The sequence below is a fragment of the Lates calcarifer genome, linkage group LG20 (genome assembly GCF_001640805.2).
Source record: "Lates calcarifer isolate ASB-BC8 linkage group LG20, TLL_Latcal_v3, whole genome shotgun sequence".
NCBI lineage: Eukaryota > Metazoa > Chordata > Actinopteri > Centropomidae > Lates > Lates calcarifer.
In genome coordinates, this window is record NC_066852.1 from 18,621,218 (window position 1) to 18,743,979 (window position 122,762).

At 39.9% G+C, this 122,762-nt stretch overlaps 1 protein-coding gene across 1 annotated transcript; it reads left to right on the top strand.

Annotated features, from left to right (window-relative positions):
- Positions 1–720: 720 nt before the first annotated feature.
- kctd16b (potassium channel tetramerization domain containing 16b) lies at positions 721–72,754 on the top strand. Its single transcript, XM_018691645.2, has 2 exons — positions 721–2,581; positions 66,749–72,754. The coding sequence occupies exons 1-2, from the start codon at positions 1,744–1,746 to the stop codon at positions 67,210–67,212; spliced, it is 1,302 nt and encodes a 433-aa protein (XP_018547161.1). The 5' UTR covers positions 721–1,743; the 3' UTR covers positions 67,213–72,754.
- The last annotated feature ends 50,008 nt before the right edge of the window (positions 72,755–122,762 follow it).

Genomic DNA, 122,762 nt, shown 5'->3' on the forward strand with positions numbered 1-122,762 from the left:
CGCTGTTGCTCATTTTCAAGACAGAAATCTCACATACTGTTACAACTCAGTGGAAATTACAGCCGTTTATCTGGGTTTTGAAGATACTATTTGCGTTAAAGATTTTAATTTGTAAAAGGATTCCCGAATGAAATCTACAATTATCTTGCAGTCAAAGTGATAAACTGGGAATAATACACACAGTTTGCACCATGGAAACGAAAAATACGTCCTGAATTTATGCATTCAAACTAAATGTCATGCAAATTGATTCAAGCTGGGGGTCAAATTGCAGCATTGTGAGTGTTTAGCTTATTATAATAATTGTACAAAGATGGATGCAACATTTTCCCCCCCAGTGCGCTGTAAGCTGCTGTGACGGCCTAAAACTTGGTTTGAAAATGAATCATAGTTATTTAACCTTTGACAGAACCAAGTATCCCCATTTGCGTCTAGTGGAGGGTAATATCATGTAATACATACATTAGTTTACCAAACCGATATGTGATTTTAGGAAATATGATGATGGCTGATAAAAAGCGATCATGTAGTTGTTTTTTTTTTTTAAACACCCAGCAGCGACTGGAATCGCCTTTGGTAGCCTGTGTGTGTGTGTGTCTGTGTGTGTAAGGGCTGGGGGGCGCAGCCGTGAAGACACCACCCAGCTCTGTAGGAGAGGGGAGGCGGGACAGAAGTGTGGAAGGGAGGGTGAGGAACGGGGGGTGGGGGGGTTGATGCTCGTTTCAGCACCGCGGACAGCTCCCGGTGAAAGCAGCCAGCAGCAGCGGGTCGGTCCTCTCCGCTGCTCTGAGAAAAGAAGAAGAAGAAGAAGAAGAAGAAGAAGAAGGAGGAGGAGGAGGAGGAGGGAATTAAAAAAAAAAATCTTAAGTGAGATTTATAACACCTCGAAAAGACAGCGGAAGAGATTTAGCTTAATTCAATCCAGAGCAGGCGATATATTTGTAGTGACAGGCTACAGACAAAACCATTACAGGACTCCCGAGGTTTGCGTTTGTGTGCAATCTCTGCGAAGTTTCTCGCCAATGAAAGGTATTCCGCCTCCTCCTGCCGGTCTGCACAGCTCGGAATATCTATCTGCTGGTTATCAGGGGAAGTTGAAGAGAAAAACAAAAGTGTCAACACCACATCAGCACCTTCTTCTTCTATTTGGACCATATCCTTAAAGAAGTTGTTGGACTTTTTTCTTCGCTTACCCTAGCTCCCCTGCGTAAATTTTTGGGGTTTTTTTTTGCGCGTGTGTGCAGAAGGATTTTTATTTGTTGGTTAATACTCCCAGAAGCCCCAAAAAAGGGGTGGGGGGCAAACAAAGCAAGTTTCTTTTTTATATATATTCGGAGCAATAGGCTTTCCCTGAGCCTCCACTTCTTCTCCTTTGTAACGCTCTTTTTTTTTCCAGCAGCGATGGGAGTCCTACAGCCACTGATGCAAGCTTTTGATGCGTCCGGATACATTTCACCTCTCTCGCAGCACTGATTCGGATTCTTTCCTCCTCCGAGTCATTCATCTACAGTCTGTTACATTTAACATTCACAGGGGGACGCCCCGGACTGCCATCTTTCCACCATCATTTTTCGACAACTGCTAAAGACTGATAGGTGATGCCATGGCCATGGATCGATCGTAAGATGAAGTTGGTGGCCCTGCAACGCGGAATAAGGGACACAGCTTAGGCAACTTTTTAAAAAATTGATCAATATTTTTCAACTTGTAGAAATACGTGTGTAGCCTGATTTGTAGCTGTTCATGACGGAAAGGATGGCGCTGAGTGGAAACTGTAGGACTAACCCTAAAGAACAGGCATCAGTTCAGAACAGTTTCCCAGATGTTGTTGAGTTAAACGTAGGGGGGCAGGTTTATTACACGCGTCACTCAACTTTGGTGAGCACCCCGAATTCGTTACTCGGTAAGCTTTTCTCCTCCAAAAAAGACGCATCAAACGACTTGGCGAGAGATCCCAAGGGCCGTTATTTCATCGACAGAGACGGGTTTTTATTCCGGTATGTGTTGGACTACCTCCGAGACAAGCAAGTCGTCCTCCCGGACCATTTCCCGGAGAAAGGGAGGCTCAGGAAGGAGGCGGAGTACTTCCAGCTGCCCGACTTAGTCAAGCTCCTGACCCCTGAGGATATCAAGCACAGCCCGGACGACTACTTTCACAGCGACTACGAAGATGGGTCCCAGGGCAGCGACCATCGGCAGTGCCCGCCGCCGTCCCTCGTCCCCGCGGACAGAAAGAGCGGTTTTATCACGGTGGGGTACCGGGGCTCGTGCACCATGGGCCGAGAGAGTCAAACCGACGCCAAGTTCAGAAGGGTACCTCGGATACTTATATGTGGACGCGTGGCCCTGGCTAAAGAAGTTTTTGGAGAGACCCTGAACGAGAGCCGGGATCCGGACAGGACCCCGGACCGGTACACCTCCCGGTTTTACCTCAAGTTCAAGCACCTGGAGAGGGCTTTTGACATGCTGTCGGAGTGTGGTTTCCAAATGGTGGCCTGCAACTCGTCGGTCACAGCCTCGTTTGTCAACCAGCACACGGAAGACAAGATCTGGTCCAGCTACACAGAATATGTCTTCTACCGTAAGTGGCACCATGTTCTTTTTTATTTTTATTAATTTTTTTTTTTGGTTAACATTGACACGCACACACGCACGCGCACGCAGAACTTGGGAGTCGTCGCTAGAAGGCGCAGTTGATTTACTGGTGCTGGCCTAAGAGAAACATCTGGTAATGGGGATGGAAGGGCGTTTCTGGCTCAGGACAGTCTCTTTTGAATGTGTGGGTGAACACAATAGTGAACGCCTAAGTGTGGTGGCTGCTATGGACAGTGTGATCAGGGCTGTTTCCATCGTTTCCTACACCTACACTGTACTTGTTCCTTGTCCTTCGTCAGTGGTTTTTCTTTGGACACAGTCAAAAAGACTTAAAGAAAGCAGCATAGTTCATTTTCATGACAAACACTGAGATTCTAGAAATGCTTTGCATGAGTTTCAGTATGGGTGGTCTGCATCACCCTGGTTAAAATGCAAGCACAGGCACAGTCAAACTTAAACGCTCCATAAGTGTCTAAAGTTTTGTCTGAGCCCTGTGGAACAAAACCAATTAGAGAACACTCCTGGTAATTGGGGTTAAGCCAAGGTGGTGTTATCTCTCCCTGGAAGCGATGAAACCTTAACAGCAAACATAACTGAAAAACTAGTTCATGTTTTTTTTCTCAATTTGTTCAAACCTCTTTCAGCTTGTTGCAGCATTCAGTACGCTCTAGCAGACTAGTTTATATTTCATGAGATTTAACCAGATTTTAATAATCCCATCTGAGGCCACAGGAATGGTCAGAGCAATGATTCGTCAGTGCTTGCCATTTCTCATCAAGGCACAATTTTCCACACCAGCTCCTCTCTGCTTTCATCCATCCCATCCTTTCAACTTCTTGCATTTCCTCCTGGCTCTCCTATAGCTTTCCTTCCATTTCCTTTTCCATCTTTGCTCACTCACTGGCTGACAAGAATCTGGCAGTGAGAGGAGCGGTACTGACTGAGAGATTATCATGACTTTTATGTTGGCTCTTGTAAGATTTTATGATGCAACAAAATAATCCATACTCTCTGATCTGACAGTGTATAATTTATCACAAACTCTTAGATAGCAGCCACAATGAAACTGCCATGAAACGGTGTGTAAGAGATACTGTGAATGTGCTTAAGGTCTTAGTAACTGCATAAACTCCATGGATGTTATAAGATAGGCCTTCCCCTAGAATAACCCCTGAATCAGTAGCTGCGGCCATTTTTAAGATGCCACTGACTATTCAGAAACAAACCTTTCTGTTCTCCATACAGTAGAGAAAACACAGTTCCATTTTGGAGACCCACATTGAAAGTGTCTGACAGCATATTGTGGGACAATGAGTAAGTGCCATTATTCTGGATTTTGAATCACAAAGAGATTGAACTGTTTTTTTGTGATTTCAGTATGTATTTATAAAGCAAAGAACATCATGGCTTTGCAAATGTTTGAAACTACTGTTGGACCCTGTATTGATCAGAAATATGGTTCCCATAGTGATTGCATACTTTCTATGTTAAAATCCCAAAGGATCAAACCAAGTCTTGAGATGACAATTAACAATGTGCTAACTATTGCTACAAATATAACTGCAGAAGCTGTCAACAGTGCTGAGATCAATGTGTTAAGGCAGCTATGATGACATTCACTAATAACACAGAGTAAGAGTTTGTGGTTATTTCCATTCAAAGAGTTACAGCACTGACTTGTCTCTGTGGTAATACCTGAAATACTGAAATCTTGCAGTTTTTGTCAGGTGATTAGTTCTGAAGAGGTGTGACTTTCATTTATATTTGAATATTGTATGAAGACTTCATTTGGGTCCCAAACTGTTTTATCAAATGTCAAAGCACAATAGCCACACAAACCAGTTTGCCTATTGCAGCTTTCATCTGCAGCAGTGTTAGGTCTAAATTCCTGTTCTATACTCATTTGTTAGTAATCTGTGGTTGCAGAGCAGACATTTTTGGTACTTTTGGCAGTCATAATGAAGATGTGAACACTGCTTGATATTAATGGGAGACACTTTTCAGTTCAAGAAGAAGAGAGACATTTAACCAAGTTCTTCTGACTTTGCCCATTTGTTTCAGTTCCCAATCCGCCAGATGTCTGGCAAGTAAAAACAGTTATGGGCTGATATGCAAACAGCCTTAAAAGGCTAATCTTCGGCTTGTCATATGACTCAAAGAAAACTTAAGTTGTATTATGACATTCTAGCACTGTTTGTAATTCTTCACATCCCCAAAAATATATTTTATTTAACTTGTTCCAAGATTTCCTTGTAATGATTGGGATGGATGCCAGAGCTGGCTGGTTAGAAACCACTGAGCTGTGCTTTTGGGAAAACCACTGCCAGCCTCATAAATCACATAAGTCAAATGATCACGTGGTCACAGAGAAAACAGGAGTTAAAACAGACACACACACACACAAGAATGATTCTCTGAGCTGGCTCCAGGCTAAATGAGCTCTGCATTAATGGCCTGCATGAAGCAGCTACAACGACTGGATGGCTCTTGGCTCCCATAACCCCCAGAAGTAGTGCTAACAAGCCAAATCAAGTGGTGGTGGGGGCTGGTGACATACACAGTCTCACTCTCTCTCTCTCACACACACACCTTGCTTATGCAATATCTGGCAGTGTGTTTGTGGGCTGCCTCTGCAGACCTCTTCTTGCTTACTGACAAACAACAACTGCTTCCTGGCTTTGTTGACAAATGTTCAGCTTGTTAGAGGGTGTACACTCAAAGGCAAGGGCACAAATAGTAGCATATGTGTTGGGCCTCCACACACATGGTGACACAGAAGCCTATGTGCACACAGAAACACACACACAGAAAGCAAAAAAACCAAAAGGAAAAACAAGAAAACTCACACTCTCTCTGAGCCAAGAGTTTACACACAAATACAGGTAACCAGGCATAATCACTGAGGCAAGTGTGTACACAAGGACACAAAGACACACATGCACCCAGGCAAGCATACACGCACACACGTAGAGCGTCATGCAGGGAGGCTACAGTCATCAAGTGGATTAAATGCAGTCTCTTGTTTTTCTGCCATCACATTTTTGGAGCACTCATTCCCCCCACCCTACCCCCCACCCCCCTCCAACTTCCTTCTCTTTTTTCTCCCTCTCCTCTTTTCATGTCTTCTCATTTCGCTCTAGTCAATCATAGCTTCTCTCTCTTGTTTCAGCTCCCCGCCTTCCTCCTCTCCCCAGCTTCATTTTGCTCTGTGTGCCGCAGGGGCAAGGAGCGGCGCGGCAGCACCAGTTGCCTTTACATGCCTCAGTGCACCGTCACACCTCCTGTCTCGCTTCTTATTCATATCTCTGTCTGTCTGCCTGTCCGTCTCCATGATTGTTTATTTACCTTCATCTTCAGATGTCTCATTCTACATTTTAGATATTTTATCTGCCACTTTCTGTTTGTTCCTCTCCTTATTATTCATTGCCAGGTGTGTTTGTCTTTCTTATTTGTTGGCCATATTGGAGGTCCTAAGGTCTTGGGCAACTTTGGCAACTCATTGTTCTTCTCACACTGTGATTGCATGTATTATACTGTATGTCCATGTACTTTTGATCCAGGGCTGTTTTCATGTTTTAGCCACATTTTGAACAATAGTTGGCTTTTAACATTGTACTGACATTTCTGGGAAGGGGGAAGGGATTTCTGTTTTAACATTACAATGCCTCTGTGCACAAAGCCAGACCTGATCCCAACTTCAGTGGCCAACCTCATAAATAAATCCATGCTGTCAGGTTCAAAAATGTTGTGGAAAGACTTCCAGAAGAGTGGAGGCTGTTATGGCATAATATAAATATCCACTATTTTGTTGTTGAGATGTGAAACAATCACATTTGGGTGGGATGTTCACCTGCCCATATACATTTGGCATTCTGACATGTGATTTACTGAAAAGCAATATGCATTACATTAGTGTTAGTGGTTGTGAGTCATCTGCTGTTAGCGCTAACACTGGTTGCTTTACTAAAGTAGCCTGCTGGACAATTAGCAGTTAGAGTCCACTGTGTCACCACAAGCTAAATATAGGAACAAACTGACCTGATTAGAGGATTCTCTTTACCATGTAGCATTAATAAATCTGTCTTCCCACCACAAAAACGTTTTTAGGTATCTTGTTATTATGTATCTAGCACATGTGCATTTCTCCATGGAGTTTCCATACTGGAGCCAAATGCATTTGGGGATTAAGTACCTTGCTTAAGGGCACTACAACAGTCATTTTAAAGGTAAATGAGAGTCTCAATCATTCACTTTCTGTTTTCAGTTTGACTGACACAACTTCTTTGCCAACTTCCACTTACAAGCTTCACGTTTTCCTTGCTAGAAGCCTGAGCCTCTTTTACATCTTTCAATCCTTCTACACTCCTCTGATTGTACCTATCAATCTCTGTTCTGTGTTTGGCTATTCAAATTCTACATGTCCTCTGAAACCCCAGAAGGCAAATGTATTTACCAATTTGTTGCATGGCTGGAATGACTGATAATTAATCATCTCCACTGACAGTTGGTTCAGTGGTATTCACCGCAGGACCTGATACAGCCTACTGCAACAGAACCATCAAACACAACATCCTCTGTGAAGCCAAAAAAAAAAATCTCTAAAATCTGTAGAGAGGATAGGAAAATCACATTTTTTGTTCAGGATGTGCTTCCCCCAGGCTTTATTTTTTACCTCAGCTGAACATGCCAGAGTGAAGTGTGTGTCATTACAAATGGCCACTTTGATATGACCATGTGAGCTGGTGTGTGACACTGTGCCATTAGCTTGTTATACACAGATGAGTAACTCCTTGTGTGGCAAATGTGTTTTGGCAGGTGGGAAGAAAGGGGTTATGGCAATGGTTATGGTGTTTGTGTGTGTGTGTGTGTGTTAATACATGACCCATGTTGCACTCCCTGAGGCATTTGCACACCCGTTGAGCCGCTAGCTAAACACACCTGCAGTCCACCAACCCCTCACTCTCTCTCACACACACAAACACACACTTGCAGACACAAATACCCATCACCATAAGAAACTACATCACACTCATCCTATGAGCCTCTCCCAGCCCAGTCGGTGATGACATTAGCAGCAGCGGTCCCATGCTGCAGGCCTGTAGGAAGTGATTAGCTGAGGAGCAGACAGGCCATGACAGCTCTGAGGAGAGTCTTGATAGGGACAGCTGCTACCCTGGCCTGAGCTCCACAGGGGAGTCCACCACCACACACTTCAAATCTGCATTATTCAGACTGAGACAAAAGGGAAGGAGAGGGGAGGCAGGTGGAGAACACTCTTTGATGTATGGACAAAGAGAAAAACACTGCCATTTTTTTTTTACTAATGCCTCTGTTACTATGACTACTGCTGATGCTACTCTTTTGACTACCACTGCTACTACTACTGTATTACAAGTTCTACCAGGACTGTTACTAGATGCAACTACAATCAGTAGTACATTATTAATTAGGTTACTCTCTAGCATATTTAATACCACTGAAAGTACTGCTACCACTACTGTATCATTAACATCGCTACTGCTACTAGAACCATTCGTATCACTACTGCTTATCTTTATTTATGTTGCAGTGCAAATGCAATAAAACCAAGGTTAAGTAAAAAGGTTGAGTATAAAGCCAAGGCCATAGCCATAAAAGAGACATCATTAAGAATTAGTTTCAAGCTATTTACATACATACTGTTTAAAAATGAAAATCTGTAAACATATCAGAGATTTAACCTCCATTAAGTGTGTTGACCCTGTGAGCAACCTGGATGATGGTTTGTTATCAGAGGTTGCTGCAACACATCACCATGTTGCTGTCTTTCATAGTGATATGTAGCTGTGGAGGGTTAGAACAGGCGCACAGACAGATAAAATCGGTGCTTTTTTTCCAGTATGAATCTGACCTCCTGCATTTTGTACCAGCTGGAGGCGAGGAAGAGACTTCTGACTAAGGCAAGACTACAGAGAGAGAGTTGTGGAAACATGAAAGCATGGATGACCCTTTCTCTTCCTCACCAAAATGATAAAAAGGAACTGCTTCACACTGGGGATATTTTTGCCAAACAAAATGGAAGACTAGGACAAACCGTAACAGTATCTTGTTTCTGAAAAGAAGGATGGCTAATTTAAAGCAGCAACAGACAGAGGGAAAATGAGAGAGTAAAATTAGATATGGCCTGCAGATGACAGCAATTGAAGGAGTGATGGACTGAAAGAGAAACCCCAAAATTAGGTGAGGGTAAACAGAAAAATGAACTCAGTTTTCACATTTGAAATGGAGTTCATTCACCTTTTCAAGATGATAGAAAATAAGTTACAGTACATGTTAAAGTAAGTGAGCTGGATGAAAAGAGAGTCTTTCGGGAAAATCAATGTAAAGTAACCCTATCCTGATGCAGTGAATTTGTTTGCATTTATATTGTGGGTTTTTGATTGATTTTGCGTAAGACTTCACAGTGGGAGGTGCAGGTGCAATGTAAGGGGAGGACACTATAGAAGAAAGAATGAATGAAGGGCAAGTAGGTTATATGGAAAGAAGATAGACTTTCTTGTTTGTCTAGCCTCCCCTTGACCTTCTCCCCTGGAAGCTTAGTGTAGCTACGTAGCGTATATTCCCATAATCCCCAGCCTCTGGAGGATACGGGGAACTACGGAGCTCTAGGAGAGGGAGAGGGAGAGAGAGAGAGACACAGAGGGAGAGAGAGAGAGAGGAAGAGAGAAAGAAAAGACAGTGAACACTGGAGCATCAACAACAAGCTCCCCTAAGCCCTCTGCGTCTCCCTCATCTCCTCGCCGTCTATCAGCCCATTTTCTCCTCCTCTGCGACTCTTGACACTCCATTCTCTCTGTGGTGGTAGGCACAGTTGATATAACGCTGATGCTCTTTCCCTGTTGTGTTGGAATAAGTGCTCTGCGGTGCAACGAGGTGTGGAGCGTTGCCATAATGACAGAAACTGCAGCTGGAGAGCCTCTTCAGTCGCTCAACCCACCGGCTGGCTGCTGCAATGCATCAATGCTTTAATAGCCCTGCTATGTGTGAGTCCAGATTGGCTGGAAATACAATGTAAAGGATGCACAGAACTCCTATCACATTGGTAATTGCATCGGCTAATCATACCAACGGCTGTTTCCACTGTGGGAGTGCGTGTCACAGTTCAGATTAATGCCTGCCGCCATTTGTTAAAGTTTGGATCTGATACAAAAAAGAAAATCCACCTATTTTCCCAATTCAGAGGATAATAGATCAGCTCATATATGTGCCTAACATCTGATTGGATACATGTTTGAAGAATTATTACTAGTATTATATAATTATAATTATATAATTATTACACACCACCAGTGTGCACATGTACAGGCCTCTCTATAATTTGTTGGGGTTTTACCTAATATTCAGTCATATATATACATATAAGAAGGGCTTTATAATTTTTTATTTGCAAACTAAGCCCAAATTGAAACTTTACCTGGACCACCATTATTCAATTGTCATTTTGGCACGTATACCTTTGACTAAAAGAGGTACATTTAGTCTATCAACTATAAAAGACAGCCACATACAGAGAGATATTGTAAAGTGTCAAGGAAAACTCTCTTTTTGCATAGTGCTGCAGTGTTTTGAAAAGGTTATGTTGGGCTTCTAAGGCAAGTAAGTTCACTTACAAATTTGCCTCAGTGGCTTTCTAACTCATAGTTAGAAATTATTGCCTCTTTTAAACAAGCGTTGTGTCTGATTCTTGTTACACCAACCCACTGCTAAATTCTGATTAGTCTCTAGACAGCAGAGGAAGAACAGAGTGTTGTAAAAATCAACATGGCAAAAACTTTCATGACGGGCAACCGAAGACACAAAACAGAAATCTACACAAGTGTTTTGGGAGTGAATTTGTATGTGGGTGCTTTGGGCAATTCTTTGCTTCACTGAATGTGTTTGTTTTCTTCTTCCCTCCTCAGTTAGCTCAGCTCCTCATTTACCTCTACCTGCCTCTACCTCATTCATCTTCTTCAGTCTGAAGATAGTGTGACTGATGAAACAGACTATTAGTACTTCAACTTTATGATGAAACTTCACAGTTTGATTGTATTTTGGATTATTCTTTATTCCCCTGTGCCTCATTAGAATCACACATTGTCACTCACGCAGCAGTGGTCCACAGCTTGATTGAGCATATGGTCATACCGCTGTAATTTCATTCCACAGTGCTTTATAGCTTCCTGGGGCAGAATGTCAGTGGCATTTCATTTGTAAGTGGGAATAAAGACTTTATGTCCATTAAGAAAGCTAGAGGCACTAATGTACCAACTCCAGAGGAAATTAACTCGAGAGAAAATTACTGAAACCACCTATGGTAACTTCTGATAAAAGCCTAATGAGTCTTAATGCTTCATAAAAATATAATATCTCAGTTCCTTTTTCTTATTTGTGGTAAAGGAGAGAGGGTTGTTGCCTCAATTTCAATTTATGTTCATTACTGACACAGGTAAAGATACAAATAAAGGTCATACAAAGACACAAATCTCAGAAAGGATTAGATTTGTAACTTATATTTGAAACAATTTCACCTGTATTTAGCAGACACAGATTAAAGAGAATGGAAAAATGGGTGGAAGAGTTGTGAAGGTGAAAAATAATTGATCTGTCGCAGTGACACTGGATAAATCTGATGATTTAAAATTGTAAAAAATATTATAAAAGAACAGAATATAGGCCTTTATAACACATTTTTGATTGTGAAAAAGACCTTAATAGTATATTTTTTCTTTTGCATGATATCAGACAGTACCTGAAGTTGAGCTACTGCAGAAGCTGATTCCAAACTCCAATATACTGCATCTCATTAGTAATCCCTTGGTGTCATTTCAGAGTACTCAGCTGCTTGCCAGAGCATACTGTCATCACCATTTCAGTCCTAAGTGGCTGTGAAGCTGTCCATTAAAACACACACATACATTGTATTGTATAAGCATGCTCTCTCTCTCTCTCTCACACACACACACACACACACTTTCACACTTTGGAGGTTAATTTATACAAACAGTTCACCGATGAAAAATGACTCTCATTAGAAAGAGGATTTTAGATCAGATACTTAAACACACTTACTGTGTCTATAGTAACACATAATATCCCCGACTGTGGTGTAGAATCCCCTCTGACTGTTAATGCAAAGCAAAAAGAGGAGTGGGAGTGGGACATTTGATTCATACGATTTTATTTTGAGGGATGAAATGAATTTAGTTCAGTTCTTCTGGATGCATGACAAAGTGATACACACAAAGAACACAATACGTTAGGAACACCATGCTATTACTGAGGTGAACCTGAGGCTCCTCTGAAAATCAGAACTGGGCATATGTATCAGAGAACAATAAGAGTTTACACACGAACCCACGAGTTTGTGGCTAGACAGTGCAGACACTATTATGCTTCATAATATGGTAAGAGATGTTTAACGTTGGCCATACATTGTAGAAACAGCCATCTGGTGGTTTTAGAAAATCTAGCTTGGGTTAACAACATTTTTTGCACGACAATGGAAAATTATAAAAGAAAGCATCACAATGGAAGCAGCAGACTCAGACTACTCTATGCATTTTTCTTGCTTGTCAAAACCTGATACTACATTGCAGTGCGAACAATGAAACTGAAGATGTAGTTGTGCTACGCTAATAAGCGGCTGACGAGCCTCAAGCAGAGTTGAAGAGAGAGCTGCAGAAGTCTGTTAAGCTCACTTATTTCTAACTCCACATTACCATTTTTTTCAAACCTAGCCCGTAACCCCAATCTATGAAAATCTTTAAAATCTGATTAATAACCTAAAGTGACATCACTTAAGGCAATTTATGCAGAGCTCCCTCTGAGGACAAAAAAACAAAAAAGGTTTTGAACAACTTTTAAGACAACCACAAGGCTGATATAAGCTGTAGCCTTCTCATCTCATGTGTTTATATTCGATGCAAGGGGTTAACAGCAGTCCTGAACTACTGCATGTTGTGGAGTTGAACACTGTTTTATTCATCCGTGGTGGCTCAGCTACCTTACTTCACCTCCACCTCGCTAACATTACTGTAAGAGGGCTGCATTTTAAAAGTCAACAAAAAGCCTCACTTTGGCACTGAATCCAAAATATCTTTGTGGAACAGTTTGACATGATTTTCTGATTGACATTAGCAAAAAAAAACATTAATATCTAAGTTTACTAATGGGTAACTAGGCATGCAGTGAGAGGAACAGTGTATTTTATCCCACCCCTTACATTCCAATAGTAGTTTGAGTTTCTTGAGAATGTAGAGATGTGAAGAACTTAAAGGAGATGCTTTGCAGTGATATGCAAGATATTCTAGCACTCACTGGGAGTAGGCAGAACAATATGAAGCAAAGGGATTTTGGGGTTATTGTTTATGAATACAATTTTTTTGATAGATCCATGCAAAAGAAAGCATAGCACACAAAACAAAAATATGAGAGACCACTTATTGGCTGTTTCGTTACCGTAAGAGTTGGGACTCTTAAATAATAAATAAGGAACCACCAATATCAGACTGCTTGATCAAACATCCAGTGGATGTGAAGAGTTTGTGGCTAATGACTGTGTATTTTCTGTCTGATTGTGAAGATAATTTATAGAAAACGAGAGCGTCTGCTATCATGCCATCAAGCCTGTATTCCTGTTTACTATTCACGGTGTAATGAATTATTGAGTGCTGTTCACAGAGGACTTCACAGTCCGTGCCAGCCACAGAGGGGTCCTGGCTGTTTGTTTGCAAAAGTAATGGGTTGCTACCTGGGGTACTATGTACACATGTTACGTGTATAATGGTCTCATAACCACAGCCTGTATTAGCTGTGTGTGGATAATGATTTGATGGCTGTGAGCCTGTGTGATTATAGTCTACGGACAGGAGGTATGTTGGTAAATTGGTTTTGCAGGACAGAAGCACATCAGGGCATAAACACTCAATGGCACATATGCACAAGTGCACACATGCACACTCACACGCATTATGCAGATAAGATCAGAAAGCACAGTCTAGCCTAGAGACACATTGTTTACTCTAGATTAACCTGGCCAAAGCTTTAGAGGGATTAGTAAGCAGCATGTTTCTCTCTAAGTCAAAATAACCAAACACATACCCACAGTCCAATCTGCAGACCTGCAGAGCTGCAATATATTTGTGTCTGCTTGCAGGCTCCAGCCAGATTGAAAGTCACAATCTGATCTTTGGAACAGGGGAGGCCTCATTTGTACATGAACACGCTCGTGTGTGTTGGGATGAGAAACAAGCAAATGGAGCAAGACAATTATGAACATCCATCACTTCTGAAACTCATTTAGCCAATTACAGCCGTTACAAACTGACATTTAGGTGCAACGATCCCCTTTCGTCATTAAGGTTCTCTCTGTCATATGCACACACACAGTACACTTGAATGTGTTAAAATGGTGGTATCAGAGCAATAATGTAGTCGTCTCATGATATAATGACATGTCCTTCTTGAAGAGCAAATCTCATTCATCTTGATTAGGACGCTGCGTGTGTTGCATGTTTTTGAGTGTGTGTGTGTGAGGTGGAATAGAGGTCACTGGCCTTTTCAGATCTCACTCCCCTGTTTTCATGTAACACCCAATAACAAATGTCACTTTGCCTTCCATCCTCAGACATCACTCACCCTCTGGAGAAGCTCTTTGCCTCTCTTCTACTCTACTTCACTTCACCCAGCTTCACTCCTCTTTCACATATGTCCCCACCAGTTCACATTCCTCTCATGAATACACTATTAGCTATGCTTTTTTTTTTTTTTTTTGTTTTTTTTTTTTTTGTTTTTTGGTTGTCTCCAGCAGAAGATGAGAGATGTGCCAGATTGTGCAGATAAACAAACCAAAAACAGACTCAAGAGACAAAGTCAAAGAAAAATCTGCATATTGAGTTAGTCAACCAATGAGCCAAAACTAAAGATTCAGAATAAACATTCAGGGTGTGTTTGTGGAAGAGAGTTTTCAAAGTTTTTTTTGGCTCATCTGTTAATACCTCAACTCCTCAAGGGCATTAGAGGGCTTTGCCTTGTTTGGGTTTTGATTAGCAGCTCGTTTTTACTGATCAGGTGGTGTGTGTTCTGGCTGTAACACTTAGAGCATTACAGCACTGTGCTGTTAAATACACCAAATGGGCCCTCTGGGTATTTGTTAATAAAATGTCCAGAATACATTATGTAAAATATTATATGACGCTAAATGGCACATTATGTGCTATGAAAGAGTAAAGATGCAAAAAGGGCGCAGGAATTGGAAGAGTAAATGGCAGTGAAAGGAAGAAGAGAGGCAAGAAGAGAAAAGGAGAAAATAACCTTGCACACACACCCCACCTCACACTAACCTTTACCATCACAACTGAATGCCTAACCCTTACCATAAAACCGAGTCTTAACCCTCAAACAGCCATCTAAAGATGTGGGGTACGCAAATACAGTAAAACAAGCCCACACACACACACAAACACAAACACACACACACACACACACACACAATACCTACTATGGATCATGGCTTAATCTCTAGTGATGGTATCAGTGTATCTCTGTCTGCCTGTTGTGTCTTAGAATTTTTAATCTATGGGCAGTGGAGACAGCTGAGAGTGAAATCCATCATGGATAACAAACAGACTTGCAAAAATACAAATAGATGCTTAGATCTGGCTCACTGGCTGCACAGAAATATGTGTTGGGTTGAAATCTACAAGTAGGAATCAAGTATGTATGCCATGAGTTTTTCCTGTTTTTTTGTTTTTCTTCTCAGGTCTCACCTTCCTGTTCTGTATGTGCTGTTGCTTTGAGCATTTGATTTCCTGCCAGCTGTGCAGATCAGACTTTTTTTTTGGTTTTCTCTGGAGCATTCAAAGTGTCTAGGTGTTGTGCTGAGAGCTCAGCCTTCTGTTTTTTTGTAAACAATCTCTGACTGGTGTTTCGCTGATTTCAAACATCTCACCTGGAGTGCACATGGCGGTACGGCAGATGTTTTTGATTGCTGTGCCTTTTGCTGCCCTCACTGCTTTGAGGCCGTCTCACTCTATGGCCCTTTCTCTTATCAACCCTCCTCTATCCCTCTCTCCTTCCTTCCCTGAATGTCTCCCTCTGACAGCTGGAGTGGGAGGTTTGGTTGGTGCTGTTTTCACTGCTCCAGGCTTTTGTCTCTTCCTGTCCGTCCCTCTTTCTGTATCTGCCTCTTGTCTGCCCCTTTTCTTCCCACAAGAGCTTGGGTTTGCTGTGATTTGGTCCTCATTTTCTGTGAGGCTGGTAACCACTGCTTTCAACACTCTGTCTTCATCTTCTTGTGACTCTTTTATTTGGTTGGTTTCTCTATTTCTATTTCTCTCCAAGCGCCTGGGGAGTAAAATCAACAGCAGCCAAAACAACAGTCCTGCTGGTCCTTTTTATTCTACTCTGTTTTATTTTCTGCTCCTTTTCACTCTGCACTATTGGCTCCATTTTTTTTCAGTTGTTTCCACACCGGATCCTCATTGGTTACTACAACCAAAGGGAGAAAAGCAGAGACTCACAGCAAAGCAAGAGAAATGGAAATAGAGTTATCCTCAGCACAGGAGGCACACTTCTTGGCTGTTTGCTGCTCCTACATTAAAACCTATAACATAAATACTTGGCCTAAGCCACTGTACGTTTCAGTCGACCACAAGACCGTAAAATAAACCTCTAAAGGTCAGCATAAGAAGGATGGGTGCGACTGGGAGTCATTTGTAAGTGAGGCTGGGTTCCTTGTTAGGTGTATTTCTTCACTCAGTTAGGAGGCACTGCTGCTCAAGTGTGAAAGGAGAAAAGTTGGGGGGAAAAAAGGTCACATTTTAACAATTTCTCACATCCCTCTGGCAACTCTTAAAGTTTAGATTATTGTATTTTAGATTATTTGCATGCCAAGGCACCTTCCACTGCAAAATAACTTTTATTTCTACTACATGAAGCTATTATTTTGGTAGAGTGATTATAAGCTAGTGGCCTCACTATGAGCCTCCACTCTGTCTACATGAAAACACAGGAAAAGGTTGTGTGTTTCTTATTATGTCTTCCCTCAGTGGGGTTCCTGCCACAGAAAGTAATTCTTCAAAGGCACCACACACCACCACACCTGACCCTATAGGAAAGTGACCTCTGCCTACCTTTGACTTTTAACCTTTGACCTGGCAGTGGTAATGATGACCTCAGGCTTGCCGAGTCCTTGCTGGCTTCTTTGTTGTAGGTAAGAAAGATCTTTTGTGTGCATGCAAAGATAGAAGATTTATGCTACATGCTTTAGGCATGCACACAACTACACACATCATTTGAAGAATTGATACAGGACAGGAAGACCAAGCATGCATCTCAATACATCCATCCAACCATCCATCCAGTGCTGCGGAAGTAAACTATACACGTAGCCCTGATGCCCTTTCTCCCCTATCCACGTCCTCCAGTTCTTCCTGGGTGTTTCCAGGCCAGATGGGATATGTAATCCTTCCAGCATGTTCTGGGTCTGCCCCAGGGCCTCCTATCACATGGACGTGCCCAGAATATTTCCACAGGGAGTCATCCTACCAGCATCCTGATCAGATGCCTAACCACTTTAACTGTCTCCTTTTAATGAAAAGGAGCAGCAGTTACGCTTTGGGCTTCTTCCAGGTATTTTAGTTTCTCACACTGTACTAAAGGGAAAGGTCAAAGACCCTGTAAAATATATTTTCATATCACAGTATATACAGCAGTCACACCATAGATGCCCCCGATATAGGAATTTATTTATAGTTCAGTGTTGGATTTCATCCATTGATAGCACTAATGCAACACTAGAAGGATGTGTTGTACATAATTAAGCATAACTTACTTTTATACACTGCAAAAATAACAGTGTTTACATTCTTAGAGAGCAAGTTTATAGACTCACTAAAAAACTAAATATGTTGTGTTGACTGAGCCTTTCTTTGTTGATGTTGTCACTATTAACAATCTCCACCGCATCTGAAACATGCAGGAGAAAACACAAGAAGCTGAAGTTGATGAACCATCCCCATAAACACGTAGCTCCAATGCATAGTTACATTTGTGAGGGAGTGTGAATTTAGAAAGAAGTGAGCTCTGTAGCCCACTCTTTATCTCTGCTTGAGGCTAATGGCTTGAGGCTGCATTAGCATCTACAATGACTACACGTGAGTATCTGACTGTCTCCAGTCGAGATGTATTGTGGACAATGTAGGTGCTAAATTTTGACAAGGAAAAAACCGAGACAATGTCTGTGGTTCTGCTGCATCGATTAATATTTCAATCGTTTTTTTTTTTTAAATTGTACAACACAAGTGTAGGACTGTTTTACTGCACAAGAGGGCTGGAATGTAAATTCCCATTGCTTTACATTGCCACAGCCCTGATGGACTCCATTAGCAATTGAGAAAGCACTTGACTTACTGACAAGAATGCAGACAAATCTCAACTATGATGGAGCAGTGGCGCTGGCACGATGTTGTCTTTTAATATCGTGCCATTTCTGTTTTTCTTTTTCCCTGTGGTGAACATGTAGATTTTTGTCAGCTTGCTTTGTGGATTTTGTTCTGTTATTTCTCTTCTAATTTTTGAACACAAGTTTAGGATTATGGATTGTTTCACTTTGTGTGGGTGTTTCTTCCATTCTGTCACTGTGGCTGTCTTCCTGCAAACACAGATAGAAATGCCTCCTGCTGTAAACTTCAATCTCAGAACAAAATTGTCAGCCTGCGTTTTTGCGTGCATCTGTCTGCAGCATACACTAACTAACTGACCAGAGATTGTGTCAGTCGTGTTTCATGCCTGTCTGTTTGTATTAACCACATCTGTAGCTTCTGTCTCTGTTTGCATCTGTGATCGCATGGATCTTTGTGCCCGTTCATGTGAGTCAGACATTGAATGACCACAGGAGAAGTCACAGTGACATCCAGACATTGAAATCAAAACACTTTTCTCTGCCATCCAAACATCCAGAAAATGAGGCAGGACATTTTGAAACTCATTGCTTTACTGAGCACACACACACACCCACACCCACACATGCACGCACACACACACACACACACACACACACATACACATACCCTAATGCTTACGGTAAGACAGGAATCCATTATCGGTATGGAGTAGCCCAGAGAGAGTGTGAGTTATGTGGTATGAGTGGATAGGGTGCTAATGTGAATGGATGCCTCTCATATACTGCATGCAGCTACCGGCCAACTGAAGTGATGACTTTGTGCATTCACACTGAGCGGAGGACTTCCTGTGATCAACTTGGTTACGGTGTGATGAATGCGAGTCAGTGTGACTTCATTTTGGGGAGGCGAGATGCTAGAAGCCTTTGCAGCAAGATATGATGTCTCTGTTTTTGAAGTTAGTTGAGAATAACAGACTGGCTGCAGGTTATCATTTTGTGTCATATCTATGGATATAAACTTTATTATTACATGCCTGGAATATTAAATTACACATTATCTAACAGTTTGTTTCATTGATACAGTGGTACTAGATTAGCTGGACTGGTGGTCTGCTAAATGTCTTGCTGTGTGAGATTTCAAGATCTTTGACCCCTTGTTCATTCCAAGTTTAAAGTATTTTAAATCAATTCTAGGCACAGATATTTTTGTCAGGTGTTTGTAGACAAAGGTAGTGATACAACCACTACAAGGTAAAAAGCTAATATTAGCCAATAAACAAACTACACCACGGTGGCATGACATCAACATCACCAAGCTTCTAACTTGTAATTTGATTTAGCCGTTTACTTCGTCTAAAAAAGCCTTCTTATGAAGCTAGTGATAGTTTGTAAGAGTGTGAGTATAAACGCAACAAGGCTGTAAAGGCAGACTGTGAGTAGATTGGTTTTCGTGTGCAGCATTATGATGAGCACAACCTCTGTGGTCTCATTTATCCACTTGTTAACAACCAAGACACATCAAAGCTTAAAAAAATCACATGCAGGGTACTTTCTGACTTATGTTATCTCACAGAATAAAACATAAATGTGTCTTGAGCTTGTATTAACCACAGACATTATTTCAGGCATTTAACTAAAAAACTCAAGAAGGGTGACAAGAAGGGTGATTCATCTTAACAAGAACATGATGTTCTTGTTTGTGTTGGCTTTAGCACATTTAACGTAAGAAAAAAGTTTTAGCCTTTATTCGCCAAGAAAATAAGTCTTCCTCAGAACTGCAGTCAATAGTCTATAGCCATTTGCATTTAAGGCACTCCAATGGGCAGTTATAAGTTACAAGCATTTCTCAAAGGCACCTCAACAGTGGGGGAAAGAATTACTCATTCACTTCCAGCCCTTAGATTTTTTCCAGCTGACAAAAAACATTAGTTCAAGCCAACCTATATAATCTCTGTCTCACCTGGAACTTTCCCCCATGCATCCCCAGCATTATATGCACCATAAATTGCAAGGTCATGTGTTCTGAAAGAGGGGGATCTGATCTGGTATCATCGAGTGATATTTCCACTACATGGGCTGGCTTTCACTGCTGCTTCACGCGCTCATGGATCATCAGATAAGGCAGCACTCTGACAGGGAAGCTATTGGCTGGCAGTGCCTCTGGAGACTCCGCCACTCCACTGCTCACACTGGCAGCAGAAATGGCACACATACAGGATGCATACACACACACACACACACACACACACACACACAAACACACACACACACACACACACACACATATATATATATATGGAGAGGCACAAATAAACAAAAAGAACTTTACAATGCAGAAAGATAGACAGAAATACAGAGAAAGACAGACATGTAATGTCATAGTATGTAAGAATCATATTACAACACTCCCTTTATATTGTCTACAGTATATAATGTGGGGCAACTCTGGCTCAGGAGGTAGAGCAGGTCATACATTAATCACACCAGATCGATCTTCAGCTCCTCCTTTCCGCTCGTCCAAATGTCCTTGTGTAAGACACTGAACCCAAATTGCTACTGGTTACTGGTTGCTAATGGTTATGTCCAGCACCTTGCATGCTAGCTCGCTGCCACTGGTGTGTAAGTATGTGTGTAACTTGGCGAATATGAGGGAAATTGTACATTTTCCCAAATTGCTACCAGGCCATACCCCTGAAATGTGGAATGTTGTAAAGGTATGTTTAAATAGTAAAATACTGGTATTATCACATCTTAAAGCAAGGAAATGTATGTTTTAGAGCTGCTAACTGACTAACAACAAATTACTTTTTACATTTTAAATATTTACTTTTTCTAGCTTCTAAAATATGAGGATTTGATGCTTTTCTTTGTCATACATGTTAGGAAACTAATAATCTTTGGACTTTGGACTATCAGACATCTTGTTGTAAGGGAGATAATTTTTCACTATTGTCTCGCATTTTATAGAAAAAATAACTGATCAAATAATCAAAAAATAAATCAACAATGAAAATAACTGTTTATTGCAACCCCAGTACGTAATCCAGAGAGTTGTTGGCAACCAGAGTCAGCCATAGTAGCTGTGACATCTCATCTCAAACTTCTAGATTTACAGAGGAGAGACTCACAAAGTTTGAAGATTACAACTTCACCAATGCACTGCTACCAAAAGCTGCTTGGAGATTTAAAATGTTCCTCCCTTCCTTATTGTCAGTGGGTACACCACATGATCCAGAGATCCAGTGGGACGTTATGAGGAGAGAAGATGAAAAGAGAAATGATGAGCTGTTTTCACCAGTGTTCATATTAAAGCAGTCTAAAAACATCCAAGTAAAACACTCCGGTGTAGAACCTTTGAGGAAGACATGACCTTGAGGTTTGCCCAAAAATGATTTTTCACAGTCGTTGTTAGGGTGGGGGCCTTTGAAGTCGCGATTGTTCTGGCTGAAACGTACTGGGTGTTTTTTGTACATTATGATACCAGTGCTGATGGCTCGAGGAAATCTCTGGTCCCAAATGGAATTCTCTATTGAATTCAATTTATGTGTGTCTCAGCGTGCTCTGGGGACCTCTAGCTTCATAGCATACAGCAAAAGAAATGTATAGTATGGATGTTTCATCCTGATTTTGCGGAGCCCACCTTGGAGCCCAGAATAGAAATGAAGAGAAAGGAGACCACCTGGTGTGTAAGTAAGCACACTGTTAGAGTTACTGAAGGAGAATTTCAGTTTTTACTTATTTTTAATATTTTTTAATCCCTTGAATGTTAACTGTCACAATTTTTACATGAAGGCACCATGATCAAAGACATCTTCTATCGGATATCAAATTTGAGCTCATTCACTCATTACACAAAAAAAATCTCTTTGATACTAGCTATGCCATGCAATATTTAGACAGAGCATATTTAAAACTGAATAAAGATAGACAACATCAGATAATATCTTAAAAGCTCTTCTCAAAGGTCTGTGGGAAATGCATGTGCCCCAGTCACACATGCACATGTGATCCTTTTGAAGTTAACAAAACAAACAAAATTGCAATGTAGTGTATGAGACACCAGTAAAGTATCTGGCTAATTCACTCTCTTCAAGTCTGACACCAATGCTTTATTGATAACAAACTTGAATACTGACATTAGAATATATATTTATTGCAAAACACATTATGTCTTTTGCAATAAAAACATTATATAAATATTATATAACTGCCATCCTGATGGTGCCAGGCCCTTCATTATTTACTTAAATGGGAAAGTCTGTTTTGCTCTCATTAATTCAGTGAACCTCTCTGACCTGCAGTTTCTATAATCGATTGCAAGGTCCTCTGTAAGGAAAGTGAGTGAAAGAGAGATTCAGGGAAAGAGACGGATATTGGACTAAGAGTGGATATTGGATTGGATAATCCTGTAGTAACAGTGCTATTCTTCATCCTAAAACATACAGCTGCAATCAGTAAGTTGTTAAGGTAAAATGAAAAGCCATTATGCACTCTGACTGCTCTCATATATTTCCATTTTTTAAATGTATTTCTTCACACCAAATTTGCAAGTAAGTGGGTTATTAAATTCATTGCTTGTCTCATGAATTAAAGAATTATTATTAGTTCCACAGTGCACTTACTATAGTGTATGTCGTAGCCTGTTGCCTCAGTCATTCTATGTCATCAAAAAAAGGAAAAAAAAAGTAAGCTGTAATTACTGTATGTGTCCTAACCTCTGTGTTTGGTGATTGTATAATGTCTGCTGAACTAAGAGGTTGGCTTAGCTTATGAATTTCATGTGAACTTGATTTGCATAAAAGCACAAAATTATAGAAGCTGCTGCCACCAAAGGAGAAACTAATTTGCATGTAAATACATGATTGGATAAGCACTGACCGTCGGCCTGACATCAATGAGTGACAGGATGATCACATTTGATGAATGTGAGCCCACAGCGCACGTATGCAGCCGCAAGAAAAGACACGACGGAGACATTTTGTGCAATTACCTGACCCTCTTGTCCAGAGAGCTCTCTTGGAAGCGAGAGTCTACTTTTTAGCAACACTTGGTGAAGAGTTGTTAGACTTGGCTGTCTCTTAAAGGGAAGTCTAACCATCACCCTGTCAGTGTGATTTAGGGGAAAAAAGTGACAGCAGCTCAAGCTCTGTCAAAAGCATATTCTGTCAGGCTTTGCATGATATTTGCAAGTTTGTATTCATTTAACTTTGACTTGTATGATGTTTACCGCTCAGCACTACTTAAACATACCCAACTGAAGAATGCATTTCCTTTCCTTTTGTTCCCCGTGGATGTTATCAATTCACCAGATTGTCATGCATTGTCAGACTGTTAAAGTTCACACTCAGTGGCACATTGTGGGTGTTAGATACAGTAAATCGATTATCATATATAAACAGTGATCTGGATAAGAAATAAGGAATATGACTATTGCCATCCTGTTGCAATAATATAGCCAATATACATCTAAAAAAACTCCTTCAGTGAAAGATGTGCAGACTGCAGTAAGATTCTGTCATGTGCACCTCACCATCAAACATCTCACTGTGGCTGCTCCTTCATGTAATAGTCCTCCCCTGCAATATTTAGAACTGATTCATGGACCAAATAGCATCCCATTATGTCCTGCCCTTTCTGTGTTTCCATTGAAGAGCACCATTATGAAAAACTCCACTAACTCAGGGAAAAACACTTCACTCTTCCCGCAGATAATTCACAATAAAATCCAGCCCACTGGTCAGTAGACAGCTTTTAATGTGAAGGAAGTTAACACAGCTCTGATACAGGTGAAAGTGATCAGATGCAATTTGATGTGTGACATGAAGTACAATCATTGCCTAAATCAACCAGTGCCAATACCAGCTCTAGATTTGGCTGTAATTGAGTTTGCCTCCTAACTCCCCTGACTGTCTGTTATTGCTCTGCATCACCTTAGAACCATCAGAAAGGAAATGAAAAACGCTGGTGTGACTTTTAAGTGTCTTTCAGCCTTTAGTTTTTGTTGTACTACCTGCAACTTAACCATTTTGGTTCAGTCCCACAGCTTTCATCACAGCTTCTTAGCAGCAGGAGGCAGCTGTTTTCAGCAAAGAGGCTCTGATTAAACCATGGGACACTACGTTCACAGCTCCTACAGAGCTCAATGACTGCTAGCTGTACAAATACTGTAGGCAACAGGATCACCATACCAATTTCATAATGAGATAATACGTTATGGTTATGTTTACAGCTTATGCCAGTCAAGCTGTTTTTGTGAGCAAAAAGAGGCTTTCTCTGCATCAAATCATAACTAGACTAAAGGTTTCTAAGGGGGCAGTGCATGGAGCTCTAAAATGCTTTAAAGAATCAGTTAGATCACCTGTAAAAGCACTATCAGACACACCAAAAGCAACCACATCATCAGAAGATCAATACATCATGCTTACTTCCCTGAGAGACAGAAAAACAACTTCATCACAGATACAGAATTCACTAAATAAAAAACACAAGATTCCAATTGGCAAAAGTGCTGTCAGAAAAAGGCCGTCTTGTAGTGGTCTCAGAGGAGCGAGACACAGTTTCTAAACCACCTCTCAGGAGGGGAAACAAGGCCAAATGCTTGGGGTGGGCTAAGAAATTTAAGGAGATGAACAGGAGAGAGAATGATAATGCAGTGTATCAGACTGAGAGTAAAACATGGTGATGGGAATATTCAAGTCTGTGAGTGGTTTGCATACTCTAGACTTGGGCACCTGTGCTGAATTTTAGTATGTATTACACTACATAAACGAAAGTATATAATAATAATATAATAATATAATAACTATGTGGCTAATGCTCAATCATTTCTCTGACAGTACCACAGAAACTATGATTGCCACAGAGAGTTGGCATTGCACACAATAGAGAACTCTGGGAGGAAGCAATTTTAAAGTTGCATGCTATTAATTAATTAGAGACTGCTCTCAGTGAGAAGGAAAGAGAGAGAGACACAAAGAGAGAGAGAGTTTAAATTTCTTTTAAGCAAAATGTCACTGATAGCCTTTGTGACTGGAGGGTGAATCCTCTCTCCAGAACATTGAAGAGTAAGCAAAGCTGTTGTCCCTTTTATAATCAGCAACCTGCATTTATCTAGGAAATTAATCTCAATTTTCCCCCTTAAGTGCTTCACAGTAACACACTTCATATCATCACCTCAGGGAGCTTTCCAGTACAACAACTCACTCCTGAGCGGCTTCAGTGGAGCAATTGGAGGCTATGTGACTTGCTCGAGGGCACCTTGAGTGAGACCACCCATTTAACCTTTAACTTGAACCTTCAACTGGGTGGATGTTGATGAAGGAAAATTCAAAATTGACCAATGACCTCAGTCAGAAATTGAATGTAAAATTAAAATAATAAGCAGGAGTCACCAGCCTCCTCATGCTGTTCATTGATATGTTAGCCTCATATGACTAAGATCATGTCCTGTAGTCCATCACCAGTCACTTCCACTCATACTCAGACAACAGCAAAGCTTTTTTCTTGTAACTGCTATTTATAGAAAACTGAAAATTATGAAACTTCAAAGACTTGGACTTGAAAGACTGAGGCTTTGAGGCTTTATTTATTATATAGCATGTCTTGGTATGTGTTTGTCCAGCTCTTAATGCACAGAAAGAACTTCTGAAATTCAGTGTTTGCTAGATTAGAATGTAGATGAATGAGCTTATCCTTCCCTCGCCGTGCTTTGTGAGAATTTTCTTGAGTCAACAGACTCTTGGTGACTTGCCACTCAGCTATGTCCTAAGAAATTGCATCTGTAAAACAATCAGACCTGCTGTTATGGTGCCACATGCTACAAAATCTGCAACTAGGAGTATCTTTGATTGTATTTTTGTGATGGTCTGTATATAATAATTGTGGATCAAGATGTAATGTCAGTGAATTTCAACCTCTTTTAGGTCACAGCTATTTTCCAAGGTAAGTTACTATGGTGAGTTACCATGGTGAGTTGCAAGGTCCCAGAGTCCAATTTTGATTGACAGGGATGCAGATTATGCAGAGCATTCTTCTGTGACAGTTCACTGCTCTCTGGAATGCTGCCTGGAAGCAAATGTCCAGTAAGCCAAATGCAAAGGGGGTAGCAGGATGACATAGAAAATACTAAGCTGAGAGGGCACTCATCCCTCAGAGGGACAAGCACCTTGCTCCCTGTGCTGGATGAAAGCATTATGAAGACAGACATATGCAACCTGGCAAAACATGAAACTTTAAGTTACCACTGGCTCATGTATGCTTCAGAGGGGACAGATCTGAAGACTGCACTAATTCACTGGAAAGAAGAGATTTAGAAACCAGCCAAGTGGAGTTAATGCATCCAGAGAGAGTGATCCTCACCAGTTACAGCAACTAACAATGGGACAGTAGCTCTTATAAAGACCACAATATTTTTTTGCTTCATTAGATCAATGAATGTCATCTATTATTTTTGCTAAATTTCAGATAGAGATGTGATCATTGTTAATGATAAGAACACACCTCTGGAAGGACAGGTATTTCTAATCTTGTTTTTTCTTGTTTTTCTACATTTTCAGTTGTTGTGTTGACTTTGTATAGCCAATTTGATTTGTATGATGACTTTGTAGTTAAGTGCTATGAGCACATCAGAATAAAAACCGTGTCACAGTCCAGATACTAACGGGCTGCACTGGATGTAAAGGCAGGGGTGCTAATTTACATAAACACTGAGATTTCAGCAGTTTTGGAGGTTCTGATGCCAAGCGATTATTAACTCATTAGTGAGCATGCTTTCCTTTTCACAATTCCAGCACCACATAAAGACAATAAGGGCATCTGATATGACTTTGGCAGCAATTTGTTCTACGTTCAGCTTTTACAAAATTCGGGAATGATTTTCCACACAGAAAATAATGGAAAAGCGTTGCAAGTAGTGCTCAAATCCACTGCTTTTTGAAATTCTACAACCTTATCACACTATTATCTAGAAACCTAATTCAAACGTCAAACAAGCTACTTTTGAACTTTATCAATTAAAAATGTGGCCACCTTTTGTGAAATCAGTTCAGATTTTATGCTACTTTCAGACTTTTCTTTTTGTCTTTTTAGACCTTATTGTGGGACTCCTTAGAGTCTGCTGGGAAGTGGGTTATGTCATTGGTGATATCACTGACATCACATCATCATTGTTTACCAGTGTGTATGCACTACATGCTCTAAACCCCATTTGAAATTACTTTGTAGTTTGGAATTGGGGCACCGCTACTTTATCTTTTGCTCTCTGTGTCTCTCTCCATGGTGCTGAAATATTCAAACAGTCTCTCTCTATGGTGCTCAAACATTCAAATGATGGCTTTTTTTTTCATAGTGCCTAAACATTCAAACCTAGACTTTCTTTCTGTGCCTTGGTGTGTCAGAATATATGTGTAGGTATATGAGTACATGCACGCTCACACATACATTATGAGGCATTTAAACATTCTGAACCTCATTCATAATGTTTAATAAAAATCCGTTTCAGATGAGCAATACAATTATATTGTGGATTTCACAGCATTTACACTGCAGAATAAAAATCATTTCGCTTTTCTAGCCAGGATCTATGCTTTCCACCCACCCACACACCATTAGCCAAGTTTGGCTTCTCTCTTCAAATGTTTCTTCCCCTGTTTGGGGCCTTTGGAAGGAGCTGAAGTTTTTCCCTTAGAGTCTCATGCACATCAAAGTAGTCAGGTTATGCACATATAGATGAAGAAAGAGAAAGAGAGAGAGCAGAGAAAAAAAGGTACAGAGGAAGACAGAGTGAGAGATAGAGATAGAAAGAGAGAGAGAGAGAGAGAGAGAGAGAGAGAGAGAAAGAAAATGTACTGTAAATTTCATCAGTTGGATGTATTTCTGTTTCTACTTTCACTCACATGCTGAGGAATGGCACACCGCCTCTTCATTCCACACCACCCACTCCTCCACACACACGCGTGCACGCACGCGCGCACACACACACGCACACACACACACACACACACACACACAGTGCATTCTAGTATAAAATGATGACATAATGTCCCTCCATCAGTAGTAGTGTGGAAAGAAAGTAGAGTATAGCTGAGAGGCAACATCTCCAACTGTCGTCAGTGATTTAGGACTAACAAGTTGACCCTGCTAACGAGAATCACCAAAGCTGCAAACTCACTTGACTGTTTGTCATTTGTCTTCCATCTCCTGTTAACTTTTCTTTTTTTTCTTCCCATTTCTCCATCTCCCTTATCCTCCTCTCCACTGGCACTCCTATCTTTAGTCCATTTTTCTCCTCGTGTCTGTTTGTTTTCTGTCCTTATCTACCCTCCGGTCGCACCGCCCGTTCTCCAGCTCTCTATTACCCCATCATCCTCTCCATCTATCTTTCTTTGCCCGTCTTTCCTACTGCGTCTGTCTCCTCATTATCCTTTCCCCTTCTCCATCACCCATGATGCTCAAGTTCAGCCCACTGCACCAATTTGCCCTGACAGTGAATTGTGTCGGAAATAATTCCCACTGCTGAGCGGCCCGTCCTGGGCCGGGGTTCAGACAGATATGACATGATGGGAAGGGCCGCCAGCCTAGAAATTGAGTGGCTGGGGAAAACACAGAGCCAGTACAGGACCCAACAAAATAATTACACCGCTGGCTACTGGTACAGTACATCCAACAATATATAGAATAGTGTGCAAAAACAAAAGTTAGCTTACTTTATCCATACTTTTTATCAATTCCTTAAGAGCCAAATCAGCTTAAAAGCAACAAATTTGTTTATTAAAGCCAGAAAATGCATAATATATTGGTGCCCACTTTTCATTTGTCATTCTTGCTTTCTTGTGTTTTACAAAAACACAAGAAAGCAATAATGGGCAGGACTCCCTTTTGTAATATTAATAACACTGAGTGATGAAGAAATTGATTTCCCTGCTACTGTAGCTTTTTTCTGCACATTTAAAAACAATGTACTCCACAACTAGCATCTTATCTCCTTTTCTGCACAAGCATTACAAATACGCTAAACTCATTTATATAATCCGCTAATCTCCCCAGCAGCATTTTCATCTCATAACACACACACACACACACACACACACACACACATAAAAACACAGAGGCTCACAGCCGTGCACACACATAAACGGCACAGATTCACCTGACAAGCCCACACACACATTCCCCCAAATTCACATAGTTGCACATACACACACACACACTCAAGACTGGTTTCTGGGGTGTTCTTAGTCACCGTGTTGTCTGGCTGACACAGATCCAACTGTATTTGGGTGTTGGATGCTGAGTGTGTCTGGTCGTAGCCAAGAATGCTTCGGGGCCAAAGTCTAATTCCTGCACATTCAATAGCAATCTGATTAGAGCTCTAAATTGCTTTTCCGCTCAACCTTTTAGCGCTTTAACAGTTTCTCTCTCCCTCAACACCCTATCTCAGTTCCTTTCACCGTCTCTCTCTTTCTCTATATCTGCCTTACCCGCTTTCTATCTGTATAATTACCGTTCGCCTTTCTACCTCTCTACTTTTCTTTCCTTATCCCTCTCACTCTCTTACCACAACTATACTGTCTCTAATACTGCTGTGCACCTCACATCCTTCTTACTTCCAAATCTCTCAACTTCCTGTCCTTGTCACTTCATCTGGCTCACATTGTCTTTCCCTCTGACTCCATTTTTTTCTTTATCACTCCAATTTTATCCTGAGCACTTTCATCTTTCTTTTTTTTTTCTCACCACCACCTCAGATTCTCTGGGTTTGTCTTTATCCTCATCAGTCAGAATGGAGGATGTTCTCCTCATTCTTTTCCACACTCACCCCATTAGCCCATTAGAAGCTGCAGCAAGATGTACATTATTCTGGTCTCAGGGGCCAGCCTATCACTTTCACTAAAGCCAGAGAGAGCCAGAGAGAATGGCGTGTGCTCAAAGCGAGGGGCCTGGCACGCCTTGTTAGGTGTGTCTCAAGCTTGAACGATTAGCAATTACACTGTCTGGCTAAACTTCTTGGGACTTGATGGAGTCAGCACTCTTGTCCAATCAGATAACAGAATGAAGCTGTCCCCCCCCCCCACCACAACCGGAGTGACTAAGCATTTGATGGTGGGTGTTACTGTGTTTGAAAGTGAGAGTGTAGACCTACATCCAAAATTGGATTATGCAGGTTGTTTTCCATTTTTAACAGGATAAAATGCATCACTGAAGAAATTTAGATCTTGGCCTTGCCGCCCCCATGCTAAAATGGCAGGTGTAAAATCATAGCAAGCAAAGGTGAGGTATTTTTATATGCCTGTTTGACAGCATTAAATGCCATGTGCGTACTATATTCCTTTTATGTGCCTCCTGTAAAAACTGTAAAATGCTTCTATCCTTCATTTGTCGCTCACACATATTTCATAATAATGATACATAAAACATTTCTGCTTCATCGAGCAATATGCAGAGAGTAACAAGGAGGGAGGTAGACTCGCCAAAGAGATGTAAATTGAATGAGTCATATTCTTTTAATAATGATAATGTGATACCTTGATGATCACTATAGGGACCTTCTCCTTTCGCCAGGAGCCCTCCAGCAAGGTCAGAGCTCAGGGTAGTCTGCACAAACTGTAGAGGAACCATTCATAGTGTGGTGTTGATCCACGTGTACATATTCTCTATCTGTATACAAATCACAATGTCAGGAGTGTCAGTATTTAGAATGGAGTTTAGAGTCAAGCTCAAGAATACCTGAAAGTCTCTGCACCAGGTTGAGCCATAGTTTTGTGATGGCAAGAGAGATGCTGCCAAACCTCTTGGCAGCATGTCTTGTAAACCACTAAGATTTTAGTTCAAGAGACAGACTCAAGCTGTATAATTCCTCTTAAAAAGACCCTGGGGGCTGAGATATTGAGCATTCATTTATAACAGAAATATCTCTGTGAATCTGGGTCATACTCTTTGATCTCTTACAGACATAAATGCATTTTTCTGCACAACTATGACAATGTGTGATGTGTGTTTTAATAATGCTACAGAGTGGTTTTGTTTTTGTTTTTTGCCCTTTTAATTCCAGACTGTGGATCATAGAGAAATCACAGTCAGAAGAGGCCGGCGTGGCTCTAATAATCTCCATCCCTCTTCATCCCTGACTTTAAACATCCACAGTCGCCTTCCCTGGCCAGCTCAGCCTTCTTTAGCATCATCCTACCCTCACACAAACACACATGGACACAAAAACTCCTTTCATTCCTGTCCATCCCTTCCCTCTGCCTTCATAACCTAGAGCTCGTCTGCACCCCTGTAGCCCCTTCAGCTCTCTGGCCTGTTACCTGGGCAGCAAAGTGATGGATTTGTTCTCATCAGACCTTGTGACCTCCCCTCTGGCCATGTGCTGGCTACACTGCCCAGACTGTGAGTGACATTTAGGCCTCAACCCTTCCACCCCCATCGCATCTCTGCAAGGACTGTAGAAGACCTTTAAACTCTCAATCACTGCCGGCATATTTACTCTGCTGATACAACACATATATAGGCTGAGATGAAGGGAGGGCAGGAGGAAATGAAGAGAAGAGGGGGTGGTAACTTAAAAGGCAAGGGTTTATAAGCTAGGGCAAGTTCGTGCCATACCCATTGATCACTGTCAGCAGTTTGCTGATGGTGGACTCAGACAGCTGAGCATCAAAACAAATAAAGCTAGTTTTGCATCAAGTATAAGGGTAGTAGGGCATATACTCTGCAGACATAAGATCTTTATTATTGGCTCTATTTAGTTAGGTTGTTGTCAGTTGATGTATATTAAGAGTGTGATTGTGTTTTCATGAGTCTGGTTTTCAAGGAAATTATACATTTATTCAATTTGAATTATAAGGTGAAACTTTTGAGGATTGTGGTCATTGAACACGAGCCTCCCAGTGCAGTGTTCTCCATGAATGGTCTGGAGATGGCACAAAAGTGTTGTTTGAACATCTCTATAACCAGTTTATACCTCAGATCCAGCAGTATATACTGTATAGTTACTAATGGACAGCACACAGAGAAAAATAAATTCTGCAGAAACAATACAAGATGGCTTTGACAGAATTGGCTACAGTTTCTCTGGCCTGTCTGATCTCTAAAGGGAGAACTCCACTGATTTTGCACATCAAAATTTGTTTACTCGTCATGGTTATGACTACTCGGCCTGTGAAAACAGCTGTGAAGTGTTTTGTTTGTGGCTCTGGAGGGCTTGGGCTTGGAGTCTGCAAATTAATAACATAGTCTGTGTAGCAAACTTGGGGTGTGAAGTTTGAAAGTTGTGGCCTTTAACAAAAAGATGCCTTTGTATTGCATTCTGAAAAGTGTACCGTATTTCAGCCATTTTATATTCGTCTCTCAGAGGGTCCCTCAAGTTCACTCAGTACAGTGCTACTTGCAGGAACACTCTTTTGTAGGTATTGTAAGTTAACGCTGGTTACTAACACAGGACATCTCATTTAAACTTTGATGAAATAAGCAGAGGGTGCAAATTCTTATTGTGTGCAGCTTGTAAGATGTTAGATAAATATAGTGTTGTTGGATAGAGTGTAGATGTGTCACTGTAGTGATTGCACAGCTGAAATTAAAAGACAGGACCACTTGCTCTTACATAAAAGCATTGTGTCCCACCGTGAGGCATGTTGGATTAACACCACATCTGAAGTACTGCTCAGGATTTGTGTACCAACGGCAAGCAAATTTTACAGCCCTGGTCTTGCCCCCTGCAGCAATGCAAGATGTGCACTTCATCATGACAAGCCCTTAGACCCATGCAATTGTTCTCCCATCACTTGAGTTGTCTCTTTGTCTTATCCCGTCACTCTCTCCTCCCTGCCTCGCTCTGTTTCTCTGTCTCGCTTGCTTGCTCTGTGTTTCTGAGCCAGTCTATGACAAGTCCTCACCTCCCTGCGTGCTTTATTGGTCCAGGCAAGTCATTGCAAAGATGCCCCAAACAAATGTTAGAGGGGGATGTGTGGATGTGTGGAGGAGTAGGAAGAGGAGGAAGAGGAGAGGAGGGCTCCTTCACTTCCACTCCCTCTAGGTCTCTTCACACAGCAAAACACCAGAAATGTCAGACACACTCACTGTCCCCCACCCCTCACCCCCACCCCCTGCTCTGTATGTTTGTCTGGCTCTCTCTGCACATTCCCTACTCCTTTCTTCCAGCCCCCCGTCTCCAGCTGTCCATGGTTCTGACGTGCACCAAGCTTGTTTAGGGCCATTGATAAGGAGGCTTGTCATTGATGTGTGGTCAAAGTGTTTCTCTGTGGAAGTTAGAGGTGGCTGTTTTGACAGCAGATAAGGTGGAAGGTGGGTGTCGGAATGCTAATGCATGCCAAAGGAGTCAGCAGCTTCTTTCATCTATGGAGAGCAGGGATGAAGCACAGGAGGTGAGCTGAGGCGTCTGGTACAACACAGGGTAAGAACTTCAGGTGGTGTTGTTTATTTCTACACATCTTGCAGCTGCTCTCTGACCCTTTTATGTCTGGTTGTATACTGTAAGAAATATCTAAGCTCTTCAAATACTTTTTATTGAAAGCGTGGAAGATATCTGCACCCGCTGCAGTTTGCTTTTGTGTGCACATAAACATATATGCTTAGGCAACTGAAAGCAAGGAGCCACTGTGCATTAAACATAAAGTAAATTGCTATGAACAGTCCTATTACTTTCTCTTTGTATTTTAGTCAGTTTTCCCATTCCCCTGTAATATTCTGGGAAAAGCGAGCCAATTACAAAGGAGCACTGTTCCAATTACATAAACACTGATATCTTGCTTTGCGGTGGCAGCTGGTTGAATGGTGTTCTTGTTATGCATGGCTGTTGTTTCATTCCTCTCCTCGCTAATTGCATCCCCAGAAAACAGGAAATTAAGAAGGTCAAGTGCCTCCTAAAATAACCCCTAAGATTCAGCCTTTATCACTGGTAAGTCATTGGCAAGGAGCATTATGGATCAAGGCGAGAAGAAAAGGGAATAATAAAGAAAAGGCGAAAGCAACAAATGAAGGAAGGAAGCTGGGGAGGGGAAAAAAATCAAGGAAGACAAAGAGACAGTGAGCTACAAACAGGGCAAAAAGTGAGGAAGATAAAAAAGATAGAGGGAGTCACAACTGGACCAAAAGAGCTGCATGGTTCATGGTTCATCAGTTGCCCCCAGCAAAACCTGCAGGTGTGACATCTGAACACTTACTATTATCATCATACACCTAGATTCCCCAGGTCTTAACTTCTTGAGGGCAGCATATTGGGGTCAAGGAGGATGTTGCAGCAGCAGCAGCAGCGGTGGAGGCTGCGTCTGCGGCTGAGCCCCAGGTGTACAGGGCCAGAGATGAGCTCAGGGCCTGGCTCTCGGCAGGGCTGTGGAGAGGTAAGCAAGAAGATGACTCAGGAGAGACAGAATCGCAGTGGCAGGTTTACTCAGTCTTACGCAGCCAGTCGATGGCCTCGCTCACACTGATCTGTCCGGACGTGCATGCATATATGCGCACACACACACACACACACACACACACTCCCCTGTACTTCTTTACTGCAGTGAAAACATCATTATGACCAGCAGTAGCAGCCTCACAAGAATCAATTTTCACGTTGAAGCCTGGTGAAGGAGTAGCTCATTCCATTTCCTAAATGCTCTCATCATTGATCTAGGTCTTGAGTACTTTCTGATAAATGGCCTAGGCCTGTAAGGTGCACACATGGACACACAAACACACACACACACACACAAACACTGATGGAGGTCCTGTTTGCCATGTACTTGAAGCATAGTTAGCATGAAAAAGCTGTGGAAGTCCATCCAATAATAAACAAATTTGTCTCTCAGTTTACAAATTCTGCTGACCAACTTCGATTCAGTCAGAAAATACTGTGCTGCAATGTACTGCTTAGCTGCAATTACAGCAAACTAGACATTGGATGTAAAATAGTTTAAATACCATTTAACTAGGTTGGTCTGTGCTCATTGCCCAGTGAGAAAACTACATGGTAATTGAGAGGTAGAGAACAGTGTGATGAGAAAATTAGAATGGTAATTCCCTTACTGCTTGAACTTGCGTTAAAAGCTTAATTTTCACAATTAGTGCTGGCAAGTCCAATTTCCAGAATTAAGGCCCTGCCATGCCCTCACCTGTGGAGGAAAATGAGATGGAAAGCTAGAAAATCCAGATGCCTGACAAAGCAGCAGATGAAGAGCAGTTGTGGTGAAAATGTCATATGTACTTAGTCAAGCGTCTGTTTGAAGAATAGCTTTTGTCTTTTCACTGCACTTTCTAATCAGCTGTTGAAATGTATCTACATGCAGATCCATTAAATACAGCTTGGTGATTGATTGAACTTGTTTATCGTAACGAAAACAATAATGTTCTCCAGCTGAGTGTTCATTTAGCAGTCCAGACAGGACTGAAAAACCATAGATGCTAATCTTTTTCAATCAAGTGCCAAAAATGTTCCCACAAAGAGACCATTCTAGTGGAAATCTAGTGGCTTTATCTCTGTACAGGTGTAGATTTCCAACTAGCAAACTGAATTCCATAGGTCAAAGTTCATTCCTGACCTTGTAAACAGACGTTGCACTATAAAGACAAATCCTAATTTATGATCTTCCTATAAGCTTTTATCCCAAGCCTTAAACCACATCTCATGGACAAGTGAGTACCCTCCATCTGTTGATGAACATCATGACTGTTCTTGTGGAGAACATGTTGCCATTTTGCTCAGCCCAACTCCTACACATGTTGATGTGATGGTTTGCCAACATTTCTGCTGGTCATTTTGTTGAAGACCACCTGCAGTTACAATCTTGATTCCCACAGGTTTGACATTTAGTGGTTTTTTTTGTTTTTGTTTTTTGTTTTTTCCCACACTCAACCTGGAGTTTTGCATATTCACTCAAAACTCTGAGCTGTAGTTAGAGCTTTCAGTCACTCATTTTAAAATCATAAATTGGTGACCTGTTCAGGATCTAATCACTTGTTTGTTGAACACTGGACCCCAGTACACCCTGAACTAGATAAAGGGGTATAGAAAATTAATGGATGAATGCAAATTAACAAAGATGTATAAAGCAACAAACAGTTACCATTTCAGAACAGACTGAAGCCTCTCGAAAATGTTGAAATATTTGCCTGTCTTCATAGAAATCACAAATACATATGCATTATACAACAAAAGATTATTGGAAGTTGATTTCTACAGAGGGACTTCAACTATATACAGTATGCAGAAATGCAACCAAGTGGATTACTGTAATCATACTGGAAAATGCTCAGCTATTACGCTGTGGCCAGTTTGATCTGGTTGAACGGCTGATGTGGTAAGATGACAAACATATCATGAAAAAGTTGGATGACCACTAACATCATCTAATGCCTCTGTGGGCGAAGAAAATGTTTGGAAGTCAGTCTCCGAGGAATGAATCGCCATTCGCAGCACTACTAATAAACAATGCTATAATGATCATAGAAGAGTGTGTGCATGACCACAAAAAAAGAGTGTATGTGGTGAAAATGCTGCACCTCTGATCCATCAAACACGTTGTATGCCACAGAATGGAGTTCTGTGGCTTGAATCATGGAACTGGCAAGTGGGCGAAGCACGTGAGTACATCTAAATGGAAAATACCATGAGCAATTCAATAGCGCCACCGTATCTCCACAAACATAATATCTGTGCTCTGCCTCCAAGCCACTTCCTCTTAAAATGAACCATTTCAATGGTGTGTTAAAAGTCTGTGTGGGGAGCCCTGCCCCACTCTTTTTTTTATTTTATTTTTTCCAATTTCCCTGTCATTTGCTGGATCCTTTCTGTACCTCTGTCTCTCCATTTTCTCTCTTTTTCTCTGCCTCACACATTCTGCCCTGAATGAATACGAAAACCTCCCTTCCTCTCCCGCCCTCCTGCTCTCAGGCCTGTGTGTAGCTGCTGAAGTGAACCTAACATTATTTGCATTCTTAATGAGCACTCTTTGAAAGGCACTCTGCTGCAGCATATACAGCAATGAGAAAAAATACAATATAAATATATTCTTTTTAAGGAAAGCAATGAGTCACAAGGAGAGGGCCAGTGCTCTTTTCCAATTAATAATCTCAAATCATTTTTGAAAGTAGTGCATACGGAATAATCTCACCATCCATCATGCTGCCCAACTCGCCTGAATTACAGCCTCCAAACTCCTTGTTTACATCAAAATACTCTGGAGCTGCAGAGGCCTGAAGAATGACTCTGCGAGCTTACAAGATGCAAGATGCAAAATGTTCACATTGTCCCGGAGGGAAACTCGGTTTTCAAGCTCAGCAAAGAAAACAGTGTGAGTCATACGCAACAGCAGACAACATACACCACGCTGAGTGGTAAACAACATTCTTAGATTTCAGTTTAGTAATGCCAGCTCCCTACTAAGCTTATTTTACAGGATTATTCCAGACATGGTAAAGAGTTAAGCCCTGTCTCCTTCATAAAATTCCTGTAGATCTTATAATAAACTCTGGAGGTAGAATGATTTTATAGGTGTCCTCCATTTTTATCTCTGTTAGTTTCAGAAATTTGAAATAGGTTTTGGAACAGTTTAAAGTAGGCTTAATGGATTTAAGAGGTTATTATGATGGGATGTAACTGACATGTGTGTCTAGGGTACATGTCAAAGCATAAAACCTGCTTACTGCGCCCTCCTGCATCTTAGTCTAACACATTTTACTGGAACTTAACTATGGGATGTCCTGACAGATTATTGATTATTTGATCTTTAACAGTTGTGTTCTTTCTATGTAAAAGTAAATACACAGATGTTATCTTGGCAGAAATGCCTCTAGAACCCAATTTTCTGTCTTTCTTTACATGTAAATGTGAGCTAATGTCTTGAGCTAGTTCTACTGTAGGAGTTAGGGATTAGATATAGGAAACCAAAACAACATGAAGGTTAGTCATCACCCAATGCTACAGCTCCACTCGGCTTAACAGGGCTACATTGCATCTTTCAGATCTTTGTTTTGGTTTTATGGCCCACAGCTTTACTGTTTTGGTTCACTCTCAATGTTTCCATCAATATTGCTTCCAGATGTAGCTGGCATCTGTTTCAGTGAAACCCACTGCATGCTATACCTGCAGCACCCAGCAGCAGGCAAATAAAGTTAGCTATTACTAGACTTAGTTTTGTCAGGTATCTAGATACACAAGCCCAGATTCTAATATTGCTGTATATCTTCTGAGTGAGTTTAAATAGACTACTGTTTTCTTACACGTTTGTCATCTTTGCAAGGTGATAATATGTCATTGTTGGGTCTGTAGCTTGTTTCCACTGTTCCCAAGTGGCCAAAACAGTTAATGCAGTTTTAAGACATTACAGAAAATGTCGTTTTAAAATGTGGTATTATTTTGATTGCACAACTGTTCTTATTTACCCTGTGCTAAAATGGGGGCATTTGGTAAGACAACACTGAATTCTTTTCACAAAGCATTGTGGTTTTTAGGCTGTCTAAGTTATAATAAGTTCTTTATAGGTTAACTGTTATATAACACTTATTTAGAAAAATAATGACAGAAAATTGCAGACAGAGGTATAATGACACTGGTAAGAGGCTGTTCAGTAGGAAAAGCACAACCATCAAACATGTAAATAGTAGTGGCAGGATGGGGCATGTGAAATAGTCCTCCCATTTTATCACACTATTTGGACAAATTTAATCACTCCTCTGCACAAAATCATTTTTTCACTCCATTTCCCAAAGCCCATCCAACCAGGAAGGAAGCCCTGGCCTCCACTACCTGTAATAAATCAAGAGTCTGTACTCTGGAGTGTATGCACTCAAACATTTTATGCATTAATGAGGGTATTATAATGGCCTGGAAAATTGAAATAAAAATAACTTTTTTTGTTTTGTTTTGATAAAATGATGTTCCTGTGAAAAGGACTACTTTTCCAACTTTGTAAAGCAGCAATATGCCAGTGAGAGGGAAGGGAATTGTCCTGTTGCAATTTGTCTATTTCTATCACCATGCATAATTTAAAACACAGGGCTATTTTAGGGGCATTGTGCAGGCTGGCAAGAGTGCGGGCACAGCATGAGCCAAGTGAATCTGAGTACAAGACTAATGATGGTAATGGCTGCAATTATATATATATGGCCATGTTCTCATTTGGCTCACAAAGTCACTCCGTTTACCATCTCTCTCCCTGCCTCAGTCCTTTCATCTTCAACTCACTTTGAAAGACAGCCACCTGATCTCTGCCTCTACCCCTCTTTTTCCATTTCTCAGTTTATCTACATCTCTCTTTCTCTCCCTTAGTCTGCTTTGCCATCCAGGTCTCTGCAGACAGGTGAGAGGAGAGGGCTCTGACTCTAAATTCTGCTAACTTTTGGATCTATAGCCACGGTGACACTGCTGTCACAAAGACAGTGCGACACCAATCAGATGGAGTGATGCTGTTATCAACCATCACCTGGCTCATTGTTTGACATCTTTAGTGCACTTGTTTCAAAGTTTAAGAAAAGAGCCCTCCAGAGACAAATATTTTCAAGTCGTCACAGACATTTCGAGAAATTTTTTGTGACATTTTATAGGAGCTGGCCTGGAAAAGTACACTTGACTAGATGTATGTGGAGACATACTGATCAGCCACAACATTAAAACCACCTGCCTAATATTGCATAGGTTCCCGTCATGCCATCAAAACAGCTTTGACCCATCAGCACATGGACATCTGGGGGTGTCCTGTGGTGTATGGCACCAAGACATTGGCAGCGGAACCTTTGGGTCCTGTAGGTTACAGGGTGTGGCCTCTGTGGATCGGATTTGTTTCGAAGCATCCTATAGATGCTCAATCTGTTTGGGACGGGTGTTGTAATGCCATGGGGGGTTGGTCTGCAATAGTGTTTAGGTTGGTGGACCATCTCAAAGTAACATTTAGATTAATGCCAGGACCCAAGGTTTCACAACAGAACATTGTATTGTATCGAGATGATCAATGTTCACTTCACCTGCCAGTGGTTTTAACGTTGTTGCTGAACAGTGTGTATAAGACTAACCCTTAATTAGGAAATATGCAAAAAAGAACTTTAGCATCTATCCTAAATGAATGCCATACAGTCACCATGAAACCATTCACACCTAAATTGTGATTTTGGCTTCTATCTTATTTTGTCTTACTCTCCTGGCTTTTTCCATCTTCCTCTTCATTATGGTAATTATTCATGTGTAGTGTAAATATTTTAAACTGTTCTATACATTCCAGTACACCTCTGCACTCATTAACGTATTATAACACCGCACATGCTCTGTGCATCAGCCTAGTTTTATCGGTACGCAGTGCAATCCATAAAACTTTCATGTTTGGCCTTCTTATGCTTTTCACCATTCAGGTTTTTCTCTGGAGGGTGAGGCTAGCTCAACGCTGAAGCTAACAACCCGTGTGTCACAGTTTTCCACAGGGAGAAAATTCTCTCACGTGCTCATATTTCTCTCCCTCTCTCTCCTTCAGCAGGCATCACACGCTGGTCAGGTTGACATGATTTATAGAGTTCCCTCTGAATAAATAATCCATTGCAGTACTGGGGAATCAGAGGTAGGTGATGCATAGGCTCACTAGAGTGATGGAGAGGAATGTATTGAAGATGAAGATAAGCAGAGTGTAGAGGGAGGGATGAAGGTTAAGATAAGGAGAGAAGAGGGAGGCTCAGCGAGGTTGTTTATTCACTTCTTAAAAGCAGTTTGTCTGTCAGCGTGTTACTTATGCATTAAAGTCAAGTGATTTAATGATACAATCTTGTGTAATTGGATTGCTTTCAGTGGCTTTGGGATTGGTTTTCTTTCACCACCCATAAAACATCAAGTTTAAACTAACAATTGTTGTGAAACAGCTTTAGTAGCTCTTTAGACAGGTTTTCAATATTACTACAACTTGTTCTATCCAAATACATTCAATGTCAAGCTGCTGGGAATTCTTTTAACCTCTCCATAATGTTTGGGTCAACAGTGTCACTTCAACACAAAAAATTATATAACCCATTTGAAAAGAAAACAAGAGGAACAATATGTTCCTGTAATTGATGCTTATAAAATTTCAAACAGAAAGAAGTGAGTGGAAGTAGCCACACAAACTATGTTTTTAACTGCAACTTTTTTTTTTCTTTTTTTTTTTGGTAGTATTACATTTTCATAACCTCAAACTTTTGCATAATGTGCAAAAGTATGTCCTTCATGATTGTATGCAAAGGGGAAGTTGACAGGACAAAAGCTGTGCTTCACACAGTAATGATGGGCAAGGTTGAAGAAGTGCAACAAATAGTAGAGGTCAAAAGAAAAGAAGAACTCAAAACCAAAAACCAATTGTGTTATTCATATATTGGGATTAATACCGGTTGTAAAACACAAAAGAAACCTCACTATTTGAAGCTGAAAGTTACAAAGAGCTGCTAGACAATCTTAATAATTGTACAGTAGCAAAAACACAGGTAGAACATACTGTAGGCAGTACACAACACAAAACACAATGTGTCTATCAAGAGGCAATCACCCTTGCTGTGTACCTGTAGTATACAAGAATAGTTTTGTTTTGGGAAAAATACAGTTGAAGAAGAAATATTAATGTTACTATGTATGCTACTTATATTCACTTGCCTCAGTTGTTTCAGTTTTGTGCATCAATTATGCTGTTTACAAACAATTTATGCAAATGAAATCCACATGAACATCTGGCCAGTTCATGGAGGCCACTTACTTTTGTTGATGCTAAGTATCTAATGAAAAGGTAGTGATTATGAGAGGAAAAAATGGAAAGCTGCCACATGCACCTTTGTCTTCCTCTGAAGTGAGCACTTTGGACATATCTTTGATGGTGAATTGAATTGAGTCCTTGAGCTCCATAGCAATTTGCATTACAAATAAACCCCACCTATGGTGCATGCAAGGTATGTAATAGAAGATAAATAATGGAATGCACAGTTTGCTCTGTGGGTAAACCACTGCCTCAGTGACAGAATCATTTTGTCAGTCTTCAGTCAATAGTACTTAAGCATACTGTATGATTGACTGTAGTCATGAGCACTGAGCTTTTATTGAGGGCACAGATTATTATGGTGCCTATCATCCTGAAGCCAGAGTGATCTTTTAACTGGTCTCAGCCAAGAAATAGTCAAGCACATTTTCAGTCATCAAACCATACAGTGTCATTTTTTTCACACACAAAAAACGATATAATGGAAATTAATGAGCTTTAGAGCTGCTGATAAGTGAAGTTGGTACTGCTGGAGGGAGCAAGGTTAGCTGTTTCCCCCTTGTTTTCAGTCTTTGTGGTAAGCTAATCAGCTGATGGCTACATATTTTTATTTACCACATAATATGAGAGTGAAATCAATCTTGTCATCTGTCTTGCCGCCTGAGGGCAAATAAGTCTTATTCTCCAAAATGACAAAATATTTTATTGACACAGCCTAAACTTTTCCCATACCCCAACCAGTCTGTCCAGTGTCTTTGTGACACCTAAACTAAGACTTATCCCCAACTGTGATGGCAGGGCTACTGAAAACACATAATAAGTGTTATTCAAAGGGGAAGCATATTAGCAGTTTTGACCTAACATTTACCCAGCTACTACTATCGAAATTCGGGGTGGACTATTCATCTTATATTGACATTAACTATGTAGTGTACACCAGTCAGCCACAACAACGGATGACTGGTTTTAGCCTGCATGTCTTTGGACTGTGGGAGGAGGCCAAAGTACCCAGAGAAAAGGCCCAGGTGAACCAGGGTTTGAACCCAGAATCAGGAACCCCTTTCATGGTAGATGTGCTGGATGGATAATGGAATTACCATTATCCATCCAGCACATCTACTGTGTGTCTAACAGTGCAGTCACTCCAAGATAACATTCATGATACCAGGCTGGATCTGCATCCCTGTGGAACCAACTGTTCCCTGTGAAAATCATATCACTTGCCTCATCAGCTACTATGAAATTATGTGAAGGTTTGCCATATGTGACAGGCCAACATTTGCTACCAGTTCTTCAGGAACCCCAGTCAGAATATTTTCTGTGTTTTATAGTCTTTCATTACAGTGCTGGAAGACTGGATCAGTCTCTGTCCTTGAGATCATTAACCAGTCGTTCTGATTCTGGAGCTGTTTTCAGACAGAAAACAGATGGGTGTAACTCATCTCACCCCTGGAACTTAAGTTGCATCATTACGCTTCACAAAGTCATTTGGTCAGATCAGTGCATTTCAAACAAGTCTGTCCATTAATTTTCATCTGGTTGCTGATATGGACTGCCTTTGAAGAGAGTGTTGTGTAATATCCCAGTTAACATGGAGACGTGTTAACTGGACTTTGGCAACTGTTGCAGAGATGTGAGAGACAGATATGACATTAGAAACTTTCATTCAGAAGCATACATCAGTCATTCATTTATTCATGCTTTCTCCTCCTGTATACTATAACAGCTTACAACCATAGCCTGCCAATACTGGATGTGATTTCAATTTCCAAATGGTTTACCTGACTTGTGTTCCTCATTCAAGCTGTTATTGGAGTGGGGAAGTAATGCATCACTGGAAACTAATGATATGTCGACAGAGAGCACCGGAGCGTGTCAATGTCAAACCGAAACCACCCACACTGACTGACCCGAGTCGAAGCAGAACAGAAAGTCAGGGAAACAAAATGTGATCCGTTGAGGATATAATGTGTTCTTCTTGTTCTTTTATCTCCCCTTCAGGAGAACCCAGTGTTCTCATTGATATTCGTCCCACATGTTCTTCAGATGAGCACAAGAGCGGAGTGGAGTGTGTTCGAGAGTCCTCTGCGACTGTCTGTTCTGCTTTGTCTGACCCACAATCCCCCATGTGTACACATGGACACACAAACTCTCTCTCTCCCCTTTTTCCTTCTCTATCTCTCTCTCTCTCTCTCTCTCTCTCGATTGATTGCTGTAATCAAACAAGCAGGCTGTAGCCTGGTTGTGTATGAGTGCCATGCTATTTTCCACTTCTCCAACCCATGCTGAATGGAATACTCCCATTTTCTGTACATCCAGGTCACACAGTGAATGAAGTCACAGGTAAAGGGGGAAACAAAAGGCAAACACAAAAAACACATGAAAAAAAAAACACCATTCCTTCTGGAAAAAAAAGCAGGACAGATATTTTTTGATAGAGTTTCGACAGGCAGAGAAAATGAAACATGAAAGAAAAGTTAAATGGCGAAAATGGTTGCTGTGTGTTTATTTATTTATTCTATTCCATCAAATAATGCAGCAGCTTTTTCTTCATTTTTGAAAGAGAGAGAAAATATTCCTTCCTGGCATGAGGAGAGACAAGTGACAGTAAGAGCACGCAGGTTAATCGGCTGGCAGAGAGACAAGCTGGCAGACAAGCACAGATAGGAAGCCAGAGCAGACAAGGTGCTTCACAGCAGAAACAGACAAAAGCTACATTCAGCCTGCAGACCTTCAGGCTCAGTTCAGACTTAAGCTCATGGCTGATGCTTTGGGCCTTTTTTATGAAGTAAACCACATTTAAAACAAAGAGGCAAGTATAAAAGACATGAGTGAAAAAAAAAAAATCACATTAGTGGTGTGCCATAAGCGAGGCTTCTATCCACCTGTTTTTATGCACATTTTCAAATTGTCCATAAAACTCAACGTAAAGCCTCATGGGAAGGAAGGAAGCATCTAAACAATAATAAAAACATTGTTACACATGGCTGGGGTGGGGAAGTGGGTGCATCAATTACAAAAAAAAAAACAAAACACATTAGCAGCAGATGGCAACACTGTGTTACATACAGACAGAGGAAACAACAGCAGTAGTTAATGAAGGTAACAGATGGGATGCACCAATGGCATGCCATGATCTGCTGTATAGAGTTACAAGTGAATTACATGTCCATGTATTTTTTTGTTTTCATTTTGTAACCCTGTGGTTACATCTTGTGGTACCTTTTTTTTTTTTTAAGAAAAAAACACACTGATTTGCATGGTCTTTTGGTAACTACTGTCAAAAAGATTTTCTTTTGTGGCTGAAATGCACCATAAATAGCAAGTCAAAGAATTTTCTTTTGAGGAAAATATTTGCTCCAAGTAAGCAATGTTTTTCTTTCTCTTTTCCAAACAGAGAGGCCACAAACAAGCTGAAAACACAATATCTGACATTTTATCACCTTTTAAAGTTGTTATGGCAGACCTATTAGCAGACAGTTTCCTACTGACACATCCAGCAGACACAGACTAACATTTACATTCATCTGGAGTCATGTTTCTGGACCTGTGATGAAAAAGTCTAACAATCACCTCCTTGTAGCTCTGTTTTTTTCTCCACAAACTCCTGAGATAACTATCCAGCTCTTTAGCCGATAAATGCTCTGCTATGTTCCCCATCTAATTTTGTCTGTCTGTCCTTTAGCGCTGGGCAGGCAGAGTACTTTGAGTTTATGAGAACTTTTTTTTCACTGAAAATTCGTTTTCATAGTTTTCAGGAGAATTAAAAAAGTGAGGTTAAAGAGGGTAAAAAAAAGTTGGGTCTTGTGGTTGTATGCCTCTGCCAACCAGTCCAGCTAGTCCAGTTAATTAGTGTGTGAATTCACAAGTCACGGCTGAAAATGTGTTTTGTGAGGTCACAGAGACCTCGACCTTTGACTGCCAAAATCGAATCAGTTCTCTTTGAGTTCAAGTGAAGTTTGTATCAAATTTGAAGAAATTCCTTCCTGGCGTTCCTGTGATATCTCATTCACGAGAATAGGGTGTACGTACGTGTGGACGGACACGCCCAAAACATAATGCCTCTGGCCATAACTGTACCTAGTGTGGGAGCATAAAAAACGACTAATGGTTCTGCAGAACAAATTTTTATCTGAGTGTGAGTACAGCTTCAATGAATGTCTCGTACAGTAGCTCTGTATATGATATATATGCTGGACTTAAAAGAAAACAACTTAAATAATAAATACATCCAAGCACTTTTGGTTGCACTATGAAAGTAACCAGACAGACCAACCAATAGATAAACAAGCAAATGGAAACAGACAACCAGGAAGAGAGAGACAAACTCTTGAACTCTGCAGTTAAATATTGCAGTTTTTATTTGTGACTGAGTGTATTTGGGTAAATATTGTTAAGTTTTTAGTTGCTGGTTAACGTCTTCACTCTGTGTCCTTCACACAGAGTGGTGGCTGTTTCATCTTGTGAAATGATTAAAGGAATCTGTGTGTTTGGGAGCAGGCTGGCGTGTGCACACAAGGACAGAGAGAGGCGGCAGCAGAGTTGAAGGGAGAGGCAGAGTGAGAGAGCACGTTCGAGGCGCGGAACAGTCAGAAAACAAAGAAATGAGACAACTTAGGACCCCATAAGGACATGATGAGACGAGACATGAGCAAGTGAGAGATAATAAAAGGAAGACGGGAGAAATAAGAGAGAGCAGAGATGAAAAGTGTGAGTCAGAGCAGAACTGAGAAAACAAGAAAGAAAGAGGGAGCTGGAGAAGTGAGAGGGCCACAGAGAAGGTGTGTGTGTGTGTGTGTGTGACTGAGAGAGAGAGAGAGACTGAGTGGAGGCAAGATTAGGGAGGCAATATCAGACTGTCCATCAATGTCACAGTGCTTGTGTCCTCTGTAAGCCATTTCATCCATCAGCCTGGAAGGCCTGGCTTGATGTAGACGGCAGTCCCTGCCTGTTTACCTATTCTACATGGTGACACTCACAAATCCTTCTCTTTAATACCTGCTCTAGTTTACGGCTTTCTGGAATCATTCGACAGGATGCTATTACTGATAAAGTATTGAAAACGCTCCCCAAATCCAAATATTAGAATATTTTTGGAATACAGGAAACTGAATGTGTACAGACTGTTGCAGCAAAGACAACTGCTTGGAGTTATTTGACAGACAATAAATGATGCATCCACCCTGTGTTTTCTGTGCAGCGTGGCACAATGGTACCAAACCTAGCAACCTCCCTGTCACGAGAAAACTTTAGGAAACTGCTTACTTACAGCCAATGCAGCCATCGGATGTTTGCCAGGAAACGATTCCAACATTTAACGTTTTTGTTCCTGCACAAACAAAGTATAGTATAAACAGTGAGTTTTAGGGGTGTTGTTGGGTCAGAGCCAGGGTAACTGTCCCTGCCTGTTTCCAGTCTTTATGTTAATGTGGGCTAAACATGTCCCGACTCCCTCTCTGTACTCAACGCATAGACATTAATATTGGTTTCATGAAAACATCAGAAAATATGCATTTTCCCTTTCAAAATAAAATGGAAAATATTTGTAGAATATTTATAATGATAATATTCATAATATGCTTTACACAATAGGCAAGAAGATATCAATTGCAAAATGTACAAAATACAATGTTTACAAGCTGAATATAAAAAGCATATATGTCACCTCACCACCCAGCTCAACATTTATCCACTGTTAAGTTTTGACAAAGTGATTAGGGCTCATTTAACAGTAGCTTTAATGACTGGACATCACTTTGTCAGCATGTTCTTAACACTTGTGCTAATAAAAAAATCTGTTTCTGCTACAAAAATCCCCTGTGACATTGCTTTGAAAATGGAGTGAGGGCTTTTGTAGGTTACAAGTGCTACAGAGTAAGTCTGGACTGATCCAGCTGCTGTGATTAACCCTCCCATCCTCCCCCTCTCTCCTTAAATCAGAAACAGTGGCTCAGTATCGGCACAAAGATATCTGTTTCCATGCTCAATATGTAAATAACTTCAGCTCTGCCAGACAGGTTTTGACAGAGAGCCTGTCGAGCACAAGGCAAGACTACTTAAGGGGGCCTTCAAGGCCGTTTTGTGCGCTGTATTTTAATTGGTCTGGAGAACAGTAAGAGCTTTTGAGGAATATACACAGATTACCAGGCTGAAACTCAGAAAATGTCCTAATTAAAAGACAACATGCAAGCAGGAGTTTCAGCAGCCTGTTCCAAATAAAGGAGCTACTATTCTTAGCTTGCAGAGACACTACACATACTTCAGTTGTAATTATGGTGAGTAAGAAAAAGGCAATACATATAATATTGGAGAAATATGCTGTGTTGTGTTCCATCAAGACCTCTCTGTCTGCTTATCTTGCTGGTTTTGAAAGCAGGAAACCATGCACATTTTTTTTCACCCTGAGCTGTTTGTCCTCTCAGCATATGGAGAACAATCTGCAATGAAGGGTTGGTGCGGTTTTAATACCAGGAGAGTGATTGACAAAATCTCATGTTTAGTAAATAAGGAGCAGAAAAACTAAATTGTGTTTCTTATTCCAGGGCTCCTGCTTGTCCACCTCTATTTATTTCCAGATTATTTCTGACATTTAAATGACAGTTTGTGGAATTTAATTTGTTAGATGGTGGAAGTCACAGGACCACAAGCTTGTTGTCACAAAATGTCACATCCATTGACACTGACAGATACTGATCATAGAATAAAAGCATTTTAGAAACTTTATGAATTTCTCCCTCACTCTCACTCACCCTTTTTTTTTCCTCTGTGTGAACTTATTTTCTGCCAAGAGAGAGAACATCCATCATCTATTTATTTATTTTTTTGTTGTTTACTGGTATTTGGTCGACCATGACAGAGCTGTATGAAGTTCCGCCCTGTGCTAGAAATCACTGATTGTCACCATTTTCTGGCTCCGCTTAGGAGAATAATCTGGTGGGACCGCTCGCTGCAAGCTTCAAATACGATTTTCAACCCTACATAATTCTCCCCGGGGAATTTATTCATTTTCTGCCGTGTATGTGTGCACATATTCAAGAAGCTCAAACGTGACAATGGCCCAAGAAAGTGCAGTCTGTTCACGCGGCTTTGGAATGAAGGTGCCTTTATTCAAATGGTGTGTGTAAAGTGCCGCAGTGCAAAGAAAGACGGATAAATGTTTACCCACAGTGAGGTGCTGCTCCAGGAGTGTTTTTCTTTGCCTCTAAATGAATGCTGCCAAACTGTCTGATGATGACAATGATGTTCATGATGATGATGATGATGATGATGATACTCATTTGCTTATCGTGCTGAAAATAAGGATGAGCGGAAAGTGGAAATGATGATAGATTTTTTGTCTCTCTCCATCTCTGGTGGCTAAAAAATTAATAGAACCGTCCTCGTTTCGCTAAGGAGGCATGTGCCATCTGACCCCTCTTCTCTCTTCCAATCTCTTCTTCACTCCATCTCTCCAGCATGATGATCTCTCCATTTGTATGTGTCATCAAAGTCCATTAAAGGACTGTTCATCATGAAGGCCACATTATGTCATGCAGTGACACAGTGAATTATGCATAATTTCACATGGGTGGGGGCTGGCGGGGGTAAATTAGTGGCATTGATTAAGAACCAAGTTTCCATCGATTACTTCTAAGCTGATGGAGATGTTCTGCAAACCTCGCCTGCTATTTTTGCGTGGAGCGTGTGGGAAATATGGAAAGAAGATGGAAGAAAAAGAACAACGGGGCAGTAATAAAGACAAATTAAAGGAGTGTTTATTTCACCCGCCGAGTTGAGATTGAATGGCTGTTGCCTTGGATACCGTGAATTTAAACTGAGAGGGTGACAGAGAGAGCAAAATGGGCCGATACTGAGAAACAGGCAGAGAGAAACAGAGAAATAGAGAGAAACAGCAGGACACATCGTTTAGCATTGTGCCCCTTATCGATTCCACCCTGTCATTGCTCAGGTAATGACCAAGACTACCTACCAATTAGAAGATTAGGGATGTGGTATATCTCACACGGACAGCTGGATGGCTGGAGAGTGGAGGGGGTATTGTGGGAGTGTTGTGTTGGGAACTGAGGCCAGTAAGAGTCCTCAAAATCCAATCCCAACACAAAAAGCAACATATGGTTAACAGTGCAGAACAGTAAAAGAGATTTTTACTTTCTGTGTTGTCCTGCTGATTCACAAATATTGTTAAAGGGAGCTGACATCTGGCACATGAAATCCTTCAAGCACACGTGCAAACACAGCCGCCAACACCTGCCTCACGCAATCAACATTCACGCTGCAGTTTTTTCATGAGCCTTAGCAAGCTTCAACCTTCTCTCATGTCAAAAGTAAAGTTATTCTAAACTTATTGCAAATTACAAAACACAAGTGTATATGTTGGATTAGTACACTGAAACAGCCATACAGGTAATGTCAAGGCTGAGTGGGTATTACTTTCATAATAAACTTAAAAAACCTTAAACTAATTAAACTATTAGTTGACAGTAGGTACTGCTAATCATCCAGGTGCTTCCAGTTATGGTATATTAAGTAGAATTACATATGACATTTCTCTCTGTCTTGCTGAAAGTGAAGAGTAACAGGGATTATAAACAAGAGAGAGGAGTTGATTATGTTGGCTGGATTTAATCTTTGACATAGTGAGCAAACAGTACTGTACACTTAGATTTAGCTTGCTGAGCCAAAAGAACTGCCATATGTCATATATCTAAAATACTTTTTTTTCCAACAGTATATAGGAAAGCAGCTATATATATTTGTTTACTTAGTTGACTTAATCACCAGCTGTGAGAATCATGGATATAGATGTGGTCATTTTTCTCTTTTTTTGATTCTTCAATGTCAACACCTGCCTAGGAAAATTGTTACTTTTAGGGTGGGGATATAGTGTTTTTCCTGCATCATTAATAAGTTGCATGTCCTGTCTGCGTGTGTATGTACGGCAGTCTGCCTATTAAAAAAGCATAAATCATACATTGTGATGGGTGCATGAGGTAGAAACTGAGAGACACCATATGGAGCTCCGTCAGTGAGCTGTAGAAGAGCTAAATGTAGGGTGTCGGGAACACAGCCTGCTCCCAGTATATGAACACACGCACGCACACACACATACGTATACACATCCAGACAGAAGTCATAAACACATGCAGACGCACACATGCGTTGAGAAGTACACACTCACGCTCACCAGCTGCGTGAAAAGACGAGTAGCTTAATGACACTTAGCGTGAGATCAACTCTGGAGACGCTCTAAAAGTCACAATGAGCCAAAGCTGTTGTAGCTAATGGCCCAATTCACACACACACACACACACACACAGACACAAAAATATATACACATCCACATGCATGAACACAGCAAAACACATGAAATTAATTAACTAAACTGATAAAAAAGCAGCATAGCACACTAAACACTGAGATTTCAATTAGCTCCTTGAAAATAAATTTCAAGTGACATTATCAATTTTTTTCTTTTCATCTGTCCAAACTTATCTCTGCCATTTGCATGATGCTGGGTGTACACAGTAGTCTTGACACATCACTTTACTGCCAATTACTTTTGCACTCTCTCGTGCTCCGAGGCTCTGTCTCGCCCCCTGCTATGTGTCTGCGTGTATGAATGTGTGGGCAAGAGAGAGGGAGACAGCATATGTGTGTGTGAACATTTGTGTTGTGTGTGTGTTTGGTAGCTGTGTCCCACTTCCTCCATCTACCCATCATGCATAGTCCCTAATGAGGCCCCTGGGAAGCTGCCCAGAGCTTGTGGTTCTCCAAAACCGCTCCTGTTCCAACTCTATTTCAAAGCTGTTGCCTTCAAGGCTCCACAGCCTTTGAACTGCCATGGTTGGTAACCAGCAGTCCAGCTTTGTCATGGTCCTTAATAACATTAACACCATCAGATTTGGCCTATATATCCCGATGGTGTTTTGAAATAATCACCCATGTGTTCGCACACACTTTGGGGAAACTGAGAAACCGCCCAGACAGGCAGGCTAAGACACACGCAAACTGTTTACAGCCACTTGCATGATGTGGATTTTTATTTGCACAAGCTGTTGCTTTTTCATTTTCCCCTCATTTCTCTTCGTATTGTCTGTCATCTCATCATGAGTGGCACTAGAGGAGAAGCAGTGGTGACTGAAGAGAGAGCGACCACACACAGAGAAAAATAATGTCTTCAGTTTTGACAAAATGCCTGCAAATGGGCAACATAATGGTTGATTGGCTGGGAAGTGGGAAGAGAAAAAGCTGGAAAAATAAATGAGAAAGTGAGGTGGAAGGAGGCCGCTAGGCATGCAAGCTGTAGAGAGAGAGCATCAACATGTAGAGATTTACAGAAGGTTATGTTAAAGAATGTCACATCCCCTTAGGGAACATCCCATTCCTTTTGGTTCACCAACCATGCTTTTTCTTACACATCCTGTCCTGTGCTGTTTTCTTTTAAATCCTCCCTGCTGGGAATACTCCAGGTGAAATGGGACAACTGTGATGAGCCATTTACAGATGATGCTCCAGACTGAGGCACTTAACATGGAGTAGATGCTTGGAGTGGAGTGTAAAGAGGGAAAAGCAGTTCTCAAGTTCACGTAGTGTTTTGTTTTCGCAGAGTTCACGGGGATGAGATGTTAAACTCTCATAAGCATGCACTCTCACAGCCACCTGCACAGACAGAAAGCATAAAAGAGATTCACAATACCGAGAGATGGTGTAGTGGTAAAACCCTGCCTAAATGCCTAAATTGAAAATTATCCTTGCTGGCATCAGACCAAATCTCTCCAGTGCTCATCGCATCTGTTTCCTCTCTCAGCTTTTCCTCTCAATAAAGAAAAACTATTGTCGACCATGTGGCTACTCACCTAAAAAGTAAAACAGATCAAGTAGAAAAGAGAGCATGATGGAATCAGAGATAAATAGGCCAAGTACAGAGAGTCCTGCCAGGATGTGAAGGGATTTAACACCATGATAAGGTTGTATTGATCAGACGCCTCTCAGTCTGTATACCTTTCAAAGCCAACAACAGCCTTTCTTAATCTTTTGATTCTTTTACTTTACAGTCAATCCTTTCATCACTCAAACCATCCATACTGGACATCTGTATCGATTCTGCCTTAATCCAGAATCGGTCATGCATTTGTTTTAAACTCTTTGAATTTTGCGATTCATGGAGCGTGTTTGCAGTTTGCTGTCTAAAGCGATCATTTTCTGTAATATTTCACATGTCAACCTGGATCGTTTGTGACAGTTCACCACTCCTCACAGTCGCCTCAGTTGTGTCCATGCAAGGCATCCAGGCCACAAAATGGACAACACATTCACTGCCCAAACACTTGAGATGTCTGGCTGCAGACTCCTCAGGGGAAATCAGTGTCAGTCCCATGAATTGTTAAATTCAAGTAGTCACGTGGGGCTAGTGGTTCATGAACTCCCATGGAGCTATATTCGCCAAAAGGCAGCACAGCAATAATATATTTGTTGTATTCATACACAAGATGATGTACACAAATGTGACAAGAATGCAGCACGGAAAAGGTTTTCAGATAGATATCTAATATTTGCATCATTCTTACATTATTCTTCCTTTACCATTAGCTCAGTAGGTAAATATACACTTTCCAGGGATGTAGCTTGCAAATGCTTTGCTACAAAAAACAAACCCAACCATTTTTGGCATTAATTAGTACTCAAATACACCACTTTATTCCACCTCCTTACAGTTACAAACAAATCTGTCCTGCAGTCACTCATGCAAACAGTGTTGAGAGTGTCAGTTACACTGCAATGGACAAGATATGTGACTTAATTAACTGAACACTGTATTACAATTAGTCCAGCACCATTCAGAAACAGCCTTACTCCTGGGATTTTCCCACACCAAAGTGTCTTTACCCCCCCGGAGAACAACAATAAACAAAAACAGCAGCAGTCAGTGGCAGGCTTGTGGATGAAAACATCTAAAGGATGAGAAATGTCAGAAGCAGAGGCTGTGATTCTTGTTGAACATTTCCTGCACACTGCTGAATGCAAGCCTCAAAAAATTCAGAAGGGCCTGCAGGCTAAAAGAGGGTCCTATCTGGTAGTAAGTAGGTGTAACTGATACATGGGCCACTGAGCATGGAAGGAGGCATGAATGTTTTATAAGGTGAGGCGGGTTAGTACTGTACATAGCTCAAGTCTTGCATCACATGCTCAGACTATATTGGATACTCATGGGTCTCAGTATAGGTCATATAGGTTGTTTGACCCTAGTACCTATAGGAGGGTCTCCTGAAACATCACAGCAAGTATACTGGACTTCAGTCATCTGTCAAGTTTAGACACAAAAGTAGCTTGGTTAGTTGTAGGGAAAAGGTTTGGGTTAAAATAGATATGATATGCAGTTAAAGAATAACTCCTGTATTTATAAACATGGGCCTTAGTTTCCTATGTTTTTGGGTATAAATCATTGGTTTGAAAGGGACAAAAATCTGTTACTGTGTGGTACTTTTACTTCTATAAAGGATCTGAATACTTCTTCCATCACTAAAAGTCACACAGTAATACAAACAAACTAACCAATCGAGGCAGTGGTATTCCAGCAACTCCCGTGTTCTGCAAGGTAAAATGAAAGTTGTCGGTATAGTCTGGGATAAAAACAAAAAGGATCTTACTCCTTAATAAAAAGGTCTATCTCTGTAGAAATCATATCCATAATGTTGCTAGACACTTAACAGTAACAATTTGAGCCTGTCGGTGGCAAAAACAAGCATTTTAGTGGATGCACTCTGATGTGGACCAATGCCCAGTTGGATTATATTGCAGCAGCTGTTTGCAGTGGGCGGGCACACTGTTCTTGCTCAATACTGCACCAATTCCAAAGATTTCCATCCCTATCAATCATTTACATCCAAAAACATGGCCCAGGTCCAAGAATACATGAGTTACCCTTTAATATTGTGGAACAGCCATGGTTAAAAGAAACAATGATGACAATCGCTTTTAAACAGTAAACAAACAATAGTCTTCCATGTCAAAGTCCTGTATTTTGTCAACCGATCTATCCACCCCAACCTCCTCCTTAAGCAGACCTTGTCACTCCATATGCTTTGTCACCTGAATTGCTTTTTTGCTCCCGTCATAATTACTACAGCCTCTAGAAGTAACCTGAGTTAGAAAGTTAAAAAGGACAGTCAGATTTACTTATGCCTAGTGAAAGACAAAGAATGAGTGACTTGGAAAGATGGACAGATGATGAGAAAAAGAACAAAAAAGTGAGACTGAGGGTAAAGACAGAAAAAAGAAACAGAGATAGAAAAGTCTGTAAAGGCACTCCATTATGTTGGCGGAAAAGAGTAAGAGAGGTCAGATGATAGATTGAGGAGACAGAGATTGGAGACTGATTGAGGATGGATGAAACAAGTGGATGGCCACTGAGCAAAAATGACGCCAGAGGGAAAATGAAAAGAAATGAGAGACAGTAAGGCTCGATGTCACTAATGGTGAGAAAAATTAATAAAGTCATCTTTTAAAAGATGAAAAATGAATGATCATTCTTGCAAATGATGATAATGGTGAAATTAAAATGAAATAAAGAACCATTTAACCTCAGACTCCAGAGTCTGCAAGAAGTCCTGCAGATATAACTGAAACCATCACAGAGTCAGCATAGTGTCAGGATTACTACAGTCATGAAGAAACATGCAGTAATCTATAAGCAATTACATTATGAAAGTAACCTTCCCAACCTTGTGTGTGTGTGTGTGTGTGTGTGTGTGTGTGCAAGCGTGTGTGTTACAGATGGATAATGAGGGAACATGTGCGACAGAGGGACAGAGATAGTGGCTGGTGAGCGCTCTGCCAAGCAGTGATAATACTCGTGCAATTGTTTTGCCGATTACAGCCGTTATGTTTGCGCTGACATCATCTGCAGATAATTCATCACTGGACACTGTGCCAGAGCATTTCTGTTTGTCAGGAACAATATGCAGTGTGCACTTTGTGTGTCAATGGTGTGTCATGTGTGTCAGTGTACATAACTGTTGTGTGTACACATGTCTTCACATACTGTACAAATGTCCAGCGTGTAAAGCTTATTGTTTTTAAAATTCAACACAACATCCAACCACAGAAGTCAACGTTTTTCTATTTAATATTGTTCAAAGTGAACTCAATGCTTATTCTAAGTGTTGGAAAGCGTTGGTTAAATATGCCATTTTTTTCTCTCTGACACCAACCTGTACAGCTTCCACCCCTCGAGTGTAGTTTAGTTGTTTTATTTATTGTCAACGCAGCGCTGTGTGTGGTCTGTATCTCCTTCTACCACTGGCTGCATGGTGCCAACATTTTCTGCTGCTTCAGGCTGCTCACTCAGCTGCTCTCAGATCAAAAAACACTCTATTTTTTATACTGTAAAGAATCACCTGCTCATAGGCTGCCATTCATCACCCAAATTAACCCATGTGGGACATTATAGTCACATTCACATATGAATATTTGAAATTGCCACAGGGGAACTGGCCGCACCAAGTAATACAAATAAAATTTCTATTTGCAGATAGTTTTTTTTAACCACCATTTTCAATTTCATCAGCATGTTGTAAACTCTGAGTGTCACTAATCGATCTGTCCAAAAGGTATAAACAATGGCTGATATAAGATATGCATACAAGATGAGAAAAGAACTGAATAGATGGATGATCAATCACTGGATTGATCAATGGTAAACTTGTAATGGGGAGCTAGATGACTAGATGTAGGATTGATTAACAGCTCTGTGGATTGATGGATGGCTGTATATAGACCTGGAGATAATATAACTAACTCCAAAACAGCCAAAACTAATAATGTGAAAGTAATACAGTCGACAATCAATACATATGGCTAGTTCATGCAATATGCATGTATTGTCATTGGAGAACATATACGTCAAAGACTGACCAGCTGAGGCATCCCTCTGTTCAACCTTCATGTGTTCTGAATAACCAAAAAAGCTACTGAATCATTCCTATAACTGACAGAAAAGATGCTGAAGTTTCCACTGAAATTTTTCTCTCTAACATTTATTATTACGAACAGGCTAATTAAGGGGAAGTGGCAAATATAAACAGTAACAGTGTGAGTGCTGATGCCCCAGTGTTCAGTGTGAGCTGCGAGAGACAGACCAGAGCTAGTGGCATCACAGGAAAGGATCATTAATTTGCATCATGATGAATGTTTAAGAGAGCAGTCTGGATATGGTGCTTTGAGTGTAATAATTTGCACAAGTATTATTAACGAATGCTAACAGAGGCTGGTGCTTGTTTAAAAAAAAAAAAGCTCTCTGAAATGGAAACTTTTTGAACAGTTGGAAAGGAGGCTTGATTAGTAATCAGTAGGACTGGTCTTCAAGAGGAGAGTTTCCACCAAAAACTTTCCACCATACTTTGGAAAATTACAAACTCTCCTGTATTTTTCCTCTGTTATTGTACTGTCCTCCACCTCCCCCTACAACAACTAATAGTTTCTTACACATTCAAAATGAAATGAAAATAAGAGCCAGTGCCAGTGGTATCACATTTGTTCTTGGAAGTCGAGCCAATTTGCCAAAGTACCTCTTGTAATCTCTGAGGAAGGCCTGCCAGTGAGCTTCTGTAACATATGGTGAATTATACATGCACTGCTATGTGTTATATACATTTTTAGAAATACGGTTTTAGATTTCTTTGGTTTTAAATGCGACACACGTTAAGATTTACTGTGCACACTCACACCCACTATAGAGCAAAGAGGATGGGAGGAAATCAACAGACAGAAAGAATAAGGGGTAGAAGGAGTAAGAGGGATAGAAATGTGCCGGTAGAAATGGAAACTCCTGTCACCATATAGTGTCACTCTCTGAAGCGAAATGTAACACCTGCTTGTAGGGAAGAGAAGGCATTTTCACTCTGCAACAAAAACAAAACAAGCGTGAGTGCAGAAACACACTCACTAGGCTTTAAATACAGTGGTGAGAAAACGCTGGCATAAAAGAAGTGCCTGTTTTAAGAAGCCAAACAGTCAAACACATCATTTCACGCTGCCTTGCAAGGAACTAATTACGCTGCATCAAGAGGAAGACCTGGAGAAGAGGGGGGTGGGGAGGTGGGGTGGGGGGTGCTTAATTCTTGTTATCTATTATGCCAACCTTGCAAATATAGCTCAAACCAACAATCTGCTTAGGAATACACACCTCTTGCGTTCAGAATATGCTGAATTTTCATTTGACAGCTGACATCTTTGTCCAGAACTCATTCCCCAGGCCAGGGACAGTTTAATCAATATCTGACCAATCGAGCTTCTACCCACGGCTGAAAACCAGAGAGCTGGGATGTAAAGCAAGGTCCTGCAGGTTCAGACTCCTTGCTGGACCCAGCATCTGTCATGCTGAAGTGTCCTTGGGCAAGACGCTGAATCACTGCCAACTTTAATTGCTGTTCTTTTGACCTTTTCTGTGGAGGAAGCCGTGTGAAAAAAAGAATCTCCTTGTAGGGATAAAGACATTATCACATTCTTATTACATTTAACCTGTGAAGACATCAGGTTGTGCCTTATTGCTGGGAGCTGCTCGACTAACAGTGAAAAGAAGACCGGCTCTGTGGGCCCAAAGAGCATTTGTCTGAGCTTTTGAACTAAAATAACATCAATTTTATGGCAGCCATATCAGCTCTGAACCAGAAAATAGACTCATATGGCCAGAAAATCACAGAGAGTACAGCCAGCGTCTCATTCTCCCTCTTTTCTGATTGATTCTCTATGGAGTTACATCTTGGTCTGATGCTCAAGGGAGGAATAAACTCTTTCTTTCTCTCTCTCTCTCACTTGTTTTTGCTAGAGTAGCCTGGACCCTCACTCATATAATCTCAACTTTCACTGGGATTGTAGTAATTTGCATATGAAGTTGAGATTCATTAGTAATTCAGTTTTAAAGTGTAGGACGGTAGTTGATCACAGCCACTAGTCTTCTGATTGTACAGAAATTGTTTTGTACTGTATTATACTGTAATTGTACAATTTAAGGTTTATGCAGTATAAACACAGAGGTTTATACAGAAAGGCTTGTGGCTTATATTATGCCCTTTATTGTTATTATTATTCCTTTATTAATCCCTCCCTTGGGAAATTGTGGTATTATGTTGTTATGACAACCTTTTACAAAGACCTTATGTAGTATAGTCTGATCAATTCTCATCCATGGACATAGATTATTATTCACATGAAGCAGCAGGTCTAATCTGCTCCTGTTGTTACCTTCCTAACCTATAGGTGGCACTGGTTGGCATGTGTAGAACTTATATGACAATAACTGGACAACCCCCTAATTCATAGAGCCTACTATGAGTGAGTTACAACCTAATTCATTTAAAAAATAAATCTAGAATACAGCAAAGATATTGTTACATATTCCAACAAACTATACTTTGTTTGATTTAACATGCTTTTCTGCATATACTGGCTAATACTAAATGACACTAATAGATAATGAAAGAAAAATAGGTATGAAAATTAACAATCATCCGTATCCCTATCATGTTATACGGGCACTCTCTGAGACTCACTAGTGCCTTTTTTATTTTTTTGATGCCTCATTTCTTTTATACATGAGTGAGTGATGCCACAAGGCATTTGACATTGACTTGTTTTTTCTCAAGTGCAATTCACTTTTATGCAACAAATTCAGATGTTTCTGAAGGTTTTAAACAAAATGCTGCCGATAAATAGCCTAACTGAGTAGAATTAGATGAGATTAAGCAGGGTTGAGGGAAGGTGGGAACACAAGAAAGTTAATTGCTACACTTCATCACAAAATTAGACTTGATGGTCTGTAACAGTGTCTGAGAGCGCAAATGATAATCTCTGTCCAAGCAAATCCTGAAATCTCTCAATTTAAAATCTTTTCAATCAGTGAGCTTATCTGCAGGTTTCATTAAAGAGCCATTCTCTGTGCTTTCTGGCCATAATATGAGATCCCCAAGCTAATTAGCATTTCCAAAAATAATTAATGAGCTGATTTGTTGTCTGTTCAGCACTAATTTGACTATAATACTTCACTGAAGCGCTGTATAAGTAGGTTTAAGTCGCAGTACGCGAATCTGACACACAAACCCTCTGTCAGGGATGCTGACTTGCTGAGATGAAGGAAATACAAAGGACTGACAGAGAATATTTGGAAAAACACGGGAGATCAAAAATGGAGAGCAGCTAATGGAGAGCAGAGACCTTAATCTGAGTGAGAAAGGCAGAGGAGACAGGAAGGTGGGAAAGGGAAGAGGCAAGGAGCGGGACACAGGAGCGGAGAGATGCAGACAGCAGAGTTGAGGTGGGAGAGGGAGTGATAGATAGTAGAGGTTTATTTGCTTTTGTTGTGCCAACATCATTTATCTCCTGTGAACAGCCTCCCAGTGCTGAGAGGCTGTATGACAGAAATCAATCAGAGGGCAATCGTCCATACACTTCCACTGATGCGCCAACCCATCGATACAGGCTTTAGGAGAGCAATGGTAAGGGAGAGATGGGAGGGGAGAGGAAGAGAGAGAGAGGTGAATAGGGCAAATAAAAAATAGAGATGGCAAGGAAAAATAATAAATTACCAAAGAGGACTGGAAGGAAAAGAGGAGAGGCAAAGAGTATATTTAGCCCAAAATTAATCTTCTGTGTTTAATGTAGTGTCAGTCAGAGGTCCTTTCATGTTTGTATGACCACCAAATACTTGAGTAGTTGTAGCCTTTGTTTTGCTTGTTGCTATACTTAACAGAAAACATAATTATTTCATTTTTCTCAGAATAAGCCAACATAATGAGGTAAATATCTGAGTCTATTTGGACTCGCCGCGCAATATTTTGGGAACTTTGATTTTCTCTTTGATTTTACAAAATACAGTTAATCTAAAATGGGAGCAGAAGACGATGACAGTATTATGGTTAATTTGTTATTGTTTTGAGTCACTGCTTGCCTCCAGAGGGGTGTATCGCTGTTGACAACCTTCACGAGTGAAATGGTTATGTTTAAGTTAATGGATAATATGGTCAGTTCGGTCAGTGGTTAGGTTCTGCTAATCCTAGCAAAGGAGGCAAAATTTGTACTCAGCCTAAGAGAAGGTCCTGCCAGTCCACAATGTGGGTTTAAAGCAACACTTATCAAATTCTTTGGAATACAAAGGTCTGTATTATATTTGTGTGATCATCATAAATAATCACACCAAATGTCTAAATGCACTGTATATAATCACAGGACATGTTATACAACTGCTTATTCAAGAAAATGAACAGACCTTTAAATAACCACTGATGTGAGGGTGTGATAAATGGATAAGTATGAACAGAAAATTACACTGTAATTTTTTTCAGTGTGTGTGTGATTATCCTATTCAATTCTGAGTGTAGTGTGAGTCAGCCAGGTCTTTTTACTGACCAAAGCTAACACAAGTTACTGAGGTCCCTGCTGAGATCAATACATCAGAGCCAGGAGCACCTGTCAGGAAGCATTGTGTGTTAGTGTGTGTTTGTGTGTGTGCGTGTAATAGCATGTGGCAGTCATTAGACTTCAGTCAGACCTCCTGCCCACCTCTGTGGAGGAGAAACAACATGAGATCACATGAATCAAGTGCTGCACATGCAGTGTAACACACACACACAAACACAAAAGTGTATGTGTGCCGAGTGATGCTGGCCAGAGGCACGGCCGACAGTCTGACACCTCTGATGACATGAATGGGAACCCCACCTGACACCAGCCTCCCTTTCTCTGCCCAACGGCATACAGATAATAGTTCCAAGGCCAATGTCACTTACACACTGAGGGATGACCACAGGCACACACACACACACACATCGTCAGTACACACCTCTCTCCCTCTCTCTCTCTCTCTCTCTCTCTCTCTCTCACACACACACACACACACACACACAACATTACAACATATATGATGTATGTAGAGGAAAGGAGTCTGCAGTGAAGCACACAAACTGACCTACATCAGGCTGTCACACATGGTGCATCACCTCACACATGTTATATGTATGTGCATGTATATGTTTACATGCACACGCACGCACACACACACAAACATGCACTCAGCCCTAGAGGAAAGTATGACCTTACCCTCAAACATGAGCACAGCATGCCACACATACTTTATATATAAAATATATATAATATGCACCTATTCTGAGGAGCACATAAACACACAAATTAGCTCCTCTAAAAAGTTTTCATGAACAAGGTGATCTTTACTGTCGCTACTTTTGTCACTTCATTTGCAAAATGGATATAAAATTAACACATTAAAACACAAGTCACAAGCACATTATGAATGTAGTCTAGGGTACTACGGGTTTGATGAGCAAAAGTGTCTTTCCAGTTTCCAGCAATGCCTGCCTCAAATTTACACACCAAACACAATCTCTCACACAAGAGGAGCTCAGTACAACTTAAGTCTTTTCAGTTGCTCCAAGGAGCAGTTTGGAGATTAAGTGCCTTGCTCAAAGCTCAAGGCAAGCGCTCCTGAATCATGTCCATGCCCAGTTTTATCCTGAAGCTCCAGGTTTGAATTAGCCACCTTTTAGACACAAGCCCATTTCTGTGACCTTAAGTCTGCTGCTTTTTGCATTAAATAATGCAGGAGATGACTTGGAGCCTGTTCCAACACAAGTTTAAATAGATGATCATTTTTGAGGTTGCTAGCTGTCATCTAAAGATGTATTTGCCTGCAGTATTCTTGCCGCTGTACAACATGTGTACTGCTTATCAGCACATGTTGTTTTCTAGCTTTTTGGCATTTTAATTTATTTAATAAATTAACCAATATATTATTTTGTGAGGTTATAATAGCAAGTGGCAGCTGGGCCATTTAGTAGTTGAAGAAAGTTGTTAAGGAGAGAGACATTAAAACTCTGCCTTAATAAGTGTACAGCACCATGAATGTGGACCGAAACCATCCCTGTCTCCACTGTGCTGTCCAAAAAAGTACCATTAATGATTTAAATGTTAAAAGCGTTTTAAGTTACAGAAAATGGTATTCCTCAGTTAAAATTCAGATACATTTCTTGCTACAGCAATCTGCACCTCCGCCTCGCCTCCTGTGATTTATTCTACAGCTTTCAAAAAGTGCTGACATGCACGTGGGCGTGATTGACAGGAAGGGGGGGATGCCCTCTTCCCAAGACATCTCCTGACTGGTACGAACAATGAACCTCAGGTTATTTTTCTGACTGAGTGGATCATTCAGGAGAGTCACATATCTGTCATAGAGAGAAACTGTCAAATTCATGGCATTTAGAGAGCTAAAATACCTCACCTATGACAATGATTAGACAGAAAATTGGCCCTTTCCTAATAATTATGTATGCTTTTTTCACAGGAGGAAAATAGGCTCTACTTGAGTCAGAACTTACGTAAGCTCTGTACATGTATGCTACCTCTTATAAAACACAGCCACGAACATATCGTCCCAAACCAGTGATTTAAACAGCACATAGACAAGACATTGCCCCATTAAATGGATTGCTCAGGCATGTTGCAGGGAAATTTATCACAATTCCTGGGGTTTAAATGACCTCAGGTGCGGAGGAACAAGCAAACTTTCAATTACAAATGTCTGCCTGAGTGATGGATGCAGGCATCCTTTTGGGCCACTCATTAACAAGATGCATCATTCCTCCCCAGTATAATTAAAATCAGACAATTTGTGTAGCCTTTCAAACTCTGAAACCTTGACCTTTAATCACAGCACCTGTGTCAGTGGAAATTTTGAAGCTCCAGAGCGCACTGCCAAAGTGTGTCATTCAGCTGAGCAAAATTGGACTGCTGGATTGGAGATGTCAGAGCCTTAATGGCTAAATAGGACCAAGAAAACACCATATTGTTTATTTCAAACACTTTTACACTAGAGAGGAGTTACAGTCTGATAAAGAAAAATTGAAGTAATTTCAGTGATTTGTCTGGCAGGAGCAATAAAGAAAGATAGAAATTGGAAAATGAAAAAAAAGTAAACCTAACAAAAACAGTGGTTTAATTCTCAACTCAATTAGCAAGAAATTATAACTATACAGTAAATATCAATGAGGAAATGCAGGTCTACACAGTCAATTAGCAGGGAAAATAGGTTTTACTACTAGCATAACTCGATGTGCCATGAAGCATCAACACTGCATATTGATACATACTTTTTGAAACGTAATTACAGCATCACTGGGTAGATGAGGGTAGAGACACCACTCAGTGACTTATTATACAAATTTCAGGTACCAATGCGGGGATGTTAAAGTCACCGTAAATGGTGTCCTAAATTGAATTATTTGTCAGCCTATTTGTCATGATGCAAAAGCTTTGACAGGAAATCCAACTGGTCAAAATGATGAATCTGATCCCCCGTGGTAGTCTTTAGTGTTAGCGAGGCTAATAGCCACTCACAATACCTGTATATTAAAGCAGCATGTCACTGCCAAGAGTTACAGCATGAAGAGCTAAATGGAGGTCGATGCAATTACTAAACGCCAAAGTTTAATCAGAATGTCATATATCAAATGTACAGACGTGAGGCTGCACACACACACACACACACACACACACACACTGAGCAAGGCTCTTAAAGACATTTGTTACTGCAGCTTCATCCGTCCTATCATGTTAATTTTATTTGGAAAGGCAGATTGGCCACTGGCAGATTTAACAAGTCACCATAGACTGGGGCCATTTTTCAAAACACCAATTATGAGTCTGCATTTCATTGATCAGAAGGCCCCCTATTCACTCAAAGTGACATAAATTAACTCGTGTCCCTAAACAAAGGTTGGGAAGAGATGCCATTGCACCTATCATGGGGTTACATTTTCTATCCTGCCTGCAACTCCACTGTGAAATTAAAACATCCTTTTATCTGAGGTTGATACATTTCTAATTATGTGTGTGTGTACCTGCAAATTACACATTTATGGTACGATAGCGTATTATATTTGGTGTCTTTGTCTTGGATCTCTTTGTGTGTGCATAGAAGTGGGTTTGTGCATGTGAAAGCTGTAAATGCCAGTGGTAATTAAAGAGAGCCAGAGCTGGTATGGGCAACAAAGTGTGTTGCTCTCCATCTTTGTCACTACGTTTGGTGGGTGATGTTTATTTCACATACAGTAGACAGCAGTGTATGTGTGTGTGTGTTTGTGTGTGTATATTTAGTTCTGTACAGAATGTTAGACCTCCTGCCATTTAGACTAACAGTGGGAGTCAGCGTCAAAGCCTTCCAAGAAATATTTTTCTATTTATACTCACATAAATGTAGTCGCGATACATGGTAGCCGTTTATGAGTGGTACTCGGAGGAACAAATATTGGTTGGATGAATCGATTTCTGCTCTGCTGCCTCTCTATAAACAAGCCAAATATTCTGCTGAGGACAAACAGAATTAAAAGCAGGGGGGGACATTTATTTTAAGCAGTGTTATTTATAGTCTCGTACTATCTTGTTTTGAAGTGAAAAGCTCAGCAGCACATAAAAAGAAATGATGGTACTATTGAACTTGATGAATAGAAGATGTATGAAAAGCTGAAGCCTGCATGTGTGTGTGTGTGTGTGTGTGTGTGTGGTGGAGTCAATGGTGAGGGAGGGGCGGGCCTCAGAATCAGAAGCGGAGGCAGCATTGCATGTGTGTGTTTGCCTCAAGGGTTTTGATCTCTCTCCCTCGCTAAACAGAGAGGAGTCCATCAGCAACAGATACCCCTTCAATTATTCAGGAGGTTAGCATGAAAAATAAATGGCCGTTTCCTGCAGTGAGAAGTGTGGTGCCACTCTGGTTCCTCTGAATCTTTTCAGCTCACTGTATGCTCACACAGGGGTTAGACTGGGCGATTGATTCCTTTCAGTGATGATTGTGGATCACTGCTTTTGTCTTGTTATTGGCCCAGACCACCACTACTGGGCAGCTGCCTTAACCTCATCAACACTGAGGTACTCTGCACCATTTTTTGACACAAATTAAATAAACTCCGGGTCAGGTGAGAGTTTATCATATTATTGAGGGAAAGCAGCTCAGTAGAAACTCTCCTCTGACCTGTACCACTTAAAGTGCAAGAATTGCAAAGAATTTCAAACTCTTTTAGAGGGCTTTAGAAAACAGAATCCTCGAGAAGCAAAGTTAATTTATTTAGGTACTGCTAAATGGTGTCTTGCAGGTCAAAGCATGTCAAGTCTAGATGTTTTTAGAAGTCTAGGTTACATATAACTAGTCACTATATGTAACTAGGATCTGTACTATACTGAATTGAAATGTACTGCTGTAACAACACATGAAACCTACATGTCTTTAAACCAGATTTAGCTCAGTCTTGATCCACAGCTTGACCTAGAAATCAATAAATCAATCCTTCCTGGGTAATTTTCTATCTATTTTCCAATTAATCCTAACAATTATTGAACTAACACAATGCGCTAAATCAATTTTATTTGAAAGGGATTTTCAGTGTTTGATCTAATCATAAATGTGTACTGTTCCTGGGTTTTGGAGGCCTTTCTAAGAGTGCAGTTAAAGAGGTCAGTAAGTTGTCTGGTGAGGGGGACAGCAGGCTTCAGAGAAATCAAGTAACAAATCTTTGTACAGTTTTAAATTGGCAGACAGATTAAGTCCAAATACTATTGCCTTCAGTGTTTCACTGTAAATACAATAGAACATGTAAATCTGGACTTTCATTGTGAGATCCACTTGTTTCATGTGACAGTGTGGATCTGAGACGGTGATGCTCTGAACAATAAAGGATTGTCACAGTCAGCCAGCTCACTTCCATGATTAGACTGGAAGCAAGCCAGTTGTCCCTGATGTCATGTCACTTTGTTGTAGGTGATAGTCATTTGGCATTAGCTGACTTTTCATCTTTGTCTGTCTTCAATACTTCTTACTGCCCCTTTCTTCTCCTGTCTAACTAATTTGTGCCTCTCTTTGTGCCAGTGTCTCATTTTTCTCTTCACGATTATTGGCCCGGAAGGAAAGAAAAGGGAGGGAAAATTGCTCTGCATAGGATCTAATGTTAGCTCCCTCTGTGCTTCTCTCTCTTTCCAGGTGGTCCAACACGTTGGTCCTCCCCTCCGTGCGACTGCTGCTGCAAGAACCACAAGGGCGACGGCGAGGGTGAGAGCGGCACCTCCTTCAACGAGCTCTCCACCTCCAGCTCCGAGAGCCAGTCAGAGGCCAGCTCTCCCCAGGGAACGGTCATCTGCGGTCCAGTCAGCCGCCAGCCACACCCCCACGCGAATGTCCAAACCCTGGACAGGCCGCTGAAAAAGGGCCCTGTTGCCATGCTCCAGCAGTCTGAACAGCGGCGTAAGAGTGACTTGCTGCGCACGCTCACGGCGAGCTCCCGCGACACCAGCACCTGCAAGAAACGGCCAGCGAAGGAGAAGCTGACGGTGGAGGAGGAGCTGGAAAAATGCATTCAAGACTTCCGCAAGATCAAGATCCCAGAGAGGTTCCCTGAGAGGAAGTACATGTGGCAGGCCGACCTGCTGAGGAAGTACCGCCTCTGAGAGAGGAAACGGGAGAGAGGGAGCAGACACATGAGGCCAAGGATCAGTTTACATGTTTTTTGATCATGACTTTTGCAACAAAAGGGAGATAACACTGAACTCATTTGAATCCAGTTTCTGGGGGAAATTTCACCTTTAGGCCAGTAGGTTGAAAGTCTACACAGAAGCTAGAGAGAAGCATAAAAAACAGACTGTCCTCTTATTGACGTATGTAGTATGTATGTGTGTGTATGTAGTTTAGGTCTACTGTATGTACTGTAAGTATGTGTTGTACCTTGCTGAATGCTTCAGAGCTTTGAATAATTTATCCCTGAGGACCAATCAAAGTGGGCAAAGGACATTCTCTATGAACTGATCAACCAACTGAAGGCTTGCAGATGGTTACACTGGGGTTTACTGAGGGTTACTGGACTGGAAACACTGTCATCTGTCATCATTTCACGGAGAAAAACCATCGCAGGAGCCACAGTTTTAGTCCACAAAGACAAACACTGATTTAGTATGTGAATGTGGGTGTTTATGTGTGTGTTCACACCCAGGTGGCCTAGAGGTCACAGATAAATCTGCATCAGGACCCATTAATAATTCATGCTGTCCCGACAGTGCTCTCACTATAAATACACCCGTTGCTCTCTGCTGCCAGGGTGGTGTAAACAGCTGGGTCAATTACTTTACTTTCAGGCAACATTTGGGGACTTCTGAGGCAGGAGGAGGTACAATTTCATCAGCACCTCAATTAATTTTCCTCTTCTAATATCAGTTATATTGCAAACGCACCCCGAGTGAGTGAAATCGCCCCACACTGCATTGATTTTTTGCTGTGTTGGCAAGATGTAGAGCAATACCCAGGTTACTGTATGAAGGATAAGTGAAAGAGTGAAGGATTTGATTTGATGGTCAAACCATGGGGAAATACAAAGTTCAACAAAGAAAAGTCCTGATTTAACACACCTATACACACACTTATCCATTTATATCACAGGCATTTAGTCCCACTTACATCACCAAAACAAACAGAGCACTTGCAAACACTCATTCCTGCAACACACTAACCGATCAATCGTGAAGTCATATAAACCATGCTCAATATGACACCTGCAGTAAGTACAGACAGAATGGGACAGGATTGCTACATTTGCTAACCCTGTCAAGACAGACTGATGCTCTCTGCGCTGACTGTTGACACGGTAATCAATAGTTATTGATGATAGGGTCCGGTGTTAGAGCCGATAGATGTGGCTCTTGTTTACAGTTATTAATGAAGCCCCTAGGTTACTGACAAAGACAAGCTGTTCATGTATTCAGTGAAAATTTGCCATTTTTCATGTATTCATTCACATACTCTCAGCTCTGTCAGAATCAATGGGATGTATTGCAATGTGGTTACAGGAGCAAACATTGCAGATAGCTATTTTAAAAGAGCACAATTCAAGAGCACAGTTTAATTTCCTGGTGGGTTGATTGTTATTTATTTAAAGCTCTTGTTGGATCATATATTACTGACAGAATGATTTAGAAATTATTTCATAGTGCAAATTAAATTATTGACCACAGTACATGGCAAAAGCACACAGACATCCACTGATGCTGGAATCATGAGGCATTTCTTTTTAGAGTTATAATGGTAAGCTTTTAAAGAATTGGTTATTTGAACAGGTAGTGTTATTGACATCACAATCTCTGTTTTAGGAGAGAACATATATGAAAGGATTGAACATATATAACAGTCAAAATAACAAATGCACAACAGAATCAGAGTTCAGGATAGTCTGCACAAACAATGTAATTTAGACCATCTGTGAGGGGCACATAAAAGGCGTGCTGTTACAAGTACTGTAAAAGGAGGCTTCATGTCCTCATTATGTCCAATATATGAAACATAATTTCATCAGATTTATTTTTGAGTTTCTATAAGAAGAAATAGCTGAAGTAGATGACTGGTAATTGCCTGCTTACAGATACATGTGTTTGTTAACCACAGCTTCAGGTAAAATTCAAGGTATTCATGAACGGTGTGATGGACAGCCATGATCAAAAATGTGGTTTGAGTTATTCTAAATATTATGAACTGACCTGTATAGATGAAAGTTAATAATGACTATCTTGGTAGCAGGGGGAAAATAAAAACAGGAGGAGGAAGTAGTAATCATTTTCACAGAGAAACTTGATTGTACTTCTCATATATTTGCTATAAAAGTTTATGAAAGTTTATAGGAGTGGGCTTTATATACAATCGCAGCTTTCTGCAAAGCACAAAGTATACAGTTTGATTAAAAGCACACCCAAATAGTAAAATATGCAGAACACATATTTATTCAAAGATCACTTTATTAAAAATGTCCCTGATATGTTAATATAAAAATGGATGATTACAAAATGTTTTATTATACTTATTTTTCTATCCAAAGGCCTTTAAATTAATATATGATCAAATCCCCTTATGTTTCCCATAAAATGTATTTCCTGTGAGAGAAGTGGTTCCAGTTCTATTCAGTGGTGCCCATATGTCTGCTAAGGTTTATTATAGTATACAGTAATATACAGTAATATGGTTGCAATAGGTGCTAGATACAAACCAACCATTTTCCTCATGTCAATACAATGAATATGACTTATTTTTCTACATTGCTGGAATATTACATTTTCATTTTAAAGTCATTTATCTTATCAGTTGAAGTTGAGATATGTTAATCCAGACTACATATCATATGTAAATAAACACCATAAATCATACCTAACCAGAATAATGTATTATACTCTGTATATAACATGCAAATCCATGAGGCGTGGCTGCTCCCCTGTTCTTAGTGATGCAGTAGACTGACGCTAATGTAATAGAGCCATTCTTGTTTTATCATTTAGAGTGTTGGACCATCAGGGATGAAGGAAAATATAATACACACCTATAACATAATATATGATATTTACCACAATAACAAATCAATAAATAACAAGCTGACTGCTTTTCAAGACAGCAATGTCATAGATGGACTATCAGCACATTTGTCTGATTGTGTCACAGAGGTGGTCACTGGTGACTAAGACCTTTCAGTGACCGAACTACGATCAATATATTGTAAAATTGATGTTTAGTTCTGCTGAAACAGAACAAGAAGAAAAGCTTGTTCAAAACTCAAAAATGTTCAAACCATGGAGTTTTTGCTATGGTACAGCACAGTCAGAAAGTGTAAAGACAGCAAATTTTATTTTATTTTTTGCAGTTTTGGCTCTGTTCTCCAGAACATTGGATTTGAAATTAAACAATGACTATGGGGTGAAAGTGCTGACTTTAACCTTCTAGCAGTGTTTGAGGGTGTTTACATCCATACTGGACGAATAGTGCCGGACTCTCCCTCCAATTATAGGACAAAGCAGCAGGACAACAATTCTAAACATACAGTCAAGGAAAAAAAGGAGCTTCTATGGCCAAAATAGTGTTCTGGTCTAATCAAGTTGATCCTCAATCCAGCTGATGATGTCTTTTACTGATGAATACCAGTATGAAGTGAGGACAGCTATTTTATTTGGATGTAAACTCCCTCAAGAATGAGAATGAGAATCAGAACCTCAACATCAAACCTCATGTGCTGGAGCACAGTGCCAGCACACAACAAAAATCACTGCACTACACGGTTTATCTTTAATCTTTTTAATCCACCTTTAATCTCTGTAAAGGTGGGTTGCATTCTCAGTTAGTTTGTTTGGTCTAAACCAAAAGTAAAATGTTCACTTTGACACATTCGCACTGACTGGCGATCTGCCTGGAGTGTACCCCGCCTCTTGCCCAATGTCAGTGCTACCCCACTCCAGCCCCCCCGCAACCCTTACGGTTGGTATAGATAATGGATAAATGGATGGAGGTTCACACTGACCAGTTACAAACAATGAGGGCATTAAAAAAAAGCATAATGACTTAAGATACTGAATCAAGATGTTCCCATAAAATGTGTTTTCAGTTGCTGGAACAGTTATTATGTGGTCGACTGATCCAAACAAAGTAAATAGTTTGAAAAAACCAGTGCAATTGTGATTCATATGAAAGATGAAAGTCTGATTTTCAAGAGAAGCCTGTTGCACAGCTTTTTGCATCTTTCTTTGGAACGTTATTTTCTACATCTGCAGTAGTTAGTCTTGTGCTGTTCACATTCAGCCCAGTTTACAGCGAGAAAGCCTGCTGATATAATCGTAAGGATCATGTTTGCTTGACTCTGCCTGCCATTTTTAAAAATGTGTTGGGTTTACTTTGAGATGTTTCAACTACAAGGTGGATCAGTCACGGAAATGATTAGATATTAGACATGATTAGAAATGGCATTGAACAGACACAGTAGAAATGAATACCAAGACACCCGGAGGCCTTCTAGAGTAGACTACAGCTGTTTTTGCACAATGTATAAAGTTAATAAAGACACAAACAAGAAAGTATTTGAAAAAGAGATAAATATGTTAATAGTCACCTTACATGCACAATACAGACACAATTAACGTGTCTGTCATGAGAGAAAGATTCAAACATTTGTTGTATTGCAGATCAACATTACAAATTTTCACATTCAGAGCATGTGAGATGATATTCAGTTCTTTGGGCTATGAGGTGAGCAACAGATTATGTAAATCTTGATAACGAATGACTGAGATTTTGTTTCAAGTCAAATGTGGTGTATGAAAAGGAAGAGAGACTGTGAACTGATGTTAAGTTTGTCAATTTTACTTATTTTGGAGTGCCAGGCTACAATATGTGATTTTTCTTTCCTGAAGTTAATTGTCATGCCCTGCAAGTAAAGCCTGTGTACATGACTGCAGGTTATTTTCCTCCTGCCTTTGATGAGCCTGCGAACCACAAAGAAAATCACATTACTCTGATACCACCACAGTAGACACGGCACATGCTGTTTCAAAAACAAAAGGAGCGTCTGTTTTGATGTACGTTGTTCTGACACAAAAAATAATTTAAAAAAAAGAAGAAAAAATGGTTCAGAAACATTGTGAGCATGTTGGTATACAAAACTTATAACAGATTTAACTTAGTCTGTTCGTGTGAAAAAGATTATGTCAAAAACTGATATTTACCAGAAAAAAGAAAACTTGCAAAAAAAAAAAAAAAAGATAAGCACAAATGTGTTGATAGTGTCTGCTGTTCCTCCACAGGTGTATAACATTATCAAATAAAAAGTCAACTCTGCAGCGTGACCGAGCTCCTGCAAAACAGAGCAATTCTCACCAGAGGTATAAAGCTCATGGAAAACTTGCTTCGCCATGAATCATCTTGGAAATATGAAATACTAATTTGGCAATTGCAGAATTATGAAAAACTGCCTATCAGAGTTTTTTTCCTGACCTGTAAAATCTGATCAAACTGAATGTAAATTGTCAAAAACCAAACATCTGTGGTGAGAGTCGCCCTTTATTCCAGGAGTGACGTCCTGTTACAATGTCTGCCTTTAGAGACAATATGAATCATCTGAGAGTGTTTAGATACGAAGCATATAGTAATTTTGAAATGTATGAGTACAACCAATAAACAAGACATTCTGTACAGCGACCTATGAGTTGTATTTATTGTCAATTAATTATAAAGTGGATTTTTATTGAGGCAATTCATTTATTTGGCTTCTCGTCAAGTGTCTGCAGGGGTGGCAATTACTAGTCTTCTTGGGCCAAGAAAAACATTAACATTATAAAATTCATTATATAATTTATATTTGAGATTAATACTTAATTAATGACTAGAAGACAGATTAGCTGAACCTCAGTTGCAGCATTGTTAAAAAAATATATTGATTTGCTGTTTATTGAGGGAAAGAGTTTATAGGGTGTTCATATTATTGGACACAAGGTCGTCAGCCTTTGTGTTTAGTTTGTAGTTTAAGAACTTGAAATTCTTGCAGCTGCATTTATCAGGGGTTTACTTGAAACCAGATGTCCTCATATTTCATCATATCAGTCCCATGCCCCGTTAATGCCCATAACATATCAAAATGTTCAATTTTTTTTTCATCACAAGTTAGAACAGAACAGGGACTGCCATGCAGACTGTTTAAATGAAGCAGGTACGGTTACAAGCCTTCACTCAAAGGTCAGGCAGGCTTAGAATTGACAACAGACTGACAGGTAGAAGGACCAAACAAACAAAAGGCTGGCAGGCAAAACTAGGAAAGACAACAGATAAAGGCAAAACAAGAAATCAGGCAGGAACCAACAACTAAAGCAGTGCTGAGGGTGGATAATCTCACAAACAACAGAGGTAAACTGCCCACAGTACAGTATGTACTGAGAGGCTAATGAGGATATGAGAGACATGCAGGGAGGTGATTCAATCAGGTAATCTACAGGAAACCATAAACTTGACAATGCTGTCTCTGCTGGGCTGGTGAGTGAGGTAGGGTTGGAAATGACAGGTGAGTAGAGTACAAAAAAGCACAAGCTATCGCTGCATTGAGTAGGATGTCAGTAGAATGGGGAAAAAACAGGAGAAACACACATCATTCATTGTCCACGCATTATTCCAAGATGGTTAACCCAATTCTGCTAATCTTGTAGCCACACCAGATGGATAGCCAAAATTAGTTTATTTTGTTGTTATCAACCATGTATTGTTTCAATGTATTACCAACAGTGTGCAGCTCCTATAAAATTAGCAGAATTGGTTGTATTAGTGTTAATGTCAGATTTGATTTACTGCCAACACATTTGCTACCATTTTTGCAAACAGTTCGCTTAAACTTCTGTAGTTGTTTTCACCCAGTGGGAGACATCGTCTGTGTCAGAAATTCTCAATATCTCAGAATTACAAGTGGAAGGCATGTTTTCACACTCACTGTGAGGCCAGTGCAAGTCCTACAGTACATCTACACTATCTACTCACACACTCTAAAGTGCACGTTTTACCTAGTGACATAGTTTAATGTGCATTTTAGTGTACAAGAAATCAAGCCAAGCAAGCAAGACATTATCCATTATCCACTGTTGACTGACAGTCAATGGTGCAAGTGCCCATATTCAGGTTAAATATTTTCTTTTGTGAGTGGCTCCTTTACTTGCATTGGACAGTAACACAAACATCAAAGTCAAATATCAAGCATACTAACAAATAATCTCAATTAACAAATTTTCAGTGTGAGCACAATACATACTCACATACCTATATACACATACCCATATATCTATACATGTATAAAAAGCATGAATCATACACATGCCTGGACAGAAAAGGCCCCTGCCATAGATAATTATTTCAAAATGTGCTTTCCTAATCTTCATAAAGCCATTTTAAGCACACTCTGATCATGCAGATGATGTCTATCAAAGTCTACAGGGGTTAATTTCTCAGGGTGGCCACTGGGACTGGGCCTGAGACTAATCAGACACTGGAGATGGGAATGGATTGGGAATCGTCTTGACCTTTTTCTTCTCAGTGAATGATAAAAACATGCACAATTACAAGAAAAAACACATCCACATTAACCAGAAAAAAATACTTGTCTTCTGCCTACTCGAAGTGCTCTGACAAAACTTCAAGACAATTAAATCATTATTTAGCAACGGCATATGGAGAGGAATCTGCTATTTCTGTCAGACTGGCTCGTCCCCTGACAATACCGCTAATTATACTGATTTCAAAGTCACAATCGGGAAGAAAAAGTCTGGTTGTGAGGGAAGAATGAATGTTTCATGTCCCTCTTTGTGGCTGCCAGCTCTCCGTGGAAGGGAAGAGGAGAGAGAGAGTATGCATGACGGGCTTAAAATAGCATCGGTAGGATCAGCTATCTTCTCAAGATCAGGCATTTGGGGCTGCATGTGGCTCTTAGAGCTGGCCTGAGCCTGCATTGACAAGACTGATAAAACAAATGGGTGGATGAAGGGTGTGGACAAAAGTGTAAGAGAGAGGTGATAAAGAGTGCTGAAGGAGGGAAAGCTATTGAATTAGGATGAAAGGTGAGAAAAGGAAGAGAAATTAGGCAGACACAATAGGCAGAGGAAGGGAGAGGTTAAAGGATGGGATGATAGATGGAAAGTAGATGGAGAGATGGTTGATGGAAGGAATGGTGATTGAAGGGAGGAAAGAAAAAGGGAAGAAATAAAAGATAGGTCACAGAAATTATGGATATGAAAAGGCACTTTGCAGGAAGGAACATACAAGACAAAATGAAGGAGGTGTAGAGAAAGGTGGAGGAGTAGTAAGGGAGGAAAGTAAGCAGCAAAAGAACAATGGCAATGGGAGAGAGGTGCAGAGGAAATAAAAGATTAAGCTAGTAGAAAAAAAAAACAGGAAGAAGCGCAAAAAGCCTGTGTTGCCTGTCAGCATCCATCTCCAAGATAAGAGCTGTGGCTACATGATCTGTTTTCCAGCATTACAGATGAAAGCGAGCGCTCCTGCACTGCAATCAGATCAGCCATGTGTATCGCCATTGTTGCCACTAGCCGGGATGATTTTCTCAGCAACACAGCTGAATGATGCACAGTGCCAGGCATTGTGGAGCAAACAATGGTACAAGCCTTTGTGCACAATAGGCTGATCCAGCTTCAGCTGTGTCCTGGAGCCACTATCACATTGACAAGATTAGTAAAAGGACATTTTATGCATTATCTCTTTTTCCTTGTGAACTGAACCAAACCAAACATTACTTGAGGTCCTGCTGTGCAATGAAAGCCATACAATAGATACAGAAATCTTGTTAATATGGTATAGAAGACATGTCATTGAAGGGCTAACAGAGGCAACTGTAACAAAGGAAGCTTGAGTTTTGTTGAAGTATTTATCCATCTTTTCAGGACTGGATATCAGGTACAAGAGCATGGAATCTTCTTTGTGCTGTACACCTGCTAATTCAAGCAATTATACACCCAACCAATCATCTGGCTGTAGGGCAATGCATAAAATCATGCAGATTCAGGTCAGGAGCTTCAGTTGATGTTCACATTAAAGTGAACAGCAGTTCTGCGGACTGAAATGTCCTATTGATGAGAGGTCAGAGGTGAATGGCCAGCTTGGCTGAAGTTGACAGAAAGGCTCAGATAGCCACTCTTTACAAGTGTGGTGAGCAAAAAAAGCTTCTCAGAATGTACAACACATACCACCTTCCACTCCTGTCAGCCAAGAACAGAAATTTAAGGCTGCAGTGGGCACAGGTTCAACAAAGCTGGACAGCTGAAGACTAGAAAAATGCAGGCTGCTCTGATGAATCTTGAGTCCTGCTGAGGCCCGCAGATGATTGGGTTAGAATTTGGTGAATCCAGCATTAATCCATGGACCCAACCTGCCTTGTATCAACAGTCTAGGCTGGTGAGCTCCTCAAAACCAATCAATCATCGTTTGAATACCACAGCCTATCTGAGTATTGTTGCTGACCATGTGCATCCATTTATGGCCACAATTTACCATCCGGTAGTGGCTACTTCCAGCATGGTATGGCACCATATCACAAGGCAAAAGTCATCTCAAAGTGGTTTCACGAACATGACGGTGAGTTCAGTGTACTTCAGTGACCTCCCCAGTCACCAGACCTGAATCCAGTAGAACATGGCAGAATGGGAGATTGGCAGCATGAATGTCCATCCATTCATCCATCCCTGGACAGATCACTAGTCCAACGCTCTTGTTTTATCATTATGCAGCCACAGGCAGTGACACATACATATTCTTGCCATGTGCAGTAATGCAGCTACATAGTACCACCATACCAGCAAATGGAGGGGAATAAGAAGAGTGCTAGCTGATTTAAACAATGCCAGTTGTCAAGTATTTTAAAAAATAAGCTTTGCAAATGTTTTTATGAATCAGGAAATGCATTCAGTGTCTTTGGTAGACCTTCATAATACACACAGTGCATTTTGATTAGAAACTCTGAATGTAAATAAGACTGTTTGTTTGAAAGAAATCTCCACAGGGAACCTTTAACATCATATTTATGTCTACTGTGGGATTTAAGTTTATTATTATTATATGTTTCATTATCTCTGGTATTCCACATTGCCCTAACTTTGGAGGCAGTGTTACTGATCCGAAACATATGATAAACAAATACAAATACAGAGAACAATTTAATTTGTAAATATTAATGAGATATATTTTTAGTTCTGATTAACCCACAAACTGTAAATGTAGACTTGTGTACATTAATAGCTGAAGACAGGGATAATTTCATGGGACATTTTTAAATTAGATTTGTCCTTTCATCTGCTAGTTTCCTCTCCTCCCTCATGACTACTCGTCTCCTATAAAGAATGTGTGTCAGTGGACCACAGGAGAACACAAAAGAAACAGGAGTGAACAGAATACACATAACAGCAACACATGACCATTTGCCAAAAAGAGTTCCTCACTTGCTGCTCTATGAGATGGAGATTTCATTTTTGGTTGATGCAGTGTATACACATCTTTAAATTAAAGAGAGCAGTCTATAGTTTAAAGGAGTCATGAAATGGAAACTGTAAATGCTAGAGGCAGATGACCTGTGAGACAGAATATAATCGGCATGCACATTAAATACATAAAAAAACCTTCTACATTAAACTTGACATGCCATTTTAATTAGTTTTTCCGTATATATTTTATTATTTAAAGACAGAATAAATAGAATAATTACTGGTAAATGTAATGATTTTTTAAATCATCCTTTTTTCACTTTAATGCATCATTTAAATGCAAATTTTAATGTATCAATTTATTAATTCATTATAATTAAATACTGAAAAGTCTGCAATTATTGCAGTGGCACATGCCAGACTGCATAATGTATCAGTCAGATGTAGGATAATGGGTAACTTTCTAAAAAGAGAACATTGTAAATTCACTCATTTAAAAGCATTAATTTGTGGCTGATTGTTAGCATTGATCTAAATGATTTACCTGTAAATTTACAATATTTTTGATGTCTCTCATTACTGTGTTTCAAGCAATCAGGATCCTTTATCACTTTAGTGCTTCTTTGTACAATGTGTTGTCATAAAAAAAAGGGAATGCCATTTCCCATTAGAGGAGTTATAACTCCAGTCCATTAGGCTGCTGTTGTTCAGACTGATGCATAACTTATAGGATGAGAGGTGTAAGTGTTAAATGTAGTGTTTTATTAAATTGGAGATTATTATTATTATTTTATCTTTAATGTGAATGTGAATGAATATATAGAGAGATAGCGATTTTTCTGCACTTCTTTCATGATGACCATCCCTCCTTGTTGTCTATATTAACTTTAAATTGAGTCAGACAAAACAAAGATATTTGAGCTTACAACTTTAATGTAACTATAATTACAGTATATGCATGCATGTGTGTGCAGGTGCATCTTCTGATGATTTGAAGAGGAATGCAGCCATTTTGTTCCTTGCTGTACATTCATTTTTTGTCAACATAAAAAAAACCCTACATGTAGCATTGTCAGCTGTGTAATACAATAAGTTTGACCACTTTCTTGAAAGTTGAGAGGATGTAGACCAAAAGATGAAAGTGAAAAGTGAAAAAATAAGCCACTGTGAGAGTACACACAGACATTTCTTTAGTCACATTTCTAACTGCTATCTATTTTTATCCCATTCTTGACCGGGTATATTTTTAGAAATGTTGACTCATAATATTTGGCTGTGTCTACCGTCAACAGCTTGTGTATCTTTGCTGCTGATTCCGGATCAACGAAGCCAATAAGCTCATGACAGCTCAATCAGGAAAACGTGTCATTAGCGCTGTTTGAAGGCCTTGGATATTGGACCGTATTGTTATTCCACAGAATGTGTTCCAGAAGCATGTATTATTCCATTCAAAGACAGAGCGCCAAATTTCACCAGTGCCAAATCAAAATTAAAAGAAAGAAAAAACAAAAATTAGCCGCAATTTCTGCAGTTTGCTGGAACTGCAATCAACACATTTCCAGCACCTCATTAGTTTGAACTATAAAAGAAATCCTCAAAAGCAGTTTATATACACAAATACACCCACACACATACACACACATACACACACAGCCTGTATTAGCTTGTATGCATACACTACAAAGGGGGGAGAGGAGTGTGAGATGTTAATATTGCACCATGTTGTAATATTTAACGTGTTAATTAAAGTGCCCTGTGGGAACAGAATTTAACATGCTTTATCAACCTGGTGCAAAATCACCTTTAAATTTCTTAGGTTAGCAAGGTCTGTGCATTCCTGTGTTTACTTGTGCGTAACCGTTATTGTGTATGTGCATTATCGTATGATAAATTTAGTGTTCGTTTCACACGTTGTGATCAGGCCCTGTTAGCTACGCTATAAGGCTGTGACTATTTATGTAACACTCTGTCAGATTAATAGAGGATGCTCATTAATACAAGCACTGTAATTAATGGTGCTATGCATGGCATGGCTGAAAAACAAATACAGCATCACACAGATAAGTATAGTCTTGTCTTGCATAATAAATCATGTTAGATCTGTACTGTCAAAGCTCTACATTTTTTTTACCCTAAACTTCAGAGTGTACTCTATGTTCCCTACTAAACGCTATTTAAATAAATGCTTTATTTCTCAAAAATATTTTACTCAAATATATTCTACTTACTCTTTCCAGGGTGTCCTGGATATTAAGACAAGACAGAATGCCAATAAAAGGAAATAATTAAAAACATATCGCATATTAATAACATCCTGCACAATCTGTTCTGTTAAATGTCCAGATGTGAGTTTGCACTTGAAAGTTTTCTGATTAATTTAAGCTCTTTTAGATCTTTCTAGAACTGACTCTCCTGAACACAGCATATTTGGTTGCAGTGGTCTGTAGGTGATGTTGATCCAACCTCTTACTGGACTTTGCTGCTGACGTTGAATGACCTTAGGAGGCCAGTGGCAGAGTCTACTTGAAAGGAATAGATAATGCAACGCACAGACTTAAACACTTCTGTCAATATAGTTACTTCTGTGCATAACTTCAGTTTATCTGCTTAATGGGGTATATGGCATACATGGTACTGGAAAGTCTAGTCTCTTGATCACCTGCTGAATCTGGCCTGTTTTGTGTCTCTGCAGGAGTACCAGGAGCCAGGCTGTTCCACAGTAATCTCAGTGAGTAGGAAAATACATATTATACACATTATACATACGTGAGAACGTTTTTGTTAACAAAAGTTTTTGCTCTAAATAGGATGCCAAAAACCTTTGTCATTGTCACATCTAAATATAAAAAGGACAGTCTCAAATGAATTGACCCCATAGTGGATTGTTACAGTTTCTAAAGCCTAGAAAGCATGGATTTAGATTTTGGAGGATTTTGGAAAAGCTTGTTAACTCTGAACAAGACGTAAGCTCACTCTACAACCTCTGTTAAAACCTGTAGTATCACTCATACATGCAGAACAATAAAGGCCCAAGTACCTTAGCCTGTGGCATGTCATATTGACAAGTTGAAAAGTTGAACAGGCTGTTTTAGAAATGAACATAGTGATTCTTTCTTGTAAATAATACAGTGAATAATATCACTGAACATAAAGACTGACCTGAATATATTTGACCACTATTTTGGGTCCCAGCACTACACAGGCTACCGATGAGCAAAACAAGACCTTTGAGAGAAAAAATAGAGAAAATAGAGGCGGGTGGAAAAAGTAGATCACATAGGGAAGAAAACCGGATGTCTTCTTGATACATTAGAGGAAAAGTAGCAAATAGAAATGTAAAAACAAGCAAAAAAAGGCAGCTCCCAGAGGCTCATTACTCTCCAAAATATGGAAGTTTTGCATGAAATGAAGCACTGACATTTGTGTTATTTTTAGAAGGTGAAGAAGGTGTTCAGTAATTTTCACATCAAACTGCAAAATATGTCTTGATATTGCTTGTGAACATTTGGTAACTCTGACCTGACAAGGGGGCTAGATGGATGGTCAGATGGTCGCCAAGTCTATGGTAGGGTATGGGATCAGTTTTCAGAGGCCAGGTCACATTGTGCCCTAATCAGTAGTTGTGAAGACAACTAGTCCTACACTAGGTTGTAGGACAGCTGACTGCCCAAAACTACACCTTTACTGTAGGTAAGCCATGACACTAGCAGGACAAATATGCATCTGCAGATTACAAATGTCCTTGCTGCATTTTGTTTGTGTTTAAATATACACTAATTGCCATCATCAAAACATTTAAAATTGCTTGATCTGTTAGTGGGTGTGAAAAGTCACACTGAGCAGATCTTAGTTGTAGAGAATGCACATAAAACCTAAAACAACTCTAAAATAGATGATTTTCTCTCCTGGGCAGAGTGATTGCAACATCAAATTTAACTCCAGCCAATGATTACAAAGTGTGAAGCCTGAAAACCACTATGTTATAGCAACAAAGAAGCGGTAGAGAGAGAGTGACTGGAGAGATCTCTGAACAGCCTGTTCTTTATGTGGATACCTGTTAACTGCTGCCAATGAGGCCACCAGTGATTTAAATGGTAGAGAACTCTGGAGCCTGCCAACATGGCAGTCCAGTTATTATCGCCTATGAAGCCTGAAAGCTGAGTGTGGCTCTGTAGAGAGCATGAGGAGCCTGTGTTAGGTTGGCAAGGTGAGCGCTGTTGAGATTAAGAGACGCTCAACTCCCAAAGCATCAAACCAGGGTCAGCAGTTCAGGGCAGACAGGTGCAAGCAGACAAATGAGTTACTTTTTCATGCGTGGAGCTCATTAGTCAAGCTGGTTCCCTAAACCTGTGATACAGAGGTATGAAATCCAAAATGAATGCCAGCCCATATCTTTACAAATTAGATTCACAGCACAAGTACACGTTCTTCTACATTATGATTTAGATCCAAGCATTAAAATTTTGAAGGACCAGAGGGAATCAAGATATTATTATTGAAATTGTTAGTGCCGAACCCTACCAGGATAATGACACACCTTTACTGCAACTGCAGCACATTTGTGCCACAGCAGGGCATGTGTTATAATGTCTGTAGGTGGTGTTCAGCTCACAAACAGCTTTTCACAAGTAAGCTTTCACAGGTTACTTGAGATATTAGGGGAGGCGAGGTGAGGGAGAGACAAATACCTCCTCACACCTACTCCTTTCCACAGTCACTCAGAGTTTTATGTTTTGGTTTTGCTGTGAAACTATTACTAGTAAATAAAAACCCAAAGCCATTAAAATGCATGCAAAAGGTAAACACTTTTTTAAATATATAGTATATTTAGATTGGTGCGTGGTCACTCCAGACTGTGACTGGTTGCTTAGTTGGCTCGTAATACCATGCTCTATACTCATCGTTAGGGTTGTTCCAATTGGCAATTAGATTGATTACCAGTGACTGAAGACACAAATGCTTGCTTTTGTTTTTTCAAAAGGTGATCATGGTGTTAATCATTTTTGCTCCCTTTTCCATCTGCCAATCCTGACATGCATGGTGTATTTTCTTATATAGGTACATGAGCCATATTGTTCTCTGGCTCTTTTCTCCACCTCATTCTCCCTACATGTAGAGTCTATTTCTGTTGGGCTCACATTTCTAGATGAAGCCTGAAACTCAGCTGTGAATGTGTATACATACACCCCACAAGCATATATATATATATGTATATATATATATATATATATATATATATATATATATATATATATATATATATATATATATATATATACATATATATATATATACATATATATATATATATATATATATATATATATATATATATATATATATATATATATGGATCTGACTATGTCTTGACACATAACAGCAGATGATCACAACATTGTCTGATAAAATTAACTAAAATATAGGTTAATAACAGCAGCTGCTGTGAGACATTTAAAATGAGTGATAAGTAACCACCAAAGATAAAGAGACAGACTGTAGCTATTGCTGCTTCTAAATCCAAATATTACAATAAAAAAGAGATCACCACTTTGTCACAGTGAGAAGTTTGGGGATGTTTCTATTTTCAGAAAGAATTTGAGGATGTTTATCTTTAATGCACATCAAAAATGAAGAAAGAGGCTGAACTGACAGCTCTGACAAGAGGTGGGCTCCAGAATGGCCTTTTCTAGAGTGCCAGTTGTTGAAGCCACATGTAATAATTATACACAAGCATACAAAACAACACATTCAATCCCATGTCACAATCAGTCATGTTATAGACGTTACAGATAAACAGCAGATAAATAGACAGCAGATAAAGGCAGATGCACTGACCAGGGCAGACCTGCACACACATTTAAAATGACAGATGACTGATGGTGAATGGATGGCAAATTTGAATTGAAGGATTTCTTATAGTACAGCTGCATTAGAGATGCTAATGGTTATCAGTTTTTGAGGCTCTGTTTGTGTTTGTGGCTGAGCGACATCGGATCACAGCCACAGTCAGCATGTTTCATTTAAATCTCACATTAGAAGGGAAAATGGGCAATGAGCAAACCTCACAAGTGAAAGCTGAAATGAGATTTAAATCCAGGATGAAAAAAACGATTAAAAGACTTCCTGGTTGTTCTTCCAAAAAAAAGGGGAAGGCTGCAGAGACAACCAAGTGCTCTAATATATGCCAGCCCATTAAACCTCCATTCTTCCCTCTTCCCACACACCCAAATTCAAAACATAGCTGTTCTCATTTTCATATCTGTCTATTGTTGTTGTCAGACTACTGAACAAGCAAGAAATAGTGAATTAATCAAAGCTCAAATGTCTAAATGTCATTCCTAAGCTGCTGCTCAGAGGTGGTACACAGCTATTACACGCTCCCTCTCTGTGGTCATCTGTAATGTGTTTTAATGCAGGCAAACTGACAAGTTGTTGTCTCATTTCCATGTATTTCAGTTTTGGATGTCAGACATTGGAATGGATAAATAATATAGTTCATTAAATGTATAATAAGTGTATACAGAATAAATTAAAACATATACTCTGCAGGATTTTCCTAAAGAATGATATATAGACTCATACAAAAATAACCGCTCTTATTCGCACGTATGACCCACTAATAATAACTGAATCAGGACAGTAACTAGTTCCTTAATTGCTAGTTCTTGAGTTACTAGGAGACAACCTCGGAAATACAATATTAATAAATCATTAATAATTAGTTCATACATATCTGTGAATCGATGTACTGACCGCAGTATCCTTTTAGCAGGTGCAAGACAGTTCAGCTGTTACTTACAGTTATCAGGTGATTGGCCAAACTTGCCAAAAGAAAGAAAAACAAAACAAAAACAAAACAATGCATTTGAATAGTGATTTGGATGTCAATTACCATGGCAACAGGCAGAGCTTCAACTCCTCTAAGCATTCGGGTCAGCCCTACAGCACTTCATTCTAAATACTGATAAAAAGAAAAAACAAATATTAAATCCATCCACCCTTCACTGAAGCCAGTCAATTAATCTACTAGCTCTAAGTGGCTCTACTGCATCTCCTCAGAAGGAATAAAAGAACAGAAATGGGAATTGCTTTTGATTCTGTGCTGATTTTATTTTATTGAAAGTCAACATTAATCCAGTGAATGGAATACAAAGTCTTGCAGCATTCCAGGCTTTTATAATGAGATTGTATATACTGTAGCTGGAGGTGGTGTGACCATAATCATCATGGCAAAGCAGATGTTATTTTTTTATTCATTTTAAATGCATGTCTGCCTTTAGTATTTTGGACTGTTATTTTCACCTGGGAGAGATCTGCCAGGGGGAAATATTTATATTGACTGTATTAGTTTGCATTTGACACATTATACAATCAATACCAGAGGTTAAAGGATTAAAAAAAGTCAAAAAGTTACAAGTCAGTCATAATTCTGCAATCTTAATAACAGAAATATGAAGAAATATTTGTAAATATTGGCACTGCTGTGTTTCTTTTTCTTCTTTTCTATTGAGGACAGAGTGCTGTGACAGGATTACTCGGAGATGGCAGTTAAATCCTTTGAGCTCCAAAAAGGTATTACCAGATACCAAAGAAATAGCAGAACAGCAAAAAGGCATTTTCCATGCAATATTTGAACTGTAAAATGTCCCATAAAATCACAGGCCCACACAGACTCAGAGTGTCTGGAACTGAAATAGAAAAAGTTTGATTTGGTTGGAAAGAAAAGTGCTTTGCGAGTTAAACTGTTACTGTTAAACTGACTTGTTTACATTTTGCACTGTTTGACAGAAATGAAATAAAACAGACAAACCCCTTTAGTGTTTTCTGTCTTTTGGTAATTTGAGATCATGACTCAGCCTAAGTTCTTTTGACATTAAAAATGGCATTGTGATTCGATTTGAAAATGGATAAGACTGGACTGCCACAAAGCCACACAGTTCAGCCTCAGACTGAGTAATTACAAGGAGGAAGCCGACAAGAAAAAAAAGGAAGCTTTTTATTCTAGCAAAGCAACCCCAGGCACCTCCAATGTGTGATGCTTTCTTGCTGCCACTGGGTGACAAATCGGACATAATAGCTCTAACTATTAGGCTACTGTGGCAGAGCTCTTGCTTTCATCTATCCAATTAAATTGGCTCAGTCATTACAGGAATGAGATGTACTAGAGGTTAGATGCATCTGCACAAAATCCAGCCAATCACATTTAATGTATTCAGTGATTAGGTCTGTACCCTAAAGAGACAGGAACACATGGGACGGGCATTTCTGTTGACAGGGATTCATTTTTACAGGAGAAATATTCTAACAAGGCCCAACCCCATGATCTCCATCTCAATGCATGGGTCGCAGCCGTGACATCATCGTCACAGCTCTGACTCCATTTCAGGCTGTCACAGAGGAAGTTCCAATCTTTCTGCTCCAGCAAATCTACTTCTTTCAACTATTGTTAGAGACTAATGCTCCATGCCACACAGAGAATACCCTCCTTTATATAGCTCTCTATAAATAGCCATCTATTTAATCTTTCCAAGACTTCATAGATTTATTTCAGATAAATCTGCCTCCAACCAGGTGAATGATAACAAAGGCTGTCAAAGTGCAAGCACAAATACAGTCAAAGTGAATGAATACTGTATGCAATCAATTCTGGAGCCCCATCACCCATCTCATTTAAAATGTTATTAAAATTTCTACATTCTTAAATGGACTATTTGTATGGTTTCTCTGCCATCAAATGTGGTTTCTTTCTTTCTTTCTTTCTTTCTTTCTCTGAGCAGTGCTACTTCTTCAGGGCAGTCTGGATTCTACAGTAAGTAGCTAGTGGAAAGTGACAAGACACCACAGCCAGGGCTACCTGGCCTAACTAGTCTATCTTCAGTAGAGGTAATCGCATTTGAAGCAAAACATTGGCATTGCTTTCCACCTCTGGAAAGAGTTCTTGGCGATTAATGGAAAGTTTAATGCTGAACTGAACAACTTTTCTTCTACACTGGCAAGTAAACAGCAGTTAATGCTGACGTTGGCTAGTTTGGTCACCAAAGAAATTGTTGGCATCCGGTACTACAGTGGTATCGGTACCAAAGAAAGCATGAAACATAGCCGGTCAGAAGTTTAACAAAAAGCCCCCAAGAGTTGTGCAGGGCTGTGCAAAGATTCTTTGTGTAGTGGCAACAAGTAGAATCACAGATTATGTGATGCCCACTGGCCCCCAAAAAAACCAAGAACAGCTGTAGAATATCATTTTTGGCATTAATTAACTTGCAAGTCCAGTTTTATTATTACCAATAGAAATGACAGCCAAAACTATGAAAATAAAATTATTGTAAAGAAATCTAAACCTGAACAACAGCAGTGTATTACTTGTGGGCAGAAAGTACATTATCACATTTTTCACCATAGCTCATGTAATATTGAAACTTTAATATCCTTCTTGCCTCTGATGTGACATTTGTTTGGTGTGTCTTACTTCTTTTTTCTTTCAGCCAATTTTAAAGGTAGGGCACAGTCATTCATGAATGAGAACGCTGAGCCAATTGTTTCTATAATAATAGCTTGCAATTTTACCAGAGATTTCAGATTTCAGATTCCCATATTTTCCCGTACCTGCCATGGAAAAGTAGGACATATTTTTGCTTTGTTGTACAGAAAATGGAACACAAAAAGATGAACGGTGGCGAGTATGGCGTTTGGCAGTGGGTGACAAATACATTATTGCTTTGTGCACAGCAGCAAACAATCCAAGTGCTGCTTTGGAGAGTGAGCTGTCACAGTCCCCGCACCCAGACAGCATCACACCATAAATATCAATAAAAGAGAGAAAGCGAGATGTCCTCAGGGAGACTGCAGCGAGGTACATGAATTAGAAATGTCACCAATGAGTTTGGGAGAAGGGGAGCAGGTCTACAGCAAGGTTCTCAATTCATTCCTGCACAAAACAAATTTTACCTTGAGGGAGATAATATCCAATGATAGCGGACTGTGGACTCCTGTCAGCTGTTATGGGAACAAGCAGATAACCATCTATCAAGAGTTGATATAAAAATGAAAATAAGGGAAAAAAATGAATGTTACAACAATAAATTATACTTACACTACTGTTATACAAAGAAAGAAATTGATCCATTACATTCTACAAGTTAGGGCTGTAGCTAATGACTACTTTTGTTATTTGTTGATTCTTTTTTCAGATTAATTATTTACTATTTGGTCTTTCTATTTTTTGGCAAAATAGAGACACCCTCTGTTTTCATTGTTGTATTAATTACAAAAAAATATAAATTATGAATATTCTTTAAATACAGTTGAGAAAAAATTTCATGTTGTGTGTTGTATTTTCTCACAATCTATAGCTGGTATATCTGGTATACGGAGGACATAAGTGACAAGATGGGTGTTTAGCACTGAGCGCACTTTCTCCACAGGAGATGTTTTTTAATGCCAAATATATGAAAATGAGATGGTTATCCTTTGTCTTAAGACAGATGAGCCTTTAAATCAAGGTTTGAACAAATCCAGAACAGAACTTTTGAGTCCTAGGACCAGAAAAGAAAAATAAAGTTTTTGATTACCTGCATTACTACTTTTTCTCCTTATTCACAGGCCATTAAATCACCTTTTAAAAAGCACTGGCACATCTTACTATCAGACTCCGAGCTCTCATCTACCTTCCATGATCCCCTTCTTTTTTATTTTTTTTAATGGGACCAGAACCTGAGGGATCATTTAGTTCATGCAAATTTCTCTCAAAGTAGTCCTAACAATACAATAAATGGTAATTTTCAACGTGGCAATTGAACACAAAGCAACAACACCTCAAAAATGCATTAACTCACTCATACTGAAAAAGATGCTTATTACTTCAGTTATCACATGTGCCTCCTCATGTATGGTCTGCATTATTAAATATTATTCTCATGTAGCTTGTACTACACATGGGCAAAACTACCAGCAAACTTAAACTGCAGTGAACATGATAGTACAGTTTATAAAAACAGAATATTATAACCCTCATGAAAGCAGGATTTATTACAGGACTTAGACTGTGTTAGTTTTAGTTGAACTGAACATGTGGTGCTCTCTGTGTGGTGTCACATTGATTTTGCATGACGAAGGTCTAAGGACCAAAATGTCATTAATACAGCGAGTGATGGCAGTGGTGAAATTTAATTTCATTATCATATTTTATATTATCTATAAGCACTTTAACTTATAGACAAGCTCACATAGAACTCCACTTCAGATGTTGTACATGTTGTAGTTTTAACATGAGTTTGTGTCTTTGGACGATTTTTAATGAAAATGCAACTTCTAACTCCACAGCCTGCAGTTCAGGCATATGCAGTAATATATCATCCTTACATTCATTGACTCAGGCTTTAATTAATAGCATGCTCACAGTGCTTTCCCACATCTCTAATGGGTAAAAATGCTTCAATACTCATACTAAAGTCTACTGAGACGCAAGAAGCGTTTGAACTCCAAGGCCTTATCAATTAGCTCTGTTATTTCCTCCGAGGCTTGAAATAAAGAGGCATTATGAGCCACACCTGGCAAGACAGATGTCTGGATGAAGACATTCTGGAAGCCTTTCGTCCCCTTCTGGTGACTTCACCTCTGAGACGTACTCATAACTGAGACGGAGCAGCAGGTCGACTGGTGATTTGGCAGACGCTATATCACTGAGAGATGGGGAAACTAAACTTTAACCTGTTGGTGCTGTTGAGCTGAGGAATGACGCATTCTCTTTTTGGCTTGTCCTGGTATAGAACTCCCTGTGCAATAGTTAAAGAGAATTGCTGATTAAAAAAAAGACAGACTATCAATCTAGTCTAGTCAGACTATCTTGGTTGGGTGTTTGTTTGAAGATGTATTTTCTGTGGGATGGGTGGAGATGTGGCAGCAGTTCTTGGCTCATTCTTGTTGAGGCTTTTTTTTTAGATGATTTGGGTTTTTTTTCTGTATGTGAAGTAGCTTTGTTTCATTTTATATTCTAGAATTTTGTATCTGGTTCACTAGCCTACCATATAGTTGATAGTGTTATTGTAAAATAAAACAGCCAAAACACAGCAGGCCTATGTAATATTCTCTCCTCTGACTCATTTCTCCTTATTTTCTCTGCAGCTGCTCCTTCATTAGCTCTCCATAGTAGGGAAGTTAGCCACAGACCTCCTGATCTTTGTACCATCACAGTGATGAACTCCCAGGCTTTTTCCTTGCTCTGTTCCTTTTTAATAACATTCCTCCTCTGGTTAACAAGTCATTTATTAAGCCCTGTATTATCTCCCACTGGGAAAGTACACTGAACACCTCCTGACCTGCAGCTAATTTTGGCTGGATGGGCTCGGCTCCTTAAAAAGAGCCTGGGATGCCCGAGTCATAACATAAGATGGTGTGTACAGCTAGACGACCATTTATTAGGCTCTATTGTTTCCCACACAGTGAGGCTTGGAGAAACACCCCTCTGACCCTTGTGCTGCTCTGACCCAGAAACATGGAATGCAAGTGAACAATGCGTAGCATGAAAAATATCTCTATCGCTTTGTTGTAGGAAGGAAAAACAAGTGGTACCAGTGTTTTCCTCTAATAGACATGTTTTTGTTGGAGGAGTATTCCTATAGTGGTGTAATGTTTTGTCTGACAGCTCAACCATTTTTTTTTCAGCCTAAGGCAATGCATTGTACATAAATATTTCTCCTTATGTTTCTATTGGAAGGTATAGTAGGTAGTGTTGGACCACTACTGCGCTGCATATTGAGAAATAGCATAAGACGCTTTATGTATTTGGTTGTTTAGACATTGTGGATTTTGATTATTAAATGGTAATTTCAACTGCTGGTAAGATTTTTGCACACATTGTATATAATGAGCGGTAAACATTTCAATCTAAAATGCCTGACTTAATAAGACATTTTTATTATTAATTACTATAAACCACATTTCCAGCCTTTATTAATGTTTCAAGTCACTTTTTGTAACCTTATATCAGTAACCTATAACCAGATTATTCTTTGTTTTTGCCAGTTTTAACTGTCAGGATACTGAAGGAATACAAACCTACAAATAAAACGCAAGGAGTTGTATGAGTTGTTTAACAGTAAAAAGAACAACTCTCACAATCCCACGGTATTTTATGACGTCATCAAATCATCCAGCCCACCCCAAGCTGGGAAACGTTTTGTTTTTTTTTGGCCAACTGGACGTTCAATGCACTGGTGGAAAACCATGATAAACCCAGTTTCAGTCATAGATCTGGTAACAGACAATACACAGATTAAATGTTAACTTGAAAACACCTTGCTAATTGTTGCTAACCACCACATTCCACTAGATATCTCATTTAGACTGATACCGATGAGAAGCAGTCGCACTCTCCCACTTCAGCTGATGTGTAGTTTCCTGGCACCAAGGTGTGTAATTATCTATTTTAGCTGCCCCAGATAGGCGAATCAAGACAGCACCAGCACCAGCCATCTGGCGGTGTGAGAGAACTCAAGTCTCTGCTGGCACAAACACAAAATGTGTTTTCACCCTCCCTGTTCAAACACCCACCATAAAAACCTCCGCTGTTCTTGTTTTACAGATTGTGTGTTTGTCACGGTCACTTGGACGCTGTCTCAGTGATTTGGTGTGCTCCTTTATTCCAGCTGCCAGTCAAATGGCCAACCTGGCTTGTTTTACTCCTCCTGGCCTGACAAGCATTTATAGAAGCATCACTGTAATTTTCAGATAAAAGGCGACTTTGCTCAAAGTAGAGGCTCTTTGTTAAACATGGGGAATTTAAATGCAGGGACAACATGGTACATTCTGTGAAAGTCCTCTGTCTAGAGTAATACAGTCGTCTATGTACATGGTTGAGCTACTTTACTATTTTACCAACACTGCGCTTTACAATCATGTTTTAGATAAGGAAGGGATGTAGAATTTTGAGTTTCCATGTTAAAAACAAAAGCATGCAACCTCTTTTTCTGAGTCAGAACTCATTCTTGAAATTTACATTTAATGCATATTGCTATGTTCATTTGAGTACTACGGGAGCAAATTAATTACCCTAAACATGAGCCACACTGACCCTAAGTGACCTTGTTACAAAGTCCCCTGCAATGCACGTGCACATGTAAGAAATACATCGCCCCCACCAAATAAAGCAATTTTCTAGTGTGTGACGGAAATAAAGGACTTGACAAACGCATAGGTCATAGCTATCTTTAGTTGAGACTGACGGTCTATTGCAGTTGTTATCTGTGTGAAACAGGGCCAGATGGGGCCTAACCTTGGCTCAATCCCCGCTGGGCATTCATCTTAGCTCTAATTAGTTCCTTTTAGAAGCTTGCTAGGCTAGTTATATCGCTCTGAACACAGACACCTCCTCCTCTCACACCTTGGCTCGCAGTGGAGCCTGGGCCGTGTACTGAATAAGAAATCTAAACAGTTTTGGAACTGATTATATTCACCGATTAAAGAGAATGCTAATGGATGTGACTGACATTCATTACACTGCTTGAATGGGACGTAAATGTATGATATATTATTGAGTCAATAAAACAAGAGCATGATTTACTCTACAAACTGGTCTGTAAGGTTTTTTGTTGAAGTGAAGCAAAAACACTAAGTTGTCAGTTTATAGTGTTACATACTTGTAACACAATCCAAGACACAACCCCAGACAAGAATACTGACAAAATGATTCTGCAAAACCTCAACTTATCATTCAGTGATGTTTATGAAATTAAATATTTGCGCACAGACAAGTGGGGAAACATAGTAAATAAACTATGGTTACAATTAGGCCGCTAAAGCATTTTGTAAAAGGTTAGGGGAAACGTTATATTATTTTTGGGTCTATGACAAGACTAGGACTCTGATCTCCTTCACAAAAATCTGACAAGCTACATGCCAATCCACCACTCCAACCTTTGCTATATAAAGGCCACACTGCTTTCTGCATTGGTACTGAACTTTGGAATTGGACGTAAATTGTGGAAGTGTTCAATATGAAGGTAATTCTGAGAAACACTGAGCTGCAACACAGCAGCCCTGCAATAAACCCTGAAAAGCTGACACTGTTCAGTTTTTGCTGACGTCATGTCAGTGAGGTGTTGATCCAGCTTTCTGGTATTTTTTTCTGATTTTGTCAAAAGACAGTGGTCTGTAGGGACCACTGTACTGATTCAGTAATGTCAAAAATACAAAAGCAGAATGCAGGAATCTCTCTGCATACACACACACACACACACACACACACACACACACACACACACACACACATACACACAATTAAACATATAAATTCACAAATAATGTACTGCAAGAACTCTTGTGGTGGAAGCTATAAATTCTCTATTGGCTGTTGTTGTATTGAAAGATTTTGGTTTGTCAGATGCACCTAATAAAGCAGGTTTTAGTTACCTGAAAAAGCATTTTAAGACTAAAGAAATACAGAGGGCTTTACAATTGTTCCAGCGTTGATCCATTGCTGATATATACTTACTCTGGACTGACTTGATATGACTAATATATATAACAAATTGTCACTCACAGCACCAACTATTAAATGTTAACACAGAAGCACTGTTTTGCTTTATTCACAGTAAAACATTACTCTCCTACTGACTGAGCTGATGACTCATTCCACAATGCTGAACACTACAAAAGCAGCTTTGCATTTTTATGTCATCTAGGTTAAAAAGCAAGAAAGCAAACAGTTTTAATTAGGCCATGGCCACCAGCTGCAGCAGTATTGATCGTCATTTCTGCAGCTGATGATGGATTATAGATCTGATAGATTTTAGCCCTGGGACAGGCAAGACATGACAAGGTATTCTGTTAACATAGAGAAATCCATACTAACATTCAATTGGGCACCTCCCTCACTCCGTCTCTATCCGACTCCTTCAATCCATCACTCCCCCTCTCTTTGTGTTGTTGCTCGATCTCCTTTTCCATTCTTCCATTTTGCTGTTCTCACTCACTCACTCCCTCCCCTTTCTGTTTCCATCTGATTTTCAAATTTCTTGATTCTGGTCTGTTTATCTTCCCCTCTCTTTTCTTTCCTTCTTCCTTCCATTCTCATTCCTTACATACATTTTTTAGTTACAGAGACATTTACAGTGTTGTTCTTCAAATAACCAATCACAACCAGTTTGACAGATCTCAGATCTGTTTTTCTCAGTGTGACAGAGCATTGAAAATACCATGGAAAATGACCATGTGCAGATCTTGTCTTGCTAGCTTGTGTACATTATGTGCATGTGTGTAGAGATAATTCCTTGGTGCAGCAAAGCAAAGCGGAAAGTGTCCTGCTGCATGCTTGATAGAAATATGCAGAACAACATGTATGCGACAGGTAGGTGGAAGGAAAAAAAAAAAGACTGGTTGTCAAGTCGTCTCTCCAGGAGTTCGATGAGAGAAACACAATGCCCATTTCGGAGCTGTGCTGCAAGGAGCAGCAGCCAGTAATTTTATGTCATTTTGAACAAGGCCAGATTGCTCACTGATCCATAACCTATAATAAAGGATAAAATACATTGCTAAGGGGATATATTTCATCTGGATTAATGCTACTGTATGCTGTTGTACCATTTATTTTTGATTGTTTTGCAGAAATAGAATGGTGAATGTGTGAAAAGTGGGGCAAAATCGTGAAATCATTGACTCAGAATTTCTTTTTTCTATCATACTTCACATTATTTTCTTTCTTTGTACTTTTTTGTCAAATATCAGATTCATTTTTCTAAATTCAGAGTGTACTTATTTCAATTAAACTTTTTAAATATAAAGTGAAATGTACAGTATGGTGCACTTTAATGTCTTTGTACCATACAGTATGTCACTGTCTTTGCAGCAAAACGACAATGTATTTTCTATTTCAGTCCAATCCAATTTAATCACCACAAGAACTACAAAAAATGAAATAGGAATTGCTATTTAAAATACATGTTGATTATTGTCTGAACAGTTATTTACATATTGTCTACCTACTATAGAATTGAGATTAATTTCTAATTTTTTCAGCCAATACTGAGTGAAAAATAGATCCCATATTATTCTATGACATTTAGACAGCAACTTACATATCGGGAACCTTTCAGCGTTATTAAAGGTTGATCCAAAGGTCAGCAATTCCCATATCACTGCAATGTTTGTGAGGCTGTGGTTGGCTTAAATCAGACCTGCTGCGCTTAATTTTTTCCCCTCATGCCACACAGATCAGCCACCAAGATTAGCCATCAATGATGGTCCACACTGAGTTTGGCAATTTCTTTACTGTAACAAGCAAGGTTAGAAAAATGTAATGGGATTGTTTGGATGTCGTCATGGGCATCTTATCTTTGTTATCCTAAATCCAGTGAGGGTGTGTGGTGTTTGAACAGTGGGAAATTCCTATAAAATGGCAATATAGTGAGAGGACAACACAGACCGAAAGACAGAGTGAGAGAGAGAGAGAGAGACAGAGAGAGACAGAGAGAGAGAGAGAGCAGATGTCAGTCAGCTAAAGCAAGATACCTATATTCAGACCTGGGAAACAGATGGAGGGAAGTTTCAGCTGCTACGGTGGGAGAGCCAGACCAGAGATGACAAGGCTGATGACAACACTTCCACAGCCCTTTACTGTAAACACCATTACAGAACTCATCATGTGATTTTTCTGGACAAAAGTGAAAGAAGAAACTGAGGGAGAGTGCAAGAGAGACAGTAATCCAGGTGATTGTTGCCTGTACAGTGTAAACAGGAACTGCTGGTGTTTAAAGCAGCATGGCTTTCAGTGATGCAGATTTGCCAAAAATGTAAACAAATAATACTAAAAAAAAAAAACCCACCTCTAATTACTTCTCAACAGATTTGTTGTGCAGCGCAGGATAAAGCTTAAATGATGTTGCTCAGTTCCTTTTTTTTTTTTTTTTTGGAAGATGGGGATCAGTGCAACACGGATCATGCTTTATTTAACTAATTTAGCTTATTATTGTGTCTTTTATGCTCAATGAAATTTAATGCAGAAAATAAGACAGTTTAGACAATTTCCAACAGCTTCTTGTGTAGGTCCCATTCACTGCAGCCTCCTATGCAGTTTCCTATACAGTTCTCACTCTAGACTTTCAAGTATATCTCGATGCAATTGTTGTCTCATCTGTGGGGTAGGAACTTTTGCACTCTTTTCAGTTACTTGTATGAGACTTGTATGAGACCTGTACTTTTCAGCTGCGCATTATCCAACAATGTCCTTGGAGATACTGATGCCAAATAACTGAAATGTCCTCACTTTTTGTAAGACTGAAAATGGGTCTTAGATTGATTTATAAAGTGCTAAAAACATGTCCAACTCTGTAATGAATGGTCCTGTTTATATATTTGAGAAATGTTTTGTGTTGGACAGTGCTTAGCCTCAGTGTGTCACTTGCACTGCCATAATGGAGTATATGATTTCCATACTAAGTCACACACACACATACACACGCACACACCCACACACACGCTGACATACAAACTCAAAAAGTTGGCATTGACAGTACCTTGAACCGCAGCAGTGCCCATGATCCCTCTCTCCAACCTCCTGACCAACTTGAACTCCCAATCCACGCAACCAGGGTGATTTACATAATTACAGGAACTCATCTGACCTAGTGAAAATGGTGTGTCATGACAGTGTCAGGGAACGATTTCCATCTGAAAGACCAATAACAGGGGGAAAGGAAAGAAGAATAATAGCAAATTATACAAATCCCTTGTAACTAATTGGATAGAAGTCACGCTAAAACAACCGTCTGTACTGACTTACAGTGGATGAAAAAAAGTGATCTCTGGTAAATGAAGCACAGAAACTGCATTATGATGACTTCTAACCCTAAGGGATATCACACATAGCCACTTCTTTAGAGAAAAGTGTACTTAACAGAAAAATCAAGGCTGCTCTCACCAGAAAAAGAGACAAGTAGTTATTCAAATGCTTAAAACAACCTATGCCTAAGTTTCTCTATGATAAATCAATAATTCAAATCAACAAAATTTCAACAAAACATTAGGCTTGGGCAGGAGACTGTTGATTTCAACCATGATAATTCCCCAATCTAAACCAAGTAGTTTTTTTTATAATGACATCAAAGGTCACCTTAATCACCTTAATGAAGACTTGTTTTGACTCAAAACATTGGTGGTGAAATCCCTTGAAGCAGCTATGCATAATACAGTAGGTGCAAAAGTCAGAGTTTTAGTGGCCAAGAGTAAAACTGAGAGTATAGAGATGTGAAGGAGATGGGATATATTCTTAATAATTCATAAGTAGGTAAAGCGAGGGGGAGAACAAAGAGCTTGTAAGTGGAAGATGACAGGGCTGGTCATGGTTATGTGACATACAGTAAAATCCTTCTCTAGCTTCATATGCTTGTACAACAAATGTGAAACTGATGTGAGCAGCCAGTGGATAAGGTGATGACATGAGGATGAATACAGCCAGAGGAGGAGGATGAGTGACATGGCAGAATTAGATGAGGTTTTAAACAAGCTGCAATTAAGAATTTTGAGTGGAAAAGACTGAGGCAAGTTTTTTTTTTTTTTTTTTCAGTTGTCCAGATGGGAGATGAGTTAGACAGGAATAACAAACCTAGCAGTGGAAGAATCTGAATTAATGTTGAGGAGATCAAAACTGCATGATCGTGACAGCTGGTTTAGTTCTATTAGTTTGGACAGCTGTAATGGGCTCTTGTCAAGTCTTTTAAAAAATTAGAATAAATCAGAAAATGTACTTAAAAATACAACTAACCCCACTGTTTTTAAATAACTGTAGGACCAAAATCATCTGTTACAATATAAACCACAAAGAGGTCAGCTGATGATGGTCTGCTGACTGCTCCAATGACACCTTTCATGCTACAGTTTCTTTTTTCCGTATTCTACTTTTAATCTGCCATTTCATTAATTTCACATTATCCCCTGTGTTATTTAAGGTTTAATGTCCACTGTAAGGCACTTTTAATTACCTGCCAGACGAATGACGTTGCCTTCTTTTGATTCCTATGCTAATACTTCTAGCAGCAGAAGTGGTGATTACCACAACTTTGTAAGCCTTGTTGAAGGAGTAGAAGGCAGGATTTCTTAGTGAAAAAGCAACTCAGTTTTGTTTGACATGGGGCTATGATCTATAGACATCTACAGACATCCATCTGGAGACATCAGCAAGCTACACAGAGCTATGCACCAAGTGTGAAACTTCACACAACTGTCACGAGTTCTGTTGATTTTGGTTAAATCAAGCTGTTATCCCTGTGATTAGGCAGCGCACTGTTAGCAATGGCACTGAGTCCCCAAGGTTTCTGCTGCTAATGACTCTGGTTCAAAAGGAGCAACACTTTCATGTCCCCTTTGATTAGTCAGGTTAGCTGTGACTGAGAGCTAAAAAACACTTTGGAAACACAGTGAAAGTGTAATGGCATTGTGACCTGGATTATAATGTCCTTTCCGTTTGGCCTGAAAAAAACTGTCTGCAAAGATTTTTCAAAGTCACAGTGGATTGCAGAGGAGATACGCGGTCATTCCAGCATGAATAAGCATTTTGTCTCTTGTAGAGATACCGATCACATCTATTTTCTCATCCTTTCTTCCAGCATTATTTTTGAAACTTCACACCCCGTTTCACATTTTGATCAGTCTGAATCTTAATCAGCTTCCAACATGAATTATTAGATTTAATTTTTTTATGTATTTATTGGGGGGTGGGCACTCACTCTCCCTCTCTCTCACTTTATCTGCCTCATCTTCCCTCTCTGTTCTCTCCCTTACACCCTCCAGTACTAATATCAATTACAATATCACACTCTGTTGGGGAAGTTCATAAGTTTGTATTCACTGTTTATTTGCATGTCTTCAAATAAATCCATCATTTCTCTTCCAGAGAAAGTGATCTGCCAAAGTCAATGCTAACACCCTTGGAAGAGAGGCCCAGATGAAGAGAATACTAAAAATGTCCAAGCTGATTTTGTCTAGAACAAAGCCTGACAGTGCCATCACAGTACACAGTAGGTGTTGTGTAAGTAGTTTTGCAGTTTAGCAACATGAATTTGTGTTTACAAATGTAAAAGTTACATAAAGGGGCTTTAAGTTAGTAGGGAGTTTGTTGCTCCATAATACAGAGATCAGACTAAAAGTGAGTTTTAAAACAGTGGCTTATAAAGCACCAACTGAGTTGACAACATGAAACGCCACCAGAAAGATGACCAGGCATTTAAATCTTTACCAATTTCCCTCATTAGTGCCCTGCTCAAGGGTATCAGACCCTCTGAGGAAAATTCTGTTTTTTTTTTCCACACCTATCAACACAGTTATAGATCTGCGCCTTACTTTTGGTCTGTCTGTATTCTCATCAGGACCAAAGGTCCATACTGTACACTGAGAACACACTCAAAATGCAGAGCATCATCCTTGTGCTATATGTGAGTTGCATTCTACTGTGGGCTACAGTCTGTAATGTAAGGCTGCTCATATTAGTTACAATGCACTGTTAGAAAAGCCAAATCTCCTCAACATCAACAAACACAAAGTATACAGATCAAAGCATAGCAAGAAAACTTGCAGCAGTTTGAAGTGTCTACAGCCATACTAGAGACTCTGTGAGGCTGTCCTTAGGCACAGCATTGCTTTAAGCTAAATGCTAAAAATAACTATGCTAATATGCTGATGTTAAACAGGTATAATGTTTATCATTTTCATCATCTTAATTTAGCACGTTAGAACATTTGCTAATTTGACACAAAGTGCAAAGTACAGAGTACTGTTTAGGTTAATGGAAACGTCACAAGTTTTGCAGGTATTTGGTCACAAACCAAAGTGATGTACAAATACAAATTTTCATCTGATGATAGCAACAGAGGAAAAGGCAGAGGATCACCAAGATAATTATATTCTGCATGAATGTGTATACCAAATTTATGGTAATCCGTCAACCAGTTGTTGAGACATTTCACTCAAAAAACACATGCCAACCTTTTGGTAGTACTAGACGAAAAAGGATGACCAAAGTCTTTAGGATTGTCTTGGAACCATGAATATCAATACAAAGTTTTGTGGCAATCCATAAGACGCAGAGTTAGCAGGATCTTCTTCTTCTGTGTATGCAAACTACAGCTACTGAAATATTTCAGTTTGGAATAAAGTGGCGGAAGCAAAAATGTAGAACAGCACCAGAAATGTTAATAATGATGTGCTTTATATTTATGTGTGTATGGCTATATGAATATATATATATTTTTAATCCTTCATATATGAATAATAGCAGCTACCTAACTAACATCTAACTCAATAAACAAACGCTGCTTTTCAAACAAATGCAATCTGTGCACAATTTCAAATGTTATCAGCATCATACAGAAATTAATTTACATAATTTCCTCAAGAGCATCATAAAAACACGCCAGTATCAGAATAAATTGATTGTTCTGCATTATGCTGCCTTCATTGTTCCTCATAATCTCATAAATGTGGAAACAGTAAAGAATATCCAGCTTGTTTATGTCACATTTTGGCCTGCATGAAAGGTATCTGATTGGAAAAAGCACATACAGTACACAACTCACTATGCAGAACTAAAGCCATGATTGTGTAACTGTTCTGTCAATGTTTGCTCATAGACTGAAATAATCATATATAACCATTTGGCATTCTAAGTCGCCTTAAGAGTTGAGACGTTCATTTTTACACAAGATTTTAGAATTAGTGCCACCTTGATAAGGACACTGTAGGTACAATAATAACTCAAGGCCTTACATGGTATTTCATTTTCTTATAAGGATGTGACAGCATGTTAATTCAATGCTTCTGGAGAATAGAATTTCATGGAGAGAATAAAGTGGCTGACTGAACGACTGAATGATTCGTTATTACATTTTATCCTGAGATTACCTGAACTAGCAGAACAAATACAATATTTAATAGTGTCCGACTCATTCTCCTTTGGGCACTGATACTGCGCTGATATTAAAGACAACATAATGTGATAGATTCAGGCCACAGAATCGTAATTGGTACTTCTTAAAACTGAAATGCCAAAGGGAGGCGAAAGAGTAAAGTTGTCATGTAATGGTGTGTATATTACAGGTCAGTATGGGCATGTGTGTATGTATATATGTGTGCATTCTCCTGCTCTAATTGCCATTTGGAGACGTATGCAGCCCAAGTGCTGTTTATTTGACCTCTTGACAGAAGATGCATTTCTCTCCCAGCTCTTTCGGCCATTAGCTAGACCACAGGAGTGCCGTTCATGACCTTCTCACTTTGTTTTATATCTCCTGTGTTGATTTGCTCCCTCAGCCAGATGCCCCTTTATTTTTCTCCTCTTTATTTTCGCCTTTGTGTGCAGATTTTCATCTGGTGCCCTATTTAAGGGCTTGTGCCCATGATAGTCCAAATGCCACAGTTAATCACAGAGCTGACGATCAAGTTTTATTCTCTCTGTTTTCTTTCCCCTGATCTTAATTTATAAGTCTGCAGTAATGTAGTAGTAGCAGAATGTGGTTCTATATGTGTAGCACCTGAGTGTCGACTTATGTCAGTGGTGAGATAAGATACTTACACCCTCAATTCCCTCTCCTGAAGATGGAAAATACTGGATGTGTGATATCCCAACTGTATAAACTGAGAGAAATACAAACAGGGATATCTTTCACATTTAAATGCAGGCAGCCCAAGAAGGTATTCTAGACGCATCAATAATTCAGTTCTGTCAAAAATGGCTGGGCAGAAAACTGGTTTAAGTGTTTGAAGAAAATCAGTGAGGTTGTAAAAAAGCATCTGCTCCATCTAGAAATGCAAAGAAGGGGAAGTGAGCAGTTCACAAAAAGCCACACAAACCCAGGCAGATGGTTCTCTTCCTTCTTGTCAGTCTTTTCTTATGGCGTTGAGGAAGTGAAGTTAATTGGAAACAATCACATAAATCGTAAAAATCTGCAACCAATGTTGGAATTAAACTGTTTTTATTTTGTGTTTCTATCCAACAGACAAAACTTCCAGCCCCCAGTTCTTAGACTCGCAGTAGCACAGCTAGTGTGCTTTACATTGTTTAGGACATTAGCTGCATCCCATGATCCTGTCAAAATCTTATCTTTCCCCAATTCACCTCCACCAACTTCTACCACATCCAGCTTTTAAAATCTTTCCTTGTTGGAGACAAACAGCAGTGATGGTGGAGTAGATACAAACCACGAGACAAACAGGATACACCCATGAGTCACTGCATTAAAATGAGGTTATCAGCGTATCAACCAAAATGGATGAACCACAGACGTACAGAGAAAGAGACTGAGATGTGATGGAGATCAGACAGCTCTATTGTCACAGACTCTTTAATTGTGCCTTAGAGATTATATTTACAGATTTTTGCTGCTGCTGCTCAAAACATGAAGGGAGACAGCCGGCAGCTTTTACTGTCAACTCAGACACCAAAATCATTGTTTCCTCTGAGCAGGAACAGGTAGTTCTTTAGATCTAGGTACAAGAAAACAGATTTCAAATTGTTCTGTGTGTGATACAGTGATCACAGTTGTCTTTACAGGTGTGCTACAGACAGTGGTAAGCTATAAGTGGCCACAGCAACCCACATGCCAAAACTAATGTGTTTGTCAGGATTTAAGCACTGACAGCGTGAACTTGCTAGTGAATCAGAGACTGGTAAAGCAGCTATCCACTGTAACAAATGTTACAAGGCTAAAATAAAAATAACTGAAGTAACTTAAACCTCAAACACACCTGTGCTTGAACACAAAACTCCTTCAGAATAGAAAATAGAGGGGATGCATCCTGAGGTGTGAAGCACCTGTGACACCAAAATGCTGCAGAAATGAAATATCAGGCAAAGAGAAAAACATTATCACCCAGTGGCCCACTGATTCTTACATAGCTGGCTTGAATAAAGCACTGTGCGTTTGAGGTTATGTTTTAACTGACTATTTAGGCACATTTTTGGGAAACTTATTCTCTACTTCAATAATAGTGACTAGTACTACATAAACCTTTGGTCATTATACACTTCCACAAGACTTTTGTGTCAAACGCTTACACGCTTTCTGGGATCCCTGAACTGTGTGAACTATTAATTATTGAAGTCTGGTATATTTCAAATTGCTGATTTATATCTGACCCATAGCTTCATATCATTTGTGGTTATACATACAGGTACACTATGATTAGGGCACAGTTCAAGCAAATTGTCATCTTTACAGTCATAATAGAATATAAGGATCAGATTGTGTTTTCATATCGTCATGAAGCAGAGTCTGAAAAAAAAAATCTACACCAAGACATGCAGCGGGTTTCAGTGTGAAAATTCAAAGAAAGTCTATAAAGTCAGGCATTTTACCACTAAAGGCAGGTCTGTTTTGTATATTTTATACAGTATTCATGTGTTTCTGGAATGTTGGGCACTAGAAACTTACCCGACCACACCCACCCACCCAAATCTCCCACTGTCCCTCTCCCTCTGTCCCTCTCCTTCTCCCTCTTCCTTTTACCTACCCTTCATAAGCTGTGATCAAAGACCTCAGCTCATGTATTTGACAGCTTGCATACATAGTGAATTACCATCAGCTGGCAAAAGCGGTCATTTCCCTAACTTATTACCAAGCTATACTCTCCAGAAGGCAACTGAATGGAGATTGATGTCTTGAAAACGGTCATTCAGGTATCACTCTGCATTAAGGACTGCTAACACCCTTTACACCCAATCTGATAAGGGTCACACTGGTGGAGGGTTTAAATTGATCTTGTTTAATAAGAACACCTGGTGGCTTCAAGTCAGAGTCAGACGGCTCATTATCTTGTGGTTATTTCAGAGTTTAGCCCCCTAATTTTCACATGCAGTCACTTCAGTCTACTTTCATCGTCACCTCAGTCGTGTTTGATGAGAGAATATATGGCTGGTTATAAAGGCAGACATATAAAAAAAACTACAAAAGCATTGCTAAGATGTTATGAATAAAGTGTGCCAATAGATTATATTGATAATAAATGCATCCCCTCATCACCTAATCAAGGAAACCATAGTTACGTATTCTAAAATGGAATTTTAAGCATTTAACTGCAACACTTATCCCAGCAGTGCAAGTGGGCCTATTTCAAAGCCTCCTTTGGTGAAGCAGCTGCTCTGAACTGCCAGATGGTTGCTGGCGCCCTTCATGACAAGAGCCAATGGACGAACATGAGGAGAAAGTCATCAAGTTGAAAGAAAGAAGCTCAGGAGGTCTTGATGTAAGAGACAGGTCCCAGTAGAGGCCATGGAAAAAGTGAATTTGTACAAAACCATCAGATGACTCAGCAAGGGTAGGAAGGGCATTGCCCAAACTGTTGTCTTTTGGTGGGAAAGACACATGGACCAATATGCTCTGTGTGAAGATGCATCCTGCAGTCCAGGATCTCTGTGTGGCCCAAGTAAAAGTTCTGTCCGCACTCTGCATCAAGTCAAGCATGTTCTCAGAATATGCTGGGTCTGCATTCCCTTGGAGATTTTCATGGGCAGAATATCAAGGTGCAGATTAGGAATAAACTGTGTCCACTTTGTTGGCCATTGTTGTCACTTGCTTTTTTGCTGATGCACACAAGTTTGCAAATGACTATATACAGTTGAGGGTCAGCACATAATTTCACAGCCATAGTGACAACACTGAATTGCTCCCTCTGTGTTGAGAAAACATTGCAAAGCATTCTGGAGCAGGCAAATTGGTGCAGCTTCCACCTTTACACAACTGTCGTGGTGAAGAGGGAGCAGAGCCTGAAGATAAACCTCTTTGTTTACTAGAAACAAACAAACATTCCTACCCTCATCTACAGCTGTGACTAAAAGGATGTGATTGCAGATGTAAGCAGTCAAAACATTTCCTCAGTAGAGTGTCTGAACTGAGGAACAGGGTGAGGAACTGAGAGCTTGTAGAGCCACTGCTCTTTTGCATTGAGAGGAACTAACTGGGGTGGTTCGGCCATCTGATCCAGATGCCTTGTGGACTCCTCCCTGTGGAAGCATTCAGGGCACGTCCAGCTGAAAGGAGAGCTGGGGAAGGCCTGCTGGAGGTGTACAATACATATCAATCTAGACTGCTAAATCTATTAAAAGGAGGCATTTGGAGGATGTCTGTGCTACTTTGCTGCCATCACTCTGGACTCTGATAAGCCATGGGAAGTGGATGCGTGAATTCATGCTCTCGGTTTTTAACCATTTTGACAATCATGTGAAAATACTGTATGTCATGCTGTAACCAAACAGTTCTTTGCTTCAAACTGTAAATTTTAACACTCATGTTTCAGGATCTGCCACATCAAAACTGTGTCCAGATTTATTGGGGTGTTGGAACATTTTGTTGAAAGTACAAAATCATTTTTCTGCCCAAGGATTTCTCTGCACCCTTTGAGAAAACATGGATCGCTGTATGATCCTCAACATCAAAGTTTCAATGCTCACATATGCTCGCAGGCACCAGAAACATTCCTCTGTACAGCCAAGTGAATAAATTGTAGAAGTGACCAACATGGAATATTACAAGAACATTAAATTCTTTAAACTTAGTAAATGCTGAATGGTTGGGAACCAGTTGTTGATTTAATTTGAGGAAAGGGGCTATAAATCTTTATTTAGTAAAACCCATGAACTCTGTAGTAACTCCAATGTAATCCTCTACCTGGATTAGCAAGGATATATTTCAAATTATCACCAAATTCAGTTTATGACTGTTTTAGTGGATGGTCTGGCAGTGTCCTAATTTTCTCCACTTCAGAATGGCATTGAGGTAGGTTAAATATTTACATTAACTATATATGCAGTAGAAGAAGCCAAAGCTGACTTCATGTACACTGACACTTTTTGACACTTCAGCACGTTGCTCCAAAAAACTGATTTAAAAGAGAATCTGTGTGACTTGTCACTTAGCTCTCTGTACTTTTAAAACAGATGATTGGTTCAGCAGCAAGTGAAAGAGGCACAGCAGTTCAGTCATTGCTGTGGTCACAAAACACTTTGGTTATTGGATAGAGCTTCAAGCTGAAAAGACCGATTATCTGCAAGAGAACACTTGATTGCCTCTGCCGAGCTATTCTCATGGGCGAAGAAGTATGAGCTGTGCCAAGATTTCCTCTCTGTCCTTAGAAGCCACATCGCTTACCTCAAATTATCCTCAAAATTGACATACTCTCTTCTAATTGACAATGACAATATATACAATTGAGAAAATATCAAGAATAGATCAGCAATACTATAGGGCCATTTATTGCTAAAGTAATTGAGATCATTTTTAAACAAAAAAATCTGTTGATGACTTGGTAATTAACCAAGCCAAACCACCATAGCAACAGGACTACAAATATTCTTGTTAGAATATAGAGATTAATACACACATTCACAAAGCGAGACATAACACACACATACACTCACCAATATGTAGGACGGAGTGTGATATTGTTTGGGGATAAACATGGAGTGAGGAGGGGGCTCTAAAAAAGGATAGTTTAGGAGTTTATGCAAGGACATGGGGAAAAGGCATGAGGGAAGAACAAGATGGTGGCAGGCATGAAGGAGAGCAAAGGAGAGGCTATATACTAGATTTTAAAATGGTCTAACAAAACGTTATCTCTGTTTTATCTGGATGTGAATATGTTTTTTTTTTTGGTGAAATGAAGGACAAATGTTGGTAAATGGAGACAACAGCAGCAGTCCAGCCATTCAGCCCGCGTCTTATTAACCTCTGCCTTTACATGTAAGATTTGAGAGATACTGTGGGAGGAACCATGTCAATCTCTGTGCCAGAGAAGTGGGATGTGCACAGAAAGGCTCTCTCAGTAGACTCTGAAACAAACTATTGCATATACGTGCTGTGCTTCTCAGAAGGAACTATTGATTTCTGTTGGATGTATTCCCAAAGGGGAAGCCACAAGTGCAGGTGCTTTATTTGTATTGTGTGCATGACTTTATTGGTAAACAGCAAAAGAGACAGATTCCTTCTGTCTCTTGTTAGCGGCCGAATGTTGTTGCAAAGTCTCAAGGGTTTGAAGTAATATTACTGTTGAGCTCACTTAAGTTGAGCAGTTTGTTTTTATTTTGAAAGCACAGATTTGACTTGCACAAATACACATCCAAACAATAATTCAGAACCTGAACACAACTCAGGAAGGACTCAGACATTTCTCCATTCTTGGCTGAGACGGATGACATAACACTGCATTAGACTACGCAACTAGTCTAATGTTTTCTCTGACAAAATATAGATACATATGCATATAGAGATCTACTATCTAACTGGATTAGATGAAGTGTCAGCTGACACAAACTAATGGAAAGTCTCAACTTTTATTATGTGAAAAAGACAATGTGATAAAGCTGTAGTATATCAGCACAGAAAACCAGGTGGAAGAAACACCTGTGTGTCATAATTAATGATGCGATCTTGAGCACAAAGCTCATCTTGAACTGTGAAGATGCTTTGTCATGCCTCTGTTCCCTTTTCCCCCAAGATGACAGAGGAGGAACTTTCTATAGGGAAGTGTTGACTTGGCACTCTCAGACTCCACAATTACCTCAGGTTAAATTCCAGCCAAATGTTAAACCAGCTGATTCAACTAATTAGCTTCCCACGGGAGGTGGTGGGTAGTTGGTGAATATTTGCATGGTTGGCAAAGTGCAGGGTATTGACAGTGAAGACTGAGGTTTGTCACAGAAGAAATGAATAAATGATTGTAAATTGAGATCCAATTGTCTTTTGTGATTTAATAAAAGTTGAATGAAATGATAGAACAAAGAGTAACACAGTCAATCAGTCTCAGTGCTGAGAGGACAGAGCTCATGCACCAAGTGCATCAGTGAGTCTGACAAAGAGTTCAGTTTCACATTTTAAGATTAGATTGTTGCATAGGAATACCAGGGGGGACTTACTACCTTGAGCAAAGTCAGCTCTAACTGTGAGAGGTAAGAGTAACGGGGATGGCATGTTTTCCAGGCACACTAACTATAATGCACAAAAAATATCAAGAATAAGCCATGAAAACTGAGGTTAGGATGAGCTAACTGCAAACAGTCAGTAAGGGTTACATAGAGTCATAAACACATCTAACTGGCATCTCAGTGCCTACAGGGCCTGTTGCACACAAGATAGGAAAAGACTACTCTGCTCTTACATTGTGGTATAGCCTTAATTATGAAAATGATAAATTTTGCTCTTACAAGGTTCCCTGCCAGTCTTGTAAAATTTTAGAAGCCAAAATTGAGACTGGAAAGCTGTAAGGAAAAAAAAACTTGAAAGAGTCTCAAAATGTTGGGCATCTACAGGAATGCTTCAAATTGTGGATTCAAGTCTCAGTGACATACGATGCCAGTTGAATTCAGTGTCTATGTTAAGTTTAAAAGGTTTTAGGTTCGATCCCTGGTTAAGTAAATTTTTCAATGCTGACATCCAGATTGATGACCCATTGAAGCTCTCAATACAAATGGGACTTGGTGGTGAACCCAGTGTCATTCAGAACCCATAATTGTTGTCAGTGATGTTTTGTTCCGGTTCGGTGTCAGTCCTTTGCCAGAAGACTACTGTGTCCCAGAGTTTTCCCACAGAGACAGAAGCAGGGGTTTTGGGACACAGAGCACCAGATGGTTGTCTTTTTATTAAACAGTGAAAATCAAAGTTTGGAAATAGGTTGTTTCATGCATAGTTGCTACATACCATTATGTAGTAGTATACTGGAGAGCAAAGCAATCTGTTCTACCAATGGAGCTCTTGATGTGGCTCTGAAGGTTTATAGCCACTGTCACAGCCACACAGCAACTCAGCAGGTTGTGCTGCTACCTCAAGAGGAAGTAAGGAAGTGTTAGAGACAATCTAATTTCTAGTTTTTAGATCGAGTTCAAACTAAATGTTTTATATAAAACGCATTACTACTGTACCTGCCTGCTGCAAATACAGAACTATTCAAACATCTGCATTTCCCTGAGCCTTAATAGCCTTACACAATTTTCTTACAGAGGAGGTGTGACACTGGCTGTTAAATGTGCTGGTGCTTGACGCACAGCAGGTGTTAGCAAGGCAGCCTTTTACCATCTGTATAACACATTAGAAATCATGGTGTTTTGCACATGCAGGACGGCACTAATCCTGATATCCTATTGGCACTAGACCTAACCATGTCCAAATGTCAAACTCTCAGTTAATTGCTTAAAATAGGATAACAATAAAATACTTATACATCAGATCATAATCAGTAAAAAAGAAATATAAAAAAACTAATATTTTATACTATCTTAGATTATATTATTTAAAAACATTAAATGTAATTCTTTTCATCATAGTGTGTTAACATACACAGCAGCACTGTGTATGTGTGTATTATTACTGCATTTACAGTGGCAGAGGGAGGAACTGGGAGTGGCAAAGTGGAGAGAATAACAAGGAATAGCAAGTATTCAATGAATTAAAAAGATAAGTCCAGAATGGAAAAAAAAGAAATATGTAAAACATAAATATATGCTTCAGTAGCTTTATATTATATGAATGGATAGTCACATTTAAAATGGCAGGCAGATGTATTCATTTGTCTATATATGGCTCTGGGCTGGGGTGTATCACTGAGGAGAAGCTGAAAGACAGGAGAGACAGCGATAAAGAGAGGAAGTAGAAGATGTGGTGCAGCTTTCATTTATTAGTTCAGTCTTCAAAGAATTGATTCCCCAAGGAGAGCTTGTAGGGAACTAATAGCTGTGAGCTCTCTCTAAAAATGAGGATACTGCCAGTGTTTTGATGACATACACAACAGCCCACTGTGAGAGAGGACAGGAAGTGGCAAATTACACAGCTAGTGAAGGTACTACTGCCATAAAGTAAATTACAAGACTGGCTGCAGCCTGTGTCTGTGTATGGTATATCCTTACATGGGCACGTGCTACATAAGTATCCATGGCCTTTTTGTAATTGTGTTTTGTAGATTTAGTTCAGTATTTAAGTAACCAGAAGATATATAAAACACAGAATAATTTACTGACAGAAAGGTGAGAGGTACTTAAAAAAGATGTGTCAATCACACCTCCTTTTTAGTGTGAGTTTGGTTGTCAGGAGAAGCAAATGTCCCTTCTCCATTAATTAAGCTTCTGAGCAGTCTTTGTCTATTAATATAAAAACAACGTCTTCCTACCAACTCTGTTCGCCTCCGCTAAGTGAGAGTGATGTCAAGCTACGGCAACAGACAATATTGGTGGTGAGAGTGCATTTTCTGCCTAGTAAATGAGACTAATTTCCAAGCATATTAAATCAATTAGGGATGGCAAATCTATCTCATGATGATGTTTATCAACAGTGAAACTACACTGAAGCCTGCAAGCTAACTGTGTAGCGATTATTCTTCTGCTCTCACATTGAGGAACCAGGAAAATATGAAATAGATTTGCAATAACTCATTCAATTTAGAAATCTCCACTCCAGTGGTTTAAAAAAAAATATCACGTGACCCCTTGAACCCTTGAGAAAAAGATCACAGTTATTTTCATAAAAGCTTTTCTGTTACAATAGAAGCATTTGTGATGGGAATATTTGAAATTGGCAGGTTTTAATGTGAGTGATAACTCACAGTATACTTTAATTAGTTAATTGGTGAGACGGGCTCACTTACATTAGAACTGTATTAGGCAGGGATCTCTTGGTGGACAGGATAAACAGGAGATACAATTAGAACAGCCAGAAACTCCTCCAGTGTACATATGGGAATGTTGTATTATGATAGACTTAAAAAAGTAACCCTATACTTTAAAAGTTTCAAACTGGTATAAGTTGAAATGTATATTTCCCCTTGTCAAGATGTGGTATTAGCTCTCATCCTGTAAAAGGAACCTGAGACAGATAAACAGAAAATGCAGCATTTAAAAGGGGTTATATGTAAGTTTTACTCCATCAAACTTGGTTACTTGCCCAGAGTGATGGTGGTGCTTGCCAAGAGTTTAAGCCATCGTTGCATTTACAAGAAGAGGTTATAATAGGCACTCTGAGCAGTGCTACTTCTTCAGGGCAGATTGGACACTACTGTGACTGAACTCGCAACATTTCTTCAAGACTGGTTAGTAAACAGCTGCAATAGCAAAAACTTATATGTAAGTTTAAAAGAAACTTTAAAAGAATATTTTGGATTATATCTCTTTTGGTTTTGGGGCCATCATTTTGTTCTGTTAAAACATGCAAGAAAGCAAAAAACAAAAGCAGTCAGAGAATTTAGCTAACAGCTAAACCACTGGATGTGGAGGTAAAACCAAAAAATGAAGCACACCCTAAACTTCCTCAGTAATATTGAACTACACAGGAATGCAACCACTGGCTGTGAAGGAACAGCAAAACCGTACATATAGGCCTGTAACACCTTCCTAGGATTACTTCCAGCACTATGTGTATTTAGTTGTCATACTGTAGTGGTCTATAATATTTGCCAATGTCCTCTGTATGTCACCAAAGGTTTCTGATGTCAGTGGGTAGAGGAGACTACAGGGAGACACTGGCAGAGATCAGGTTATTTTTCTTCTCTTTGCCTGAGGGCTTCGTTGTAGCAGTGCGCTATTACAGTTGACAACTGTATTTTGGAGGGCCAATGGATTACTTCAGTCTTTTATGACATGTTGTCAGAGTCAAAGTGTAGGCTACAAGTACAGAATGAGCCAGAATGTCCATCAATGAGGAACTGCAACATGAAGAGGCAGACAGAGCCAAGGAGAGCCAACAGGTGGAGCAGACTGATATTTGTGTTTCAGTTGTCCTTTGCCCAACCACGTATGAGCCAGCAATTTGATGACAGCAGTGACAATGCTGCACTTAGCTCCTCCTTTCTGAAAAACTTGCGTCTTCGACTGAAACCTGACCAAGAAGCCAAACATTTAGTCAATAATGATGCAGCTCAGGGCCACAGAGTAGAAATTATGTCTCTTGTGAACTTGGCTTCCCCCCTGCCGTCTATATGTTCACTGAGCTATTTACATTTGGTCCGGAGGCTGATCAAAGGCCTAAAACTTGAGATGGTTTTTAATGAGAGCTTCCAGCCGCCAATTATTCAGAATGACCTAATTGCATGGGATACTTCTGCCACACACACACGCACACACCCACCTCCCCTATTCCTTTTCCCCTGTTACTTTCTCTTTGCTTGCCCGTCAGTGTTCATCTGTCTGCCTTTCTCCTCTCCCTCTTTCTCGGTCACTCTCACATTAGAGAGGCTTCTCTCTCTTTGCAACAGACATTCATTGCGTGTGATTGCTTGCGTACGCTAGAGAGAAACATTGATTGATTCAATCGAAAAAGCACAGGTCCATGTCAAAAGAATAACAAGCATGCACCCTATTGACAGCAAGCCAATTCACCTGCTTCTTATAAACCCTGCTGCTGCTGCTCCTGCTGCAGTAGTTGTGGTACATATACAGCAAGCAATCTATAAATACATAGGAACATGGTTATTTGGTAGTGCAAGGAACTCACACAAGCCCTTTGTTTTTCAGAATTTAGAGGCAAAATTGGTCATTGATTTCAATGTTTAATTCCCCGCAACTGCCAACAGCAACTTTGCTGCAATCCTTTACTTCTTCAGCCTGGTTTCTTTTGTTTACATTATACTTAAAATTAACTTTTCCTTTACTGTGCTTCTTCCACAAGAAGCTAAATGGGGTCACTTATACTGAATTGCCTCCACATCTCCTGAGTATTTAAGGCATCCTCTCCAGGTCATTTATTCTGTGTTCATGTCCGGAGAAGTATTTTGTGGCTAAAAGGTGTGAAAAATGTAGAGGTGATGGATGATACCAACACAAGGCATCTGACACTCCCAACACGTTCGTGCAGTGAAATCAGACTTCACACTTGAGTAGAAATGTAGCGTTACTTCATATAAAACTAAACCTAATCAGTGGTGAATTTACTGTGAAAGACATTGCAATTATGATTAAGATCTTGACAGTTATGCAGCTAATAAAATCATGTGAAGCAAAGCCAGGTTTGCTTTTCAAGCCGTTTTATAAAAGTTTTCCCAACATTCCCTGCTACTTATTTAAGCTGAAATACAGTTGATGAAGATGTCATTAAGCTCATAGTGTTTTTTGGCTGTAAGGTACTTCTACAGTCACACGTCATTGTTTTTACTACAGATAATTACTCCCATTGCCGCCCTTTATTCTGAACTTCAGCGTGATGGATGCCTCTCCCCTTCCACAGACAGGAGCTCTATCTGGTTTCTTATTCTGTAGTATTGCCACCATAATTCTTAAATCATGTGATTGCAGCTCTGAAATGAGAAAGATGCATCTATAAAAGTGGCATGGGAAATGGTGCGCAGCAGGATGAAAAAGCCTGAATGCATCAAAAATGGAGAGAAGATGGTACGTGTCTGAGAGACAGTCTCTCCCTGTCTCTCTCTCCCTTTCTCTACCTCACTGTATAAATACATGTTAGATATGTAAATGATCTCTATATGTATGCAAGGCTCAGTCCAACCATTTGTTTTAACTGCTTGTGCTGCCACAATAGCAGCAAAGACAAGTGCGTTTTTTTCCCCCCTTACCATCTACATCTGCTCTAGCTAATGCTGCAGTGTCAATGTATGTGTGTGTTGAGGTCTGCATGTGTGAGTATATGCATGTGCGAAAGTATGCATGCATCTTCGTTGGCATATTAGTGTGTGTGTGTGTATGCGTGCATTAAGGAAAAGTGCCTGGCAGCTGTGTATATTGAGGATCAAGGTTTTGTGAATAATGGTCTGAACACAAATCTGACAAGTTTGACTCATTTTTCAATCATCAAACGGACAGGCCACCTGTTCCATATCCTTTTTCCACTGTCAACCATGTCTGCAGAACCTTTAAACATAGTGCAGTATGTCTGCATTAGTGGGGGGTCCACATTTGCATATGTGGGCATGCAGACATCCATCTTCACTTTAAATTGTGTACATTATAATATTTGAAATCTTTTTTTTTTTTTTCTTTACTGTAACTGTTCCTCATTAAGATGTTTTCTTGCTGTGCACAGCCTGAAGTGAGCCAGGTTTAGGATATCAATGCCAATGGCCAAAGAGGATATTTAGAACAACAGCAACAACTGCAGAAAGTAACAAACAGTAAAGCTAGATGTGCACTACATGAGCCGCACACACACTAAAACTGAACATTAGCTTTGCTTTTCTGTTTATTAGCAGATTCTCATTGCTTTATCATCTGCTGCTTCAGCATCTGTTTTGGCTTTGTCAGATGCCAGCTAACTGCCTCAGGCTAGACAGTGTTTCAACATAAGACAGCTGAGCCAGATGATGTACAGTATGTTTTGAGGGGTCCGTGTGAGCTGGAGGAGAACAAGTGCTTCTTTACCTGAGTTAAGAAAGTTGTACAGTCAGAGAAAAACTAATGAGATGTGTCTGTGCAGGAGATCAAGGTGGAGGACTTCTTGGATGAAAACTTTTCATCCTGTATGACATTATCTCAATTACATCACGGTGAGGCCCTCTGCAGTGCATAACAATTCTTCAACCTACAGTGAATTGCTTCAGCCTCAGCCGCTCCACATCCTCCTGATTACAGATGCTTCTCATCGCTCCTCCTCACTGTGTATTTAAGGCAACATCTCCAGCCACCCTCCATGAAGTTGCTCTGGTGTCCTCACCATAGGTTTTTGCAGCCTAAAGTTCAGAGTACAGTTCAAGTTACTCTGTTGCCACAGTAGCTTCTTCAGCTGTGCAAGTATCCCAGCTTAGTCGTTCACTTACCATCCTACACTCTCCAGTCACCTGCTAGCATTGTCCTGTGCCCAGCTTCTTGTTTACCATTTTCAAGTCAGTACCTACAGCCTTCTGCAGCAGTCTGTTGCAAGTCTGCAGTCCATCTAACTATGATTGGAGATCTTCCATTATGCTACAGGCCCTCCACTTTTCCAACTTTTCAGTACAGCTTCATAAAACTCACCAATCCTGTGTCTCTAATTGTGTTAAAAATTTAAATGTGGATCCAAATTCTAAAAACAGTATTTCTGCACAATTCTGGAAATGAGAATCACAATATTTTTGTCTTAGTATTGAGATCACGATTCTCTCTCATGATTTTTTTCAATATGTTTTTTGCACTAATGTACCTGATACATGAGAAAGAAGAACAGAAAGTATGATGGTGCCTGATATAGAGCAGGGGGACTTATGGGACTTATTTTCGAAATACTTTGTACTTTGTAAGGTTTTAAGGCTGCCCCCTAAATGTCAACTATTCAATGCATCACTTAAAACTGGCTGACGGTGTCACAAGTCAAGAGACAACTGAGCCATGACCAAGACGCCAACTTTATGTCTGCAGTGTTTCCGCTATATATATTCTGTAGCAGCGGACCGCCATGGGAGAGTTATTGCTGTTGCTGCAGTGTTGTACAGTTGCAAAATACCCAGTTGAACTGAGAGGGAAAAAAAGAAAATGGTAGAATAAACTAGCAAATCTTTTTTTGGCACAAGCACAGTAGGGTGGATCTCGCCACCATCAGCGGAGCATTGTCATTTGCTAGGGGAGAAGTTAGGAGCGTTTGTTGTTGTTGAAGCTGGTGTCTCTGATGAAAACACAAGAGAATCCTTGTCATTTTGAAATGAGATTGCATAGAGCTATGAATCGAGATTGCAATTTTAATACAATTAATCGTGCAGCCCTATTTTTTAATATGACAAACCCCATCCTGATGAATTCCCCTGTATATCTGATGCTTGCTTGGTGCTTACTATTCAATCTTTACCCTTATTCCTACTGGAAAGGGGGGTGGGGGGGTACATATTTCTAAATAATATGCATTTCTCACGAAACAGCTTAAAATTTCAAAATTTTATTTGGAATTAGGGATTACTCTTCCTGTTAATCATAAGTCTTCTATAAATACTATAGAAAAGACAAGTGATAAAACGATTTAGTCTGTTTTAGTGGGTTTCTTTGTAATTCATTACGTCTATTACTGGAAACATATTTCCACAGTCCTTATGTGCCTGAGAAGTAAAGTCTGAGTTCCAGTCCATGAGGTTTAAGGTCTTTGTGGATAGTCTGTACAACAAAAAGATTAATTACAGTGGGGGGAAAAAAGCAGTGTTTCTGCCCCTCTGTTAATTATATGATCCATTATTGGGCTCAAATGAGCAGCCTACATGACAATCCCATTCATTATCATTCTCTTCAAATGGACTAATTACATGATGGCTTTTCCACTTTCCCCACCTCACTGATGTCCTGCAGAGAAAATTTCAAAGTTCTTTAATTTATTCTCCACATGCTCTTGCTGCTGACTGCACTCTACATTAGATGGCTGATCTGTGTGTGATATGCCATATTAGATACTAAAAGTGCTTCTGCAGTCAATAGCCAAGGACTAAAGCAGTTGTACCCCTGAGAAAATCTATTTCTAACCCTTACATCCAGTGCATGTGTTGTTTGAGTAAATAGGTAACAAGAGGCTTTTAAGCCACCAGATATGACATATTAATATTTTTAGCCTGCATTCAGAAGGGGAATCAAACTATTTTCAGATGTTAAAAGGCTGTATAGCTCAAAAACTGCACTGTTTGGTTGGGCTAAATTTTGCATGACACTCAATCAGTTAAAGCTATTGTGCAGGAAGAACAGATTTTACAGAATAAAGAACCCCCCTTTCTCTACTCACTCTGCTTTTACAAACAAAAGCATGCCATAGCATATAAATGCCATTCCAACTGTATAATTCAGGTCTGTGCCGAATCTGTAACCTACTATCAATCATGATGGAAATTACTTGCTAATTTTCTCTCAATGCAGCAACCAGAGGAATTCAGCATCTTCCTGTGACAGACAGACCCCATTCTCTCCCTCTGCCTCATCGCACATTTTCACATTCTCATATATTTATATTCTCAAATGAATTGTCCGCCGGGCACGTTATGAAGTAGGAAATATGTATGAATTTGACTTGATAGCTAATAAACATCCTCAGAACCTTCTGCACACAAACACAAGTAAAGGGAGAGAGAAAAGAGAGAGGAGGAGAAGGAGGAAGAGGAGGAGGCAGGGGGACAGGGGGACAGGGGGAAAAAAAAAGATGTGACCGAGAAATAGAGAGAGAGATCAGTGAGGAAGAGAAATTCCATTATCCATTCTTCTGGCGGTAAATAACATCACATCATTTTTTGCAGAGAGAAAGGAGGAGCACTTGCTACACTGTGCTGTTCATTAGCGTTTTCCTCCCATAGCCAAAGAGCATCAAAATGGACCAGTAAGTCACAGTACGTGGCCCCCAAGAGCAAGACACACAGTATAACACTACAGTACACCTACAGAGAGAGGCTGAATCACACTGCATCATTTATTTTCCCAAGATGAAAAGATACAATATGAAAGAGACAGGAAAAAATTATGTGTTGTACGGACATCAATTCTCAAAATGCATAAATGTGACTTCAATCGATCAGCTGATCACTGTGTTTTATAAATAAAGTTGACTATTTGTATTCTCTTTTATTATATTATTGTGCTTCTCTTTTGTCAGACAATTCCTCCTGCATTATCTTCAGAGGACTCTGCAGCAGTTATTTCAAAACCAAGTACTACAAATGTTGGAAAGTTTTGTGATTGTGATTTAGGTGGAGTGACCCCTTAAAGCTCTTTTAAAACTGTCCAACTGACTTTTTGAATGATATTCGCTGACCATATGTCTTCCATTCTGTCCCAGTGTAACTGACATTTACTGTCAAATCCTACAGTGATGCTGTAACAGAGAAAATGTACACATGGTTGTCTAAATGTTTAAAAAAAGAATCTAGGTAAGACAAGCTATAATTTTTTAGCTATGACTGAGTTTCTTGCATTGAGAACTAAACTGAAGTCACCAAATGTGACTCAGCAGTTTTAATTAGGCACACAGACAGACACTCAGCTGGAGCTCCAAATATACCGACAGATCCATCTCCCCCTCTGTGACCACTTCTACTGCTACGAATAGTAAGTAAGTGATTCTTCAGTTACTTCTAGACTAATTCTGTTTGCTCGGCTGCAAACATGGTGCAACATTCAAAGTGTCTCTGTATTTCTCTGTCAAATTTAATATGCTTTATTGCCTGAACGTTGATGGTCCAGCATTGCAAAGGACAAACTGCATCACTGAACACTATGAACAAATTCATGTAGTCTAAACAGTACTGTGCAAAACTTTTAGATGCTTCAGATGTGTAGATTCTTATCCATCACACAATACCACCAAGGAGGCGTTTGATTGGTCCCAAATTAACTCTGAAGCAAGACACCGACCTAAAACATACACCCACAGTCATACAGAACTATCTTCAGTCACAAGCAGAACAAGGAGTCCTGCAGCAGATGGTCTGGCTCCCACAGAGCCCTGATCTCAACATCAGGCACTCAGTCTGGGATTACATGAAGACAGAAAAAGTGTGGCAAGTTCTCCAAGATGCTTTGAACAATCCACCTGCCAAGTACCTTTAAAAGCTGTGTGCAAGTGTACCAAGACGAATTGGTGCTGTCCTGCACATTGTATTAAATTACTTGATAAATAAAGGCTACTCATGGCGTTACTTTTTTGAAATCATCCTCACTTTACCGTTAGTACTTAAAACATTTGTGCAGTACTGTATATCCATAAAAAAAAAGATTTACATTTTCTGGGCAATCTTCTACTTATAAAACACTTGACTTTGTTAATTGTTTGGCCACAATTAACTTGTTAGGATATTGGGGAGATACTAAGTATTGAATTAGTAGGGTGCCCAAACTTTTGCACATGCCATAATTGCTGTTTTGTTTTCAAGTTCATGAAATAAAAAGTAAAAGTTCATTAACAGGGGTTGCATTTACTTCATTTCATTATTTAGCCAGGGATGCCAAAATGTATAAATCAATACAACCCAACCAGAATCATCATAGCAACCATCTCCTACACCCTTTCAGCTATTAATACCCTAGCAAAATCACAAAGCACCCTAGTAACTACCAAGTAACCACCTAAAGAACGTGGCTAAAACTTATAAGCAGGTTCTAGTCACACAGAAAGCACACTTAAATCTTCTCCTAGTTTAATATTAAAACATCATTTGTTTTTGTTGGTATTAAATTCCCAGAGGTGCTGAGCTGAATCTGGGTGTGCTTTTACAAGACAGACAGTGAGATGAATCTGAAGCCTGTATGACAGAGACAGAGGAAAGGAGACAGCGTGAGCAATAGAGGTAAAGTATAAAGTGGGATGTGAGACAGAAAAACCTAGAATATACAGAAAGATAGAGGAATGAGAGAGTTGTTAGAAATATAGGATGAGAAAGAAATGAGAAAGAAGAAAGAAGAGAGGGAAAGAAAGAAAGAATCAAAGGCTAGCATCATCAGAGTAGTTGAGCAGCAGGTTGAGACAGAGGCAGCCTTCTGAGACTAAATGTGTTCTCCAGCTCTGGCACCCTCCCTGCCCACTGTGTCAGCCCACACAACGTCTGCCTGGTCAACCATAACATTCTTCTCTGGACACACACATACTTGTACAGAAAGACTTTACAGCTCCTCTGACTTGACTTCCTGTTACCTCCAGCCTCTACCATGATGAAAACGAGTGCAGGCTTTTGTTCAGACCCAGAGGGATTGGTGCTTGTCTCCTTCACCCCTCTTTTTCCTTTTTTCCCCTCTCTTTTCCTTGTTAAATAAATCCACAGTAGGTGTATGCAGTCAGGATCTGTTCTGATTCTTTCTCAATGATTTCTCCCACTCTCTCTCTTGCCATCACCTGTTTCTCCTTTCTCATTGCCAATCACTGCTTTCTCAACTGTACCTTGCAGACAGACCTGGCAACCATAATCATTTAAGACAAAAATGAATTCACCAACATCAACATATCAGCACACTCAGCTAAACATGGATCCAGAGATGTGATTTTAAGTGCACAATGCATGAACAAACTGGAGCAAAGCCACATGAACCACAAGAAGTTGGATTGTGATGGAACCCAAGACCCTCTTGATGCAAGGTGACACAGTTAGCCGCTGGCTTAACACAAATACAACCCAAATAGAAAACACATGGTTGTTCTTTGTTGGTATTACACTGTATATTAATCTTTACACAATGAATGCACAAGGAAGTAGTTTTGTTGAAACAGATTTTGAATAGCGAGAGAATTGTATTTAAGCAAGGTTTTAATGTAATTCATTTTAAATCACAGGTCAAGACCTACCATATTACATACCATCACCCCAGGACAGATTATTCAGGCTCTTGTCCCTATAGACCCAGCTAGATGGAACAGCAGTTTCAGTTTTGGGTCTCTATGGAACCATGGTCACATTTAGACAACAAAGAGATCAGGTTTATGTGTGACAGGTGTTGATAGGTGTGCATAAAATTGTGTGTGTACTGAACTGTATGTATGATGTTAGTTTTCCCTGCATGTTTCTTTTTGAGGTAAGATTATGCAGCCTGTATCTCCATATGGGTCTGCCCTGCCCCAGAAAAACAATGCAAAAAGGCCAGTGCATATCAGCAGTTTGGTAAACAACCTCCTAATTAGACTCATTGATTACACACACCGGGCTCAGTCAACCATGAGATAACTGTCTGAGGGGCCAGCCAGCATTCTGTCAATCCGAAAGCTTTCATACTGTAGCCTCTGGTATGATGCAATGTCTGAGAGAGAGGGAGAGACGGGTGTAATGTCTGCATTGTTGCTGTGGGAGGTAAAGATGTATCCCCAAATCTCTCTTTGATCACAACAACACTTATTCTCCGAAGATAACCAAAAGGAAACAACAGCAGTTATTAGTTGTCCAACTGCATAACCTCAGGTTCTACTTCCCAGCAGAGATACAAAAGGGAGTATAACTATGTTAAACCCAAAAGTTAAAGCATTCCATGCGCTCAATTCTTTGTACTCTCTTTTGGGTGCACTCATCTACACATTTTGTTGACTTGCTGAGCTGGACTGCAATCAAGTCATGCACCACACGAGAGTTGTAGAATATGAAGTGTGTGGGGTGTGTATCGTGCGCCTATCTAGCATCAAGGGTATTAGAGGTAGGTTAACTCATTCTTTGAACAGGCAACATTGGGGGAATTCCTGTTAGTCCTCCCAGTTCTTTTATTGACATGACACTCTGGAAAATGATTGTGGTCATGAACTACTAGGTTAGGATAAAGTATCATGACACATTCACAGATAAAAGAAAACGGTGTTCACTGCCCAAAAGTGGTCTCCCATGTCCAAAGCACATGCTCATTATGGATGTTAACAGCCCAGGATGAAGGATTTATGCCTATTAATAAATCCAACACTTAAGTAAGAGATTTAGCTTTGCCTTATTTGTGTAAGGAACCCTGGTGGGGCAAAGATTAATCTGAGACCCTGCCATGAATATCCAGCTATGGTCTGCATATTTGAACATTCTTATAGTCGTAGTCAAATATCCCTGGAAAAAAATAACAGTGGACCTATATGAGGTATAAATTGTGTGTGAGAAGTGAAAGGTGTGGGCAGGAGAAGAGTTGAAGCACAAAAATTTGAGAAAAAGTTGAAGGGCCGAAGGCTAATAACACTAATATGTTAATGACCAGAAATGTGTGAATTTATGTGTACATAATTGTATTTATTTGTGTGTAATGATTAAAGTATGCCTGTTTACACATGATTCCATAAGAGCGTATACATATTAAAGAGTGTGCACATGTGGGTGTCTGATACACAGGTAATTGGGTGCTCTTATATTCAGATTGATGAGTGCCACCGGGAACAACACGACTGTGTTTCTCTGTCTCTCACAGAAACGGCAGTCCTCATTTTCACAGAGAAAATATGGCTGCTCCAAATCCTCTCTGACATCCAGTGGAGGGTTACAGTGCCTGCAGAAAGTCTACTGGCCAATCTGCTCCCTTTCTGGACACTTCTCACATTATGCGTTTAGTCTACCCATAGCTTTTGAGGTAAAGGGCAGACTTTTGGTAATAGATGTAGATTTTGCCAAGACCATTGCATTAACATACTGCTTTAAATGTGCCAGTTTTCCAAAAATATTCAGTTTACCCTTAGGTACTGAAGGACTTTGGGAGGACAGTACCCCAGAAATCATTCTTCTAATTAAAACTTTATCCATTTATGTTAATAGAACATTAGCAAAACGTAGAGAAAATTACATTTTTTAAACATGGAAATGGGAAAAGAGTGAGGTAGGGTGTATACAGTGAATATGAAATGACAATCATAAAGAATCACTTAATTTTTTTGTGGAGCAATCATCGTTATGCTATCACTAAAAACTTTTGAGCTCACAAGCCACTTTCTCATGTAGAACAGAGCATAGAAAGGGGGGATTAACTTTATGTAAGCCTACAGGCGGGATTCAGGGACTCTGTCTCTCTCTCTCTAAGAACCTAATTATAGATCCATTGTCTTTAGAATGATTTAGCTGTTAATGAATTCCTTATGTGTTCAATCGGCACAATGTAACTGGCTTTCAGCTTCAGAATCCAATGATAGCCTACAAAATACACATGGTCAATGGAGTGAGTAGGAGTGGTTTATAGCGATCAATATTGCTTCTTAACAGGTTCTGTGTGCACGTATGTGTGCATGGATTTTACAAATGGTTTGATTCCATAGGGACTGATCTGTTCCTCCCTCCTCTAATAGAAGGGCATTAGAGTACACAGTCGCAGCACTTGCAGCCTTTTCATCTCATCTATCTAAACTGACCTCACCCTCACCTCTTGCATCCTCTTCTCTCCTCTCCTCTTCTTATTTTCTAATTCTCTGGAATTACATTTTCCTCTCAACACAACATTTTTGATCCTACAAACATGGCTATTTAACACCTTCGGTATACTGCAAAGGCTGAAAATCAAAGTGTTTCCCTCTGTCTTACTGCGCTGTCCACGTGTTTAAGTCACATCTGCAATATTACACTGCTTCATGCCTCTATAATGCACTGCCCCCACAGTCTCCTCCTCCTCTCGGCCATCTCATTATGAAAGCTAAATTAACCATGGCGCGTACCGTCAGAGCATGCAGCGGTTTTACAGCGCCATCGGTCTCGCCTCACAAATACTCCATCATGTAATTGAATATCAACTCTACTGGGGCCCTTCGTAACTGACTGACCCTCAGCACGCGCATAATTGTGCACACAGATGCATCTATGCAAACAGACACATGCAGATGCTCTTATCTATGGTAGCTTACAGTGATTGTGCAGTGTCTTGCTTAAGGGCATCGCATATGGCTGCTGCTGGGTCACATGCCAAATAAGGACAGTGAGGATGGTGT

Coding starts and splice junctions, on each gene's coding strand:
- kctd16b (XM_018691645.2), top strand. CDS start 1,744: ATGACGGAAAGGATGGCGCTGAGTGGAAACTGTAGGACTAACCCTAAA. Junction 2,582..66,748: donor CACAGAATATGTCTTCTACC/GTAAGTGGCACC, acceptor CTCTCTTTCCAG/GTGGTCCAACACGTTGGTCC.